This window comes from Anabas testudineus, chromosome 16 (assembly GCF_900324465.2).
Source record: "Anabas testudineus chromosome 16, fAnaTes1.2, whole genome shotgun sequence".
In the NCBI taxonomy this organism is placed as follows: Eukaryota; Metazoa; Chordata; class Actinopteri; order Anabantiformes; family Anabantidae; genus Anabas; species Anabas testudineus.
In genome coordinates this window covers 23546959-23681136 of record NC_046625.1, presented here as the reverse complement: position 1 = coordinate 23681136, position 134178 = coordinate 23546959, and the positions used below count along the sequence as shown (strand labels likewise).

General features: G+C 39.4%; 4 protein-coding genes across 13 annotated transcripts; 2 read left to right on the top strand and 2 right to left on the bottom strand.

Moving 5' to 3' along the window:
• Positions 1–18187: 18187 nt before the first annotated feature.
• On the bottom strand, positions 18188–29754 carry pomgnt2 (protein O-linked mannose N-acetylglucosaminyltransferase 2 (beta 1,4-)). Of its 2 annotated transcripts, XM_026373328.1 has the most exons (3): positions 29457–29754; positions 24872–25008; positions 18188–21452 (listed from the first exon to the last, which is right to left on the bottom strand). In XM_026373328.1, the coding sequence occupies exon 3, from the start codon at positions 21372–21374 to the stop codon at positions 19566–19568; it is 1809 nt and encodes a 602-aa protein (XP_026229113.1). In that variant the 5' UTR covers positions 21375–21452; positions 24872–25008; positions 29457–29754; the 3' UTR covers positions 18188–19565. The 2 variants fall into 2 exon arrangements, with proteins under 2 accessions (XP_026229113.1, XP_026229112.1); XM_026373327.1 differs by lacking the exon at positions 24872–25008.
• Positions 29755–34190: 4436 nt separating this feature from the next.
• On the top strand, positions 34191–73721 carry snrka (SNF related kinase a). Of its 3 annotated transcripts, none has more exons than XM_026371801.1 (8): positions 34191–34299; positions 35231–35944; positions 53489–53630; positions 61197–61409; positions 64870–65004; positions 69627–69828; positions 69985–70094; positions 70572–73721. In XM_026371801.1, exons 2-8 carry the CDS (start codon positions 35356–35358, stop codon positions 71722–71724), a joined length of 2544 nt encoding a protein of 847 aa, XP_026227586.1. In that variant the 5' UTR covers positions 34191–34299; positions 35231–35355; the 3' UTR covers positions 71725–73721. The 3 variants fall into 3 exon arrangements, with proteins under 3 accessions (XP_026227586.1, XP_026227584.1, XP_026227585.1); XM_026371799.1 differs by having other exon boundaries at positions 34191–34425; XM_026371800.1 differs by having other exon boundaries at positions 34191–34444.
• A 385-nt stretch (positions 73722–74106) lies between these two features.
• Positions 74107–100061, bottom strand: ano10a (anoctamin 10a). Of its 7 annotated transcripts, none has more exons than XM_026371807.1 (16): positions 99976–100036; positions 98337–98403; positions 96712–96867; positions 96435–96632; positions 95001–95135; positions 93204–93323; positions 92808–92992; positions 92268–92652; positions 91324–91379; positions 91131–91205; positions 90743–90931; positions 90431–90622; positions 89890–90018; positions 80575–80691; positions 78933–78949; positions 74107–75866 (listed from the first exon to the last, which is right to left on the bottom strand). In XM_026371807.1, exons 3-16 carry the CDS (start codon positions 96845–96847, stop codon positions 75797–75799), a joined length of 2004 nt encoding a protein of 667 aa, XP_026227592.1. In that variant the 5' UTR covers positions 96848–96867; positions 98337–98403; positions 99976–100036; the 3' UTR covers positions 74107–75796. The 7 variants fall into 7 exon arrangements, with proteins under 7 accessions (XP_026227592.1, XP_026227588.1, XP_026227589.1 ...); XM_026371803.1 differs by having other exon boundaries at positions 96712–98210; positions 99976–99994; XM_026371804.1 differs by lacking the exon at positions 98337–98403 and having other exon boundaries at positions 96712–96902; positions 99976–100061.
• Positions 100062–100223: 162 nt separating this feature from the next.
• On the top strand, positions 100224–108321 carry LOC113169983 (abhydrolase domain containing 5, lysophosphatidic acid acyltransferase). The gene is made up of 8 exons (XM_026371810.1): positions 100224–100289; positions 100718–100798; positions 101633–101718; positions 101854–102229; positions 105128–105282; positions 105591–105702; positions 105837–106020; positions 107563–108321. The coding sequence occupies exons 1-8, from the start codon at positions 100258–100260 to the stop codon at positions 107650–107652; spliced, it is 1116 nt and encodes a 371-aa protein (XP_026227595.1). The 5' UTR covers positions 100224–100257; the 3' UTR covers positions 107653–108321.
• The last annotated feature ends 25857 nt before the right edge of the window (positions 108322–134178 follow it).

The window sequence follows — 134178 nt, the reverse complement described above, 5'->3', positions numbered from 1 at the left end:
ACATCACCCCAAACGTTTTCTCAGAGAACGGAAATCTGAAATAAATTAACTTTAGAAGAGAGATCAGTCTATTTTGTGTTGGAATGATTCACAGAGAGCTGGAAGCAGATGAAGTGATTGATTTGTTCTGTTTTTATGAGATAAGAATTCAGCTTTTACTTGATAAAAAATCAAAGTCAGTAGATTGCTTCTACACCCAATTCTTTATATTATAAAGAAACTATATATATTATATATATAATATTGCACACTACACAGCAGTGTCCAGAAGTAAAACATTAAAGACGAAAGAGGACATTAGGAAGGCAGCAGAGTGACACATTCCTAAAACTATGTTACAAAACATTCTTCTGGATGATAGCACTCGAAGCTGTTTTATGCCCTGCCAGCTCTGAATTAAAATTCCTGTCATATTGGTGCTTCGTGGATTCGTGACATTTATGACACCTCTTTCATCACTGAATAAATGGCTGCAATGAGAAATGGTTCAAATGTGTGATCTTCTTTTTATCCCTACTTCATCTCTCTTAAATTCAGTGTTTTGCCTTCTTCCTCCCTTGCTTTTTTTTTTTTATTCCTTCAACCACAAAATTGTGCTTGCCTCCACTGTGTTAAATCTCTCCTCTTCTGTTTTTACCACATTTTCAATGAAGCTCATTAAGTTCCATTTGGATGGATGTTAACATGCTTGATGCATTTGTACATGGGTGTGCAAATATACAAGGGATGATCTTTGGAAAGAAGAAGCATAAATTAACAGCATATGCAGATGACTTGATTTTTTTTATTTAACTAGTAACCAGATTCTGATTTGTTTCTTGATAAAGTGGCAATAAACTAAATTGGTTTTCTACCTAGCCTGTTGCTTTAAAGGAACAAGGCCATTGTCCTGAGTGGTATGACTAATGAAAATAACATGAAATTACCCTGGCTTGTGTGGTTTGGTCTCACAGTCCTGCCTATTGTTGCCTCAAGAGCTGCCAACTAGGCTGGCACAGCTGATGCTGCTCACTCTTGTGTCTTTAGCCTGGCAGCCTGGCAGCCCGTCCGCCGCTGACTTCACAGTTTCCTTTAAGCTACTAAACACTAACACTGCCAAAGCAGGATGTTATTGATGCAAGTTTCATTTCAGTAAAGTACTGTATTCAGCATTATATACTCATATTTGTTCGCAGGATATATTCATCCTGATAGGATTTAGCAGATTTTACATTTAGAACTGTGATCCTATTTGAAGAAGTGACATCTTGAAGTGTTGTAACGTGTGGTATCTACTGTGTTTACTAAAGTCTTTAAAATCATTTTGTGTGTGTGCCAAATTTACAATAATAGAAATCTATCTAATCGGATTTAGTTGTCAAGACATCTGATTTGTGAGCTGTAAAAATCAAGGTTACAAGCTCTACATAAAAAGACGCAAGGATTCACAGTTTGGAGACCAGTACGTTTTTTTATTCAAGGTCTGTTCCACTCACTGTTTTAACCACACCCTTGATCTTATTCTGACATACGGTGTGGAAGTTGATCAGTTAATAGTTTTTCCCCAAAACCCTCTTTTATCTGACCATTTCTTAATAATGTTTTAATTTACACTACCAATCTTACTTAAACCTACAGATAAGATTCTCTACAGTAGATGTTTATGTGAAAATGCTGTTGACAAATTTAAGGAACTGATTCCATCTTTTATTTTAGAGCCATGTACCAACACAGAGGAAGGCAGTTATTTCAATGTTACTCCAGCACAAGTGGACTATCTTGTTAATAGTACTGGTGTTTCACTTGGAACAATACTTAATACTGTTGCTCCTCTGAAAAAGAAACTAGTGAGTCAGAGGAAGTTAACTCCATGGTACAATTCACAAATCCGTAGCTTAAAGCAGAAATCACGTAAGCTGGAAAGGAGGTGGCGCTCCACCAATTTAGATGAATATTGCCTAGCCTGGAAAGATAATAATATATAAAAAAGCCCTCCGTAAAGCTAGAACCTCATATTACTCCTCATTAATAGAGGCAAATAATAACAACCCCAGATTTCTTTTCAGCACTGTAGCCAGGCTGACAAAGAGTCATAGCTCTGTTGAGCCTAGTATTCCCTCAACTCTCAGCAGCAATGATTTTATGAATTTTTTTACAAATAAAATCACAACTATTAGAGAAGAAATTGATCAGATCCTCCCTGTATACAGCATGGACTGTACAACAACTCTAGATTCATCTGCAAGACCATGCTCGTACGTAGACTGCTTCCTCCCTGTAGATCATTCTGAATTAATTTCAGTAATTAATTCCTCTAAACCATCAACATGTCTCTTAGACCCCATCCCAACTAGACTCCTCAAGGATGTCTTACCTTTGATCAGCACGTCCATATTACAAATAGGCTACGTACCACAGGCTTTTAAGGTTGCTGTAGTCAAGCCCCTGCTCAAAAAACCTACTCTGGACTCAGGGGTCTTAGCGAATTATAGACCAATATCCAATCTGCCCTTTATCTCTAAAATCCTTGAAAAGATAGTTTCTTGTACGACCACCTGTGCAGTAATAACTTGTATGAAGATTTCCAGTCGGGATTTAGAGTACATCATAGTACAGAAACAGCACTGGTAAAGGTCACTAATGATCTTCTATTAGCATCAGACAATGGTCTACTCTCTATACTCATCTTGTTAGATCTTAGTGCTGCATTCGACACTATAGATCACAACATTTTATTACACAGACTGGAACATGTCATTGGGATCAAAGGAACAGCAGTACAGTAGTTTAAATCGTATCTATCAGAGAGATTTCAGTTTGTACATGTTAATGATGAGTCTTCCATGCACAGCAAAGTCAGCTATGGAGTTCCACAGGGATCTGTGCTTGGACCGATTCTTTTCACTTTATATATGTCCCCTTTAGGCAATATTATTAGGAAACACTCTATACATTTCCATTGTTATGCAGATGATACCCAGCTATACTTATCTATGAAACCAGGAGAAACTAATCAATTAGTCAAACTTCAGGAATGCTTAAAAGACATAAAGACATGGATGTCCTCCAATTTCCTTCTCCTAAATCCAGACAAGACAGAGGTTATACTGTTTGGGCCTAAAAATCTCAGAGACACTATGTCTAAATACGTTCTCACCATTGATGACTTAGTATTGGCCTCAAGTAATACTGTAAGAAATCTCGGAGTTATCTTTGATCAGGATATCTCCTTCACTTCATACATCAAAGGAATCTCTAGAACTGCCTTTTTTCACCTGAGAAACATTGTTAAAATTAGGAGCATCCTGTCCCAAAGTGAAGCTGAAAAACTAGTCCATGCATTTGTTACTTCCAGACTGGACTATTGTAATTCATTATTAATAGTTTGTCCCAATAACTCATATAAAAGCCTCCAGTTAATCCAAAATGCTGCAGCCAGAGTTCTGACTGGAATTAGCAAGAGAGATCATATTTCTCCTACGTTAGCTTCTCTCCATTGGCTCCCTGTAAAATCCAGAATTGAATTTAAAAATTCTTCTCCTCACTTATAAATCCCTTAATAATCAGGCTCCATCTTATCTTAAAGACCTCTTGGTTCCATATCTCCCAAGCAGAACTCTACGTTCTCAGGCTGCATGTTTACTTGTGGTTCCTAGAGTTTCCAAATGTAGAATGGGAGGCAGAGTCTTTAGCTACCAAGCCCCTCTGCTGTGGAACCAGCTCCCAGTTCAGGTTCGGGAGGCAGACACCCTCTCCACATTTAAGACTAGACTTAAAACTTTCCTTTTTTATAAAGCTTATAGTTAGAGATGGATCAGGTGACTCTGAACCATCTCTTAGTTATGCTGATGCATATGCAAATGCCACCATTGCACATCATTAACTTTATTAATGATGTGTCTTCTCTCTCCTGTAGTTGCGTTTCCTCCTCTCTGTCTCCCTCTCTCTGTACTTTTCTGCAGGTATCCTCGGCCTGGAGCTGTACATCTCCAGAATCCAGTTCACCTGCCCAATGTTCTTGCTGCTTGTTGTTGTCTTTATTGCCTGCTGTTCTTTTCTCTCTTCTCTTTTCACTCACCTCAACCGGTCAAGGCAGATGGCCGCCCGCTATGAGCCTGGTTCTGCTGGAGGTTTGTTCCTCTAAAGGGAGTTTTTCCTCTCCACTGTTGCCTAAAGCTAAAGCTCAAATGGGATTGTTGGGTTTTCTCTATAATTTTTTGTATAAATATTTTCTGTAAGGTCTTAAACCTTACACTGTAAAGTGCCTTGAGATAACTTCTGTTATAAATTGGCGCTATACAAATAAAACTGAATTGAATTGGATTTAAATATAAATCTGACATAAAGTCACAGATTTAGAACAATAACAGCACAATTTAGACAAGTCATGAAGCTCCCCTTAATGTAACCTTAATGTAATACCTTACTGTAAATGGACCATTATTTAATTCAACTAATGCTACACAGGATGTTAGGCGCTAAGGGGAAAATGCTGATTTCTTAGATTTTCAAATATAGTACACACACACACACACACACACAGGCAGGTCTGTGTAGTCTCACTAAGGGGCATCCAGCCAGGTATTTAATTGGATAAATTTAACCAGCCTGACCTGCTGGTGATTAGAGTAATGTCTGCAATCACGTTAATGGCAATATGTGCAATTGCAGGTAAAATATTTTATTTTGTCTCAGTGTTGGAATAATTGACCAACTACTGTTATCCCTGCTTCTAGCATGGGTAACAAATGGGCTTAAATGAAATGTGAACACATGCAATTTCAAATAGGTTAAAGATATTTTGCTAACCGGTATAACCTTTGTTGTAGTAGCACACTCAGGAGTATAGAGACCCATAGAGAATGTGCACGTCTTTACTATTACATTAAGGCAAAATACCACAGAGGCACCCTTCTTCTCAATTACATTTATTTTTCAGTCTAACAGATGGTTTAATTATTGAAAAATAACAGGCAATAACATAGCTTCCCAGTGCTGTAATTACTAGTATGATTTCTCACCTTTTTATTTCCTTATAATGGTCTACAGACAAAACTGCTGTATTAACTGCAAATTCAAGATATAAAACTAAGCCAGGCTGTATTCTATAGCTGCAGTAAAATATTCAGGTCATACTCATCTACAGGTGCTTTAAATAAGGTGAAATATTTATAGCAGGCAGACCTAAATTCTATGTTTATTTTAATATTGATACTTAGACCTCTAACAGTCCGATTATTTTTCCGCACCCATTAGTAATGGAAGTCATATTTCAATTTAAGGCTCTCACTCTTGTTGTATCATGATTTCATTCCCATTATTCTTAATTGTTTGACTCTGCCTCTTGAAATCTATCTACCTCAAGAAAAACATAAGCATCCTCTCTAGGGAAACCTTGTGCTACACCCCCTCCTTCTGATAGAAAGGCATGGGGGTGTCAGTGTGTGTGTTTGAGAGAGAGAGTGATGTGGTAATGGTAACCCACCCTAATAACTTATTTAAGCTTGTGTCTCTGTCCTGGCTCTCCTCAAAGGGTAAAATCTAGAGATGGTTGAAGATATTTCTAAATTGATGTATGAAAAAAAAAAAGCTGAGCAAAGGAACAGTGTTGACTAAATGGTGTTGGGAAAACCATAAGAATGCAAAAGGCAAAGAGGGAAAAACAGATAAGATAAAAAATAATCAAAATTAAGACAACTCATTTCACAGAATAAAATAAAAAGGAAAAAATCAAATGTGGACTGTTAAATATCAGATCTCTCTGGTCTAAATCCTTGTTAGTGAATAATTTGATAAGTTACCATCAAATAGACTTATTCTGTCTTACTGAAACCTGGCTGCAGCAGGATGAACATGATTACTCTAGATAAAGTCATTTGTGTTATTGGGTGACTTTAATATTCTCGTAGATGTAGATGATAACTGTCTCAATACTGCATTTAAATCATTGCTAGACAAAATAAACCCACTCATAGTTTTAATCACACTCTTGGTCTTGTTTTGACATATGGTGTTGAAATTGATCATTTCATCTTTTTGAATGTTATTTTAATAACATTTGAATTTACTATTCTGAACCTAATTTATCCTAAGAAAAAATTTCACTGCAGTAGATTTGATCTGAAAACACTGTAGACAAATAAAAAAAACAAACAAATTCCATCTTATAATTCAGAGTCATGTACCAACAGAGAGGAGGGCAGTCATCCTAACTTTACTCCAGTACAAGTTGATTATCTTGTTGATAATACTCAATACTATTGCTCCCTTGAAAAAGAAGGTAGTGAATCAGATGTCTATTACGTTAGTGAATCCATGGTACAATTCATAAATCTGTAGCTTAAAGCAGACATCCCATAAGCTGGAAAGGTGGCGTTCCACTAATTTAACTTGCCTAGCCTGGATAAAAGCCCTCCGTAGAGAGTCATACCTCTGTTGAGCTCTTAACTCTCATCAGCAATGACTTCACTTTACTAATAAAATCAGAACTATTAGAGAAAAAAATGCTCTAGATTAATTTGAAAGACTTCACTTGTACTTAGACTGCTTCTATCCTGTAGATCATGCTGAGTTAATTTCAATGATTGTTTCATCTAAACTATCAAAATGTATTCTAGACCTCATCCTGTCTAGACTGTTCAAAGATGTTTTACCTTTGATCAGCATGTCTATATTAGACCAGATCAATCTATCTTTATTATCAGGCTATGTACCACAGGCTTTTAAGGTTGCTGTAGTCAAACCTCTACTCAAAAAGCCTACTCTGGACTGGGTTTTGGCCAATTATAGACCAATATCCAATCTGCAGCTAGATAATGTAGTGGTAAGCCTTGTCTTGCCTTGTGACCCCCAGTAGGGGGCTCAGATTACTCATATCCGTATCTTAGTTATGCTGCTATAGATTAGTGTGCTGGGAGACCTCTGTTGACTCTTTTCCTCTCCTCTTCTCTCCTCTGTCCATTCAAATGCCACAATTGCATGTCATTAAATTTGTGTCCTCTCTTTACCATAGTTGTGTTTCCTTCTCTCTGTCTTCCTCTCTCTGTACTTTTCTGCAGGTATCCTCAGCTTCGGAGCAGGTACTGTTCCTAAAGGGAGTTTTCCCTCTCCAGTGTTGTCTAATGCTTGCTCAAATGGAAGTTGACTTTTCTATATAATTCTGTTAACAGTTATCTTGTGTAAAGTCTTAAACCTTACACTGTAAAGTGTATTGAGATTACGTTTGTTATGATTTGATACTGTATAAATAAAACAGAATTAAATTGAATTGAAAATAGATGTGGAGCAGCTCAGCCATCCACGCCCATAGAGAGAAAGGTGATTCTGTAGAAATTGTCTCATTGAACAAACATATCCTCTATTGTGTGCTTGCTGTAACAGTGACGTGCAGTGTATCACCATAATATCTCACTCAAACACAAATGCTGCAAGTAGTAATGAGCAAGGTGTTGCGCTGTAGAATAAGTGTAAAAAAATGCTAATGGACCAAGGTTGAAATTACTAAAACAGCACAATGAGTCAATCAGAATCTAACTTAAAACTGTTGTCCTGACTCCTCTCACGAGATAGCAGCTTCTCTGGTGTGGAACATTGCTCGGGATGCCACAGCATCCTACTCAGCCTTCACTGACATGTTGAAGTCTTATCTCAAAGTAGAGGCACCTCGTGTGTTTAATTACAAATTATCCATCAATCCATCCATCCATTTTCCACCGCTTATCCGGGGCCGGATCGCGGGGGGAGCAGCTTAAGCAGAGATGCCCAGACTTCCCTCACCCTAGACACCTCCTCCAGTTCTTCCGGGGGAACACCGAGGTGCTCCCAAGCCAGCCGAAAGACATAGTCTCTCCAACGTGTCCTGGGTCTTCCCCGGGGCCTCCTCCAGGTGGGACAGGACCGGAAAACATCCCCTACGAGGCGTCCCGGGGGCATCCGAAACAGATGCCCAAGCCACCTCAACTGGCCCCTCTCGATGCAGAGGAGCAGCGGCTCTACTCCGAGCTCCTCCCGGGTGACTGAGCTCCTCACCCTATCTCTAAGGGTGCGCCCAGCCACTCTGCGGAGGGAACAAGTCTGACTTACTGCCGGCAATGCGAACCAAGCTCCTACCCCAGTCATACAAGGACCGAACGGCCCTTAACAAAGGGCCCGAAGTACCTCGCACAGGATGCCACGAGGGACACGGTCAAACGCCTTCTCCAAGTCCACAAAACACATCTAGACTGGATGGGCGAACTCCCACGAACCCTCGAGCACCCTGGCAAAAGTATGGAGCTGGTCCAGTGATCCACGGCCAGGACGAAAACCGCATTGTTCCTCCTGGATCCGAGGTTCGACTAGCGGCCTAATTCTCTTCTCCAGCACTCTGGCATATACTTTCCCAGGGAGGCTGAGGAGTGTGATCCACCTATAGTTGGAACACACCCTCCGGTCCCCCTTTTTAAAAAGAGGAACCACCACCCCGGTCTGCCAGTCCAGAGGTACTGTCCCTGATCTCCACGCGATGCTGCAAAGGCGTGTCAACCAAGACAGCCCTACAACATCCAGAGACTTATGTTAAAAGTACTTGTTTTAATAATAAAAGAGGTTACGGGTGGAGCAGAAATATGTTATAGAAGTCGTTAATAGCAGCAATAACATTAACAGTAGTAGTAGTAGTTGTCTGCTGGGGCAGTAACATGAAGGTGACAGACTGGCTCCGTTCTGGGGGTGGACCTGGACCCTCTACATGTTGTAGCTGAGAGGAGGATGCTGTCCAAACTCCTGTCAATCCTGGACAATCCCTCCCACTCACTACACAGTGTGTTGGCTGGACAGAGGAGCACGTTCAGCCAAAGACACCAAGTGCTCCACAGAGCGCCACAGAAGGCCCTTTCTACCTGTGGCCATCAATCTTTACACTTCCTCCCTCCTCTGTAAGGGGAGGGGGGACTGACATCTCTTGTCATTCCACCCTGCATTATAATTATAGACATACTGTATTTTCATCCATCTCACATTTTCTGTGTTTGTGTTAGTGTGGATCTTTCCTGATTGTGGTTCCCTTTGTTTCTGTCTGAGTTGAGAGCAACTGTTACAAGGCGAAATGATTTCCCTCTGGGATTAATAAAGTTTTTTGAATATTGAATTGAGTAGTACCTATTGCCCTAATTGTTACCCTGTATACTGAATAGCAGCAGTTCCCCTTTTATGTAGTAAATAATGAGCTGCTGCACTGCACTGTTGTTTCTTTGTGTTATGTTGTGTACCAGTGTAGCTGTTCTTCTAGCACCCCAAAATCAGATCACTCTCACATATACACCACAAACTATAATTATATCTCTGTGGACGAGTGGTGGGGCTACTAATGAAAGTCTCCACGTTTAATGCTAATAAAGTAAAACTACATCATGCCGCCATTGGCCCGGACAGACACTAACATGAATTTCACACATTCCCTGCCCTGCGCAATCCCCCAAAGTCACTTTAACTTTTTAACACAGATCAAAGAGGAGCACAGAAAAAATACAGAGAGATACACCAGAAAGCTTTAGTTACAGCTCAAAGCACCGATGTGTGTGTGTGTGTGTGTGAGAGATGTGTTAGAGCGAGGGAGAGATAAAGAGAGTGATGAGAGAATAGATGGAGAGAGTCAATGAGGCACAACCCCGACTTCAAACACATACAGATTAACCTGAAACCCTTCCTCACAGCGGCACATTGTTTCTGTGAGAAGCCAGGAGGCCATTAGTGAGTCCAAGCTCTCATCTGGAGGATCCTGACTGGCAGCGGAGGGGTACAGCACCATTGACTGAATACAAACCTAGTGTAGAGGTTTGATGATGATGATCCACCTGACATTCAAAGGCAAAATAGAGAAGCTAGAGTATCAGAATGTCATCAAGAAGTAAATACGAGGAAGAGCTGCAATAATAGTAATAAATAAAAATGTATTAAAAATGAACTTGTGAAAATCAGACATTGCTTTTGAGTTGTGGTTCAATAAAACAAACCAGTGAAACTGGCCTGGACAAAAATTATGGCAGCCTTAACTTAATATTTCGTTGCACAACTTTTTGAGGCAATCACTGCAAGCAAGCGATTTCTGTAACTCTCAATGAGACTTCTGCACCTGTCAACAGGTATTTTGGTCCGTTCCTTGCAAGTAAACTGCTCCAGCTCAGGTTTGAAGGATGCCTTCTCCAGACTGCATGTTTTAGCTCTTTCCACAGATGTTCAGTGTGATTTAGATTGTGGTTTGTCAATATACATTGTCTATTTTAATTTTTTTTTAACAATTTGCTTTAATCAGTGGAGTCCTCCTCTGTCGTCTTCTATTAAGTCCACTTTGGCTCAAACAGTGACTGATGGTGTGATCTGACTCTGATGTACCGTGACCTTGGATTTTACCTCTGACCTCTATGGAAGTTATTCTGGGTTCTTTAGTTACCATTTGTATTTTCTGTCTGTTCAGTTTTCCTGGGAGGTTGGCTACAGTCCCATGAACCTTAAACTTCTGAATAATGTGCACTGCATCCACAGGAACATCAAGCTGCTTGGAGATGGTCTTACAGCCTTTACATTTAACATGTTTGTCTAATATCCTCAGACAACTCGCTCTTTAGCTTTCTGTGGTCCATGTTCAGTGTGATACACACCATGACGGTCTTGGCCTCGGCGGACAACGGAAGCTGTTTCTCGACTCAACGCTCGATAGTCCAGGAATGGAACTAGTCTGCCTGCAATAACTAACTGGACTCCACATTAACTTAAAGACATTAACTGTTATACTGGACTGTCTGCTGCTTACACAGCATGTAATCACCCATATGAGGATGGGTTCCCTGTTGAGTCTGGTTCCTCTCAAGGTTTCTTCCTGTTGCTTTCTCAGGAGTTTTTTTCTTGCAGTTATAAGTGCAGTTATCCCACTGCACTTATTTTGCACTTAAATTCATACACCTACACTGTTCATGTACTGTTCTTTGGTTGTGTAAAGCTGCTTTGTGAAAATGTCAATTGTAAAAAGCACTCTACAAATAAAATTGAATTGAATTGAATTGAATGATACCAAACAGCACAGTGACCACTCATCCTTTAAATAGTCAGACTGACTGATTACAAGTGTGAAGAAACCTGTGAAGCTAATTACAGGACACACGTTAGTTTAACATGTCCCTGTGGTCAAATTATTTTCCATCTTTTCTAGGGGTACCATCATTTTTGTCCAGGCCAGTTTCATTAGTTAGTTTTTCAAAATAACTTCTGTTAAACTACAACTAAAAAGCTGTCATGAGTTATTTCCATGACTACTAATTAGTAGTCAGTTTAAGTTATTTCAGTGACCTTTAAGGGTTTTTCTTTCTTTAATAGAAGGGTACCAACAGTTTTGTCCATGTCTGTAATATTGTGCCAGTCTAGTCTCTAAGCCATCTTTGAAGAAGGTAGACCATCAGAAATGCTCCTGAGAGATTCAGTGTTCTCTCTGCTAAAGTGGTAACACCTCTGAAACAGTGCTGAGAAGCAGTATCTGTCTGTACTACAAGAACAAAGATGTCCCATTTGTCGGCTGCAGTTGAATGTCAGAAGAATACTTGAAATTTACTTTGAAATTGCTGACTGTGGGAAAAAAAAAACATTGTTTTACAGTATGTGTACCACAGTACTTGATGGTGGTGCCATGTTTGCAATGTTTCTGGAAGTTGGCAAAAGGCTCTTGTTTTAGATTTTATTAAAACACAATCGGAAGATGAACAACATATCATGAAAATAATAACTGTCTCCAAAGGCAATCCAAACATTTTATTGCAATTTTTTTGACAGGCTCTCTCCTAAGTTGAAAAACATGGTTGTTTTGATATTAATTACATCCAACCCCATATGCAGTATATCTGTGAAGCGAGGCTAAATAATAGAAACACTTCTGTGTCGAAAGCATTACAGTTCAGAACACCGTTACTACAGGCAGTGTGTTGGTCAGTCAAGGTAAAGATCCAAATAGACATGACAAATACAACCACTTATTACTTTTACTACCTAGTTATCTACAGCTGGGTACAACTTTTGTTGAGCTGAGACATCTGTAGATGCTAGACTGACTGGAACATAGCTGTGTATGTACAACGTTTGCTTCCCATTTAATGTGTATGCATCATTATAGTGTAAAACATGTTCACATTGTGGGTTGTAATAAACACTGATGCTGAGGACTTATTTCAAACTTAGAGTTTTATTCTATTCTATTCTAAACAATGTTCTCTCTGTTTGTTTAATTTTTTACTCCACCTGTATACACCTACAGGAACCCTACAGGGTCAGTGTAATGACACCCTTGAAATCAAGTCATGCTCCAAAAGTGCTACAGGAAGTGATTTAGTTTTGAGCTACAAGCTTAATTATCCACAAATAGAAAAAGACCTGAAGATTTTTTTTTTGCCATTTTAAATATAAATCAATAAATGCGTCTGCCAAAGGACTAAATGTAAATATAAAATAATTCAGCAGATGTGTCTGAGAAGAGAAGCCTGTATAGAGGACTCATTGTACAGAGATTTAATCAGTGAAAACTATAAAGGATATTTGGAGCAACAGCTAGAGCAACAACTTCATCTTCCTTTATCTAAATGTGTGTTTGTGAATTATGGAGAATGTTATGCACTCATTTGACAGATTAAAATATGATCTACAGTCGCCTCTAAAAGCACTGGAACAGCAAAGTGAATCCATCTGTTTTTGCTGTTCACTTCAGTGTACAGACACTTGAGACAAAAAAAGGTTTGGAACAATCCCACAGTGCCAAGAGCCTCGGGCCCTTACTCCAAGCAGGAAATATGACCCCCAAGCCTTGAAACCAGTTAGGTTAGCATGCAGACAAGGTCAATAAAACATCAAGAGGTGGTGTTGGTGATCATCTCTAGACATCTGCACAAACCAGTCCCACCAGCTGTGAACATAGTCCTGTTCTTTTGAATTTTGATTTGTGTTGTTTGTGTATTTCTGAACAGGTTTGAAGCTCCTTCTTGCTCTGATCTAATCATTTACTCATCACAATTTGGCTTAGATCCTTCCACTGCCCATTTTTCCTGCTTTCAACACAAACTTCAAGAATCAATCTGCATGTTTACTCAAGTAACCAGGGTAAAATCAGTTTTTTTGAGACAGAAAATTCTCTCATGTAAATGGGAAACTTGGTTTCTGTAATCAAGGTAGTGCATTAGAGAAACCTTGTTTCCCCAGGTAGATTTTCCCCAGAGAACTCTGTTCACAGAGTGTAACCTGGTTTCTTATCGGCTTTTTACAAGAGAGCATGTGCAGGTCAAAGGCTACATTCACTTTCCGCCCTGCTACTGTTAGCTGAGAAGCGTGACTGGATGAAAAGAGAGCTCATTAGGCAGAGCGATGCTGTCTCATTTAAAACTAAATAAAAAGTCAGGAAGTGGTCTGTCTGTCTGTCTGTATACAGCTAGGATCTGTGAACCATGCTTCCAAAATCAGGCCTAGGTAAGAGAGATGAGTGAGTAGACACAGTCTGTGTGATGAACAATGATGTATTCTTTTTCTTCTCAGCTCATCTATCTTGCCTGCTTTCCCAAAGGAAACAGACGTCAGGGTCAGGGTGCTATTCTTAACATCCTGATCAGATGCAAATCCATCCCCTCCACCCAAGGGGATGTGCCTGCAAACAAATATGTCAAATATGCCCAAAGTCTTCCTCCCTAACTAAGGCCCTGGAGCAGAAAAAAGGCTTCCCTGTGCTTCCAGACCACAGCGGTTAGTTCCATGGAGCAGAAATGATTAACACATACAAATTTAATGCCTAAATCTATAAGGCCCATATTTCTTGAGGTTAATTAGTTCTAGCTAATATCTACTGTACTATTTCCTGCAGAGATTGACAGTTAACCGTCTTTGTCTGGGTTTTTTTGTTCAAAACTCAAAGAAGAAAGTGATCATGCAGTTCACTGTCAGTTCACTGGCAGTTCACTGAAATACTGCATCGATGAAGCCAATGAGTAGAAGAGGACAGAGCAAGGGCGGTTCTAGGATATCATCCTTAGGGGGGTTGAGCCCCTACTGTATAACATCACCACTGATGTTAATCTCCATTAGCGTGTTAATGGGGAATTCTATTATGTATTAGCATTGAGCTAATAGATTAGTTTTTAACACATCATGACACATTCCAATTGTCATTTGACTAGAAAAGGAAACATGTCATACTGCTGTAGATATTTAAATGTGCTGTCAATTTTTATATGGCTGATTTATATATGTTTTCTTTTGTTTCATTTTTATTTAAAATATAATAATTTATACTTTCAATTAATTTTGATAGGTTGATAGTTTTTAATTTTAGGGGGGCTGAAATGACAGACAGGGCCCCCCAAAAAGGGACTAGAACTGCCCCTGGGACCAAGTACAAAATACCTGGTGAAAAGGTCTTGCAGACAGAAGATAACACATCCAACTTAAACACCTGGTGTAGCAGTTCAGACGCTAAAGTTTCAGTTTGTGTTACTGTATACTGTGCTATGATAAAACACTGATGGAAAGAGGAGGGAAATTCTTTTAATTATTAATTTTGTTTACTGTAGTTTTTTTTATTGCATTCACCATGTGCATTTGTGACCATTTAATATCCCTCAGTCACACACACAGTCCATTACATAACAACACAACAACAGTCCACCCCTCATTGCTGCTGTAAGCTTTCTCCTCTCCCACCCCAGGGAAGGCCACTGTCACTTAGCTCTGTGCTGCCCATCTGCACCTGTCAAGCAGCATTTTGTCTCTGTGGTTAAGCTGGCAGAAAATAGCCCTGGGACCAGAGTGCACCATGGGAACCAAAGAGCAGACACGGACTGAGCCTTTGTAAGCATTTGTAAGCAATGTTTTTTTTTTTTTTCTTTACAAACATTTGTTGTCTGTCTGTATGTCTGTAAGTTATTCCTGAGCCCTTTCTGTGATTTCCATTACAGAATCACATGTGTTTCTTAAAGCAGTGCCTCCGGAGGACCACAGCCATTCAGCATTGGTTTTTGGTGAAGGGAGACACAGATCTATCATCACTTAAGTAATTAGGTCAGGGAGGCACAGTTATCCCACTGCACTTATTTTGCACTTAAAATAAAGAGGTTTCATCTGAATAAATTGTTGCATTTCTTTTTCAATTTGTATTTGTTGTAGTAATGTTTGTTATCACAATTCTAACCAATTCTCCAAGTGAGTTGGACTGTAGAGCGGTGTTGGTCCTGGAAAGCACTTGTAATCAGCTCTCACTGCTTACTACGTCTGCCAAATGCATGCTGGGAGAGGCTCCAGCCCTTTGCGATCCTGTGCAAAATTAAGTGGTGAAGCAAAATTAATTATTGAGTGATACTAAATGATGATGGTAATTAAAACTGTTTTATTCACTCTGTAATAGACTGTTACTCCTTTGGACTCTTCTCAAAAATCAGCTCTGACATGAAACTGTTTCTTGGGATAAAAATGGCCAATTAATTTGATTCACTCCCAACATGACAGATGGAAGCAGCTATTCCATCTCATTCAGAGTGAGGACCTGGACTATAGCTAAGTCTCAATCCAGGTAGCTGTATGCAAGACAAAAAAGATTCCTCTCCAACAGGAGCCAAATAACCATTAATCTATAGGTCAGAATTAAGGTGTTATGGTGGTGCAGGGAATTATTAGTAATTTCCCTCATTTACAAAAAGCTTGATTTCAGATGGTAAATTCATAAGCAATCCTAAAAAAACAACAACAAAAACAAAAAACCATGAACTAAAGGACACTAACATATGCTGAATGTTACATTCAACTCAAAAACGCTGAGATTCAAGGATGTCAAATACACATAATTCCTAAAAATGCTTTAAAATCGTATAATTTGATGAGTTTTACTTCATTTTTTAAAACTTTCATTTAATTTTTACCATAATCAACACTTGCTTAAAGTTTCCCTAAGCTGCCCAACTATTTCAATGTGTAGAACTTCATTCACACTTCATACAAATCCTATTCTAAGCTTCATTAGACTGTGTGGCAAAGATGATACAATATAGAATCAAGACTAGATAAACCTGCTGAGAGAGCCCAGAACCCCCTTCCTCCCAGTTTATAGTTTTTACATAAAGCAGTACCACCTGGATCACTGATTTGTTTTGTGCTTATTTGATACAATTTATACATTTTGTAACATACAGTAGTATAAGGCCCTATACTTTAATAAGGCCTGATCAGATTTAAAAAAAAAGTCTCAATCATTGGCTGACAGCCATGATGGGTCTGGAGGATGCAGGCCTCTGGTGCTTCATAATATATTTGGAAGGTGCAACTGTCCATCAATTCAGCACTGTTGTAAAAGTAACTATCCAACATAAACTACCACTTTATACAGCAATTGGGAAGCTGGGGTCAAGAAGGTAGGCTGAGTTTGAACATTAAATGTAAACCTTAGACTAACATTAAAGTTTCTATATTATGACCATTTAGGGGCTTACAAACGGGTCACAATGTCAGGCTGACAGTGCTGTGTGGCAGAGTGGCAGAGTGGGTTTCTGGTTCCCTGAGACTTGACAATACATCATTTTGAGTGCAAACTTTGAGTGAAAACTTTTTGCATAATATGGGCACTTTAAGTAAACTTTTTCTAATCATTAAACCACTATATTTATCCACAAGTATCCGCATCCGTCACTTTTTTTTTTTTTAACATTTTACTACATTGCATGTTTATTTTAAATGGAAGAAAATCTACACACAATAGCCCATAATAAAATTTTTTTCATATGTTGCATTTATTATAATTTAAAAACTGAAATCATTCTATTTACCAAAGCATTTAGACACTTTGCTGTGCGTCATGTTTGCAGTAAACAGTAATGCAGCAAAGTAGTCCAAGTGTGTTAATACACTTTTGGAATGTGCACAATACACACAAACTAAGTAACCAGAAAAGTGTGGTGGTCAGGGAGGTGACAAAGAATCTAGTGGCATCTCTAGGAGAGCTTCAGGAGGTATCTGCTGCACTTCACCAAGCAGATCTTTATGGCACTGCTCATCACCTGCTCATACCATTCTCACAATGAAGCATGGTGGTGTCAGCATGATGCTATGGCAGTGCATCTCAGCAGTAGGCACAGGGAGACTGGTCAGAAAATTAAGGAAGGCTGAACGCAGTCAAACATAGAGAAGTCTTTGAAGAAAAACTGCTCCATTCTGCATTGGGGCCCAGGCCTCAACCCAATAATGGTCTGTAGATCAATTCATTTAAGTACAGGATATTACTCAACTGACTGACTGGCGTGTTTTTAGGGAAAGTTTCCTTGAATGGCCTATCCCCAACCCAGACTTAAACCTCATAAAACATCTGTGGAGAGACCTGAAGATCACAGTTCACAGACACTTCTCATGCAGTTTGATGGAGCTTGTGATTATCTGTCAGAAAGAATGACAACCACAATGCAGTTGGTACTGCAGAGCAGTTGTCTACGAGCCCCGGGTATGGTGGTTCAATTCCCGATTCCTGGCCACACGTCCCTGGACATGACACTCAACCTTAAACTTTTAGTGCCTAAAATGCAGCTGTCTGTCCACAAGATTTTCCCCCAAGGGGATTAAGAAAGAATTATTATTTTCATTATAAGCTAAAGCAGCCTGTAGAGACTAGAGTCACTAGTGACTGCAAAATTAAGAAAAGAAAAAATATATGAATGTCTTTTTAAATGTTTTATTTTATAATAAATTGAGAAAAAAAGTAGCTTATGCCTTCACTTTGTATTTATAGATTACTGCATGTAGACTGATGACTGATTTTTCTATTAACAAATGTACTATATTTACCATACAGAATAGAGAATAAAACAGAGAACAGTTTAATTCTTTTTCTTACAGTTTCTCTTTTTTCCAGTGCATACATAAAAAAACTTAGGCTTCTTTATAAAATCACATCTAATGAAATCAACCAATTTGCTAATGCAGAAAACAGAGACTTGTACACTCTCACTTCACTCAGTGCATACAGTATGATATCTCCACTGGCGCACCCTGATATCTAACCAACCATGCAAACACGTGACTATTTAAACCATCAGAACCATCCTGCACAAAAAACAATGGTTAAAAACTATCTTAAATGTACACTGACAAACAGAAGTTCATCTGAGAGCTTCAGGCAAACAAGAGTACTGAAAAGGAGTTTGTAATGTTTAGAGGACTGGTCATAGTTAAATGTCCAATAAAAATGACGCCATTATAACAATGGCATAGAATTTTGGTGGTGGCAGTGTATTGTTAACTTGTGCCATTCCATAAACCATCTCATGCTACATTTCTACTACAACATATTAACACCTTCAATTCATGAGTCTAAAGGGAAATAGAATCTATCTGTAAAAAAGTCACATCATTTACAAATGACTACTAAACAACTTCAACAGCCAGCTTTGTTGTTTCAGTCTGGATTCAACAGCAGACCTGTTCTTATAGCAGGAAAATGTTTGCGGAAAACAAACAGTTTTACTAACTACAGGTTTATCCAAGATAATACCATCCAAATGACCAGTAGCATACTGCTGTTCACATGAAGGAGAGGTTTATAACCTGGCTTAATAAATTCTCCATTGGGCTATTATCAGTCTTACACTTGTAATAAGAGGGAAAAAAAATGTTCACGCTATTTATACAGTGAGAACATATATGAGAACAAATGAGAAGTGTGTGTTACACCATTAAATAGTCCTATTAAGTGGCTGGATAGTGTAATGGAGGAACCAGGGTTCTAATCCTGGCTACCTCTAGTACTAGTACTAGTGCATAAGGCAGCAAGACCTCCTTACATTTACTTGCCCTGTACCTTTTAAGTTGCTTTGGATAAAAGCATCTGCCAAATGACTAAATATAAATGTAAGTATTCTAAAATTACACAATTCATTAGCTTTCATAAAAACTCTTGCTTGACATTTGAAACACTTCACAGTTTGGTTGTTTTAGTTGTTTTTTCAAGCTGTAGAGTTCTTTACAACAATCAAAAGTATAACAGATCCAGAAGATGAAGTGGATGTAATAAATAATAAATGATAATTGTTAATGAAAATAATGTGGTGAAAGCTGCAAATAATGGTCTATGTAATAAAACAATTAATAGGCAATCCACACATGTATCACATAGAGCAGACACTAGACACTTCAAAAAAACATTTTAAAAATCTTGCTATTTTAAAATCTCTCTTGCTCTCTAAAGAAACGCTACATCGCATACTATAAAAAGTAAAGACCCAGTGTTTTGACTAATGCTAAAAAACATTTATTATTTTGCACATAAATAAATCTACTTATTTGTCAGTGGAGACACTTTCTGTCCTTCCTAGGCACAGGAAATAAGCTTCAAGTTAAATTTGTTAACTCTGGCTCCCGCCATTGAGTCCAGATCCTGTGGTCTTTTGTAGTCCATTCAGTTGTCACTGCTTTAAAGAGTTCAATATCCTGCTTGTAGAAACAAACTGATGACATTTTCCATCATTTAATGGTCAAACTGTAATCAAAGTGTTCGGAAACAAGTTCAGCTTTTATTTGAAACTGCACAGCAACAAACTGGCACGATGTTTGTACTAGGTCCTACACATGAGAACATCTGCAAATGGACCAAGGAGGTTCTTATTGAAGATACACCTGACCCACACCAGGTAGGTGGTGAAGGGCTTAATGTTCTCTGAAAAAGTGTAGTTCTGTTGAGGAAGGATATAAGGCATGTAGGTATTCTCTCCTTGTTCCTGGATCCACACCTCGTACTTTACCTCTCTTACCTTTAGGTATTTCAGATTCCAGGGGATCTGCCAGGACACTGTGAGTTTAGCCTCATTAGTGGTTTGTACCGAGGTCTGGCATTGGGGTTCTCTGACGCGGCCTGGGTGGACTGTGGTAGGCAGCTTGGCCTTCTTCAAGCTGGGCTTAGTCTTCATGCCCTCTTTCAGAACTTCCAAAAAGGAAGGGATGTCGACCAGTGTGTCCTGGTAGATCCGGAAGAGCCACTCTGGGTTTCGGCAGCACAGGTGCCTGGGGACATCTTTACTAGCCAGTATTCGCTGTTGTTCCTCTTTCTCCAAGTGAGCAATGCCTCCTTGCTCCCACGGTCTGTCTGGGTGAGTGATGGTGTTCTCCTCCTTAGTATTCCTCCAGGAGATATAATGAAGGTCCATGCCTGGAAGGGAGGTGAGGGTTTTATATGGGGTGTACTGCTCTGGGTTCACAGCAAACGGGAACAGCTCCACCACAACTGCTCCTCTTGGAAGGAACAGCGAGGTGATGAGCTGAGCTCCATGCATGCTAACTACCATAGAAGCACCACTGATGACCTGGACAATACTGGGGAAAGACTGTTCCTCCAGGGATACTGTGACCACTCTCATCTGGAATTCCTGTGCCAACGCCATGATAAGCTCAGCTTCATTTAAAATCAGCCTTGTTGTTGAACGACTGAAAACAACAATGTATTCATCTTTTTTGTCTCTCTGCTTCTCATCTACAACACTCCCTCCGTCCCTCTCAGCCTCCTCTACTCTGGTGATATTCATTTTCTCCATCAGAGCCCTGGCAAACTGCCTGATCTCATTTCCTGAGACCAAAATGTTGGCTTTAGGTCCCTGCGGCTGGACAAACCCATACTGGTACCAGGTAGTCATTTTAGACAAGCCAACATAAGATTTGGTGAAACACATCAGCTTGCCAAAGTTTCTAAGCTGTTCTTTCAGTAGAGGCTGTTTGGTGCTAAGAAGGCGATAAAGGTCAAAGTGCGGGCCTTCACCCCATCCCTCCATAAACACCAGTCGAGCTTCATCATCCAAGTCTGTATACTGTTTCATGGTATAGAAAGCTGGGAGTAGGTCATCATGGAATACATGCATTAGGTTATCTGGATTAAACCGATTCAGGATCAGTGTCACATCTGGTACAAACACAGGCTTGGGCATGAACTTTAAAGCTGCAGCCGGGAGCTCTAAAAAGTTGAAGTACTGGGTGTTGTGATCCTCTACTGAAGACAAGTCCAGCAGGGCAGGTTGGAAGCGCCTAGACCCCAGATTAGGCAGCATAACAGAGGAATTGGAGTGGAAGAATACAAACTCCTCTGCCTCTGAGCAGTAGCAGAGGTAGTCGAAGCGACAGATGCGGTCTGTGTGCATCTTGCCCGTGCAGACCATGCGAGTGCCATGGTCCTGAAGAGCTTGCAGGGCAACATGGTAGTCAATGCGGGCCTGCGAGATCTCTTGGGACTGCCGTGTCATATGTAGTTCTTCTTCCAGAAGAGCAGCGTGCTCACTGAGTTTGGAATACTTCCAAAGTAGAGCTGCAACCACAGACACCAGCAGCCCATTAAGGAGTGCACCCACACTCATCCTGCAGCCTGCCACTGAAGCCCGCATCACTGCTGCTGCTGGGGACCCACCTCCCGACTCCACTTGGCCTCTGAACTCATAGGGAGGCGAGAAAATATTTGACACCTAAAAATGACAGAAAGAAGTGGATAAAAGAGAGTGGAGCAGGGGATGAGGAGAAAGCAAAGAAGGAAAAAGAAGAAAGGACATAATTTAAAGATAGATAAGCTAACCAGACCAAGAACAGACCAAAAAACAAAAAAAAAAAACTTACTATAAATAACTACCTGAATACCAATGCATTAGACCCAAAGGAGCACTGATATAATTATTAAATCAATAGACCAATAGTATAATGCTACAGTGCTCTTTATGTAAGCGATACAATCCAGTGATTCATCAGAGCAGGTTTCAGCTCTCACCTTTGGGAATAGCACTCGTTTACCTTGGCAAACAAATGAAACATTTTGCTAATCGTACATCTACTGTCACCCTCTCTGGATCCGTTAAGACAAATTACACAGTGAGGAGGCACAGAGAAAAGAACAGGTATATGGCTCTCAAGTCAACTCATCTACATACCGAGAGAACAAGTGAGTCATTGACACACTCTAAATCAAACCAAAAGCTAATGACCAGCAGCTGCACAAAGACACAATCTGACTAGCACGCAAAAAAACTAGGAATTAAGTCTAAGGGCTAGTTTAACCAAAGTATGGCAAAGCTAATTTGCCATTTTAGTCCTCCGTCTTACAAATGTGTTCCCACATCAACATGCACATTCACACAGCTGGCAAGAGGGATGATCTCAAGTCAGTAATTTACAGTGACATCCAGTGTCACAAGAAAGAGAAATTTCTGCAACTCGCTGGGTCAGGCTCTTAAATTCAGTTGACAACAGGCCATGTTTGCAAATTTCTCACAATCTGTCTTTTCTTGGAAAACATTGTGGAGAAAACACAGATGGGAAGAACAAAATGAATATTGGCTAAATTTAGGTGCTCCAGTTTCATTGTTCTGGCATTGTGAGTGCTGTCTCACTGTCACACTGACACTACCTTCAGAGCCATTGTTAATTAACTTACACTAAGTGTAAGTAGGTGTAATACATGTTAATTTTAAATTGTTCTCTGCATTGTAAATCACTTTCATTAATTTACATGATTTTGCACACATTTGCATATAATATATATATATACATACATATATTTAGATACATAAATATTCCTATTAATTGTTGATGTATCACATCAACCCTTAATCGTGTCCTAGTGTACACTGCATAACTGAATGAATGATGGGAACCTACTATCTAACTGTATTGGTACAAGTAAAACAAAACTGTACAGGTCTTTGTGCACAGACTTTTCCCAGAAACCACATCAATCTTGAGCTTTGTTTAGTGTTTTTGGTTCACATTGGATGGGCAGTGATCAGCATAAAATCACTTTCTCTCTTGTGTTCCAACTATTTTTTCACACAATGCATGTTTCACCTGCTCTTTACAAAAACAGCATACATTCCCCATTGTAGCTTGCAACCAAGGAGAGACGCCACTCAACACAACACCCGGCTTTGGCCTGCTGATGTAGGATACAATGTCAGAATATACCTTTTATGTTTTTCAATATCTAATGTGAGGTCCTTAAATGGCTTTTTGGGGGAGGCAATTCCTTAACTTATAAAAAGCAACTTGGCAACAGTTTGCCTAAAAATTTTGTTTTCTCACAGTTGTCAATCAAAAGCATGACAGCTCACATGGCTTTTTAGTTTAATTTTTCTTTTAAGCTTCAGGCTGAACTGTAGGCATTATTGACTCAGTGACTGGAGCCAAAAGTCCATAGTTTCTTACACAGCCATTACTGAGGAAGCTGCCACGGGTCAGGTAGGACAGGTAATAAGGTTTTATTGGTGTTGTTTGAGAAAGTATGTGTTTTTGGATAATCAATAAGATCAAGAGGAGAGGGAATCTAAATAGATGGCAGTAGGAAAAAACACATCATTCATTCAAACAAATGCCCTAAACTCAACTAATATGAATGCCCTCTGCAATTTACCCGTGCTAAGATATCAAAAGCATCAAAATGTCAAAGCCACAACACGCATAAAATGCACTGAACTGCATCGTAGCATGTAACCTGGACTGTAGCCTGGATGCTGTAAGATGCTTTCTAGTTGCAGTCATGTTATTTTGAATACACAGGTTAAAGTTGGGCTCAGACTCAAGCCTGAAACATGAGAGCACTTCCCTTAATCTAATTTCTGTGTGTGTGTGTGTGTGTGTGTGTCTTCGGAGTTCACCAACAGTGTGAAAATGGGAGCCAAGACACCAACCAAAAATAAAAATGTTCAAATAAAGTAAAGGTTACTACAGTTCCAAATATAATCTGAAATGGTTTCCTACAGTGCATCCAGAAAGTATTCACAGCGCTTAACTGAAACAAAGATTGAACTCTTTGGCCTTAATGCCAAGCGTCGTGTCGGGATGATCCAGGCACCGCTCGGCACCTGGCCAATACCATCCCTACAGTGAAGCATGGTGGTGGCAGGATCATACCATGAGGAAGTTTTTCAGCGGCAGGAACTAGGAAACTAGTCAGGAAAAGATAAATGCAGAAATTTAAAAAGACATCCTTTAGAAAAATCTGTTCTAGTGCACTCTGGATCTCAGACTGGGGCGACGGTTCATCTTTTATCAAAATGACACTAAGCACACAGCCAAGTTAACAAAAGAGTGGCTACAGAGCTACATTGAGTGGCTCAGTCAGAGCCCACTCTTTAACCCGACTGATCATCTTTGAAGATATCTAGAAATGGTTGGACCCTCCCCATCCAAGAAGAATGGGAGAAACTGCCCAATAATATTATGTGCCAAGCTTTAATCCACTTTAGAATAGGGCTCTAAAATAACAAAGTGTGGAAAAAGTTAAGTGCTGTGAAACTTTCTGGATGCACTGCATTTCTTAGTGTGGACCTGATTAAGTAACACTCTAATTCTATGTCCAGATCTCTCATTTTATTGCATTCTCCAACACACAGTCCTACTGACCTCGTGTGGGAAATGTAATAACTTTAAAGTTCCCATATTATGCAAAATATATAAGTATGCTGTTGTGCGCTTCCACCCCAAAGAGGGAGGAAGTTCCAACTTCAAAAACGATTTTGGAGAGGCTCTGTTTGAGTATTTTAGACACACAGCTGATGAACCGATCCTCACTAGTGCTGGTTAGTGCTGGTTAGTGCTGGTTAGTGCTGGTTAGCGCTGCAATGCTAAACAAATTAGTCACAAGAAGCAGATGGACCTGCACTCGCTATCCTCCTCTCTGCTCTCACATAATACATCATCCACATGACTTGGCTTATAATGTCAAGTTTTGCTTTGTTTTGCATATCTCACATTTGTTCATGTAAAGATCCTAGAAAAACATTCTCTCATTCTCAAACATTCTCTCTTTGCTATATTACTTCCTTTGTTCCTTCTCATTTTAAAATCAGCTGAGAGAGTCCTAAAAACACAGATCACCTTTTTTTCTTCCTCCCTTTACCTGCTTTTCTCTTCCTTTGGCTACTTGATTGCTGATCTCTGCTGGCTGTTATGATGTGTCCTTATTTGTTGTCATCTTTTCTCCTGGACCAAATGTGCCCTGTCAGGTTGGATCAAGCTGCTTGGAGCATTATGTGGCTGTACAAAGATACATCTAACACATTTGGACGGTCACACACATACACACACATTGTTCAGTTACATAATACCCAGCAATGCCATCCAGTCTAGTTGTGAAAAGCAAACTGGCTGCTTCATAATGAGTGTCACAAAATGCCCCTGGTCTCTGTTAGACACATGACATGTCTGACGACTTGCCTTTACCAAACAGAGACTGATTACTCTCCTAACTGATAGCCTGATACAGCAAATGGTATAATAATGAGCACTCTACTTTCCCAAGAGACACAAGAGAAACTGACGTGTGGCTGATGTGGACAACCTGCGAATGTGTGTGTGTGGAAGGGAAAGACAAAGAGGAATGAAGTTAGAAGGACAACCTCTGAAAACATTGCAGCACAGAACTTCACACTAACCCAGAACAAAAGATGCTATTCAAGAATGGAATATAAATAGAGTATGTAGTCTCAATGTATGGTTAAATGTCCAAGCTTTATAGAATCTAAAATCATCTAGTATGGAAACTATGTAAGGGTAACCAGAGAAAATCAGGACTTTTTTTCTGCCCTGATATTTATTAATAGTCTATTAATAAATATCTTTAAAGTGTGATATGTGCCCAAATTTGTCAGTGCATATGGGCCCATGTCCACATGAACAGATGACAGAATGTACTTCAAATGGGCTTATAATTTAACTGATATGAAATTAAAAATTGGTAGTAATAGGTCTGAGCGATATGGAAAACATTTCTTTCAATGTGATTTTTTTTTCATATAAGTCAATGTCTATATATCTATATATCTATCTGTCTATCTATATTATAAGTTAAATCCCCCAATAGGTAGAGCAGTTGTCTGCCAATCATAGGATTGGTGATTCGATTCCCAGCTGCTATGTCACATGCCAAAGTGTCCTTGGGCAAGATACTGAACCCCAAGTTGCCCCCGGTGAGTCAGATCAGCTGCATAGCCGCTCTGTCATCAGTGTGTGTGTGTGTGTGTGTGTGTGAATGGGTAAATGAGATGCAGTGTAAAGCACTTTGAGTACCAGTTAGGTAGAAAAGCGCTATATAAGTGCAGATCATTTACCATTTCTGACCGTTCTCAATGGTTGATACAATGGTATTGTATATGTTCTAGCAATAAATTAGGCTATTACATATGTGATATTACTATGTATCTTCGAATTTTTGGTGGAAGACATGATGCTAAAAAGTGGACAATGTCGTTGTACTAATATGTTGTTGTACTAATATCACACCGGCTGTTTAGAGGAACCGCCAGCACTTGCTTTGGTCTGTAAACTCTTGCAGTGTTCATGCTCTAAAGGGCGATACTGCTTCAGATAGTAAAAAGATTAATGGTAATACCTGTCTTTTTAGAAACATGACTTTGACACAGTGTCAAAGTCATGTTTCTAAAAAGGCATGTGATGAGAAGTGGCATCACATGCCACTTCTCAACTGTGCCATTTTATTTAAAAAGATTGAACCCCCCCCAAAATATAAACATGGAATTTCATTGAAACACACATAGGTTTGACCAAAGTGAACTGTAAAGCCTAACACACCCAGGAATCAGTGTGGTTTGAGGAGGTTAAAATGGATAAACTAAATATCACAGAAGATCTATTAGCACTCTCGTGAGTGTATTTGAATTTAGCCAGTTTCTCATTAAGCCACCAGCAACTGTGCTCTTGTCCTTGAGAGGGCAAATAAAATATTAAGTCAGTTAGAAACCTGAATCATGACACAGTAGCTACTTTAAACAAGACTTTAATTCAAAGCTACATCAGTCCTAACAGTTTTGTGATAATCAGAGAATTCAGCTGATTTAGGACTCTGAACCTAAACTAGAGAGATTAGATTAGATTAGATTAGAGAGATTAATGTTAAGCATCATCCTGCCTCATGCAGAAGATGGACAAGCTTCATCTGCATTGTTCTTAAAGCCAAGGTGACCAAATGTACTGTGCATTAGCTGAGCCCTCTAATAAGTTCATATATATCATTAGTTTTTGCCATCGGTTAGTTATCCCTGACAAAAACTAACTTCAACAAGCAACAAAAATAACTGCTTTCAAAATGTTCTTTTCGCATTAATACTTTCATAATTTAAACATAACTGCTTTATGCTGCAAATGTACAATCAAGATTTGTGCACAGTAGCTTCCCTAAACTTTGCAATGAGAACCATCCAGGAGCCATGCACTTTTACTTCTGTGATGAGATCACTATGCCAAAAATCCTTGCCTGCATTTATCAGACACACATAACTGAAGACCCATCAGCTCGGCGAGCCTTTTGAGCTAGGATCACCTAAATATTATTTTTGTGCCATATAGAATATTTATATGTTTATGCAGTAATGTTAATGCAATGTGAGGTTGTGCCACTTCAGAAAGCCATGCAAGTGAATTCTACTAAGCAATTACAGGAGGTGGAAGTACATGAATATAAAGTTATTTTGAAAAAGAGTAAGCAAGCATATTTTGTACATGAAAATGCAAGACCCAACACTGCCTCGGGTCTTTTAGACAGTGAGAGATGGTGGGGGGTGAACTCACCTCTGAATATTCCTCAAAGTTGCTTACAAAAGGATCAGCACAGAACCTCGACAGAGCTGATACATAATAAAGTAACAGGTAGTATATGAACAACTTCTGCCCAAAAACTTTTACACAACTTTCAGCAAGAGAACAAAAAGGTTAAGTAAAGTCGCATCGAGCCACTATAATGAAGTGGAAAAACACTGTTAGCTTGTACAGAAGATGTGTTGGCTGCAGCTGTCAGTCAGTGTTGGAAACAGAAACTGACACAGTACAGTTAGAGGATCTGCCAGCATTTTTCAGTCTTCTGTATGGAAACATTACAGATTTTGTTTCCTTTGACTAATGGGCAAAGAAGTGGCGGATAAATGTCACTGTGTGCAGGTACACTATGCAACATGTGTGGTTTGTGCTGGCAGTAGGACTTATATTGGCAGTAAGACTAATATGATGAATCATTTAAGAAGACGTGGCATAAGAATGTCTATCGACAGCACAAACAGGAAGGAGTGAGGCAGAAAACAACTACTCCTTCTCCCTGCAGAATTTTTAACAGTATCTCCATGCAGATTTAGACAAGGCTAAACCCATTACTAAAGCATTTGGGGTGTTTATAGTGAAAGATATGCATCCCTATGGTGGATGTCATCTGGGATGCAGTATTTCAGCACACTATCATCTTCATGATTTCATGATGATATGCAGTGCCCTTTTTATGCCAGATGTGGGTTCTTTACAAATAGTTCAATCTTAGTTTTGTTTTGTCAGTCCACAAAACATTTTGCCAATACTGCTGTGGCGTGTTAATGTGCTCTTTTGCAAACTTCAGGCGTGCAGCAAAGTTCTTTTTAGTAAGCAGCAGCATCTTCTGTGGTGTCCTGCAATAGACACCCAGCTAGTTCAATTTCACCAACTGTAGACCTAATGAACACAGATGTTAGCCAGTTCCAATGATGCCTTCAGATCTTTGGCTGTCTCTCTGGGTTATTTCTTTACCTCATTGATGAATGTTTGTTGTGCTCTCATTTTGACTGGCCGTTCATTTCTTGGTAGTAGCCAAAGTGTCTCCATTTGTAGCTTGTTTGCCTAAATGTAGACTGGTGAATTTCTATAGTCTTTGACATCACTTTGTAACCCTTTCCAGTTTTATGTAAATTAGATAGATTTTTGATCGTAGATCCTCTGAAAGCTTCTTTTGGCGAGGTATGGCTCACATGAGTATCTTCTTCTTGTGGAAGCAAACTCAAAATGTTTGAATGCTTTTTAGCACTATGAGATTTTTGTGGTTGTTCTCAATAAAGACATAAAAGATCAGAATCACATTAAATTTGTTTATACTCTGGACTTAGATCAAGATCAGTTGATATTGTATGAGAAATTAATCCAGAAAACCATGAAATTCCAAAAGGTTCACGTACTTATTCTTGGCAATGTATGCATCTTCAAGGTGTCCAGCTGACAACTTACACAACAAAGCATACGTGCATGCTTCCCAGAGCACGTCAGCAAGTGGTTTGCACATGTAGCATATTGTGAAGTGCTTTAGACATCACTCACTGGAGGTCCACTTTCACTGACATCATCTAACACCTATATGCAAAACACATCGCAATATCTAAGCTACAGTTTTAATTGCTCGAAATGCGTGGAAATACATTTAATGATATTCCAGCAGGAGGACAATATTAGCATAACCTAAACACTCAATGATACCTACATATATTTGATATTTCTTTTCCGAGCCTAAATCAAATATACCTTGAGCCAGATACGAGCTGAATGCTCCTTTCTAACCGCTGGACACGCTGAGAAGGCAAAGTGCAGAGACACGACAACCTCTAGAATTTCATCAGACCACAACAATGTTGTGTGTCAAAGAAACAAATACGAAAGATCATCTGTACAATAATTCTTACCGTGGGTCTGAAAATGTTGCTTTTTGTCTTTGCGGACAGTTGAGAGGTTAGCTCAGTGAGGCAGCATCAGCATCAGTACGTTACGGAGACGAATCCGAACAGACGCACAGGACATGAGGTGGAAGAGAAAACCAAGAATACCGGCGGACACGGGGACTATCGGTAAAAACACCGGCGTGTTCAGTCATTAGGGTCCCCAAATCACAGCCGGGGTTCTCTGTTGTTGTTTACAAGCTAGCCTAGCTGTCAGGGAGACAGAGAGAGAGCAGCTGTCTAGATGTCGACTCCACTCTGCTGTATCCTGTCTCCACCTACCGCCGGGGGAAATCTCGCACTCAGATCTCGCGATGACGCCCTCATTTACTTTCAACTGTATAAAATGTAAGCACAAAGCAGAGCAGGCACAAAAACAGGTACACAGCCCACACAAAGATCAAAATGTATTTGCCTACTGAAATAATAAAAACAAACTAAAAAAAGTTTTAACAACTTTTTCCACAGATTAGCTATTCATGTTGTCATAGTAACCAAATGTTAAGGGATGTTAGAGGGACTGAACAAATAGGAATACAAATCAGATCAAAATGTGATTATTACATTACACTGAAAGAACAAATGAAAACTGTGTAGACGTTGACGAGTTATCTACATCCACATATAGAGATTTTCTGTAAAAGTTGCTATTCACAACTAAAAGAGATGGTGCACCTGGGAGTGACTCTTAATAAGGTGAATTAATTCTGAAGGAATTGCTTTAATTGTATTGTATTCTTTAAAGGGAATTATAATTTGTCACACTGTGTGCATTGCTGAAAAAATAAGATATTTTTGCTCACACAAATGGCATAATAATTATATTTATTTTGTTTATTTGCTTTCATGATAACTGTTTGCTGATTTTGCTGCGACACGAGTTATTTCTTAGTAACTTTATGATGCTATAATACAACACATGCTTTTTTAAAAATGTTTCTTATTTTATGCATAAGCTATTTTTGGACCTTTTCTTCTTATTTCACTTTGAGACATTGAGTTTTAAAACTGAAAAAGAACAACAATAATAACAACAAATGAAGCAAAAGGTCACATATTTAACAAATTTACATAGTGTTTAGCATAGTGTCTATCTAGTGTAAAGTGATATGAATTGCTTGTTCTGGCTTATGTCATAGCTATTCATACTGTAGCTTATACTGCAAGTATAAACTATTATCACAAGGTATTATTTGCGGGTTGAATAATAACATAAGTTCCCAAGTAGCTGTGGTTGTTTATCCTATTTTAATTAAAAGAACATTAACAGCTGTTAACTGTTACCCTTATGCCTATGCTTATTGCATCTTGGTCTAATAATCTGACAGGTATAGAAAAACTATTCAGATTGTGTAAATTCAGTGCCACAATATAAAACTCCTCTATTGCAAATTCAGTAAATTGTTCACTTATTAACAGCAGCATGTACTTAAAATATCAATGTAGGTTACACAATAGCAGTTTTACAACAACTAATTAATGTATAACGTTACAACAGTGTTATTATGGATTAGAATATTATTATGAGCCTGCTCAGTATTGCAGGTATTTTAACACAACTTATATTTGTAGACAAGGCTACAGTATGTAAGCCTTGGGCAGAGCAGGGCACTTGTAAATTAATCATGGATCTTTAAAATCTGCAATACACAATGAAATCCACTACATCAAGTGTCATTTTTTATACAAAAGCATTAATGTGGTGACTGCAGTATAGCATGCTACACTGTTAGAAGATACTGACAGTGTGACTGTGACACCAACACCACTAGGACACTGAAACTGAAATTCAGCCATCAATTATTTCATTTCTACAAGTCCTCTGTGGAAAACAATTTCCCATGTGAAAATCTCTCCAAAAATGCAGGAAAAAGAGTCACAGATGAGGTAGATAAGGTGTACATGAGCTTCACTCAGACAGAAGACTGTTTGATCTAAAGTAAATATTCATGGTGCAATGGAATAGTCATGATCTAGCATATAGTATGATGGAGGTTCATAATGGTGGCTTTAATACATTTCTGGGACACTCCTGAAGTTATATTTTATTCTAAAATTCTAAGTAGGCCATTTGGATAATGTGTCAAACTAGATTTTTTCCATTACACAAAGTCTTGTGAATCTCCTGAGAAGCAAGTCCTATTCTGAGGCCAAGTCAAATACAAAGCAACACTCCCATCTTTAGTTTGGAAAAAGAAAGGCAAGCAACACTGTCACTGTTGTTTTTGTTACTGCTGGGACTATGACATATATATATATATATATATATATATATATATATGAGTTTAACTTTCAATATGCTTTATAATAAAGGGTATCAAATTGAACTTTGGATTTTAAGTGCCCATTGTCACATTTTATTCCAGTTTGCAGAACTCTGTCAGAGTACTGACAGAGTACAGCATTCTTCCAAAAGATTGACATCAAAACTCCCTCATTTAGAGTTTTGATATCAGTGGTAAAAAACACAATTTGTCACTCTAGAACAACCTGACAGGTGTCAGTGTTAACAATATCATCAGTGTCATTCACTTCACCTGTCATTGTACTTTAAATATTTAGGTCAAGACCATAAAGAGTTCTAGAAAGAGAAAACCCATTGGGGGTGATGGAAATTGGAGAAAGAACAGAAAAGCAAACAGAAAGGAATATGATCAGGAAGACCGACCAACTATTAGTCAGTGGAAGCTAGTAATTTGTGGATTGTCTTTCAGGACAAAAGTGAACACCTTCTATTTCAGGATAGAAAGCTGTCATTCTGTTGTAGCTTTAGGTCTTGTCCAGCAAAAATAGACTCAACAACTGGCACTGTATCAACCTAAATTACTGGAGTGAGCCCTTCTTTAGCACAACTTTCCTATACATTTTCTTCCAGTCACTTTTGCTTTTCTCATCATAGCCAGCTTGCTAGCCTCTTGCCACACCCTTTTCTCATTGAAATGTCCCCTCGGGTCTTTGAGTTCCCCCTGGGTTTTCGGGGACAGTGTGAACTAGGTTTGCTTCTTTGGGACAAAATCAGAATCAGAATCGATGCAGTATGTGATAAAGGTGATCACAAGTGGGTGATGCACCCACCCACTCATCAATATAATGGATGATTATTGAAGCTCCTGGCTGCCACCTTATTACTCCTGAGGACATTTTTTCCAAAATTCACTCAACACCTTCTTTGCACCATCTAGAACTAAGTTCACCTGTTCCTACTCAGAACACAGAGCATGCACTGCTTAATATATTACATCTAAGGGAAGCAAGTATGTCTGTAATGTGTCTTTGTATTCAGGTTTTATTCTTTATAATATTTTAACAGGGAAAGCACAGATGGAGCTAATAGCATTGATTATGGTTGCTTTACAATTACATGTGCAAGTTGGTGAATGCTGATATTGACACTGGCTGCAGGTACTGTATGGTCAATGGGCCACGTAAATGGAGCATAATTAATGTTACTAATGAATTATTTACCTATCCTTCATTTCATAGTTAACTTTTTACAAAGTGCAGTGAATCCAAAACCTAAATCAAATCAACATTTAATATGACAACTCTTTTCAGATGAGGGCTCAGTAGGGGCTCGAGGCTGCTTTGCAGGTGGCCTTTTTCTTCTTGTTGCACAGTACTGATGTGAATGTGAGCATTCTTTCAAACTCTATTAAATATGGATGCTATTTTGAAATAACTGGTTAAAAATAAAACCATGTCAGCCCTGATGTTAAAACAAAAGCATGAAATTGATTAATAAGTGAAAAAACATAACTGTCACTTGAATAAATCTGGTAACATATCAGGGAAAATATCCAAATTGGGTTTGGGTTAATGTAACTTGGATGTTGGTGCAGGGCGAGTCCCTTTGTGGTGATAAACCTAATGTTCATCTTTATTACTACACAAACTCACTGTGTAGAAAAACGATACATTAATGTTTACAAGCACAAACCATATTTTATATTGTTCAAGCAACATACTCAAATAAAAGCCAAAAACAAATGGACTGTATGTCACTAGATGTCACTAGATTTATTGGGAATGCCACTCAGGGAAACACTGCATCCTTCACAAACACAAAAGAATTGAAGTGTTGTAGTTTAGAAGGTACATTTGGTATTGATCACGTTTTGTCATATGTTGACTTATTTGTATGAAATAACAACTATGGGGCTAAACATTACAAATCCTGGTCTTGGCATACGTTGTGTTGTTATAACTCATGGTTTCATTAGACCCAAACTTATTATCATTATGGGACATTTGTTCAGTCAGTGTGCTATCTGTGATCGTGGAAGTTGTTCAGCACCTTTCTACATCAAAAGACTCGGTTTGACGTCAGAGCCGAATGCGGCTGGTGATGCTCGTATGCTGCCTTCAAGTGATTCTCGTAAGTACACTACTCTGCGCTCCTCAGTCAGTACATTTGGAACATTAAAACTGTCTCTACATTTTAGCCCTTTTTGGTGGACCAATAACAACAATTAGCAAAATAAATGGTTGGTGTGTGTTTGGATCTGGATAAATTGACCAGTACAGTATATGATAGATATAAAGGGGGTGTTATGGCGTTGCATGTTATGATTTCACGCATATCTGTTGAATGTGAGGAAACAAATTTTCGAACACGTAGAAAGGATACAATGTGAGGGCAATGGAAATGTCGACACTTTTTTAGTTCCTGAATGTAACACAGCCCCACCGCCTTGGCTGGGAGGTTACAACGATTCCAACGAGGGCTGCCGTTACCAACGATGCTATGCCTCGTTTTACGAATAAGCTCCGGGCATAGGCACCTTTGGAGTGCCGCCGTCACCTCGCAGAGGTTGTACCATCCTGGTCTTCTTTGATAACTTGCTCTAAGCTGCGGTAGACAATATCCGTGGGGACCCAGGGTATCCGGTGAAGACCGGGCTCGGGGCTGTATGTTTACTGAAGAGAGGCTGGGGAGGTGAGCTGTGCGAGCCGTAGTAAGTTTAGCTTGCTACATGCTACATGCTAACTACGGCTAGCTGTGTCACATTTAAAAGAGCACCTGCGTACCTGTATGGCTAAAACCGTATGGCTGTTACATGGCTGAAATGTGTTGTGTAGAAGTAATTGTCAGGTGTATTTGTGAAATACCAGGCAACCTTGTAACATTAATGAAAAAAGCAGTTAACGTCAGTCAGCATGAAAGCTAACATTGATCAATCAATGAACAACGAGCTAGCTCCTGGAAACGTTAGGCTAACGTTGGTTGTTTGTATTACTATTGGGCCCGTTATTCATCTTCTGAACCAAAGTTAGCCCGTGGTAGCAGGACAGTTGAGTATAGATAGACTCATGAGTATGTATACATCACATCTGCCTTCAAGTGATTCTCGTAAGTTTTACTTGGTGTATTGCAAAAGCGCATCAGGATACATTGGCCAACGTTAGTGCAGTAGCTGTTCTGTCAAAACAAGCACAACGCCTTGAAATGTAGTTAGGGATGGAATAAGGACGCTTAGTTACGTATCATCTCTAGAAATTCTTTGCATTTTATGCCTAATGGAAACGGTTTCATTTTTAAAAAATATATTCTGCGCAGAGGTATGTTGTGAGAGAGGAAGTGGGCAGGTCAATTTGTATTGTCAGACAGGTTTAACAATGATGTGAAAATGGAAACAGTTTTAGTTTTTATTTAGACTCATTGTTTTTTTTAGTCAATTTAATGGTTTACTTCGCCCATATGTTACTGCAACTACTAATTGAGCATGTCTTATGTCATTTAGGAAGCAGGAGTCATGGGTTTCTACTTCAGCCTTCAATGAACTGAACTAAGCTGGACCCACACCACTCCACCAACAAGCCCCTGCCTACAGCGGGGGCTCCCTTCTCCCCATCGCCTTCTCCAGCTATGGCGGGCTTCAAACGGGGCTATGATGGCAAGATTGCTGGCTTGTATGACTTGGACAAGACGTTGGGTCGTGGGCACTTTGCTGTGGTGAAGCTTGCACGCCATGTCTTCACTGGAGAGAAAGTGGCGGTGAAGGTGATCGACAAGACTAAGCTGGACAATGTGGCCACAGGCCACCTTTTTCAGGAAGTTCGCTGCATGAAGCTGGTCCAGCATCCCAACATTGTGCGCCTGTATGAGGTGATAGACACTCAAACCAAACTCTACCTAATCTTGGAGCTAGGTGATGGAGGGGATATGTTTGACTACATAATGAAACATGAGGAGGGTCTGAATGAAGAGCTGGCTAAGAAATATTTTGCTCAGATCGTCCATGCTATCTCCTACTGCCATCGGCTGCATGTGGTGCACAGGGACCTCAAGCCAGAGAATGTGGTATTCTTTGAGAAACAAGGACTGGTCAAGCTCACAGACTTTGGATTCAGTAACAAGTTTCAGCCAGGAAAAAAACTGACAACCAGTTGTGGATCACTGGCATACTCTGCACCAGAAATACTGTTGGGTGATGAATATGATGCTCCAGCTGTAGGTATGCAAAACATGAAGGCTGATGAATGTTGTTAAATTAATGCAACGAGTCACACTTTGATTCAGATACTCGCTAAAATTAGCAGATTTGAGACGCGATATGAGTACATTCTTTGATTCAGCATATTTATAAAACTATATTGCTTTCCCTTCGTCATAGTAATATGGTATGGTCCATTGACTGTTTGAGTTGGAAGGACCAGGCATGCTGCCTGCTAGGTCAACGCGTTTGGTCACTGAGTCAACTCAGTGTTTGGTCCCCTTAATAACTCCTTCAAATTCCAGACAAGTCTGTCTCTGTGCTTTTGACATCAAACCACACAGTATATTTTTTTCACAGTCATGTTAAAACCCAGCTTAGAACAGTGGTGTAATGCGGCTAGTGATGCGGCTAGCACCCGTTTCACACAATTTTTCACACCTTGCTATAACACCCTGGCTTTTGATTTGCATCCAGAGACTGCAAACATGTTCACCATGGTCAGTTTTGGGGTTAGGAAGTTTCTGTCTAGAACAGTCATGAGTGTCATGAGTCAAGGCTTGTGCAACAATGATTATTAAGTTGAACTTGTTTCAAATGCCAAACTGTGTTTCCTAGCAGTATGCTTTTAACAGTACTTAAACTGATCATTTTGCAGGCTGCCATAGGATACAAGGTCAGCTCTACTTGCACTGATGTGTGTGGGTGTCCCGTTACACTAAATTAACTAGCACATCTATTTTATTTGAGGACTGACAGAGCTCAGACAGACATTTTGTGTGTCCTTCCATGACTGATATATCTTTCACATCGGGTGGTTTCGATGGGCGGTAAAAACATGGGACTAGGTCCAGCTTTGGAACTGGATAACGAGATGTGCCCAGTTAAGCTTGTTTTTCTGTTAATGTGGTTGTTCATGTGGTGCTAATCCTGGAGGAGTCTGAAATTGGTCTCATGATTGTTTATGTGTGTAGAGGATGTATTCAGAGGCAGTCAACTAGGTATTATTAGCCTTTCTGTCACTGTTCTAAAAAACTTGAGAGGTGTGGCAGAGGCAATGAGGAAATTGTGGTTATTGTCTCATTGAACTTTACACACGAACACACACTAATCTTTGATATGAAGGAAGGAACTAGTGTAGCGTATTGCTCTATAGTAAGCCCTATGCTTTGTGTATGCCCTTTTGATGCTAGCTGAAATATGTCTGTAGCACCGAGCATTTAGAACTAGTACCAAAGTACCAACAGGTATTATGATGTGGTTATGAATATTCTTTACTTTCTAATTTTGTTATTTACTTTACAATTTTTTGTTCCAACAGTTACTGATTTAAATCATATTCATTTTATTATTATTTTGTAGAAAATATGTTTTTAGTATATCTCTCAAATTTGGACACTGAAACATAATGTTTCAGTTTTCTGGCCATAGTTAGTGGTGGAGCCTTGAAGTGTATTATATTAAAAGTTTTTTTTAGTGTTTTGATGCCTTCATTCATTTTAAATAGGGTAACCAAACATGGTGAATGCTGTGGATTAGCTTACTGTTCAGTGATCCATTAACAATGTTAAAATGACCAATGATATTAACGGCAAGGGTATTACACTACTCTATGCTGAGCAGAGGTGTTTAGTGGCCCTAACAGTCAGTGCCTTCTGCCAGGTGGCTACTGTATATGATGTACTTACAGGCACTGGTCATAATTGTACAGGTATAACTTCTGGCTATATATACCTCCACAACTCTCTGCAGCTGTTGAAAGCACTATCTGTGTTTTTATTGGTGCCTCCTCTGTAACCATGTTGCAGTGTAGAAAAGTTACAGATGAAATCTATTTCATTTTCTATTATATTCTGCCCAGAGGTTTGTTGTGAGAGTTACAAAGTTCCTGGTGACTGAACATCTTTTGTGTAACTGACAGTGAGCAATCGCCTGTGAAAAAAGTATGTCAGTCAAATAGTTTGGCCAGTCTGAGTACTGCCCCCTGTGTTGTTGTGTTTATTTGTGTGTATTTACATGCTGGCCCCTAGTCTCAGAAAGATCAATCTGGCTTTCATCAGTGCACAAAATGTTATGCCATTTCTCTTTAGGCAAGACATTGTGATGTTTGACAAATAGCTGCCTCTTCAGCACATTGTCTTTTTCTTTAACAATAAGAATTTGTGGTGGGCTTCTTGTTGATAGCTTGACATAGTCATCTTCTAATTGCTACAGTACTCACAGATAACATTTCTCTCTGGAGTTGATCATTGGCTCAGTCTTTGCCATTTTGGCTATTCATTGCTCCATTCAATTGGTGGTTTTCGGTTTTCTTCCACATCTTTATGTCGTTGCCATTTAAAAGCATTATTTTAACTAAGTGGTCTATCATTTATACTTATTTATATGTTTCCATATGTTTTTTTCTATTACTTTACTGCATCTACTAGTAAATTATTTTCCTTATAGAAATATAATTTCTACCAAAACCAGTGATGTTGGACTGTTATTTGAAACGTGATAAAGTATGTGTGTAGTTTATTTTTTGGGCTATATATTACAAACATCCAGGCTTCAGTTACTTTATGACCACAACAGATACAGTGAAATCAAAAGAGCTGGAGCATTAGAGCTGGATTATAAAACTGCACTTCCAGTTAAGTCAGATAATTCCTTTTAAATTATCCTGTATCAATCCCAAGGTCAAACTTGAATTTGTAAGGTGTGAACATCTCATATAAATAATTAATGGCATCCAAATATGAGCTTGTGAAAGTCCTGTGATAGTTTGTGTGATCACTGCTTATTGGACTTTGTGACTGACACAAGTCATCACTGCTACACTATTGCGTTTTTCCAGCTGCCAAATATCCTCACTTTATTTCTGGCAGTATGGCATTAATGCCTTGGGTGGGAGCACATTTCTGAGTTCTAACATTAACACTGCAAAATCTAATCTATACCATTTCATTCAACTTCTGTTTGTCTGCAGTTTTTTAAAGAAACTCTTAAACCTCTTAAAAGTCTTTCTCCCTACTCTTAACAGTTTTTATGCTAAGAATTCTCTGATGAAGCTTTGTGAATATGCCTCTTGAACTGTAATTTCTGGGAAATAAAGGTTCCAGTAAAATATGCACTTCTGATGGAAGAGCATATTTTACTGTAGTTGGAAACAGTATAGGAAGGGTTGAGATATAATTGACAAATAGATCATGATCATCTATGGAGTATCCTTGACAAACACATCTTGTGTTTACATTTCTTCATAATACATATGTCATACCCCTTTTCTACCAACACAGTTCCAAAGCTGATTCGGATCAATTGCCTACTTTTAAAGCACCTTTTTGTGTTTTGACAGCTAAAGAACTATCTCAGGAAATGTATTTCAGAGTGGAACAAATCCTTGGCTAGTGTAGAATGTAGAACAACTGTAGTTTATGCTAATGGTGTTCAGTGATTCACAGATAAATGACCTCACTAATTAAAATCCACACTGCTATTATTTTTAACATGTCCCTTTCAAATAATGATTCTCTTACACAGAATCAGCAGCTTGCAAGTCATGACTGTTGGGTATGTTGGTTTTCTTTGGGCTATTAATTATTATTCTTTCTTGTAATTTATTACACATACAGTATTTATTATTTACATTCTTTATTTAATATCTTAGGCAGGTGGGTACCGCCATAGAAATGTGAAGTCAGCATTACAGACATCCAGGCCTTAGGTCTCTTTATGACCACAGTAGATGCAGATCAAAAGTGCTGGAGCATTAGGGCTGGATTATGAAAATGCACTTCCAATTAACTTAAATATGTGCATATAATTTGATTTGATAATGATCCAATATCAATCCTTAAACCCCAAGGCCAATGTTGAAATTGTGCCTTAAAGATGTTTGACTGTACTACTAATTTTAACACAGAGTTGTTACCTGTTGTAAGTTGTTGACTTTGGGATTTATGGTGTGTGAAATGTCTGTCCCTGTCAGATAGGTAATGTAGCACCGTAAGTGAAGATGAATTTGTGAGCAGCAGACTGTTTGGTTTCTGTCTTTGCTCAGCGCACATTTGTCATGAATTTTGGGTATACGTGGTAAACGAGGTTAGCAGCGTTTCAGTCTGTAGTGTGGGCGTGCAGCATAATTTGCAAAGTACAGTTTCATAATCTGTGTGCAACTTTTTTTCCTGGGCTACTTCTGTCTGAACATGGCTATCATTTAGGGTTAAGCTCTTTGTATGTCTTGGATGGTTGAAGTCATTTTTCTGTTTAGATTTACGCTGTTCTGTTTCATGTTCACTCTCCGCCATGTTTGTTTGCGTTTATGCAAATGTCCCGCTTCCATCTGTGGTTTGTGACACAGTCATATAAAAAAATATAGCATTATATGAAACAACTGAAATGTTCCTGTTATACATTTACAGTTAGGTCAATAAATATATGGGATGATGCTTTTTGGCATTTGCCCTCTGTACACCACCATATTGACTTTAAACACTCATGATGTGAGTGAGGTCAAAACTGTCAGCTTAAATCAAGGTGTCTGACAGAAGTTACATTAAACAAGTCCATGCTTGTTTTGGGGTTTTCTGACTTTAGTACGGTCTTTACGGAAAGAAAAGCATGCTCTATTGGGTTGTGATTTGGTGACTAGCCAGTTAAGAATATCCCATTTCTTTTATCCTATCAGTTTTGCAGCATTTACCTGAATCTGCGACCTTAGAGACCTAACTCTTACACTTCAGAATTCATCCTGATACTTTTTAAAGTATCTGGATGAATCTGTCTTAATTCCACTTTGTATTGTGGATTTAACTGTAATGCAACACTGATTTATTAAATTCATCCATCCATTGTTTTATCCATGACAGTGCTAACCACTGCACTACTGTGTCACCGGAGTGACTGGCATCTTACGAATAAAAACTAGAATCTTTACACTGCACACATAACAGTTAACACTGACCGACTCAGACTACAACAGACCGTACCAACTAGGTCTGACCCACCATAACAAGCAAATCACATAATTGATATTTTTTATATTATTATGTGCGTGTACACTTTTACAGGTGTCAAAGGCACTACTATGTTGCATAAGTATGTATCTGACATTGACTGACTGGTGGTTTATATGAATAGTGTGTGGGCAGACAGCCTGACATAAGGCAGCTGGATGGAATAACAGGGCATTTAGTTTGTTGAATGTGGCCCTGTAACAGCTACAGTTATCATTAGGACATGGATTCTAATAAAATCCTTATGCTGATTTCCAGTTAGTTAGAGATACATTGGTAAATTCTTAACACAAGATTCCTAATGGAATAATAACATTTAATAAACCCTGCCAGTTGTTATGTTTGTACAGATTGTTGGACATTGCTGTTCAGATCCATCCATCCATCCATCCATCCATCCATCCATCTTCTTCCTCTTATCCTGCTCCGGGTGGCAGAGGCAGCAGTCTAAGAAGAGATGCAAAGACTTCCCTCTCTCTAGACACCTCCTCCAGCTCTTCCGGAGGAATACTGGGGCATTCCCAGTTTGTGTCTCTCCTAGTTTAGAGACATGGTTCCTCCACGTGTTGTGGGTCTTCCCTGGTGCTTCCTCCCGGTGGGACATGTCTGGAGGTGTCTAACAGGCATCTGAAACAGATGCCCGAGCGACCTAAGCTTGCTCTTCTCGATGTGGAGGAGCAACAGCTCTACTCCGAGCTCCTCCCGGGTGACCAAGCTCCTCACCATATGTCTAAGGGTGGTCACAGCTTTTAGCCGCTTGTATGGGACCTGTCCTTTTGGTCATGACCCAGAGCTCATGACTATAGGTGGGAGTAGGAATGTAAATTGACCCGTAAATCGAGGGCTTTGCCTTTTGGCTCCTTCTTTACCATAGCAGACCTGTGCATTGACCGCACTGATGCTGCCAATGCACCGATCTGTCTGCTAATCTCATGCTCCATTCTTCCATCAAACATGCAAACAAGATGCTTTTTCACAAGTGAGATACTTGTGCTCAAACTCCTCCTCTTAAGGCAGGATCTCTCCTCCAGCCTGGAGAGGACAAGTCACCTTTTCCCAATTGAGAACCATGGCATCAGACTTGGAGGTGCTAATGCTCATCACAGCCGCTTCACACTCGGCTGCAAAACACCTCAGTACTCCCTGTACGTCTTTGCATGATAAAGCCAACAGGAAAACATCATCTGCAGTAAGCAGGGATGAAATCCTGTTCTACTGATTAGTTATTCATTATTTTTGACCTTCACAAAACAAATCTGCAGTTGAGTTGAGTAATAGCTGTACAAAATACCTTGCATGCCAAACAGTTTTAGAAGTTAAGTATTTAGGAAATTTAGAGTCTGTTGCTAAGTGGTTTGTGTTACTAGTTAACACTTCTTTTAAATAAACTTCCTAAATGCTTTAAAAAAATAAATAAAATCATGCTTGTTGTGCTGTTTGACCATGCTGTCTGACATTATGATTCACCAGACTGTTACTTTTGCTGTGGTTAAAATGTAACTGCATCTGCATTGATCATCCAGTATGTAAAAATCAAGAACACATCTAGAGCTATCATTGAATAGGTTGTCCATGTCTAGGTGCCTTAGAAGGTTTGAGCCTGTATAGCCTGTTAAACTGTCAAGGAAAATACTGTATCTATGTGTATCCTACTTAAACTGTGTGAGGTGACACTCATGAGAAGACACCTTGTAGTGAAACTGAATCTTGAGGAAGAGAGATGGGTGCAGAAGAAGTGTTGTGACTAAGAGTGTGAATGTCGGAACACACAAATCAAGTTCTATTTTCAATAACACCACTGTTGCTAATGATCGGAGTAGGAGGTGAAGCAGATCCGGCATGAAATTCCCAAAAGGAGCATAGTGCATATGTGAATTGCTGCTTGTCTTTAGATACTATATAAGCAAACAGGCAAAGCCGAAGTGTTGGGTCTCCATCAGAACATTACCTAGTATTTACACAGCCCTGTGCTGAGTACTACTTGCTTTTATGTTTTTATTTGCATGTTTTTCTTATTGTATAAAAAATGCTAGGGGTAGAACGACTCTGAAACACAAATGTTTACTGTCTTGTGTCACATTTTTAGCAGACAGAACTGCAACAACCCCCTTGCCAAATCCTCTGCGACCCCTGTGGCAAATATCCCTCTTGCAGTGGAGTCTGCCACATATTGATAGTGGCTCCCTGACGCCTGCAAATTCAGCGTATCCCAGAAAAATATTTATTTTCTTAAGAGTACCAGTCACTTGCCTTTGTACACTAGCTTTATGCTAAGAAAGCAACATTGTGTCCGTACAGGAATGTCATGAGAAATGATACTTACAGTACCAAGTCAATGCCAAAATACTGAAAACATGACAGTACTTGTTTTCATTGGTGCAGCAGGCACTTTATAAATAAAGTTGTGTATAATTTGTGTTTGAGTCAGATCAGTTATGGACTACTAAAAGCCTCAGAGTCCCTGAACTTGTCACAGAGCTTTTACCATAAAGTTATCAGCATTAATGCTCAGGTGTGTGTGTGTGTGTGTGTGTGCTGTGTGCTCAACTTCCTCTATGGTTTTCTTTGAGCTGTGCCTGATAATTAAGATCAATCAGTTTTTGGACTCAATCTGAGAATTAACTCCATGTTTCCATTTCGACTTGGTCAACTCATTTGGGCCTGTCTTCTACTCTACTCCTCTGTCATCTTCTCCGTTCCCTTCAACTTCATGAATAACAGTCCCGGTGGGGATGCCAGCTGTCTAGTCTTCTCTTGATCTGTCACATCTGCTATTATTACACTGACTGCTGCTGAGTGAGACAGGCACTCTCTGGCTAACTTAACCTGATGTTCACAACCAAGGTAAAACAGCAAGCGTGGTGCCGCATGTGGCCAGCCAAACAGCAGATCTGTCAGCTGTGTCCCATTTGCTCTCAGTATCATTCTCCACAGCTAGCTGACATGAACATAATAACTTTTTTTTTTTTATCACAGCCACATTATGTTCTTTTTTTAATCACAGACTAATGGAAAGGAGTAAAACAAAGAAAAATATGTTGGCCTTACTTCTAACCAAAGCCAGAGCAGCTGGATTAAAATTCATCACAATAGGATTCCACTGTGGGGAAAGGGCAGCAAGCAGACAGGCAAACAGAGGTGATTAAGTGTAATTATACCTTTCCAGGATTCTTGACCAATCAGCTGTTTTGTGCAATGAGGCCCATCGATTAACATTTTGAAATATGAGTGTTGTATTTTTAAGTATAAAGCAAAAAAATTAAAAGTGGAATACAAGTAAATACATAAACCTTTTGCTAATTCTAATTCTACAATGCATTGCATTCTACTCTTACTTAATGTGAGAGAGAGAGAGATGATTAGCCACAAGCTTCTATGAGTTTCCTGCTCACTAAGTCATAGTCAAGTCCAAATAGCTAAAGGTGCTCAGAATCATAATAAGGGTCATGTGATATGATTTAAGATTGCACTATAGTACAGTTACAGTAAAACCTTTATTCATTCTAGTTTTTCTCTGTATGTCCAGCTCCTTCATTGTACTGTGGCTGTTGTCACTTAAAGATGCTTGGTGCTTTATCAGAGCAAAATGCTTGAAGAGTAGGAAAGGAAAAGGTGCCAAGAGACAAATCCCACAGTCGCTAATTAAAGCATCATGGTGCTGCTGTACAGAGAGGAGGAGGAGACGATGCTCAGGGGTTCACAGATGATTGTGTGTATTGGAGGATGAGGAACACAACAAGTGGAACATGCTGGGCTCTAATACCCAGATATACAAATTTAGGAAAAACATGGGGGGGGGGTGGATGAAGAGGAAGATGGAGGAAAGACAGGCTGGGTTTCTTTTTCACCTCAATATAAAGAATTTGGTGCAGCAGGTGTTTTTGTTTTTTCATCACTTGGTAACATATCACTTATATTGTAATATGTTTGAATGTTTACATTTATAATATAAATAGAATTGTAGCTATACATGCCTGTCTTGATTCAATGAGCCATAAAGACGGTCTGTGGACAGATTTGCCAGACGGCCTGACAGAGGCACGTGTATTTCTCCAATTTGAAATAGGGGGTAGGGGTTACTATAGTAATGGATGATGTGAATGTGAGTGAGCCAGGTGTGAGGTAATTCTCCTGTGGTCACTGGAGGTTGCTGCCATTATGCCCCACATCTTCCTGTCACTGGCTTTAGTTACATTTGGGCACGTATATCGGAAACAGACTAGAGACAATGTTTAACACACCCAGTGAGCACAACATAAGATGTAAATGTCACCTCAGATATAACTGTAATGCTAACCCTTGAGGATATATACTAGTGAGAGAACATTCATATTTTTGTGTGAATGTGTGAGTGTGAAGGTGTGAATTCGCCGCAGGTCACTTCTGGGTCGAGCTCTTTGACCTGTTTAATGGAATCGGTGTAATTTCCTTCCACAGTGGCAGCTGGTCCCAGGAGGGCCTGGGGTTGTTTATAGTTACATAACCCACTTTTTCACAGTGAAACATTTCTAAGACCAGATCAAAAGTACTGGTGGTTTATGGAAAAATGTAGCAGGAGCACAACATGTTCATTTCCTATGGTAACAAAAAGCTCAAAGAGGAAGAGTAGGATAATGTTCCCAAATCCAGGCCTGCAAAGCTTGTGGAAACTACAGTTTTGAAGAACCAGTGCTACAGAGTTTATAAGACCTGAGAATCGGGCAGTGGTTCACCTTCCAGTATTACAATGTTCTAAAGCAGCAACTTCAGGACAAATCTCTGACTGTCTTTGAGTGGGCAAGTCAAAACCCAGACTTAAGCACAGAGAACAACTTTTTAGCCTTAATCTTATTTTCATATATGAGAGTGGATTGAATTTCTGTTCTCTGCTGTTTGTCCAACGAAACAGGCAAATTCAGTGTGTCAGCTTAAGCTCTGCTGGCATTTTACAATCCTGACAATAATCAAGAAAATCCAACACTAATCAGTAACAAGTCTTTATGTTGTTGTTCATCTTAAATACACTGTTAGTAGGTTAAGAATGAGAGGTCTCTTTGATATTCAGAGCAAAGGAAGAAGCTCCAGGCCCACATGCTAATAGAAGAAAACATGAAGCACACGATGCCTGCGGGAAAGAGCTGCACTTTATTCTGGGGCTCTGGCTCTCATCCATATTCCGCAACAGCAGCCAGCAGAACGGCCCTCTCCCTCCCGTCTCTTCACCTCGCTCACCCTCTCTCATCGCCTCAATCACTCACGCACACTAACACTACATGTACACTGCATGTACATAGATTTTCTACACACATTACATTTATCATCACACTTACTCCTCCACTGACCAGTGACATGCTGTTGTGGTGGCTGCTCATGTGCTTTTTAACATCTGTTACTACTTCTCTCACTGGCAGGACAAAGAGGTGTAATATGCCCCAGTGATACAATTAACATTTGAATTTGCGAATGAAAAAAGTCCCCCATCACTCTCTTCAAAAAGCTGTTACTGTTATTTTTGTCTGCGTGAATCCTTTTGAGCCTCAGTCAGGTTAGGGAAGTGTGTGCTTGTTAGTAGAGTGGAAGAGCTGTGGTGTGTCTTTCTGTCTATTTATTCCTTTCCTCTTGCATGTCTGCTGTTAGGCATGGTTGGTCCTAACCAGCATTCTTTCTGAGAGAGTGTCACTCACCTATTGTTTATCAGTGTCTGCAGCATTCTTTACATGTCACAAGGATTACTTGGTCTTTTCTGTCAGATGATATAGTGGTAGTATAGTAATGGGCTAACATCACAAGAAGCAGTAAAGCAGAAGTATCTGAGAGCTGTTAAATGAGATACACTGTGTTAGGTGGGAGTTCTGAACAGGATGTAAAGAATTACCATTGATTCATCCACACCTGCACTCTATAATATTAACATACGCTGCCCGCACATTTTTAAGCTGCTGTCATAGTTTGACAGTCGCCAGCATTTTTTAAGTAGTAAGTGGGTGTGTGTGCAGGTTACAGCACATTGACATATACTCGCAGCCTATTGTCTATGCAGGTAAACGTCTGACAAAAATTATGTCATCGACTTATAGCTTGAAATCTAGACATGGTTGCAATAATTTCTGCTGACCTTGGTATTGCCCATTGAATTTATTTGTTTACATATGAATGAATGTTCACCACCATTTTTCCTGTCACGTTACTGCGTCTTCCCATCTAATCTCTGTGTCGTATGTGTAAACATGCCAAGATGCCCACAACAGGAGAGCCAATGTTTGCAACGTGTGCTCACAAAGCTCTCTCACCTTGAGAGAACGGTTGCCCTGGTCAAGAAGAATGGAGAAGACACTGGCTCTCAGTACATCTGATTTTACATGTAGGGTACCCAACAGGCTAATACAGGTTTCTGTCATTTTGCAGTAGATGTAAAATGCAACTGTTTGAATGACACAGCATCTGTACAGCAGCACCATGATGCTTTTTTTTACTTTACTGATGCTCTACACTGCTGTTTGCATTTTCAGCAGCATAAGATTCTGTGTTCTTTTTACCTGCATTTTGTTCCATTAACATTATGAGTTAAAAAAAAAAACTTTAATAATAAATATTACTGCTATACAGACACAGATGCATTAAATAATTAAGGTCAGTGACAGATAGACCAGTGGTCCAACAGTGCATTCTTTTGCAGCCTGTCTGTTTTATTATTGATTTAGAATAATACAGCTTCATGTTTTCTCGCTGACTTTGTTACTTCTTTACTTTATAACACCAATGTTAGTTTTCATTTTACATGACAATTTTGGTCACCTGCCTTCCCATTAACGTGACTGCATTCAGTTCAGACTTGTCAAGTGTTGAAAATTGCACATAAAAGTTACCAAGTCCGGCTTAGTAAGTGTAACTTTTATCAAAACCGTAATCACGGTGTTTATGGAGCTGCAGCAGGTCTGTATGTGACAGAGAGATCTTGAGCAGATCTTCAGCTTTCACTCAAAGTGCTCTTAACACTCTGCATGACTTGACCATGTGTTATTTAGCCAGTCTTTAGTTTTTGCACTGTCCCCAGTTGTGCCTAGTTTGTGATATATGCGTTAAACAAAGTAAAGGTAATGTGTTGTAAACAACATGTCAGTACCACACTAGTAAGTTAAAAATACCAAGCTTAAATAGTTGTTTATTAAATATTTGTAATGACCCAGATGTTACTGTGCAGTTAGAAAGGTTTGAATGTCACTTCTGTTGCACCATTTAAATGAAAACTAAAATGCTTTTGCAACAACTTTAAGTGGTTAATAACTGGAGCAGTAATTTTTCAACTCTGGATTCCAATGAAGAGTGATATTAGCACAATGCTCCAAGGTGCAATACAAGCCACAGGTTGTTCTATCTGGTCTGCCCTTGCATATTTGATGGCATAACCTTCCTCAATGGAAGTGGTAGATCAGGAACCAACCTCTTAGTCACACTACCCTGTGGAATGGTTTTCTGAGTGCAATGCCAGAACATCCACTGATTCACATCTTTCAATGAAATGAATGAAGATGTCTTGTGTTTCTATTGTCTTGTACAAACACTGGCGAAAATATTCTTTTTACACTGGTGCCCACACACACTACATGTAAAGTTGTAAAGTGCAAGGCAACTTGTATTTGTTTCTCTACTCTTAACAGTGATCTCTCAGCAGGAGTATACCTATTCCTGTTAAGTTGTTTTTAAAAACTACATTTTAGTGGTTGATCACATTTATATTCAGAATCAGGTTGGAGCCCCGTAAATGCCCAGAGGTGGGAAATATAAAACAATATTTAGCTGCCTAGTAACAGCATTTAACATGTCAGGAGATCTTCTCATCAGACAATTTTCTTTATTAAACAGGTTCCTTAAGGAAATGTTAAAACAGGGAGTTTTAATGTCGGTGAAGGGCAGTTTATTTCTCAACGTATCAACCTTGAAATGCTACTTTTGATTCCTGGTGCTTCAGGCCAGCCAGGCCTGCACACTGTGAAGGCATTTGGTCATGCTAAAAGCCCCAAAAATCTGGGGTATAGCACTGCCTGAAAGACCCACAAGATCGACTTGTTGCCACATTGCTAGCTGTAGTTTTATGCTGGCAGAATTATACGTGTTGTGGACATGTCACACTGTAGCTTGTTAAACTTAAATTGAAAAAAGTAGCTGTTATGGAGATTTGTTTTCCTATTGGTTATAATCTATATCAGTTTCATTGTAGCTTTTGAAGCTTTTCGGAAATCAGTCAGCAGTAGAAACACTGAATATTTTCATCTACACTGGTGTGAAAACCTTTTGATGTTTAATGGTGGATTAAAAAGGTTTGTATTGGTGCTGATTCCTGTGCGGTGAGTTGTTTGTTTTTGTTCTTATTCTTCCCAACACAATACTCTACATGAGATTGTGCAGCTTATTTTTCCAGGCTTAGAAACCCATGGTGCTGAATCTCTTCTTCAGGAAAAGTTAACAGCCTATTTAGCATAGATAGTATCATAGCTGTTGTGTTTCCCATCATGCTCTTTTTCACAGCTATGAAATTTGCATTCTTGCAGGTGTACTGTATAACACTGGTATTTTTTAAAGTGATAACGGTAATCATTGTATTCTTGATTTTATAAAGATACATAATGCTATGTCAGCCATCTCATAATGCACTACTATAAGATTTGGGGATTGTTTGACTGCCCCTTCTCTACCAAGTTAGTTTCACTGCTGGTTTGGAGCGAATGCCTAATTTCGAACAAGTACAATGTGTTTCAACAGCCAAAGAACCAGCTTTTGGCCAGGACAACTGGATCTAGAGAAGCACCAACTGTTTGCTGGCCCAGAACCAAAACATTTATGTCAGGGGCTGGAGGCTGGATTATCATTAATTACAAACCAACTAAAATGTTGCTGTAAAGATAAAATCAGTGTATCAGTTATTAGATTTGTTTCACTGTGAGTTGTCTAGCAAAGGCTAACATTAAACATTCAGTGTTAACAAAAATTTCTCACAAAACTTGTGATATACTGTAGTTAGTGGATGTAAACGCTGAAAAGGGGAAAGAGTGGACATCTATATTACCCACATTACTTTATCTCGGACAGTTTGATTGGCGACACGTGCATGTTATGGTAGTAGAGAAATAGCCTGCAGGCTTCCTGTTTCTTACTTAGTACTAGTAGTCTTCAATTCCAAACAATGTTCACTCGTATGCATCATCTGAGGATTTCAGGTATCACAGAGCTCTCCCTGGAGGTACTGTAGGCCTTTATTACTTTTTTCCCCACATATATTTATATACTACTCCCCAACATGTGGGGTGTTCCCCTTCAAAATCTGCATGGTGGAGGATATTCAAATCACCACACAACTAGTCTGATAAAGGGTGTACAACAAGCAGGGTAGAGAAGGAGCCCACATTTAAAACTGATCAACAGTTCATAACAGTCCTTTCAGAGCTCCAAGTCCATGATTTATGAGATTACAAGTGAAGTTCTTAGTGTGAGAACAGAAGTGGAGCCTGATCCTGTGTTTCACACTGAACTAACACTTCTCTACATTGATGTCTGTCAATATTATAGCAGGAGAGGAGTCATCATTACAGGCTAGAGGAGAACTGGGTTATTCAGAATGGAACAGATGTGGTGATGTCGATGACCATTATCTTCTCGAAATATTTTGTAACTGTTCTGTCACAGTTTCACTAAAAGCTATTACATAATTGTGGGCCACATCACCACATTTTTGCAGGTGCTCTGCAAATGGGCAGTGAGTCTACTCATGGATTTTACATGCTAGACAAAACCATCAACTGTTATCCCTGTAACACCTCATTTGTTAAGCTTTAGCAGTGGCTCAGTGTTGTTAATGCCTTTCACTTTTGCCTACTGTCAAAACAAATGCCATCTGAAAGTCAGATAGAAAACAGGACTTATCCTCTGCACAGCCTTTGTTTTGCTGGTGGTGACTCTGCTTTCGTAAGACAGGCTGTAACAGTGAACCACATTCTGCTTCAGATGTTTCTGGATGCGTGTAGTGTTCGGTTTTTATACTGTCTTGTGAGATTACTACCACTGAGTGAACATGACTAAATGGAATTGGTATAAAATGTGCCTCAGGGACACTCCTCTCCTGTACAGAGACTATGACCTTGGTGGCTGTAACAGACAGGAGAGAGCCACTCAGACCTGGAGCACAGCCAATGATGGTTCCATAGAGCAGCAGCAGTGTGGTTGGATATGCTGGTGGAGCACAGGTGTGCCCTGAAATTCAATTTCATGGAGGGTATTAAAATCCAAACCAAAATTATTACATTAACTTGAGTCAGCTGAGTGTTTCTCTTAAATAAGTGCTTGTAAAAGTACTGTGAGCTCATGCCAGCTTACTTTGTCCTATTCCAGTATAATCACAGTCCAGTCACAAAGTCCTGCAATGCTCATACTAACCTAGCAACGCTGTGTCCAAAGACAGATGGTCCAATTAAGAATGTATTGCTATTAAGAGATTGTGAAATCAAGGCTGAGCCTAGAAAGAAAACCATCTCAATCACGTGTCTCTACATAAGTATCAAGGGCTTCTGAGCATTTAAGTTGAATTAAGAAGTCATTTGACCGGAGTTAAGTTTAATTTTTCAAGAGCCCCTGTGGAGTTTTTATTGTATTTTTTTTTTTTTTGGTCCTCCATTCTGAGTGAGTTGGCTCTGCTTCTGTGTTGTACAGGAGACTAAGGATGTTATTAAAAAATGTTGTACCTGATTAGCTAAGTAAGCACATGAATTTTTGCCTTTTTTTTAAGTGATAAGTAACGCAAGCACTGTTTTATTATCTCTTCTGTACATGACACTACACACCCCCTCTAATCCATTCCTAAGGCACCTTGTGTTGGTTAACTAAAGGGGCTACTTTACAGAGGAGTCTGTCTGAAACTGCATTGTACTGTAAGTTGTGACATAAATGTGTTTACTGTGCAACCGTTATGCTTGGGGCAGTTTCTCAACCTCCTATTGCTTGTTCTGCTACCATTGTTGTTCTGCAAGTGCTGATGTACACATCTACATAATCAGACATCTACATAATTTCCCTGACGTTAATAGCTCAGATTTAATTTTGCATGATGATGTTGTTCAGTAAAACACTCAAGAAACACCCTTCTTTTTGGACAGCTAGTGTGCCTGTGAAGATACAACTGTCAGAGCATGAGTAGCTAAAATATGACGGGAGAAAGGAGATAGGGACATTTTCCTCCATCCTTGCTGTTTACCACAAGTACCTCCCACTTCCCATAAATGTTTCCTTGTTTGCATCCCATGAAATATTTTCCATCACAGTAAGACAGAAGGAAGACATTAAAGGAAAGAGGATCATGTATCATCTGAAGTAATGTCAATTAGTGAAGACGGCTGCACAGCTGGCTCTGCTGTCAGTGAGCTTTAACGTGAGCCCTTGAGTTTGTGTTTAATTGGATCAAATAATCTGTGTCCAAAGAATTTAATTCTACAGTTACTAATACAGTATTTAATAATATTACAGCCATATTACAATATTAAATGTAGGGCTAGGGTATACTACATATATGTGTATATATATAGCGTTATTATTCTGAAAATGTTCAAAAAGTAGTTACACATTCATATGTGGTGGTTATTTTTTTATTATGAATTATATTTGTTTATTTATACATTAATATTGTCTCTCATACTCACATGAAGTATTTAAAAACTAGGTGTTACACACCTTTCAGGCAACAAGAGTGCAGATCACACATAGCATGACATGTGTATCAAGTGGAAATCAATCTTACTAACTTTGTGTGACAACTGTGTTGATATTTCAAGTGGATCTTTACAGTCAAAAAATAGAACAAATAGCATATAACTATGTTGTACTGAGAGTTGCTGATACAGAGACAAAAGTATTTAAATAAATAACGCAAAGCAAACATTAACACAAGGCTCTAAAAGTTGTGCAACTTCCTTAACCAAACTGCATCTGCAGTGAGTCTCTCCAAAGTCCTCAGGCAGCAGGAATCACACAACAAGCTAACAGGTTAACAAGCATTGAGTCTACAGTTAAGTGTTGATGGAGTAGGAGTCCATGCGAGTCCTTACTGACATATTTAGTGCAGTCTGCCACGGCTCAGCACTTAGTTAAGTAAGGAAGAAGAGTCTGTGCGTCTGGGAAACTATTGCTAACTTTAGTTGATGTTGGACTGTATTTTATCCTTCAGCAGGAGAGTTCTTCACAACGTGGTAATTGACCACACTCTAAATGATAATTAAAATGTGAAACGGTAATTCTAACCACCTGGAGGTTTTACCATGGTTTACCATGAGAGCAGTAGCCTTTTCATCTCTAGTCACGCTGACCTTTGGCCACCAAAATCGAATCATTTTACCTTTGAGTTCAAGTAGACGTTAGGGCCGCTAATTCCCTCAAGGCGTTTTGATAGAAAACCCTAAAACATAAAAACTAAGGAATTCATTTAAAAAAAGCTTGTTACAGCCCACATCACAACTGATGTTGGGGCTGTCTCTGTGAACGTTTTGTAATAAAAATTGAAAAACCATCTGATTATGTTTCCTGTCTTTGTCTCCCTCTTCCTTAGATATCTGGAGTCTCGGTGTGATCCTGTTCATGCTGGTATGTGGCCAGCCCCCCTTCCAGGAAGCTAACGATAGTGAGACCCTTACCATGATCATGGACTGTAAATATACTGTACCAACACACGTCTCCAGTGTCTGCAAAGAGTAAGTGGTGCATTCACAGTATTTACACACTGAGTTGTTCTTTCTTTGATTTGATTATGAAATAATTAATTAGATGGCGGTACAAGAAGATATAGACAACATCTTTTGTCATTTTTGACAGTGTTGGCTGTCAGGACTGTACTCCCTCTTAATTGAACCATACTTGGTACTATCTCCCCATTTTTTACATGTGTTTTAGTCAATGTGCTGTATATACTGCATGGTTTGGGAAGAAGCCAGTCCCATTACACCCATGTGATTTTAACCTTTTTTTCCCTGTGTGTTTAAACACAATTAGTCAAAAGTTATTTCAGTGTAGTACCCTGAGCACAAATGACTCACAGCTTATTATTGTCATAAGAAATAATAACTACAATTTATCACAGAATACCTGTATATGCATCATATACTCATAGACCCCAAAATGACAAAAAACTGCCAGGGATGTTGTTTGATACAAGGCCTGTGCAATTATACTGTATATAACAGGTATTTAGCACTTCTGACATCAGTCACCTTCTCTCAATTATTATTTAACCACATTAATTATATAAAGCGCACAAAATAACACAAAATGAATAACTTACAGCACAGTCAGTCAAAATACAGTGTGGACATTCATATTTGAAAATATCATGGCAAATCATTGTGTCTTTCAAACAGTAATCAGTAGTCACAATAAATATGGTGTGACAAATGCCCCATAAGGAAACACATCCACCCAATATTAATAACTGTTGCAAAACAACTTCTCTTTGTAGTTTTGGATTACAGTGATCTGCAGTAGCCACAGTGATTTATTCCAGACCCTGCAGACCAATTTGCTCCGGTAGCTGGCAGAGACTAAAACCCTTCAAGCAGTTTGAGCAGCCCAGCTGCACAGCATTACAGTCCAACTGCACAAAAAAGTTCCACACTCAAGATGAGATAAGCAAACAGCTAGGCTAATAAATTAGCAGTTGTATAATTAACCATGTGTGAGTAGATCACACTCTTAATTAGTACTGTCTTTTGTACTAATTCTCTCAAGTACACTGGATGGGGATGGAGGGTATACAGACGGATAGTTACTTAAACAACTGTGGCCATGACTAAGAATAAGAAAAATAAATCTTTGACTTAGTTTGTTGTTGAGGATGTTTTACTCAGGTTAATTGGACCAACAGACCTCTTCATATCCAGTGTTGTCTACACAGAAAGCAGACAATGTCCTTGTTTGCTGAATATTTCTTTGTGTATAAAAAAGCATTTAATTTGTGGTTTTAACACTCAGGGAACACTTGATTGTTACAGTCAATCACATACTGCAGTTTGAAGTTGATCCAGTTGAAGGCCAGTAGTTTTTTTTCCACTGAACATCACAGTATTTTTAGACACAGGAAATAAAAGCTTATCTTCTCTGAGTCGAAGGAGAGATGTGTATAGATTTTAGAAGTGCTAAGCTGGAACAGCTGCGAGCAGTCTGATGGGCTTTCACTTCCGAACAGAAGAGCTATGTGTTGCAGACTTCTGCTGGTACTTCCAGCCTAGAAAAAAATCTTCCCAACGTATCAAAAAATGTCTTCAGGACACAAGTGACCACATTTTCAACCAATGGTCAGGAAACAGGATCACTGGTCGTTCGGTTAATGAACTGGTCACTGGAAACCTGCTCATAGCATGACAACCCATTGTAAATTCAGCCCAATTCTGAAATAAGCCATGCACATATCCATGATACATGAACAAATCTGTTTCTCTCTGGCCTAATATGGCCAGTTTTTTAATTGTCCACCAATTGGCCATCACTACTCTGTCCACAGTTCTCATGAAGTTTACAGTCCTGTTGTGGACAGCTTTGTTTGTCACAAGCTCAGCACAGTATTTCATTTTCATGTTTATTGTGTTTCCCTTGCTCTCTCTCTATTCCCTGTTGAATCACAAAAATGCCTCTACATGCTTCAGATAATTAATTATTCACTAGCTTGCTTAGGCAACCCTCTGTTTCATTTTGTCACCTTTTCTGAGAATTAAACTCAAAACAATATGTTGCTTTACAACATCACTAAGGATGTTGTTTGATGGCATTTTATTAAATCAGAATCCCATGTTTAATCATACAGGAAAAAATTATACCGTGAAGCTTGAAATTGAATCAGTTGGTCACTTTAATTATGATTTCTTTAGGGGAGGTTGTAGTATTTTAACCATAGGTTTTACTGCAGCTGCAGAAGCTGTGAAAGCCAAAGCGAAAAAACAACACACTGGAAATAAGCATTCTGCTTCTGTCATTCAATGGATATCAGCTCAATAAATCGTCTATGTTTTGCTTCCAAAATGCTTTTAATGCACTCATTAAGCTTGGAACAGTAAAGCCAATCTGCAATGTCAGCTTTATGCATTTCTATACATCATCAATGTGTTTTATGTTTGTTTCTTTAGTGGATGCGAACAAAAAGGCCAAACACTGAGTGTAAAGTTAAGGACAGCTTAAATAAAGAATTTGTGGCCATTGAGTTTAATGAATCTCCTTTCTTTCTCACAGCATGACATACAGATAGTAATCATTATGGGCTGTGTTTTGGAGACGGTCACAGCCGAACAGAACACTATGATCCTCATTTCCCGTCATTTTTGTATACACACACACACACACACACACACACACACACACACACACACACACACACACACACACACACACACACACACACACACACACACACACACACATTTAAATTCACTGATTTTCATTGTTTGAGTCAAGTACTGCAAGTATCACAATATTTTTTTCTCTTTTCCTGCTCACACCACCTCTAGATTTCGGGTTGGTAGCATCTCTCGCACACCTTTTAAGAATTGATGGAGTAGTTACTATACACTATAGAGTAACTTTAGTGATATTCATCAAAAGCAGACAACCTTTATATGGCTCACCTTTTATACAGAAAGAGAAGGATAGTGTGTCTAACCAACACCACACCACAGAATCAAATGATTGATAGCAGATGAGGCTGGGTGAGCACATGATCTGTAATTATTATTAAGAAATTTGGGACTAACTCGACTGTGAGGACATTCTGCCCACTCAATGTTGATGATTTTATTGTCATTTCTAATTTCTAAATGAAATGACGATGAAATGATTTCTAAAGCTGCACAGTGTTGCACAGTTCAACTGTAAAGGTCTGCTGCTTGTTAGATGTGTTGTGTAGTCGTATGTGCAGACACATTCTTCAGGTGTTCCCCTGCTCAGGTTTTGTCTGTCATGCAATTTTGAAAGGGAAAAATCTTGTATGGAGACATCAGGGCCTGTTGTTTTCTTTGAACGCCTACATGCTGGCAGTGCCACAGTATAGGTCTGTCCTGTTTCCCAGCATTAGTGTGTTGATTAGTTTGTTCTGGCTTCTTTGCACTGACTTCTTTCTGTTTGTACAGCACTTTGCTAGGAACTGTTGTGGGTGTGTTTTGCACTTTACAAGGGTGTTAATTACTTATGTGTCGCTGCAGCCAGTTCTTCCTTATGAGTCCATATGAACTGCACTTAGATAATGAGACATCAGTCTGCAGTCTGAGGAGAAAATCTTTTGTCAATATATGCTTACAGTCCAGTAAGTTGCAGAGGTGCACCTAATTCTCTGCACATTGCTAAGAGGTCATATGAGGTGATGATATACACTCCCTTCCAAAAGTATTTTTGGAAAAGTGAGGCCGTTTTTTTTTATTTTGCTGTGATAAATATGAGACAAACGATCAGCAATTCAGCTTTTATTTCCATGTGTTTACATCTGGATCTTATACATTAAAAGATGGCCCCTTTTGTTTGAACCCACCCATTTTTCATGTAGTAGTATTAGAAAATGTCACTGACAGGTGTGTTTTGTTGCCCAGTTGTATCCTAGTACATTGATTATTCAAACAGTTAATAGCACTGAATGTCTACACTCAGTTTAAGATTTGGTTTTGCGTGTTCAGATTGCATTTATAGTTAAAAGATTGTGACAAACTACAGACCTTTCTCTTGCCAGAAGCCTGGTAACTGGAGTTGGGTCGTCAGTGAGATTCAGCTCACTTGGTCTGGCTGCAGTATGAAACTGGTGTCAGTCAAGTCTTCATCATGCAGCAAGTTAATGACCCAAAACACACTGCTAAAACAATAACAAAGTTCATCAAGAGCAAAAAGTTTTACACTGACCAAGTCAGCTTCCAGACTTAAACCCTATGGAGAATGCATTTCACCTGCTAAAGAAGAGACTGAAGGGAGTAACCACCCAAAACAAACAACAACTCAAGAGGCTGCAGTGAAAGGCTGGAAAAACGTCACAAAAGAAGAATGCGAAAATGTTGGTGATGCCTGTGGGTCACTGGCCTGCTGCAAACAAAGTATTTGCAACTAAATATTAAGTCTATTTCACTTTATTCACTCTAATTCACTTCATTCTATCTCTATTTGTTCCTGTACTTTTGCTCACATGAAAAATTGGTGACTTCAATCAAAAGGTGTATTACTTCTAAATTGTTTATTGGATCCAGATCGTCTCATATAATAATTTTTTGATGTCAAATCCAAATGTTTTCAGTCTAAAGTAGAAATAGAGGAACTGGCCTCATTTTTCCAATACTTGGAAAAGTGGAGTGGAGGGAGGTTGCAGAGTACAGTCAGAGAAAGCTATCCCCCTGAACAATATCATGTCCCAAGTGTGCCGGGCATTGATATAAAAAATTTAGTTGCAGAAATGTTCAGGAATAAACAATATTCTGTATATTATTATGCTTTTTATATTATTATGAATTTATGATAGTCCAGAGGAGTGGGCGGGCTGCTGAGGGGTTGTTGGGTTTTCTAAATAAGTCTGTATACACTTACAATTTGTAAGGTCTTACACCTTACACTGTCAAGTGCTTTAAGATGACTTCTGTTGTGATTTGGAGCTATACAAATAAAACAGAATTTAATTGAACTGCTGGCTTTAATTTTTCTAACAGTGACAGGAAAATCTGAAGGCTGTTTGTTCTTTTAAGGGGACGGGTCCTGTAGCTCTGGTAGCTATATTGTACTTAATTAAAGGTTTATAATTTATTTAGGTGCTCCATTGATACTGAAACTGTGGAAAAAGGTGTCTGATCCACATGAAAACATGAGCTAAACAATATGTTTTTGACATGCCCAGTGCCAAAGTCATCATGCAGTCAGGGACCAGTGTCACTGTACAACACAGACATTTTTTTTAACACAATAGTTGTCCAACTAATTTATTATTATGATGTGAAACGGCAGTGACTTATACACACACACAGCTCTCCTTCAGAAACAACAAGTCATACATTCCGGTACATATTTCAACTAGCACTGCTTCCACTAATTTTCACTTTATAATGTATAGTTATAAAATGTGTGTTGAATGTAATTTGTTTTTCCACCATCCAACTCAGCAGTGCTGTGTTATCAGTTTGCTGCCAGTGTGCAGTCAGGTCTTTCCTGCTGCCTCAGTCTCTTCTCCACTGCTCCTACTGATAGTGATGCTGCTGGCTGTTGGTCCTCGCAGAGCCTGTCTAGCTCGGACTAATCCCAGTGCAACAGTCAGCAGAGCACCACTCTGTCCAGCCTGTCGGTCTGTAGCCTCCACCCTATTGTCTGCTCACAGGAGAATTGGAAAAAATGAATTCAGTGGAGCTAAAATTAGGTGATGGTCTCACAGTTTTTTCTACTTTAGTCTTTGTGTGTCTGAATGTGTGTGTGTGTGTGTGTGTGTGTGTGTGTGTGTGTGTGTGTGTGTGTGTGTGTGTGTGTGTGTGTGTGTGTCTGTGTGTGTGTGTGTGTGTGTGTGCCTGTGAAAATATGTTGTAATAAGCCATATGTCAGTAAATATTCTTATTAAGCTGTGTTTGTTTTATAACCATTGTAACTCAAACCATAATGTTCCAATTCAGCCTACAGTATTTTGTATTAGTGCTGTTGAACTAAACTAGCACCTACTCAAGCCAGATAATTCATCTAGAAAATAGTTTTTTGATATTCTGCCTTTACAGTATTTTAGTTTTTCTTTTCTCGTCTGTGATGGACATCCTTCAATTTGTGCCTCATCTTTGTACCTCAAGTTTCTGACGAGTATAACTTACTCCTGCATTCAGGATTACTTGCGTTAATTCTGGTTTTCTCACAAGATTCACTATCCCACCTAGTCCTTTTGAACTGGAATCTCAGGTTTCAACAGTGTTATTTGTGTGGAATTTGTGTTGCCAGGTGACCAGCAGTTGCACATCTTCAGGTCTGTCAGAGCACTTTGTCTTGCAGTCTCTCACTGTACATATTACACCTTCAGCAAATATTTGAAATGTTATCTATGCCACAAAATGAAAGCTTTGTTAATGTTAAGCTCATGTTTTTCTCTTTTTTTCTGTTATATTGTTATTGTCATATTTATTCACCAGCAGAACCAGTGAATGTACAAAACAGCTAACTAGTATTTTTTAAAGCCACAGTTGTTACATTTTATAACTTTATCTACGGCTAAAAATACATTACAAAAAATACCTTTTAGAAGTTAAATATCTTTTTCCTGTCAGTATTAGGATAATCACTTTCAATTTATTCCATAAAGCATAAGCTAGATTCCCTATATTTATACTATTTTATGTCTTAGAAGCTATGGGAAATGTGTATTGTGCTACAATGACTAAAAAGGTGCCAGATATCCAATGATGACGGTTCTGAATAAACTTGAATATAACATTTATGCAATGTGTGTGGAGACCCACACAAGACCCAACTTAATAATAAATAATACTATATTTATTTATAAACAACGTGCTTCACATAAGAAACAAGCAAATGGTTCTTTTTGTAAAAACGTATAGCATACATACATGATGCCAGAAAACATGAGAGTACAGCTCTGTTATCTAATGTGGCTTTAATAATACATGATGAGCATTTTCACTCTTCAGCAATAGACGTTGAGCGTGAACTCGTTCCTGCTTCTTTTTAGCGGCTATAATATTGTTATTAAATTGAATTTAATCTTTAATCACAAGTTATTAAATGTATTGTCTTTATCTAAGAGACCACAAATTTGTTTCTTCAATAAAATACAACAACAAATAAAACAGCATCTTATCTGACAATTTTGCTAAACTTAGTAAACATTTATTTAGTGAATTTATTTTTTACAGTCAGTGCTCCTATCTCAGTGTTATAGTAAGATGTCAATAGGAAGATATAAACAAACATGCATATTAAAGTAACCCTAAAAGCACCGGTATAAAATCAGATTCCACCACTGAAACAAACCGAAGGAACAATTCAGCTCTTGGAGGGTGAGAGTGATGTAACAGTCTTCAATAGTATGATGACCATCAATTGTTTTGACAACTTAGCCATTTACCTCAGGATAAGGAACAAAAATGGAGATCTTGTAGCACTTGAGACCACAACTAAATGTCAGGTGGAGGCCGCATTTATCTGTCAGATGTTTATAAGTCTCACATCTGCTAATGATTTTAGATTATTTCTGTAATTTTAAATCTCAGATGAAGTGAAAGAATGTGCTTTTTCTCCTTTCCCCTCTCTTCCGCTGATCGCTACAGTCTGATAGACCGTATGCTTCAGAGGGACCCAAAGCGGCGAGCCTCCTTGGAGGAAATTGAGAGCCATGCCTGGCTGCAGGGGGTCGACCCATCTCCAGCCACCAAATACAACACTCCCCTGGTCTCCCACAAGAACCTGTCAGAGGAGGAACACAACAGCATTATCCAGCGCATGGTGCTAGGAGACATTGCTGACCGAGAGGCTATAATTGAGTAAGTTGCTATGTTTTCCACCTGATATATCACCGGTATAAACTGCAAACAGTATACTGTTCTACTTTCATATTCCCTAAAATGTTTTGACAGAACAGCAGCTTTTTTCCTTGGTGATTCAAAGCAGGTCCTACCTTCACCAAAATGCACAAACTACATCTAATGCTTATCCCAAAAGATGTATCTTTTAGAAAAGTGAAAACCAGCAGAGCAGACCTACACCTCTATGACCATTGTTTGTCTTGCTTGACAACAGTACATACCGTGTGTTAGCACCAACTCACGAAAGACCTGTTTCTCCGTCATGCAAATTTGATCCATGTCCATAGATGTAAGCTGCAATCTTCCATCTTCATGATTCTTTGTTTCATGGTGAGCCGCAGGCAAAGGTCTATTGCCTTGTCCAAGTGAAGTTTGTTTAAGCACTTAGATCTGCTTCTGTAGCTGTAATCCGGTATGCAGTTGTTCAAACCGGTTATTTTTTTTTTAGTCTGTGGGGACACACTGGAAAATGAGAATTTAAATAGTTGATTTGCTTCACCTATTCCTACCAGTACCCTGATCTTTATCATATTCACTTTGTGTGTTGTAGAAGAATGCAAAGCATGGTCCAAATGACAAAACTTTGTGCACACATTTCTATCATCACACCATAGGTGACCTCACATCTCACAGCCCTATGTGTTGTATCTAAAAGAGCCAGCATCTAGTGACTCATAACATATCTAGGTTGCTAACACAAAGCAGCCCTCTGTTCAGAATGAAACAAGCAACATGGTTTAATAAAAGGGGCTCTGTCTGGTGTGTTTTGATGGTGCTACCAGATGTCTTACTATAAGTAATCGATTCAGTTTAAAAGACAAAACTCTGACAGTGGGCTATTGAGCATGATTTTACTTTCTTTAACTTTGATTTATGTTGTTTTATATTTTGCCTAAAGGTATTTAGTAGAAAGTGTGAGATCTTTTATTGTGACATTTTCATTAGTAAAATGGATACCTTTTTTACCTACTGGAAATGATGTATTAGGAAATTATGGGCTTCTGCTGTCCTTCGTATTTATTCAAACACCTGCACTGTCATTGGTAACCAACACAAAGACATGCATGTGATAAAAAGAAAAAAGAAAGGAAATTGAATGTGTGAGCATGAGATTTCCTCCCAATTCAGCTGTGTGTTTACCCACACACATTAATCAGTGCTTGAATGCAGTACCATGCACTTACACTGATAGCATTGACACTGTTCCATTTTAGTGCCCCATAAAACATTAGCTAATCTGTTTGTCTGACTTCAGTGTACTCATAAGTGAGGAGCCGTGTAACACAGAACAACACTAACACATCACTTAAAGCATGCTGACAGAGGTTCATCTTGCAGCTGTACGTGACATGCTGTGAAAGAGCAATGCATGGAAGAACATTTAAAGAGAGAACAGCTTTTGATTTCAGAGCACTGATATCGGCTTCGCACTTGTTCTTGTCAGCCTCGTTTCACAGTTCACCTGTCTTCCTCAAGAGAGCTACCTGTAGTGTGGTACAGAGACACAGATGCACACATACACACAGCAAACACTTGGAGTGTTGGTATTCTCCATTTGCACCTCTGCTCGTCTTTCCTCTGCTTTCAGAGCTACACTACAAATGAAGCCTCATATCACTGTGTACATACTAAGAGGGAGTGTGTATGTGTGTGCCTGTACACTGACAGGTGAGCATGTGTGTGCACAACATGCATAGATGCTGCAGTCCAGTGTGTAAAACCCTGTAGGTAAACAGCAGAGCATTGTTGTCTTTGATGGGTGTGTAGTGTCAGAATTTGTGTGACAATGTGTTACTACAGCTCTCCTACTACATTTGTGTTGCTCTCCTGTCTCATGCAGTAGCTCCTTCTTAAGATGAAGTGTCACACAGCAGAAACCTTGTCTAGCTATCACACACTGTGGTACAGAACAAAGGGCTGCAGTGTGGGAGCTTTTCATTCACTACAGTGGTAGAGAAGGAGCTTTGATTGTGTTTCATACTTCATACTGAATACACAATGCCCCTGCTCAGCCAATTAGCTGTGCAGCCATATATTTGAATGAATCAGTACCACGTGCGTTAACAGGCATTTTCTGTATGAAGATACAGTTTAACTCTGAAGTTCTAACCTTGTTATATTCTAATCACAGTTTAGAAATCTAAGCACTGTTACTGAACAACTATTACTAATGAATGTTTTACTGGCCAACAAAAAGTCAGTTCAATGACTTATCAATATACAACATATTGCAACGCCTCTAAATAGACATGCACTTCTAAACCTAATGCTCTGGATTATTTACTTAACATGATGAAAATCACCTGAGGCGCCTGGGGCAAAAACTACTGACGATGCCTCCACACACAAACACATACATTGAAGCTCTAAGCCATAGTACAAACACACATATCCTGTGTGTACAGCTGTTGGCTGCTATGCTAAGGATTTGATTAGTTTCATTCAAATGCATAGCTTAAGCTCTAATTCTTCTGGCTGCACAAGAGTCTGGAAAAAGGTGACTTTGTTTAGACTTCAGTTGTTACCTCTGGGTCACAGAGGTTCCCAGGTTCATAATGATATGTTATTTTCTATTTGCTTATAATACTTAAAAATACATAATCAAGTATTTTATTCATGTTACATACTTTGGTGATCTGTTTAGGTTAAATCATTACGTCTTACACATAAAATCAGTTTGATAACCTGTCAGTGCTGCGATTGATCTTCTGAGGCTGGTCTTATTATTTATATTATTTAGCTGTTGTTGTGCGACTGGGACAAAAGCACAAAATAACTATCACCAATGACCAGTGCCCTCTCCCTATATTTTCAATCTTCTCATCTCATGCTAGAGTTGTGCCGATTAATTTATCAGTAACAAATGTGATTGAGAAAGAATGAAACCAGCCCCAGCAACTGTTTGTACTGCTTCAATGCACTGACAATGCCATTGTTTATTTGGTGATTAGATTTTGTGGCAATAATCTGTATCTGCAAAGTAAAGCTGTCGGATAAAAGTGCCACACTCGCCACTGAATTGTGATCATAAAATGCAAATACTCAAGTAAAGCATTTTAGTACTCGCAGTACTAAATGTACACAGTTACTTTCCAGCACTGCTCGTCTTGAGCGTCTTTTCTTTGGTGGAAACACAGCTTCTGCATATTTGTTGTGGACCACTTCAGGCCCGCATCCAGATTGGATGAATTTTTGGGAAAACAGAAATGCTCTATAATTTTACTATCTTTTGGGTGGTCTCAAACATGGGCATCCATCACATATATGTTAATGTCATCTCTGTCATCTGTTAATTCCTTTCTGTTACAGTATGTTTTCTATACAATATGCTTTTCAATTTTTAATGATAATGACATATATTATTAATCCCCTTGGGGAAATTGTTGTGCATGTTCCTAATTTGACTGTGTTGTTTCAGAGCCCTGGAGACCAACAAGTACAACCACATCACAGCCACATACTACCTACTAGCAGAAAGAATCCTGAGGGAGAAGCAAGAGAAGGAAGTCCAGACCCGTTCATCCAGCCCCAGTAACATAAAGGCACAGTTCAGGTAAAGAAGAATGTATCCTGGCAAAAACACACTCGATGTAGCACGCGTGAAAACATTACTATTATAGCTTATATTTGTAGTAAAAGAGTGATCCTTTTTTTCCCAGTAAGAAATATCACTGCTCATCATGATAATGGCGATTTGAGTCAAGCTATGAGCTGAGAAGAGGGTAATTGACCTAACTCGCTCCACTGCCTCAAACTGCAGCCTCTTATTAGACTCTCTGGCTTAGATCTCTAAAGGTTTCATTTCCATTTCTGGGTTCAGTAAGCATTCACATGCTAAGCTCAGGGGAGACAAAACAGAGGAACTATTTCTAACTATTAAAAGCATTGTTTTAATTTATCTTAGCTCTATTGTATTATTCTATCTGACTGTTTTACATTCGTTCTATTCCCCTGGAGAGGTAAGTGAGGAACACCTGGCTCCAGTCATAACAATACTGAACAACAAAGAAAATTGATGCTAGTTTATTCCTTTACCTGTCAGTGTATTTCCTTGTTACCTCCATGCCAAAATTGTTCCTCTTAAAAGGCAGAAGATAGCTGGATAGTGTACAGATAGTACAGAGAAGAAGAACAAATAAGGAAGAAAGGAGAGAGGAGGGTTCAGCAAAAGGACACTGGCACAACTCCCTCCACATTCCTCCCCTAGCTCTAAAGAGGCATAGCAAGCATCCAGGATCTGAGAAATCCTGATTTATGCACATAAACCCTGTGTGTTATGCACTTACTTGTAGAAACCAATAAAGCATAGGAGAAACCAGACAACCACTTTACAAACTGACAACACAACACAGGAGGACTCAGCTCCTCAGGACTCAGCAGTCTGTGCATCCGAAAGTCAAGGTTCAGTCTGAAGACAGTAGTGTACACATTGTGGACAGTAAGGACCAGTGATTTGAATGAGGAGTAAAGGAGATTATCTACATCAAACTGAGACAAGCCTCTGTCATCAGAGCAGGTGGACTATGACACCACTAATCAGATATTTATAATGCCATTATTTCATTGCTCCTAAGGTGGTTTCATGTTTTGTGCACACTTTGACACAAATACATGCCATCTGGAACAAGAATCCAAGTAAAGTAGGTGTACTATTTGCAATTTCTCGATTTTCTGAAATGTGATCTTCACCACAGTCACACATATAAACAAACACCATACTTCTCAGCTGATAAAAAGGTCCTCATGTGTCATGTCTTAATTGAATCCCCTGTTAAACATATAGAGTGATGTCATGTGAGTGCACACAGAGGCAGGGAAAAGTCAGTGTGTGAGTGTTTTAATAATTGGTTGAACGTTTGGCAGCAACAACTCAAACAAGTTCTTCCTGTAGATGTGAATTAGACCTGTGAAATGTCCAGGAGGAAGTTTGGACCATTCAGAAAACACTGTAGTCATAGAATGGGTTACTTACTTACTATTATTGCCACTATAGATACCTGCCACTGCTTTAGAATCAGTTTTATTAACAAGTATACAAAGAAATGATTAAGAAATGATTAACTCTAATAACTCAACTATAATTCAAGATTCAAGATTCAAAAAAATATTATATAATAATATTCATTCAAATTGTTCTTTCAAAGCCTCATTTAATTCATATATTTAGAAAGAGAAAAAAGCGAGAGTCTGAAACCACAGAAAGTGTTCAGTCTTTGATAACAACAAGCTGATAGAAATGAAAACTCTGCACTGTGTTTATTGTACAAACGAACCAGACTAACAGTACCACAATAGCATAACCTCAAAGTCTTTCTGCTGAAAGTATTCCCAACAGAAAAACACATAAATGTTAGCACGTAAACTCATTACTAGTTGGCTTTGTAAATAGAATAAAGACAGCACTGACAGCAAGAAAACACATGCATGACATATTTAAAATAATAATAATAATTTTAATTAATGGAATAATTAAGTGATAACAACAACTGAACAATCGATAGAACACTAGCTAAACTTAAAATAGAAGTAACTATTTACACTGATGGTTGATGGCGACAAGAATTTAGAATGAAACATGTACAGTCAATCAATATAAATACAATCACAACATGTGACTGATCCTGTTTTAAGTTGTTCAGATTCTGTTTTGTTTGTGAGACTGCCGCAGACTCTTAGCAGTGATGTGTATCATATCAGATGACTCGTTAGATTTTCCACTGCTGGCTACACGTAGCAGCAGTGGCCTGTACAAACAACGTGACAAAGTCTATAGGCCTGTGTGTTGAGTACCTGCATCAGTTATCACCACCTTATTGATTTGTTATCATGCTGCTATCAAGGTGTCCTCTGTGCTCTCTGTGTGTGGTGGGTGTCAGACATGTAGCAGAACTACATTAAATAATGTAACTTGAATTGACCTCATGAATGAGACCTCTGATAGTTGACTCAGATTGACCCACATACTAGTGTGTGTTTTCCACTGCCTGCTATACTTCACATGCGCACACACACACCCTCAACTTAGTTGTGTTAATGTTGTCTCTGCACAGCAGCTTAGTGGTTGCTGTTATCGACAGACAAGAGCCTTTGAAAAACAGCATTTTGAGTTGCTCTGTATCAAAGATTAAAATAAATCCTGATGGGAAGTGTGAGGCATGAACTGACGAGTCAGATGATTGCTGGAATTCATCCAATTCAGCTAAAATCTTTTTATTTTTTGTGGAATGAGTCTTAGATCTGCCTGTGTCTGTGTACGAGATGTGCTCAGGTCAGTGACTGTGTGTTGCCGTGTGTGTTGAGCTAACAGCAAAGCCACTCTTGGGATTCATTGCTAAGCGTGATGTCAGGGGAATGCTCAATCTTGCCGTGTGTTTCACCCCTTTCCTGTCAACACAAACCTTCCAGGACACACTTCACCAAACTGCAGAGCTGTTTGCTGTCAATGATGGATTCAGCTCCTAGATTCTAATTGTCTCTGCAGAAGCTTTGTCAAGTCTTAGAAATGAACTCATGATGTCATCAGGGTTATCACAGAGATGTGGGGATTTGAAGAAGAGGACTCCTAAAGTTGGTTTTAGTGTTGCATTGTGGGAAATGAACTTGGTCACGTGACTCTGGGGGCTTCACCTTTTTGTTCACAAAATCACAGGTTTTTAGTCAATGTAACACCTGTTCTCTGTCTCACAAAGACATCATTATACTGTAAATGAATAAACAGTCACAGTATGTAACATGGTGGAATAATGAGTGAATATGTTTGTGTTGTTCAGAGGAAACTGAACAGAAAGACTCTCTAACACTAGTATAATGATATTCACCTTTACAGCGGCTGATGTGTGTCTGACTAATCTGCTTCAGAAACTCGTTGCTGTGTTCTCTCAGGTCTGGCTCAACTGTTTTTAATTGGTACCTTTTTCACTGATATTGAACAGAGGAGCTGTGGTTCAGTCAATAGTGGGGACAGCATTTGTGCAGCAGCTCTAATACACCAGGAAAAACACTGAATAAAACAAAAGTGAGGACGTAAATGACCTGTACTCAGAATCATGTGTTAGGTTGATGCAGTGACGGCATGGTTTTGCGGGGGAGGTTGTTGAATACATTATATTTGTTTAACCTGGCAGTATAACATTCATTCATACAGTCCAGAAAGAATTCTCTTTAACTTTTTCCACATTTTGTTATGTTATAGCCTTATTCCAAAATTGATTAAATAGTTTTCCTCAGAATTTTACAAACAATTCTACATAATGACAACATGAAATAAGTTTGTTTGAAATCTTTGCAAATTTATTTAAAAATAAAAAAACTAAATAAGTCACATTTACATAAGTATTCAGTTTTATTTTGGTAAAGCACCTTTAGAACCAATTACAGCCTCAAGTCTTGATTATGATGTTACAAACTTGGCATATCTATTTTTGGGCAGTTTCCACCATTAATCTTCGCAGTGCCTCTAAAGCTCCATCAGGTTGGATGGGGAGCATTGGTGCACAGCCATGCTAAGATCTCTCTAAGACCTTCTTTCTCAATCGCAGTTTGGCCAGGCGGCCTGCTCTAGGATGAGTCCTGGTGATTCCAAGCTTCTTCCGTTTACAGATGATGGAGGCCACTGTGCTCATTGGGACCTTCAGTATGACAGAATTGTGTTCTTTATCCTTCCCCACATCTGTGCCTCAATACAATCCTGTCTCGTAGGTATACAGAGCTGTGCTCTGACATGCACTGTTAACTGTGGGACCTTATAAAGACAAGGTGGAGCTCAGTTTAGAGTGTCATGGCACAGGCTGTATTTTTGTAGATGTGTTTTTTTCCATTTTCTATTTTTTATAATTTTGCAAAGTTGTCAAACCCTTTTCACGTTGTCATTATGAGGTATGGTTTGTAGAAATCTGAGAAGAATAAAGAATTGGATCTATTTTGTTATAAGACATAACAAAATGTGGACAAACTGTCCATACTGTCTGAATGCACTGTAAATCAGTGGAATAACCAAAACAAGTTTTTAATCCCCCCGCCCTCCATTTGTCTTTACCATGTGTGATATGGAACTTTGAGAGAAGGTCTTCACTAATCATACTAATCATACTACAATTATATGTTGAGTTTAAAGCATACAAAGGGTTCATAAGGATCAAAAATGAAACTCAACTTGTTTCTTATCTGTCTTTTCAGGCAGTCCTGGCCCACCAGAGTGACAGACATGCACCAGGACATAGAGGACAGCTTGGCAGCATCTTCTATCTCCCACACTGGAGGCCCCCAGTCTCCAGCTCGCAGCACCGAGAGCCTGCTTAATGGACACCGCTCCAAAGGTGTGATGGAGCTGGGCAGACGAGAAGAGACGGTGACGGACTCTCCAGGACCACCAGCGCAGGTACAGATGTCTTTTAGCAGTCCCCTGAAGGAATGTCAGGAATTTGAAATCACACTGTGTTTTCAAGGACGCCTACGTGACTGAAACTGTGCTCACTGTTCATGTAACACCCTGCTTTATTATATTTGTTTGTTCTTTTTTAAAATCTCATTCCAGGAAGCCGGTGCTGCTTCCTCAGGCCCTGCTTCTGGCTCTGGTCCTGGGACCAACAGGACATCTGTTCCCTCCACTTCAGCAGCAGCCAAGCAGAGAACCTGCCTGTTCAGGTCTGATCAAGTTGGAGAATTTTATAAGAATCTTTATTTTTGCTGTTATCTTTTGTCACTAATGATTGTTTGGTATATTGATTATTGATTGATATGTCAATCATATAAATAATGAACTGTGTAGTTCAACTGGTCGAGGCAGATGGCCGCCCACCATGAGCCTAGTTCTGCTGGAGGTTTCTTCCTCTAAAGGGAGTTTTTCCTCTCCACTGTCGCCTAGTGCTTACTCAAGTGGGGTTGTTGGGTTTTCTATATCATTCTGTATAAAGTTATATTTTGTAAGGTCTTAAACATTAGATGGTAAAGTGCCTTGAGATGACATCTGTTGTGATTTGGTGCTATACAAATAAAATAGTAACATAAAAAGTAACAGAAAATCTTACATAAGCTGAATATGACTTTTGGAACAATCAAATTCACACTCTCTGTGAAGATCCTGTCCTGCTGCAATAAAACAAAGTAATGTCTCTCTCTCAGGGTGGAGGAGGATGAGGAAGAGGAGGAAGAGCAGGACCCGTCTCCCCTTCCCACCCAGGTGATTCTGCGCCGTAAGCCCCCCTCCATCACCAATCGCCTCACCTCCAGGAAGAGTGCCCCTGTGCTCAACCAAATCTTTGAGGAGGAGGGGGAGTCTGACGATGACTTTGACATGGACGAGGGTCTGCCACCCAAACTCAGCCGTCTCAAGATGAACATGGCTGGGAACGCCTCCAACCTAAGCGCCGGCTCCAACTCATCCCCAGGATCCACGCAGAAGCGCTACCACCGACGCAAGAGCCAGGGGAGGGGATCATCGTGTTCCAGCTCGGAGACGAGTGATGACGACTCGGAGAGCCACCGGAGACGCCTGGACAAAGACTCAGGCTTCACCTACTGGAACAGAAGGGACAGCAGCGAGGGGCCGCCTGGCAGCTCGGGAGGGAACGGGGGCGGCAGCAGCTCAGGCCAGGGGAAGCCTCCTGGAGAGGGAGGAGGCACCTCGGGTGCAGACCGGGAGAGTCCTCCTGGGGGAAGTGGGAATGAAAATGGAGGGGGCGGTGGTGATGGGAGGAGTGGGGGAGGAGGGGGTAATAGAGGACAAGACAGCCCCTCCAGTTGTTGTAACAACAGTAGCACTATGAACCCCTCACTCAGCTCTCAGTCCCGCTCGTCCCGCACCGTGAGCCGCAGCACTGAGCTGGTAGAGAGTCTGAAGCTCATGAGTCTGTGCCTCAGTTCTCAGCTGCAGCACCACCGCACAGGGCGGGGGGCGCGAGGGGGAGGGGCAGGAGGCGGGGGCAAGTTCATCATTGACCCCCGCAGCCTCTCAGGAGGAAGAGTGAAAATCCAGGAAAAATCCACCTGGAGGATGTGCATTGGCTCCACAAGGAGCCTGGACACCATCACCCTCCCCACCACCGCTCTGCCTCACACCCACCACCACCGCAAAACGGCGCTGCACGACCCCCCCATCCTGCATGCAGCGCCAGGCGACAGGAACCCACGTGGCAACCTGAGCGCTTTCAAAAACGGTGTGCTTCAACTACCTCTGTGTGAGAAGACCATCTCTGTCAACATCCAACGGGGAGCAGGCTCCAAGGACGGCCTGCTGTGTACCTCAGCTCCAGCCAGCTGCTGCCAGGTCATCTAAAGACCCCCTCCACACACACACACACACACACACACACACAACTCAAACCTTCTCCACCGTTTGTCATCCCTCCTCCTCCACATCATGAAGCACTTTCCTCACTGGGTTTACTTCTCCTGTGGTCCGCTAACTGCTCGTCTGTCTGAGGTGCACGCTTGTAACATTTCTCAGAGTAGTTTCAGTTTTTCATTTGATTCTTTTTGTATCTTCACCTGCTCTTCACATTAGCGAAACTAACTTTTACCCATTGTAAAATGCTAAGGGTTTGGTTTGATGGTAGCTACATTAAGGATGGGTAGTTCACCACTTTCCCCCATACGACAAGTGTTAGAGCCACTGAGAGGGGGGGGGGAAATCCACCACCAATCAAAATAGTTTAAGGATTATGTTGAAATCTTCATATAATCAGAAGAATTTTGCAGACTTTTCTTATTCTCATGACTTTTTTAATGACATTCTGACTTTATTCTTGAAATAATAATGATGTTTTTATAGAACCACAACTTTCTTGTAATATTTTCTCTTAAAATCTACAAATGATTTCTAATCTCGATGACGTTTCTCTTTCTCACCACGGTGTTGAGTCTTTTTCCCTCCAACTTTTGATCTTGATACTCAGTTGTACCACACAGCACTGTCACAGCTCACCAACACTCCTTCTTTCATCTCTGACCTGTGGTTTCTCTGAGATCACAGCTCTATCTGTGAACACTTATGTTGACGAACGGGAGAGGAAAGGTTCAGTGACCTCGGACTCCAGTCTCCATATTGCACTCAGACAATCTATTCTGTTGTTGTTTTTAATCATTTTTACTTGGATAAATTCAGCTCCATCACATTATTTGCAACAAATTGTTTGTCACAACCCTTTAAATTTGTGTCTCTTTGTGGAGACGGGTTAAATTGGAAAGGTGATTCTATTGATACTGTAGCAAATAGCTCATCACAACAGGTTTGGAAATGTTACTGCTGATCATATATTTAAATATGAGGTATTATTTTTTTATTCACAACATTGTTTTGCTGTAGTTTCAGATAGAACTCTGTGGAAACACACTCACACTACTAGTATCCAAGCAGTTTGCTCTAATTGGACTTCTGCTCCGCACCTGCAGTCACACGTCTCCGAGAGCTTACTGTACCTGTGGGTGTAGCGTGTGTATGTATATACGAGTATGTTGAAGAGTAAAGTTTATTTTTAAAACTTGTACATTTTTTTGAGTGACCTGCTGTTTTAAAATGTAGACGAAGGCCTGTATGGGGGCTCGCTGGTTAGAACTAGTGTGTGTGTGTGTGTGCGTGTTTGCACCAGGTGAATCAGTGTGAGCTCACAGGAGGCGGCCAGACACGAACAAATGAAGAGAAGACGGGGAGATGAGGAAACTAGTTAAAGGGCATTGGCAATAAGCTAAATTGTGTGTTGCAGCTATCTGTATAGAAACATTTGTCATTAGTTTCATTTTTTTAAATTCCAAACGTGTGGAGCCTTACGACATCCACAGAAAAAGGAAAGCTACGTTCAGTTTTATTTTTTCTCTCTTTGGTTCCTGTTTCTTGAAAACCAAATGTACATAGAGGTGTAAATATGGTGCTCTTTCTCTTTATCTAGAACTGCAAAGTGAACCTTTTGGTGCATAGCTGTACAGTAATCTAGCCTTATGATAATTAGTAATACTGTATTGGTGTCTCAGCTAAGAATAACAATGACACAATTCTATTCATACTGTCAGGTCTCTTTGACTGTTGTCTTACTCAGCTGTATCCAGGTGAATGATGTGCATGTGTTTCAATGTTTGACATTCAGTGACACTGAGAATAGAGAGAATCTGCAGATTCCAGAAATATTACTGGACCAAAAACAGCAGAAGAAAAAGAAAAAAAGATGCATTGAAAACTGACAGGAATATTCAGTGTATTATTCTGTAGTTGCTACCCGTTGTCAGACGTTACATGTAGCCATGGTAATATCCAAAAATAAAATGTGGAATACTGTTTTATACATGTGGTCTCCTGGGTCTTTATTGGTAGACGTGGTTTGAACTGTGCGAGGATAATGATAACTTGAATAATTCTGCATGACTGAAGTGACTGTTGGCCGTGTTAACAGTGTCTCTTCGGGAATGGCACTATCTCAGTCTATCACATCAGATCCGCCTGAAACCTCGACAATGTGCTCAGCAGGGTGACTGACCGGGTGAATCTATGGTCACTTCAACTTTGGTTCATGTCTAGTTCACTTTTAAATACCTGCAAAACTGACATTCCCGTCAGCTTCAGCTGTGCTAGTGGGTAAATGAAATGAGACATATTGCCACCATATTAATATGGAATTATGAACTTGAAATTGAAGTTTACAAACTGACACTATTTACACACACAGCAGGCACAGCAACATTTGCATTTATTCAGATTGGTGTTTACGTCCACCTGATTAAGATACAGTCAGCCATGTGGGTCAGAGACTGGAGGCAGTAATGCAGGTCGCTGAAGGTGGTGAAAAGCAGTCGGTGATTAACATGCTACGCGACACCGAGGAGGGTTGCTCTGTAAGACTGGCATAGCCTCACCACTCAAGTAACCCAGAAGCTTCCAGAACATATGCGCCTCAGTTTTTTTTGAGAGTTGATCTCTCTATGGAAACAGTGGTTGGACGCAGGCTTTGAGCTGTAAGAGCCTGACAAGAGTACGAATGTACAGAAGGTGCACATTCCCCACAAGATGGCTGTGTTTGCAGCATATAAAAACTGAATCAGATAGGTGTTGCAGGTCAAGGCACCAAGGGTGATACAAGGATGCATGGCTTCCAACGTCAAGTCATATTTGTTGGAAGTAAGCTGATATTATTACCAGCTGTTACTAGTTATAATGCTCGTGTCATGTTGCATGCTAAGATAAGAAAGCCCAATAAAATAATTGTGATTGTATATGGAAGCAAGGAAAGGCCAGAACCCTAACACTATCTAACACTTAATGACTTTAAATAAATAAATAAAATGTTTTATTTTGAAGGTCATCTATGCAAATTTGTGTGGTTTGAATTCCCAGAGGGCTAAGTCTTGTTAAGTCTAGTCACAGGTCCAGATCATTTAGAACATTTTCAAGTAGCAATCCATCTTGAATCAGACTTAGTTTTAGATGAACCTACTGAACTGAGTAAGTGCAGACAGTTGTGAAAGTAAACTAATGAACTGTTATAAGGTATTTTAATACAAAACACTGAGTATTTGATTTATGGCCTTTCATTGCTTCTATACATGCAGCTTTAATAGTGTGAGACAGTCAGCATCAGTTTGTCTATAATCATTTAAAGCAGCAGGTTATTATTGGTGTACACAGTAAGTGGTGTACACAGTAAGTGTACTTACAGTAAGTGTACTTACTGTGTACACATCTCCATCCTGGATTCATGATAACACTTTACAATTGCCACAATCCCAAAGCACAGTACTGAAGGAGCTCAGTGGAAGAAGAACAGAACGTACAGAACGTACAGAACAAGACAATGACTTGTATGGAAAGTCGATATTTGCTACAGTATATGATGTCATCATCCAGCATTCCTCTGTTGCTCTCTGGCTGTTACCAATTTAATCCCATTAATCCCATGTGTATAAAAACCCCGTTACAGTACATCTCATTTGCAGATCAGCATAATACATCTGGTACACAGTGCTGCTTCTCAAACAGTCATCTGTTCTTCAGCTCCTGAAATAATAAAACACTGTTTGATGCTGTGAACATGTTACAGATAGATAGCACACGTGCATAAAGATCGGCCACACTAACTCCCTATATATATATATGCATCAACTGGCCACTTCATCGGGCACACCTGTACAGTCAAAACAATGAGAAAGGTGATGTATCATAAAGACCACGGGGGGTCCTACTGGAGTGTATTATATGACATGGGTCTGACGTTATGGCTACCCAGAGCAGAGCTGCTGCTTTGGATTGTTTCAAACTGTACAGGCGGACCTGAAAAGCTGGCCAGTGCATGTGTGTCAGCTCCGAAGTGTAAACAGCAGTGTGATGGATGTTTAGGATGTGTAAAGCAGCACGTGGAGGTCCGTCAGTATTTGTAGGCCCTCCTCTCCTCCTCACTGGACGTTCTTACTGAACTCCGAGGCTTCAAGCATTTTCTGAAACATAGACGACAAACAGCAGCACAACAGACATTAATTTAACTAGAGAAGAAGAAATGTACAGCTGGTGTATATATATGAAACCCACTAGGTGATCAGCTCTACTGAGAGGACTGTTAAACTTCATTACAGTTGGAGTTAAAATTTTGCATTGACCATCTTATGTATCATTAAAGGGAGACTTTACATATTTTTAACTTTCTTTCGCTTTTCCTGTATTAAAATATCTAATATAATAATATCAGATGCTGTGTCAGCTGGAAGCAGAGAGAACAACCATTTGAATACATCATTGATGGTGCTAACCAGCACTAGTCAAGGTCTCAAATACTCACTGCCCTGATAAACCGGCTGCACAGGACCACACAGTATGTCCAATGCCAGTATTTGGAAAATCCCCATCTCTACTCAGGAGCCAGGATTTCAACTTTCAGCACAGTTATTTAATCTCTGATGATATGTAATCATTTTATTATTTAGAATAACTAGAGCTCTTTATCATAACCAAACAATAAAGTTCTCCTTTAATCGATGATGTGAGGACGAGAACGATGCAGCAATGGTTGTGATGATCACTTCAAGGGCAGCAGATATTGTCACCATCTATGCTGGCCAGAGATAGACTATAAGCAAAAACCTGATCCTGGTACACAGAGCCGATATATTCAGAGGGTTCCAGACACTAGACATGTCTGCTGGGATCTGTCCACAAGTGGGACATGAGTGGAATCAGCAGGTCTATGTGCAAAGGTAAAGATAAACAGTACATGTCCTGTAAAGGCATTTCTGTTCAGTTGGCCTTCATGTTCTTGAGTTGTAATATATAGACAATGAATTAACAGGACGTCTACAGATGAGTTAGAATAGAACTTTTCTTGACATATATATTTATATATAATATATAATATATATATATATGACATAATAGTTTCCCCAGCCCCTCGCCCTAACCTGCCTAACCCATAAACACAGAGATTAAAATGAATTTAATTCTCTAATGCTAAATGAAATGCACATAAAGATGTATACATATGCTTATACACAATGTTTGACTCTCAGAGTGCTAATTGAATTCTCTGAGGTGTGGAGGCTGATCACTGTGATCACTGTATTATACTCTATTACACACACTACAAGCAAACAAAGTGATTTTCTCTGTCAGGCCTGTGTGTGTGTGTGTGTGTTTAATTTTGTTTTCTATTTATCTGATTATTAATTAATGGACTAATTACGTCAACTTTACATCTGTCTTCACTAATACTGCACCAGTGCTACTTTTAACAGCCCAATAAAAGTGACTTCACTCACTTTTCAGTCTACATAATTACACACAGTCCCACTCTTTGCTTTTTTAATAGGTTTTATCCATTTATGCCTCGGTTTGTAGAACTCTTAAGGAATCTGGTGCCAAAGCTGCATCAGGTTTTCTGTGAAGTTTAGGTCATGAGAAAGAAGCAAGTCAAGTGTTCCGTTGGATCCAAATAAAGCTGACCTCTGATGGTCAAATCATTACCTTCAGATCAGCATTTCACAATCCAAAGACACCTGTCTGAGGATGTCCTTCAGCTTTCACAGCATCTGACCAGACCCATCACTATCATAGAGAGGCTGTAGAGGTGCCTGGGACTACTGAAATCAGTTGCAGCATCGCTCCATCAGTCCTGCTATGTTTATAATGAATGTCTTTACTGGCTGTTGAAATGTTGAGGTGCTGCCACATCATATGTTGGTTTATGGGATGACATCAAATGGAAAGTTCTCAAAGCTCTGGAGTTTCTTTCTATCTAATGAAGTCAGGGTGGAGGTATGACGGGATCTTATGTTGAGCCTGCTCTGTAAAACCTGATCTGCTCACATGGCATTGCAGAGGAAGGTGACTTGTATATGAACAGTCAAGAAACTGATCTGATCAAGTTTCTCCTGTGGGACTGTGTTCCACTCAACACTGTTCCTTGTATATACTCAACTGTCTGTGTGTACATGTTTAAAGACTGCATTATTAATATGTTAATATATATTATTTTCAACAATGCCTCCAATGAAAAGACAAAATAACTCCAAATTACATCTCTGTCTCCCTTTACGTACTATGTATGCAGTTACTGCCTTTATCAACCTGTCCAGTGTTTTGTCTGTTGCTTCTTGTTGCTTTTCTTTTTTCAGTCCTCTTTCTACTCACTTCAACCGGTCTAGGCAGATGCCCACCCGCCTGGTTTCTCTGGAGGTTTCTTTTGCCATAAGGAGTTTATTTATCTCTTTATTGTCACCTACTGCTGCTCAGGGAGAATTGTTGGGTTTTCTGTAAGTAATTCTTTGAGGTCTTAAACCTTTACAATTGAATTGAAATGTTTTGCCAGTTCTGTCACATGACATTTGGATATAGTGGCAGACTAAACTCTGGTTCAGTTGCTCACTGAAGTGGATTCAAGACTGGAAGAGAAAATGATAAATGAGACAACATCCCTTAAAGTTCAAGCTAGCATCGTTTCATGGAGACGTCAATACATCTTGAGTGGCTCATTAAAACTATACAGCTTCACTTCAGACTTTGATTAAGATGTAGAGCCTAAAACCAAACTACATTTGACACTGATAGAAATGAAGGCTCTGTGAGCAGTTTCACTACTTCTAGTCTGATGATGTTTTAAATCTCTTACAGACAGTATGCACTTATGTAAAATATACAATGGCATGTGCGCACTAACACTTCTAAATTAGTATGAACAGAACAACAGGAAACAAAAGGTGGAACAGAAACATGACATTTTAACATTATGAGCTCTGTCTAATCCTGAGTAAGTCCCACAGCAAAGTGTTGAAGTTAATGAAGGTATTACATAATTGCTCTAAATAACAAATATACTACTTTCTCACATTGCTTATCATGGTTAAGCCTAAAAACCTCATGCAATCATCACTGAACTTTCAAACAGCAGTCTGTTGAATCACAAATTCACAACATGTCCTGTTAGAACATTAGATCATGAGTGTAAATTACTCAACAAGTGATACTGCCCCACTTTGAAACCAGACTGATTCAAACTTACACACAGAGCTACTCACCCTCCGAGGAGCTGCCTCTGCAGAGCCAAGACACCACAAAGCAACACCGGTCAAACCATAACTAGCATGTAAAATCTACCAATATCTGGCAAATAGTAAAAACTTTATTTCACTTTCATTATATGCAAGTTGGTTCCATCCTTCAAAAACATGCATCCTACAAGCTGAATGACCTTCAGTGAGTTAGGTGTCAGACAACTCATTATGTAAGGCAGCAGTGAAATGACAGCAAGTCCGACAGAAACAACATGAGAGAAACGTTGAAAAGAAGCACTCAGGGCTGTCAACCAACATCAAACAAATGGCTGCGGTGCCAAGCAAGCTAATGCTTTACTGTGGAGCCATATCTATACTATTAACACAGAGCGTGCAGTTTGTCTTTGGCAGAGTGGTCTAGGACAGGCATTAAGAGCCTGTAAAACTAAATGGGAAGCTATGGACCACATGTTTTAGTGGACATATGCATGAGAACGCTTTCATTTGGGGAGGTAGGTAGTTTAGCTGGAGATTTATTACAGGCCACAAAAAAACTGAATGTGTGTGTCTCTCCTAATGTATGTCACCATCACACAGTGAATATGCATATGATGATAACATGTCAAATCTAACTACAGTGTGAGGTCTTAGGCGGAGATGTACTCTGAGGATAATATTTTTCACCAAACCCCTCTGCATTTCCAGCTGATTTAACTGCTTGATTAAGAGAGGGTGTGGGTTAAGTTGATGCATGCCTTACATTCCTGTGAGTATAGTTATTAGGTAGCATTTAAGCTGCAGGAAAAATGGCTACAAAAAGAGACCATTGGACACATTTCTTTAAGAAAGATGTGACACTATAGAAGCCAAAATGTTAAGAAGTCATCATCATAAAATCTATTTGTCAGTGAGTTTATGCAGGGTTGAAAAACACTGAATGGGCACTTGTTAATGAGGAAAAAGAGAATAATTATGTTAATGCTATTTTGATTTTTGATTTGTTCAAATGTTTTTTTCATCTGTTTGCCTGATAATCATGCACAGTATCTTTTTAACACTAAACATACAAAATGCTCCTGTGTAATAATAATAATAATAATGCACATACAGTCTAATCTTTACAGAATGTATGTAATGAATTACAATCTGACTATGTAAGTCACACTAGGCGACCTTTGATAATATGCTTACTAGTAAATTTGTTAATTTTAAAACAACACAGACACATGTTCTTTTTAAATAACTTTTGAACACAGACATGCTACAGACAGACACACTGTTTAAAGACTTTGAACTTAAGAAAATGAAGAAAACTCAAAGCAACAATGACTCTTTGGGTTAAAATATGTAATACAGAGCACACTAACCTAATCAAAATAGTATGTCTGTTAAGTGGAGCATCTTCTAAAGACAAGTGAACTAGATGCACTTTCCCAGGCCCAGTATGTTACTTTCATGTAATATCATTGCATTTGATTTACAGACACTTAATGTTTTTGTTTGTTTTGAAAATTACAGTTTCTCAAATGTAATTTCTGTAATGTAAGTGTGACAGGCACTTAAAGCAACAATAGCTTTCTTTTCCTTACAGGACTAACATATGAACATGTAAAGAATATGTAAATCAAAGTCAAAGGCCAGCTAATGCTTTTCAGTACTGTTTTACCTTTTTCTTCAGGGCCTCCAGTGATTCAAACTCCAGGCGAGCCAGTTTGATCTGGATGTGTTTTGGAACATCTGGGATGACGAAGGTCAGGATGAACTTAAAGGCCAGCAGTACATGCTGAAATCAAAGAATGACAGTTACATGACAGGGATTCAAATACTTTAGAGTCTTTTGTTCTTAAGTGGCATGCTTTGGTTAGGTTAGGTTATGGGATGTTGGTTTCATGAGAGATGGCAGGATAGGAGGAGACAGGAGGACTTAGTGGAATGTCAGGATGAGACAGACAGCCTTTGCACAAATGTCCTTGAAGCTGAATGACGACAAGAAACACAGCATTTTAGCCACAGCCGGGGCTGGCTTTGTGCTATAACACAGTGCCGTGAATGAAGCATAAGGTTAAAATCATTTGTAATGTTCAACAGGCATTCAGTGTAGCCTGATAGCCTGTTTATGCCCAGGAGATGCTCTTACTCGAAACTACAACCATCTTCACTTTGTTTGTTTGAGATGCTTTTTTCTTCCGTCTGGTCTTTAACAAGTACTTTTAAAGGAACTTTTTACCATACTGTCCCAGACTTCGACAGCTGTTGATTGAAATTGTTTTGTGTCTTACACTTTGCACCCAATATCTATTTGCACATATTTATTCACAGATAAAACAAAAACAAAATAACTCCCAAAATGTCAGAGCCCTAGTTATCAGAGACAGCTGACCTTCACACCACTACCGCATATCGCCAAGGTACTCTAAGCATGTTTCCATAAAGGTGACACTTACTCACATGTATGCTGAGGATGCACAACTTCCAAGTGGCTACTATAAACATACTGTATGTGCCAGTCCATTTAAAGAACTGCCAACTGCCAACACCTCCTTTGATTCAGCAACTCTTTTGCTCATCACTGTAATGGGCTCATGCTACAGTACTGTGCTACAGTGCATGCTGTAGATACTACAGGTCATACTGTAGAGCAAATAGTATCAAAGTGAGAGAAGACTGCTCCACAGAAATGGGTTTTACTTGGTAATCAGGTAATTTGGGCAAGATGCACGAACATGTTTCTACTGGTGATATGCCAAATATAAATTGTTGTGACCAAAGCCAACCGTTTAGTGATCTTTCACATGAATTCTTCTTGTGTACAGCAAATGTGGTGCCTCAATGTGTTTGCAACTGCAAAACGAATTGAATCCTGGTATGAATCTTTGTTCTCTGCTATTGTGGCTTATGCTGAAGCTTTTTTAGGTACATTTTTGGCTTAAGGAAGCACAGACTAAGATGTTTTCCCATTGCAGACAGCACAGCAGCTCCACTAATTCCTGCAGAATGAGCTAAGAAATCCCTGATCTTAGTGACTTGTCATATTGATTGAATGTGAACAATAAACACTCCAGCTCTTAGTTTATTGCTAATGCAATTCAAGGCTAATTTATATTTGTGAGTATTTAGCAGCATAAGGACAAAGGTCCCCTATTATGCAAAATCAATTTTTGGGGTATTTCCATACGTTTACATGACTCTATGGTGCATGTAGACACACACCGAGTATGTTAAAAGTGCACATTCTCCTTTTTCCACTATTTGCTGTTTAAGTCCAATCCTCTCCCAGAACGGTCCGTTCAGAATCCTTCACCTTTATGACTTCAAGAAGAATTCACGTTACACAGGCTCGGTCCACTCATTGCCCGACACAAACCCTGCCCAAAATTGGATTTCCGCCATTGCGCTCACTCCCTGTGATAGCTTTAACATGGCAGGGGGGACCTGTGGTTTACCTTTATTGTAAATGGACTGGTGCTAGAAAAACTGCTGAAGGTTTTGTATGTCTGTGGATACCACTTGACCTCTGACTGCTTTAAGAATGAAGGTTTGCATCACAGCTAAGGTTTAAGAACAGATCAATTCTGACAGTGATCCACTCGCTGCTCCTCCAACAGTAAATACATTTTTCATATATTGTAATAACTGTAGTGAATAACAGATAATAACATAACAGATGCTGAGTCCTGAGTCCAGGGTTTAAATTGATGTGAAAGTGAGCCCCTCATACTAAATATTATCTTAGCAATTTTGGCAATGAGAATGTACATCTTAAAATCAGTTGGTATCCTAGCTCGAAGAATATAATCTTGAGACATGACTGGAGGTCTTTAAGAGCAAGCAGCTACAAGACTGACACAAATTATGAGCGCCACAGTGCCACGCTATATCCACTGCTCAGCATTCAGTGCTTAATGCTGTTACCATGGCACCCGTTCACTGGAAAAATTAGCATTTCCAACAATGCCACTGATGAGGAACTCCTAATTCTGTTATTTCATGTGTGCAGTGACATGAACAGAATACAGTTTATCATTTTAATTCACAAGTTAAGCTGTGAAATTAGGGTCAGGTTTAGGGTAACATGGTACTATTGTCTTCACTTTTAAACTTAAAAGCGACTTATTACATGTAGTTCAGACCTAATATTTGAATACTTAATAACCACTTGATAATTTGTCAGGTTTTGTCACTGAGTAGCACCTTACATATTGCACACTATGGTCTGACCCACTATACGTTTAAACCACAGCTAAGCACAGCTTTATTCTCAGCACCAGATTATGATTATAAAAACAATGAGCACCCTTATCTCAGGTAACCAAAGAAATGCTATTCAGTAACATGTCATTCACATGAAAGTGCACGATTTCTCAACAAACTAATACATGTATAGTGGGGAAATCTAGGTAAGGCTATTACATTAACTTCTGCTCATTAAAAGCACGAACCTACACAAACAGTAAAATGCAAGATTATTGTGGTATGTTAGTCTCAGTGTTTCCTGTGATTAGCACTACATTTATTCAAGCTTAGGTAATATGTATAGTAAGTATTGTTTCTGCTGTTCGTATCATTATGTGCACCAAAGTGTAAAGGCTGCTCTATAAGATCACTTCCAAATAGTTTGATGTCCCCATAACTACAGTTACAAATCTTAATAAGAAGTGTGTGGGACTGCAGCTAACCCTCCTGGAAATGGCTGTAAGAGGAAAGTTGACCCTAGATTGAACAAAAGTCCAGTGTGAATGGTAGACAAAGAGCCAAGGACACCTCCAAAGAGATACAAGCCTCAAGTTCAAGTACAAGTCCGTGTCTCATCAATCAGCGAGTTGTTTTTTGAGTGACAGTTGGATCTATGAACTCTCTTACTTTAATAAAATAAAACAAAACCAGAAATACAACTCACATTTTGCTCCATGTCTCCTTACAGTACAAAAAGGTAGCTGTTTGGTTAAATTGTCATCTATGTGTCAGCTGTTGGACGTCTTTACATACAGGTCTATATATACTCTGCCTGTGGTACACTTCTACTTTAATCCTGCTCTAATCATGGGTTATGTGTGCAGATACAGTTCAGGGTCCTGTTCTGTTGTCTCGGCTACACTGAAATGAGTAGATTATAGCAGACAGACTGGTGAATCTGAAAGAAAGTCTGTGTCTGATTCTGTAGCAGGTTGCCCAGTTGCCTGGTTACTGCTCAGTGATGTGTGTAAGCCCTATATAGGAATTACACAGGTAATTACTGTATACCCCCCCCCCCCCTCCAAAAATCATAACCAAGATAAGAAGGGTTGAGAGATTGGGTTTTAACCCTTCGTTAAATTCAAAGAATCTTCTTTCTGTCTTTGAAGTATGAACATTAAACAAGAGAGATAATGACTGACCTAACAAGAGAGATTTGATACCATCTGAAGCACGGCACTGCTGGGGTCAAGATCAGCAGTTCTGTTCCCACTGGAAGTAGGCGCACTTAAAAATCCATGCACTCACAGGCCTGTTAACATTAAAGTTCTTTTGCAATGACAATATATGGAATGCTATGTCAACAAGCACTGTCAGTGGGTATTTGTGAGCAGCTCCCCTTTGTATCCTTGACATTATTCAAACTGGATCTCGTTATTCTTGTTGTCCCATCTATTTAATAGGCTGCTTGCTCTGTTCTAGGAAATGTGCTGGTTGGTAACAGGAACGTGCTTAGACATACAATCAGCTAGTGACTCAGGTTTCTCATACACACACACACGTTCTGCTTTTCTCTCCCTCTCTTGGTCTTCTTCTCTATCTCTAGCTCCTTAGACCTATCAGTTTCCCCTCAACACTTTCCTCCCTGATTGTCTCTCCACCTCCTCTCTTCCTGTCTGTTTCCACCTTCATATTATTTGCAGACTTGTTTTCACTCTATCTCCAGTTGCAGGTAAGCTTTCTATTTAAAGCTTTCATCAGTGAAGCTCTAACTGATCAAGGGAGTCATCACATGGAGGACGCCATGGCAAAATGGATAGCCGACACACCACCATATGGTAGAGTATAAATGCCTAACACACACTGTGTGTATTGTCTGTGTTCACTAGAGCAGCACCTCGCCTCCTCTCCTTATACAGGTGAGGCCACACAGTACAAGTCAAACAGAGAATGCCACCCTGGGTGAGCATGACTATAAAAAGTCATGCTCACTTGTGTTCAACCCAGTAGACAGTTTGCAGGTGGCGGGGATAAATGAGATGTGGCATGCTCCCTTTTTGCACTAGAGTGTGTAAGTTTCCTACCATATCCATGGCTGAATTTTTAATCAACAGAATTAAAACCCGCACTAGTAGCTCCTTCTGTAATGTTGGTCTGCACACTAAACCCAAACAAAGACAATGTAAAAGTGACAGACAGTAAAATCAATGTATATAATAATAATAATAATAATAATAATAATAATAATAATATTGGACAGCTGTGTGGAGGTGATAATGGAGCCATGCATTGTACACCACCTTCTAGCTCTGACATTTTTAATGTAAACAGCTAAGTAAAAATTTGCATTTCCATTTAGAAAAACTATACACACATTTGACTTCTGAAGTGATGCAACAGCACATCTTGAGATACAGTATATTTCTGAGAGCCCATAAACTAGCCCTAAATCTGATATCAACAGGCCTGTTATTAACTTCCTCTTCCTGTGCAGTTATATGATAATTGATTTTGAAGTTTTGAGGAACTGAAAGTAATATGGAAGTTAAAGCAATAACACTAATGGTGATTTGAAGTGGCATATGTAGGGTAAGGTGTTACAGTTTTGGTGAGCAACTGCCTGGCTCCAAAAAGGGCCATTGCCTCGATCCTGCGAGTTTACTATTGCCTAGTTGGGACCAAGTTGCATGGAAAACTGGCATGCATGGTGCTGTAATTGATTCTGCACATGCCTGGCTCATTTCAAAAGACCAAAATATATATACGTGTAATTATGTAATGTATTGTTCAGATAAGAATAAGAGTGCATTTATTTTTTTCTAATACTTGGAACAGATGCATCTCCCATCTCCCATAATGTCATGAGGGTTACATCTGTGGTTTGAACTAAAATGTCTCAAAAACTGCTGGATGGATTATCTTGAAATTTTGCTAGCCTGCTAGCATTAGCATTTAGTTTAATACATCAGAATGCACAATGAGTCCAGCCTGGCATTATATATCCATAAACCACTAGAATAAACTTAAAACAAAAAACAGTCCCCATGGGTCTTTGGGTCTTTGGGTCAGTGCAGTCAACAGAGCTGTTGACTGCACTGACTGTCTGTCATCATAACTGTGGTTCTAACAGTGGAGCCTGGTGACGTTCCTTTATAAGATCACTACAGAATATGTAGCAAAATGATGGAGGGGTCTGTTCACCAGTGGTGGTGTGCTTTACACCACTGCATCCATCGCTTTGCATTGCACCTGGTGATGTATGGCTTGGATGCAGCTGCTCGGTCATGGAAACCCATTCTATGATGGTCTCTGCGCGCTGTTCTTGAGCCAATCTTCAGGCCACATGAAGTCTGGAGGTGTGTAGTGATTGACTCTGCAGAAAGTTGGCGACCTCTTCGCACTATGTGCCTCAGCACATAGTCTGAGTTGCTGTCGTTCCCAAATGCTTCCATGTTCTTATAATACAGCTGACAGTTGACTGTGGAATATTTAGGAGCGAGGATATTTCACGATTGGATTAGTTGCACAGGTGGCATCTAATTATAGTTCCACGCTGGAATTCACTAAACTCCTGAGAGCGACCCATTCTTTCACAAATGCTTGTAAAAAACGTCTGCATGCCTAGGTGCTTCATTTAATAAATCTGTGGCCATGAAAGTGATTGGAACACCTGATTACGATTATTTGGATGGGTGAGCGAATACTTTTGGCAATATAAAATCAAATAAAATACAAACAAAATAAATTCAATTAGTCAAACTTCAAGCATGCTTTAAAGACATAAAGGTCTGGATGTCCTATTTTTTACTCCTCAATTCAGACAAGACAGAGGTTATTTTGTTTGTCCTCAGAGACATGATGACTAATTATTTGGTTACCCTAGATGACATAGCATTGGCCTCTAGTACGTAATACTGTAGGGAATCTTAGAGTTATCTTTTACCAGGATATCTCTCTGAAATCTCTAGAACTGCCTTTTTCCACCTGAGGAATATTGGTAAAATTAGGAGCATCCTGTCCCAAAGCAATGCTGAAAAACTAGTCCATGTATTAGTTACTTCCAGACTGGACTATTGTAATTCATTAATAGGATGTCACAATGACTCCTTAAAAAGCCTCCAGTTAATCCAAATTGCTGCAGCCAGAGTTCTGATTGGAATTAGCAAGAGAGATCCTATTTCTCCTACGTTTAGTTAGTTTCTCACCATTGGCTCCATATAAAATCCAGAATGAAATTTAAAATGCTTCATCTCACATATAAAGCACTTAATAATCAAGCTCCATCATAGTTTAAAGACCTCATAGTTCCCCAGCAGAAAACTTCGCTCTCAATGTGCAGGTCTACTTGTTGGTATTTAGAGTTTCCAAATGTAGAATGGGAGGCAGAGCCTTAAGCTATCAATTCAATTCAATTCAATTCAATTCAATTCAATTCAATTCAATTCAATTCAATTCAATTTGTATAGCGCCAAAACATCAGAAGTTATCTCAAGGCACTTTACAGTGTAAGGTTTAGGACCTTACAGAGTATAATTGTATTAAAAAAATTATATAGAAAACCCAACAATCCCATTTGAGCAAGCATTAGGCACAGCGTAGAGGAAAAACTCCCTTTAGAGGAAGAAAACCTCCAGCAGAACCAGGCTCATAGTGGGCGGCCATCTGCCTCGACCCGTTGGGGTACAGTAAGTGGAAAGAGGAGAGAGAAAACAACAGCAGGCAACAAAAACAACAACAAGCAGCAGGAACATTGGGCAGGTCAACTGGATTCTGGAGATATAAAGCTCCAGGCCGAGGATACCTGCAGAAAAGTACAGAGAAAGCTTCTCTCCTGTGAAGCTCCCAGTTTAGGTTTGGGAGGCATACACCCTCTTTACATTTAAGACTAGGCTTAAAACCAGGAGCTTAGTGATGGCTCAAGTGACTCTGGAACAGATAGTTATGCTGCTATAGCTTAGTCTGCTGGGGGAGCTCTCTTAATATGCCCTTTCTTTGTCCTGCATGACATGCAAATGCCACCATTCAAGGTCTTACACTGTAAAGTGCCTTGAGATGATTTCTGTAGTGTAGTAGATTTGGCGCTATATAATTAAAATTGAATTGAATTTTACCTGCAATTTATTGACAAAATCAGGAGCATCCTGTCTCAAAGTGAAGCTGAAAACTAATCCATGTCTTTGCTGCTTCTAGACTGCACAACTGTAACTCCCTAGTAATAACTCTTTCCATATCTCCTTCATTAGTTTCTCTACAACAGCGCAACATAAAATCTGGAATTTTTAAAATCCTTTTCTTTACATACAGAGCATTTAATGATCAAGCACCATCATACCATAAATAACTCAAAGCACCACATTATCCAAGTGGAACACTTTGTGCGGGTCTACTTGTGGTTCCTAGAGTTTTCAAATTTAGAATGAGAGGCAAATACAGAAGCGATCAATATGACCCAGTTTCTTCCTCAGGATCAGCATAGACCCACTGTACTGTAAGGTACAGAATACTTTATAGTGTTTACAGTCTGACACAATAACATGTCTCCAGAAAGCCCTCCACCCTATTTTCATCAGCCTTGTTTTCGTATGTCTCTGTGCTGTTATTTGTGCTTATTCTCTGAAGGCATAAGGTGTATGTGAGTATCTGACTTCTCCTGTTTTAGAGAAAAGGGGTTCATACAAACATCAATACAGTAAAATCTAGGCTGGGAATTACTGGATTTACAAACACACACAAAAGCCTCAAACCATAATAAGTTGGCAGAAATACAGACTGTGCCAAAAGCATCAATGCAAATACAGAATGTCACAAAATCTTGATCTCTTTCTCCATTTACTCTGTTCCTCTCTATTACTCACTGATTTATGTGGCTCTAAGTTGGACTCTGGCTCCATCTAGTGAGCAAAGCTCTTCAACAGTCCCTCAATCGCGTGCTTAAAGATGTACAAAGATACAGAGCATGCTGTATTTTCCATGTTTCCAAAAAAGATCCTTCATATTTATACTACCAGTGAAAAGTTTGGAAACACACAGAATGACAATATACTTCCAGCAGATTTTATAATGTAATATGTATCAGAAATACAGTCTTGATATAGTTAATACTTTAAATGACTATTGTAGCTGCGGTAGCTGTTTTCTAAGGGAATATTTACATGAACATACAGAGGCCCATCATCAGCAAACTTCCAATAGCACAGTGTGTTAGTTTTATTGATTTAAAAGGAGAACTGATCATTAGAGAACCCTTTTGCAGTGATGGTAACATAGCTGAAGACATACAAAATATAGTAATTGCTATGTGTGTCCAAAACTTTGACTGATGTAGTGTATAACTATGAAGTTTAGCCAAATCATAGGTAGTGGGAGAAGTGTTGATGCAGAGCAGTTGTGTGAAGAATATCCTGGCAGGAACTGGACACGCTGCCTTTGACTGAGGCCAATCTTTTTGTGCACTGGGCTGTTATGCTATCATCCTATTGTAGGTTCTAACTAAAAAGAACCTAAAATTAAATATTTGATGTATTGTAGTTGATTAGTCAGTCAGATCAAACAAGCTCCTGTAACAATCCTTTAGACTGGGTCTGTACATTTTGGTGTACATTTTGGTGGACTTTGGTGCTTTTGCTCTGCTGAGAGACTGAACAAGGCTTGTTTTGTAATAAGTCCCACAAAATAAATAGGAGAACTCCAAGTCACTGGAAAATAGAGCACAGATGTGCGACCACAGCGACTTACTGGTCGATCTAGACGAAATACTGTATGCATTCATGTGCAAGAGCCTTTGGTTTTGCATGTGTAAATAAATTACCTCTACAGCCACTGTCCACAGTATGAGCTGTGTCTCAGAGTCGAGGAAATAAGTCTTGACTTGTGGAGACATGCCAATCAGTGCACAGTTGGTCACAACAGCTATCACGCTCATGGTCTCAAAGGCAAGCTGGACACAGGAAAAGAGAGACAGCAACAGTTGATGATCTGTTTCCCAAAATGGAATATATTTTTGCTGGCTGGGCACAGTGTAGAGTTAGTGATACCTTGTTCTTAATCAACAGCATGGGTCAGATTAGACATGTTAAAAATAGGACTAACTGTTAAAAATATTTTCTCCCTGGAAAGGTCTAATATTCTCATGAATGATGTGCTTGGAAAACATTTCAGGCGGAAGTGAGCAGTGATGACTAAAGAGGGTACTGGTCATTAATATTCTATGCTTTGATCTGAGATAAAATTATTTTTAAAAATGAAGAATTTGAGTTTAAGGTTTTCTGTTAACTTAAAAATAACAGGAACTGTCTACTTTGTGTGACAAAGATGTTCACACACAGGGTGGCCGCCTTTGTACAACTCACCTGCCAGACTCCGATGTCTGCTGCTGGGTCAGAGAAGGGCCGTTTGAACACGTGGCACATTTTGAAGGCATCAGAGTACACCTCAGTAATGTTATTCAACACCACCAGGACAGCGGCCAGAGGGTAGACGCATGAGAACAGACTGACGTAACCAAAAAGCAGAAAGAGCTCCAGGTAGTCATCAAAGGTACCCTGAAAGATGGAGAGAAGACCAGACAGACATATAGATCCACACACATAAATGAGAGCCCTGGTACTATTTATTCATTAATTAATACAATTAAAATGAGTGAAAAGATCTCCCGCACTTACCAAATATGTGCTCATATGAGCTTCGAGGCGAACCTGCTCGGTCAAAGGTAGCTCCTTGCCTTCCAGAGTTCTTATCTTCCGGACCTTGTGAATCATCTTCTTGTTGCGTCTCCTCTGTAGCCAGTACGGTAGGAAGGCTTCCATGAACTGATTCAAGATCTGACTGGTGATCAAGAGTGTGGCCAGACTCTGAACAGACAGGAACAACAAGAGACAGAAGATAAGAGAAACCAGGTGGATAGAAGGGACACCAGGGTGGAATAGATTGTAAGAGGCTGTGGGAAAAGTGGATGAAGGAAGAAGCAAAGAATACAGTAGTAAAGGAAAATGAAAACAAAAGAGAAGAGATATGTAAGAATAAGGCAGGATAGAGGATGGCTAGGCTTACCTGTCTGAGCAGCACCATGTCCTGCATGACAAAGGCAATGTAGAACAGCGAGGCAAAACAGTTGAAGAAGTTGAACTAAAAAGATAAGAGTTATTAATTATTTAATTGGGGTTTTGGCAGAGGCAGTGGCTCTCTGATCACTGGAACATCAAACTTGAAATATTGTGGACACTAACAAGTCATTTATACTCACTACTAATACTTTGAGGACGAGGTGATTCTGATATGAAGACTCAAGCCTGTGATTTTCTAAACACACAAAGGGGAAATGGGTGAAGCATGTGAATAATACAAGTGAACTGGAGAGATCTGCAGTCAGAATGCAGCGTACACAATAGTTGATGTCTTATTGAGTTATTTTATAAGAACTGACAAAACACCAGAAGCCTTACAGTCTACAGCCCCTCTGTCGAGTAAATCAATATGTAAAAATAGTTGGAGTGCTAAATCAGTACTGTATCAAACGGGGCCAAACTGCAACTGTACATCTTATTCTGCACTGATTTTAGTGTGATTTTGTGTGATTTGTGAATGGTTAATTGAGATGGACCTTTTAAAACACATTCAAGTAGGAAAGTGCAATATAATTTAATACCATTTAAGGTTAACTGTTTAGTCTATTAAATATCAGAAAATAGTAAAACCTACAGGATAATGAGTCGCAACATCAGGAGGTGCAAATATATAACAGTTAAAGGCTGTGATCTAGTTAAATAAATATGTACACGTATTCTGTGTGCAGTTTAGCATTATCTACACCTCTAATAAAAAGTTGTCCAGTCAGTGTCTGTTTAGGCAGTGGAACATGTAAATGTGCACATGACGTGTGTAGGGTTATCAATATAATTAACATTTTTCTTTCTTCAAAAAAAGTGACAATGTTGAGGTGAGTCGCTAACATTGGTCCATCAATCCGGAAGTCGAGCAATGACTACTGGACTTATCTCGGGTTAGGTCGAAATGTTATTTATCCAAGTAGGATAGAAGAAGCTACTTGGGTGAGTAGCATCTAGAAGCTGGTTGGGTATGGCTAACTACAGAGACAGATATTTTTGTTTGATGAATGACTTCATTGATTAAGTTGTGTTGTGTGTTGTGCACAGTTTTTCCAAACAAAGAACAGACTTTAGAACTCACCCCACTCTGTAAGGAACTCAGCAGCATATCTGTAGATGAGGTTCATAATCTCTATGACCACAGCATAGATAATACTGGGGATGAACAACAGTATTCCAGTCCAGAATGTGGGCTCTTCATCATGGACTGACAGTGCCCATCCCTCCATCAGAAAGTAGATCATCATGACACAGAAGGACAGGTAGAGGCAGAGCAGGACGAAGGGCAGGGATACAAGGTAGACACGCAGCTGCCTCTTAGTGTTGGGGTAGAGAGGCTCCTCCCGGCCCGTCACAGGGTTGAACCCGAGGACACCATGGAAACCAGGCCGAGGTTCTTCAAAAGCCTTTTTCCTACTCAGTGTGCCCCAGCGGTAGGCTAGTGAGGCACTGAAGCGCTTCCATAACTAGTGGAGGAAAGGTTCAGCCAATCAGTTAGCTTTCATTAGATACTGATACTGGCTTCATCATTACTTTAGTGGCTTCTTAGAAATTGTTTAAAAGTTTAATTTATTATTCGTGTAAATAAAGTTCATAAATAAGCAAAAACTACTCTCCGCACCTCCAATATAACAGTACACCAGACCAAGTTAAACACAGCATAGATCACATATCTGTCATAGTCGTCCAAGTCAAACAGATAGTAAGGCACACCAATGAGGGCCAAAGGCACGAGGGCAAAGGTAAAGTACTCCAGGAAGCCAAAGTAGAGGGCCTGGCCCTCCCCATAGTAATGTTTGATGTCATCTGTGAACAGAGAATGAAGAAGAAATTTGTGTGTAGGAGCTCAAATATGGAGAGCATCTCACTCAAAACATGACAAAGAGAAAAATGACTTAAAACTGAAGAGAAATAAAAATAGTAACCATGACAGTTGTGATAGAAATCTTTGCTACATTCCCTTTGTTCAAATAAAAGAACTTCACAGTGAGAGATAATTGGTACTTCTTCAACTCACCAAGAGGCTGAAGGGATAGCTTCACCTTTTTGTACCAGGAAAATGACAGTCTCTTTAGTGCCTCTTTTTCATGGAGAGGAAACATTTGAATCAGGATGCCTTTGGACTGCAGCCTGCGAACTGTAACGTAAAGAAAACAACATTTCAGCAATTTAACTTTTTATCTAATGACTTCAAGTGCATCCTTGACAGTTATATGCGAAGGTTTGAGCATCATTTGCCAAATAACATATTGGTGATTCTTTTTAAGTTGAATTAAAAAGTATTTCATAATATAAGATGGCTTCTAGAGCAAGATAAAGATCCTATCTATACCTTGAAATTTTAGGACGGTATTATTTGCTCACAGTTGTACCTATTTAGAAAATGTTTCAGTGAGCAACATGAAGCCAGCCACGCTGTAATAATATGTACCTCACTTTTGTTTGTCTAAACTCACTTTCCCAACTAAATAAACATGCAGCTTAATTTTCTAAAATCAAGGTCAGGCAAACAAAAGCCGGCCCATTGTACACAATCTACTGTCTATAGCAATAACTCCAATTGTTGAATACAGAGTGACTAAACACAAGCACATGAAAGCTCTATCATTTCATCTGCCATTTCTTGAGTGCATCAATTGTCAAAAATGATTACATTCTGCATTAACACAATTTGTCAAACACAGCTGCTGAATAGCGTCACCCTATCTCCCCTGCAAGTTCATTGCTTCCTTATCTCGTTTTGGAAATATTTCACAGCATTTGCATATTTATTGTTTCTATACTGCAGCCGCAGATAGGAGAGAGAGGGATGTACAGAGGTAGAGGTGGAGGAGATTCTACTATTATGCTGGGAGAAATATGTTAATATGTTAAATTCCATATTACCCCTGTAATGTATGGGAAAAGAAACTTATATATGTTAGATATATGTTAAATATGTTAGAGAAATAGGCAAAAACCATGATAATGATGATTTTACTTCACCTAAGCATAATTCTGAACAATAATGTGTAGTACCCTCAATAATGCTCAGTCATGTATCACACCCCTCTTCCTTATAATCAAAACAGCACCTGGTTACAGTGCACATTTTCAGGGTATTTTTATACATGTTGGTTTAACCTTGTAGAAATGACACCAGTGTTTACACTGATGGGACATGGCGCACTCACTTTTAGTACATTGTTGCATATCCTTTGCAATACAGGCTTGATAGGCTTCATCAGAGAAGATACCCAGCAACTGGAGATGAACTGGTCTATAAATCACACATTAAGTGGAAATTCATGAAAATGATATGGAACAGCATCCCAAACATATAGCGGCTGTAAAAACAATTAACCCCTGCAGTATATGCCATATTCCTTCCATTTTGTAATTATGGATATATCTGTACTCTATGGGATATTCAGTGTCTTGTGAGTTTTCTTGTATCCACCCCCTGACTTGTTCCTTTCAATAAGCTTTTCAGAACCTTTCGCAGCTCGTGTATTTTGTCGTCATGGTGGAGTTTTTCTCAAGGATTCTGATTCACCAGTGTCTGTGTCTTCAGATACTGGTGTTTTTTTTACTATATTATTATATTTATAATATAACTGTCATCTCCAATTAACTAATTGTGTGACTTCTTGTGAACATTTACATTAGCAAGAAAATAGGTTTTCTGATCCTCACCAAACTTTCTTTTCATTAAAAATGTTAAATTGTGTAATACTGAGATAAATAACAGCTTATAGAGCAAATTAAGCAACTGATCACAGTTAGGCCTAGCTGAATTTCAAACTGGCAGTGTGAGAGGTGGGAAGATACTCACCGATGGATTTCCCAGGATAGAGCTTTGTCTGGGTATATCCTGGTACATGAGTTTCATCTTTGGCTCTTAATGTATCCAACTCATGTTTAATGATGTACTGACACTCAGCCATGCTGAGGAAACTGTCTCCATCTCCTGTACACACAAAGCACATCAGAGACACAGCACACTCAGTCAGTGTAAGGGTGAAACAGGTTAAACAGCAATACAGTGGCAGCACAGAGGTCAGTAACAAGACTGTGTTAAACTGTGACCAGTAGTTCAGTCAACAACAGTTTGCTCAGAACCACACATCATTTTCATCCACCTCTTTTGGTTTTGGAGCTCTGTGTGATTATTAGAAATCAGCTACACATGATAGTGGATACAACGTGGTAATGATCTGAATAAGCACTATCAAACAGTAGTGACTGTTACCTTTACAATCATTAATGAGTAATATGCCAGTTCTTTTTTTAATTACAAAACAGCCTTCATGCAGGCTCCTTCCTAGACTCTTACAGGTGAGTCAAAAACATTCCAGTTTCCCCCTTAAACAAATATAATTTTAGCCCATTTCTCTCAATTGCTTCTCCACAAATACAAAATAAACAAAACTAGAATTACCACATTGAAGTTCTATGCCTCCACTAACCAGTGGTGCTGTGGTTTTCACGTGTCTGTCCAGGCTCATATAAAATTAATAATTGATACATTATTAATCCACCATGGTGAAAACTACCAAAATATCATTAATTCACCACAAAGTCCAAGAGAACAGTTGTGGCAAGTTTAAAGAAATTTCCTCAGCACATTACATATGTTGAGGTTACAGTTTGCAAGGACTGGATAAAGGCGATGTCACTACAACCTTAACCTTTACCTTTGGCTACCAAAAACTAATAACTTCATCACTGGTTCCAATTGGCAAGTTGCACCAAATTTGAAGAAATTCCTTTAAAGCTTTCTTGACATTCAGTAGTGTGTCCCCAATAATGGGCCGCAAGACCTGGTTGAAGTCTGGTGAAGTCAGTGTGTGCTTGACCTTGACCAAAATCTTGACAGTTGTGCCAAATTTGAAGGAATTTACTCCAACCATTCCCTAGACATTGCATTCATCAGAATTGAGGGCTGTAAGGGTGGATGGACAGACAATTAAAAAACAAACTGCCTTTAGCTCTGCTAATCGCCGGTGTGGAGGAATAATAACTATCAACAAATGTTGATATAAAAATCGTTTTATCATCTTTTCATTATTTGTAGCATATCAGGACATTGTTTTTGACTCTGTCAACCAGTTGAGTCCGTGAAGTTTGGAGAAATACCTGCAAGGTTTGGGTGAGTGTTGTTAGAGCAACTCAGTCAATAATGGTCAACATGTACTGCTTTACAGGGTATCTAGAGACTTAGCACTGTGGCCCACAGTGCTGGGACACGTTTTCTCTTTGGTTTTACCTTTGAATTCTTTGAAGTTGAGTTTATTGGCACAGGTGAAGGCCCTCATGGATCCGTCACTGAACTCCTTGAAGAGGCCCAAATCCTCAGCACCAGAGAGCAGCCTCTGCCAGGAGGCCCCCACCAGGAAGATGTTGGGGTTATATTTTTCTTGGGTACTGACTCCAGGGCCCAGCTGTTCCACAAGCAGTTCAGCACCTGAGAAATGGAGAAATGATTGAATGTAATGGCAAACAGCACTAGTACATTTTAGCACAGAAAGGGTGAAGCACCATACCTCCATTCTGTTGTTGGTCTTTTATCCTGCCCATTAGCCATGCAATTGTTTCCTCCTTAGCGTCTGAGGCCAGCTCCAACACCACCAAAGGAGTGAAACTGGGCCCACTGTTATCTACTGATGACCCCTGCAGCATCTTCCTCTATCTCCGGGCACCTGCACCATAAATGGAAGAAATGACCACCAGACTCCTCAGAGAGAAAGGGACGAGAAGAAAAAATGGAAATGGAAATGGAAATGAGAAGAAAACAAACCAAATCTAATCAAATCTTTTTTTTTTTTTAAATGTGCTCAGTGAATTTGAGGACAGCAACATGTTTCAAAAAGTTGAGCCAGAGGCAACTAAAGACTGTAAAAGTTACATAATGCTAAAATATCAGGTGGTTTAACATCTCTCGACAAGGTGGTTCATTGGCAACAGGTCAGTATTATGATTGGATGTAAAAACAGTATCCCAGAGAGGGATAAGTGTTTCAGGAGGTTCACCACTCTGTGAAAGATAGACTAGGCAAATAGTTATAGATAGATAGAGAGGCTAATCACAGTTTATTGATGTTTAAGTGATTAGCAGATTTTACGTTAATAAGTAAAATAAGTAGTATTGGGAAGATATATCTACAGTGTGTACATGTTGACATAATTACAGTATTTCAATAAACTAATTGATTTCTTTCTTCTCATTCATACAGAATAATGTCTGTGTGTTGGAACAACATATACTGCCTTCAGGACATCTTTCTCAGGGAATACAAAACCAAAACTAAACCACTCCAACTGCATGTAGTAACATGAGTCTGGGTATTAAAATGATCCATCTGCAGTCCAGACCAGTCACCCACTGAGTAAACCTGAAGGAGATCCTGAAATTAAGCAAGAACAGAAAAAAATGTCTCCTCAGTTTCTAAACTCTTACACAGTGTTGTTAAAAGAAGAGGTGATGCAACACCGTGGTAAACATGACCCATGAAATGTGTTGCTGACATCAAATTCAAAATGAGCAAATATTTGTCAAAAAGCAGTCAAATCTCTCCGTTTCAACATTTGCTATGTATTTGTACTGTTTACAGTACAATACAGATAGTAGCTTGAAATGATCTGTAAATAATTACATTCTGTTCTTGTTTACAATTGAGCCACAGGAGGTAGATGAAATCATTGATATGATGATATGTGTGTTTAATCACTGTACAATGATTATCTAATAATTTAGTACTACTATGATATGAATAATGAATGATTAGTGATAAAATGATAAGGTCCTGAAACTGTGTGTCAGGACCTGGCAAAGCTATTGTTTCAAACTATGCCAACAGTGTAAACTTTAAGGGAATGTCACTGACAGAGAAGGTGTGTCACAAAGTGCTCCACCCAAGTTTATTCAGTGAACTCCCAGGAACAAAGCGATCTTAACCATGCTGAAGTGACTTCTTGCAGAACCAGCAACTGTAAACCGGGTGATTTGGAGAGCAGATGGCAGATGAGTGGACTGACACAGACAGCTGACACACACAGTAAACACACAGAGAGGGAGGGTCGTCGCCATTAGTAGGGAGCGAGTCCCGAGAGGCGCAGAGCAAATCCAACAAACCCTGAGCTGACCGTGGACACTCGCATGTACTACTCACCCGGATTTGTGCCTGTGTAGGAAAATGGCTGTGTTCCAGCCTCGGGGCGGGATTGGACCACGCTGATCTGTCAACAATCACAGTGGAGCATAAACCACGTGTGTGTATCACTGCTGCACTCGTGGACTCCAGTAATGTTCTACGTCACGGAGCAGCACAGAAAGCTTCATTCGTCATAGGCATAAAAGGCGTGAAACGAAATGGCGAAAAAAATACTGTTTCTTTGGACAAGAAACATTTCTTGCTGAACAAGTGTTGTGTCCTCAGCGAATTCCATTTCAAACCGCCCAGTAGATTTTCATATTATTTGTGTACAGGTTTAAAACGGAGGTGAGGTGAACAAAAAGAAGCCGCTAAATAAACATCCAAATATCAATAAGGTCAGTTATGAAAATCAGATCATGAGGAGTTGGTGCCAGACATTCAATGACAGTGAAATATCATCTGCAGAATAACAGTATGGTTACTGGCATCTTCTAAGACCCGTTATCCAGCTGTGGCCACCTGAATCACTCCTGGTAGATCCTGCTATAAATCAAATGCAACACTAACATGAACTGCATCCCATGACCAACTGAATTATTAATATTAGTTTACGGTGCAGTACACCTACGTTCTCTCCAACCATGCTCCACTCACACGTATTTATTTTGCCTCTTACTTAGGACTGTCTAGTTTTGTCCAGACTGCTTGACGCATTGCCCACTCTCATGTTAGTTTTATCCGTTTGACCTTTGTCCCGATCTTCTCTCTGCACACATTCTGACTTGTTGAGAAAGTCACAGGTATAACTCATAAGCTTAATAAGAGCTGTACTGATTCACAAACTGAATAGTTTACATTATTCTTCACCATCATTTGTTCTACCTCTGATTATTCTGCCTGCTGGATTACTGTCATTACTGGAACACATACTGGGAAAAGAGACATTTTTGACTATATCACTTTTTATTCTTACGTGCTTTTCCTGTTATGATAAGTCCAAATGTGTGGCAAAAAAAACCTATTCACCTGCAAACTGTGACCTACCTGTGTCTTTATGTTTTAATATTGTGAAACCCACCTTTCCACTGCTTTAAACAAAAAGACATTAACCAGTTTCAGTGGTGAAGAAGGAAAGTCAAAATCAAGCCTGATATAGATTACAAAACCAATCAATGTAAGGAGGTTTAGGGAGCTTTCTGGTCAAAAACTTCAAATTTGCTCCACTGTTATGAGCTATTAACTTTACTGTGACAGACACATCAATACATCAATAATTACAATTCATTAATATGCATGGATGTAAAATGAACTACTCTGCAAAGAGTACCTTTACATTTGGACTTGAAGTATAGTTTGAGCCACTATCTTTGTAATTTGAATAATTTTGAATGCAGTACCTCAACAGATGATTTCTATTTAAATGCACTGAGTTCGTCTTCCACTGATGACGTTGATAGACACACAAGCTACAATAAAGGGAACCAAACACTTAAGGAGTGTTGCTACCATTTTTTGATTCGTAGCATGACTCAATGCAAAACTACGGTTTTATACAAAGGCATTGTGTTTTTTAAGGTGAGTTAAAAGCTTTCAGCGCCAACAACATAACACTGTGTGTGTTTAGTAAACTACTTGATGACATTAAGTTACTTACCTCGCTGTCTCCTCTGCTGACCACCAATGTTTAGATATTTGACAGAAAAGCTACTTCCGGAGTGCCTCACTCTCTCTGACGTTCGGTGCGCTTGCTTTGCATTGCTTCGAGACCGGAGGCGAGCGGTGACATAAGCTTCCTGGAGGAAGGTGCCCGGGCGGTGCAGCAGTTAACGGCGCCGTTCCGTGACAGCAAATCAAACGTCTTCCTTGATATTTACTATCTACGTCAGAGCGTCTCAGGTCATGTGACCTCCTAGAGGCGAAGGGGAGTTGTTGCAGTATGGCCGAGCAAGTGGAGGCAGCGAGCACTGGGTGAGCAGCAGCAGTTCCTTTATCTCACCTCACTGCTTTGTTTGAGGAAGGATTGTGACACACACAAGTACAGGCGAAAAGTCCTTTATGTATATGTATTACAACGACTCTGTGTAATTCTGTGTAAACTAACTCGGGAACATACCGGTGTGTAAAGTTGAACAGGTTGACAAGAGTCAGATAACGTTATTAATCTGAAGTTCAGGTAAACACACAAACATGACATGACACTGAAGGAGAAACATAATGTCACGAGTCACATCTGCCAGATGTTGGTTTAGAAGAGATGACATAATCTGATCATGCAAATGTTAAATGTGGGTTTTGAAGTAGTCCGCTATATGTTCTCGTACGATTCATGCTGTTTGCAGTAGCCAGTCATTCAGTGTCAGTGCCCTCATACAGCTTGTGTTTCATTTTGTTTTCAGCCTTGTTCAGAGAGTCGTGTCTGTTGTTGGAGCTCACAGTCTGGTCAGCAGTGTGTGGGGCTACGTGGACAGGACAATCAGGTGAGTCTGATTTCTGATCATCTTACACACTGGAGCACACTGATCGTACTTCTGCTTTAGCCTCTTACCTCACAATGAGAAGGTGAAATGCAACATTACAGTTACAGCCTGTAGGTTTTACATGTAGTTACAGCGTCTGAATGTAAAAACTGTCATGAGCAAACTAGAAGTCTAAACATACAAATTTAGGACGAATCATCAACCAACAATATATTTGGAATGGGCAAATCATGTCACAGCTAATAGAAAGAAAAAAGCTGTAACTGCTGATCCTGATGCTGATGGTGGAGCTGACGTGATGCTGAGGATGATGTAGACTAGAGTATGTGAGTGGAAGTAGGAATTTCAACGTAAAGACTGAAAGGTTAGGAAGTATACAAGGATCATGCTTGGCCTGAATAGGGAGCAGCGTGTGGGTAAACAGATTGGGCAAGATTTCATGTGGGGTGCATGTGTGCTGATTCTTCATTTGTTTCGAGCAGTCAGTGAAAAATAGGTTAAAAGTCAATGTTTCTTCAAGACACTTCATGACACAGTTTAAACCATACAAAATAACAAAGAAGATCGATTTCATCATCAGTGATTTAATTAACTACACTGCGTCAACAGAGCCTGTTTATAAAATTAAGGAAGTACCCTCTGCAGCACTGAGCAGCTGATGTAGAGGTCACAATAAATGCTGCTTTCAGTCCTGACGCTGTCATGTGCTGCTTTCAACTGGTACTCTACAGTAGCTATGTTTGTCTCTGAATCGCACGCTCCATGAGGTCACCATGTCCTTTCTGTAGTTCGTAAGGGTGATAAAGCTGCTCATTGAGTCTTTTGCATGTGTAGGTGGTGCTGGATCCCCAGCTGGCTGCCATCATGGTGTCCCACTTCTCAGAGCCAGCTACAGAGTGCAGAGGACAAGATGTTGAGATGTAAGCTATTTACTGTCTGTCTCACATCTGAGTCTTGTCATGTGCAAGCTTTCCTAAAAAACCTGTCTAGACCAACAAACCAATTCAGTTTTTCTTTATCAGCTTTATTCCTCTGTTCCCCTCTTCCCTCCACAGATGTAGACAACGCTTTCTCCAAACAGCACGTCCCCATTTCCAATGGCAACCTGCTGTGGACCCTAACTTTTAGCAGTGATTGTGTAAAAAACAAAACGCCTATGGTTCTCCTCCATGGGTTTGGAAGTGGCGTGGCCATTTGGGCTCAGAACCTGGATGCCCTGTCTCAGCATCGACCCGTCTTTGCTCTGGACCTACTGGGCTTCGGTCAGAGCAGCAGACCTATGTTCTCTTCAGACGCCCATGAGGCAGAGGACCAATTTGTGGAGTCTGTAGAGCAATGGAGGGCTCAAGTGGGTTTGGAGTCCATGATACTGCTGGGACACAACCTGGGAGGATACCTGGCTGTATCATACTCCATTAAATATCCAGGCAGGTGGGTGCAGGTTATGGGATTTTTTTTTATCTTACTATAGGTTGTGTTGTTTTTAAATGTAAAAACAACATATTTATTTATTTATTATTAATCACAGCTTTTTGCCATTAGATGATTTTGGAAACAGTACATACATGTATATAACAGTGGACTACATATTAATCAAAGTATAGGACTTTAATCCTTTAGGTAATTTCTGACATGTTAATATAAAGCCAACCCTCACAGCAGCTCAATACCAAAAGAGGTATTTTCAAACGTTAACAATTATAATTTCAGCAAGAAATATTAAATAAATAATAGACGTAAAAGTATCAGATGTTAACCAATATAATAGAGATAATGAAGTAGCCATAGTTTTCCAATTAGTCCATGAGAACATCAAACTACAGCAAGTCAGTATGATCAACATTTCATGTCAAATTCATTATTAAAAGTCTTTAATAAGAAGCTTTTTAGAGGTTATAGCTTTTAAGCAAGATGATAGATTTATAGATTAATATCTAAGTAACACAATGATCAAATTACCAGCCCTTTTCAGAGGGGGAACCTCTAGAATGCCTGTATAAGAGATGGAATGTGTCTGTTCAAAAACAACGGGAAGCTGCCTCTTTACATGTTGCTGGTGTTTTGAGGCGGAGTGTGGGTTGTGTTCATGTGCTCCATTCTGAAATGGGTGGAGCATTTTCATTCATGTAGACACAAGAACTAGGAGCCCAGTTGTTACATGCAATGATATAGTACAGTAATAGACCTGTTAAGTATTAGCACAGCCTTGAGATATGAGCTGTAATTACATACAGATAATTTCTTACTACATCCCCCATAAAAGCAGAGGTGGTAGAAGTAGTACAACTAATTGACAGTAAAAACACCACTACAAGTAGAAGTACTGTTTCAAATTCTTTACTCAAGCTAGAGCACAAAGTAGATGCTTTAAAATATACGTAGATTACTATTGTGCAAGTACTCAACTAGAGAAACAAATGATTTTAAACAATATTGTGCAATTTCTAGTAATTAATTAAAAAGTAAGTTAAAAGTTTGTAACAGATTGTTAATCAATTAATAAAACATAATAATTGTTGTTAGTTGATCAGAAGTTTTATTTGCAAAGTGATATATTAAGTACTGTAAACTAACCTGTAAAAGTTTTTTTATAGTTTGGTTATTAGACATTGTTCACATACAGTATATAAGTAGTATGCCACAGTTCAGAATGCAGAGAAATCAAAGCAAACGTTGTCAATTATACAGTCAGTAATCTGATTTGTTGAGCTTTGATTGAGCTTGATTCCATGAATCTGCTCTTTAGAACATAACGTTTATAATAAAACATCTCTCAGTATAAAACTGTCTGTTAAACTATCACAGACTTGTGTGCTGAAACATACAGTATACTGTAACATCATCATCATTTTAACATTATAGGCATCATACAACTGTGCAGACTGTAAGACTCTAATGTACAGTACACTTCTTGATTATTTCTATTATTGGGTTTAGAAATGCTAATCGGTTGTCAATGCATTACTGCTTCATGTGTAGCAATTGTCCAGGTTTGCAGACCTGTTATGTTATGTTATATATGTAATCTGTTAAAGAGTGTACAAGCAACTAAGTGGACCTGGAATGAAGACCTAAGTTGTATAAACAAGATTTATGCTTTAACCATTAGTGTTGGTAGGGGGAGAGAAGAAACGATACTGCCCAAGAGAAGAAAATTGACTGTGTTGAGAAGTGTTGTGAATAATGATTGTACTTTTTTTGTGTTAACCTGACTGTAGCGAAACATGCCAGCATTTGCACAGGCCGCAGCAGTAGCAGTGTGCCTGCAGGTGCTGGCAGCATGTGATAACACTAGTGTCCTTCAAGCATCTCTCCTCCCAACAGCCTCTATCTCTCCTGAATCATCTCCTAAGCTCAGAGCTTCCAACAGGCTGTCCCCAAGGGACGTCTGATAAAATGTCCTCAATACTTTATCACCCTGCTTCATCAGTAAAGCTAAAATATTCCCTCTTCCTGTCCTTATATTGTTATCTCAGTGTTCCAAATGGCCTCTAAGTTATTATACAAGATGCTTTTGATAAGGGACTAATGCTCTTTTTTTAAACGGTTTCTTGCTCATTCTATGGCCTAAAGGGAAACCTTAATGTCTTCTTACAGCAAGACATAATGTACTACATATTAATCTATTAAAAACTATGATTAATAAGATGTAATGTTGGACATTATATAAATATGTTGCATAACTTATATGGGAGAAGTTCTGTCCAAGTCTTCTGTGACCCAGACTCTCAGAACAGCAGTGCCAAAGGTTTATTGAGCAAGGCTCTCCCTTCTAACCTAATCAGAAAATGTCATTGATTTCTGCTTGGTTTGTTTTTTTGTTGTAATTTCATAGTGACCAATATCTGAATGGCCGTGCAGAACATGGAGTGTAAAGAGGGGAGCAGAGCTGTGTCCGAGCACAGAGTGGCATTGATTGTGAGTCATGCTAGTACTAGGTTAGTTTGCACATTGTGCAAAACCCAACTTATTTTCATAGCTTTGGCTGTTCATATTGGTTATAATACCAATAAGTAAGCAAGTAAGTAGTAGTAATGGATGAGCTCTTCTACAGCAAAGTCAAATAGGGAAAGAAATGTAATGAAATAAAAAAGAAAACACACCAAGCTGCTCCCAGTTGGTCAGGCACCTTGCATGGCATTGTGTGTGTGTGTGTGTAAATGGGAAAGTGGAAGCAACATTGTAAAGTGCAGACTATATACGTGCAGACTAAGTACCATTTACTATTTCTCTCAATCATATCAAGCCACATTTGTGGGTCTGTTGAATCACTAATCACTACACAGATAAAATAAGTACAATGTGTTGTTTTTTGTCTCTGGTCTACAGAGTAAGACACATAGTCCTGGTGGAACCCTGGGGTTTTCCAACTCGCCCTGACACAGTAGAGGCTGATCGTCCCATCCCAGTGTGGATCAAAGCCCTCGGGGCCATGTTCAGTCCTTTTAATCCCCTGGCTGGTCTGCGACTGGTTGGACCACTGGGTAAGACTGGGACAGTTGGTAAAAGCTTGTCATAACACCTAGTGCTGACAGTAAAGACGTGAACCTGTGTTTATCAGTTAATTCAGATAAAACCCTGATGATGTGATGAGCACATTGTAAATTAATTCATGTGTAGCTAATTTCCAATGTTTTGGTCTTTGAAGAGAAATAGCGTCAGACCCCTGTTCCTTTGTGCCCTCTAAACCTCCTCATTTTTCAGAATCATGTAACATAAAATGAAGAGGACTCGCCTCTGAACGACTACAAGCTTGGTTTTGACACTTCATCGTCTCCTCTGACCCCTGCAGGTCCCACTCTGGTCCAGACTCTGAGACCTGACTTCAAGAAGAAGTTCTCCTCTATGTTCAGTGACAACACTGTGTCAGACTACATCTACCACCTGAATGTGCAAACTCCCAGGTGTGCCTCTGTTTCCTTACCAAGCCTCATTATGCAGTAGCTTCTCATGTTTAATTTATTCATCATCTTTGTTCACGAACCAGTAGTCCATCTTGTCATTTTGTTGTGTTACTTGTTGCTCTGTTTCACCACAGCGGAGAAACAGCTTTTAAAAACATGACAGCCAATGGCTGGGCTAAAAGACCAATGCTGCAGAGGATGGACCAGCTGCAGCCTGAGATTCCCCTCACCATCATCTATGGTTCCCGCTCCAGCATAGACAGCAACTCAGGCATCACCATCAAAGAGATGAGACCCCACTCTCATGTGGAGATCATAGTAAGTTCAAGGTGTTCTGGATGAGAGAGAAGGAAGTGAATTCATTATTCTTTGTACTTTTATTATAATTGAAGAGTTTTCACCCATGTTTCTCCAGTATCTCATCAAGTAACCACCTTTCTATTACCTGTAAAGAACAGCATGCAACAAAAAACTAAAACAACAAGCAGCAAAAATTCTGGGGTAGGTTGGTAGAGTCAGTAACTGCACACTTGACTCAGCTGGGACTTGGAGAGGAAAAGCGCTCAGTGTATCAAAGGAGGTCCCCCAGCAGACTAATCTATAGCAGCATAACTAAGAGATGGTTCAAAGTCATGTTAGCCAGCTCTAACTATAATCTTTATCAAAAGGGAAAGTTTGAAGTCTAGTCTTAAATGTGGAGAGGGTGTCTGCCTCCCAAACCTGAACAGGGAGCTACTTTCAGAGGAGACCACAAGTAAACCTGCAGCCTGAGAACGGAGAGTTCTGCTGGGAAAATATCGAACTCTGAGTTCTTTAAGATAAGATGGAGCTTGAATATTAAGTGCTTTATATGTGAGAAGAAACATTTTAAATTTCATTCTGGATTTTACAGGGAGCCAATGGAGAGAAGCTAACATAGTGAGAAGGATTTTAAATTAAGTTATTGGAATATCCTATTAAAAGTAAATGAAAATAGTCCAATCTTGATATAACAAATGCATGGACTGGTTTTTAGCATCACTTTGAGAAAGGATTCTTCTCATTTTAAATATGTGGTTAGATAGCTGTTGAGGTGGTGAAGCCTAAACACAAAATATAAAATAAAATAAAAAAGACATTGGTGGAAAGGAGAAGTAATTTTTCTTTTGGCAGTTTCCTGTTTCATGAATTATGATCTGATCATCACCAAAGTCACAAATATCAACAAACACAATATTTCTAGGCTAATAAAACAAAAGCAATCATGATCTTTATGTTTTTAGTAATCATACACATACATACTGAGTGATGACTTTGGACCAGTCTTTCTCACTGGACTGCTTCAGCTTAGACAAATTCTCAGAAAGTCTAGCGTGAAGGACTCTTGAGATCAGATAATGGCTTTTCTATTGGATTGAGGTCTGGGTTCTCTCTGAAGACATTCTGTTCTTTGATGTTCAGAGTCATTGTCTTGAAAGATAGAGGAGATTTGGTAGGTGCAGCATGGTTGGCCATCAAGCCCTCCAGTGGAGAAACAATCAGAGTTTGATTCCCCCTGTTAAGACACCTTGACAGTTTACCCAGGTAGCTCTGACCTGAGCTGAGAGCTATACCAGAAATGTTTGCCCAGTGTTTCACAGAGTCAAATGCGCAACATGGAAATATTCTGCCAGTGAATGGTGAACACAATGTTGTGTTACGCATTATTTTGAAGCTATAGAAGTTATGTATTTATTTGTGATTTGTTTTTTTATTGTTTGAATTTTCTTCTTTTTGTTGATGACAACATACTGTCTATGTATAAACGTCTCTTTTTAATGGTTTATCTTTGTATATTCCTACTCCTGTATTTAATTATTCGCTTCTCGATCCTTCCTTCAGATGATCCGAGGTGCCGGACACTATGTCTATGCAGACCAGCCAGAGGACTTCAACAGCCAAGTTTTGCAGGTGTGTGATAAAGTGGACTGAAGCAGCGTGGCTACTGAACTGTGGAGGAAAAAGCCAAAAACAGCCATCACTTTAGCAGCCAGTGTGGAACCACAGGATCCCACTTTGTCACAGCTGGAATAAGGAGCCTTTGCACATCTTCTAAAAAGGAGCAGTGATCCGAGTTTGACTCATGAAATGAAGTGCTGTTCATGTTCTTTACGTCTATTGACCACTGATTCAGTCACATTCTTACAAACATGGTCAATACTGGCTTTTTAAGATGACTTCACCAGTCTAGTTCATTATTTGATGCTCTTTAACAGCATTGCCACATTGATAAAATTATGTATCATGTTTTTTGTTGTCTCAGCTCAGTTACAGTATCATGTATTGGGTATTTCCTGTACTGTTCTCAACCTGTGGTTTGGGTTTTTATATATAATGGTCAGGAAGTATCATCTCAGTATACTGTGTATTGTATATACCACTGCATCAGCACCAGGAACCAGCTGTAAATGAATCGGGCAACTGTGCACACAGGGTTTGTGTTTTCCTGCAGCCTGCTTAGCTTGTTGAGCTCGTGTAACAGTGGCAGAACAGAACATTGATTTTCTGGTGGTGATCCATGCAGTGTAATTCTAAGAAAAGCAACAAACATTTGTTTATTTATGTACAGTCATATTCATAAATATATACTTTATACAGTGACACATTTGAATTGTGGATCAGAATCACTGTCATTCATTCGGACATGAACAATTAGCGGCTCAGCTGGTCCTTGGCCATCTGTGTGTGTTTTTTTTTTTTTTTTCTTATTAGAAAAGACATAAAAGGTTGACAGTTGAGTTCAAGTTTGGTATTTGTATTTACATGCAGTCTGCTTTTAACTGTCTTCTATTGGTTACATTCTTAAAAACTGCAAATGGGCTACAACATCAGAAGGACAGGACCAGGGAAAACAACTGTGGTGGATGGCAAAATAAAAACTTGCAGCAGGTTGGACACACTTGACCAGCAGCTGGTCAAATCAAAAACACCCTCCATGAGGTAAAGCATATTTCTTCCACGAGGTCAAAACCGTTGGTAAGCCTAAAAAATAATATGGTAAGATTAGAGTTTGCCGAAAACAAGTAACAATACCTGTACAGTTCTTAAACAACATGCTATGGACACATGAGACCAAGGTCATTTTGTACCAGGATGATGGAGAGAAGAGTAGGAGCTGCTTATGATATGAAGGTTACTCCCTCACATGTGAAGCATGGTGGAGGTAGTGTTATGATGTGGTTATGTACAGTATTCATTACTAAGGAACCACTTTCCTTGTCTTTGCTGATGATGTGATTGCTGACAAAGGTAGCAGAGTGAATTCTGAATTGTGGGGCTTTATATCATCTGTTCAGATTTAACAAAATGCTTGAATAGCCACAGCAGAGCAGAGTGATGACTTAAAGTACACAGTAGAAACAACAGCTTTTCACTTGCTAAAGTCAAAATGCAACAAAGCCCAGCAGCAAACACAGATCACTGCAGTACAAGTCTGACAGAGCATCACAAGGGAAGAAACCACTCATCTGGAAATGTCTTTGGGTTCTAGACCATAATCAGAACTTAACACAGATTGTAACCAATAACCTTTAAACATTATTAAAACTGACTATTTGATTGTGCATTCTTTTTCTTCTTTTCCTTTCAGCTGTTTCCTTTCAGGGGTCACCACAGCCAATCATCTGCCTCTATTTAACCCTATAATGTGCATCTTCTTCTCTCACACCAACTAACCTTATGTCCTCTTTCACTACATTCATAAATCTCCTCTTTGGGCTTCCTCTAGTCCTCTTGCCTGGCAGATGCAACCTCAATATCTGTTTACCAATATGTTCACAATCTCTCCTCTGAACATGTCTAAACTACCTCAATCTCACCTCTCTGACTTTATGTCCATTATATATGTCATGTCCTTCTGATGTACTCATGCCTGATCCTGTCCATCCTCATCAGTCCCAAAAACACAGCATCTTAAGCACTGCTACCTCTAGTTCTGCCTCCTGTCTTTTGTTTAGTGCTGCTGTCTCTAGGCCATACAGCATCAGCGATCTCACTACCATCTTGAACACCTTTCCTTTTATTCTTACTGATACTCTTTTATCACACTTTTCTCCACCCGTTCCATCCTCACCTCCACCTCTCTAGATTTTCCACCACCAGCTGCCTGCTCTTACCACAAATCACAATGTCATCTGCAACAATCATAGTCCATGGAGATTCCTGCCTAACCTTATCTGTCATTCGTCCATCACCAGAGCAAACAAGAGGGGGCCTCAGAGCTGACCCTTGATCCAGACCCACTTCCACTCATCTGTCTCACCTACAGCACACACACTGTCTTACAGCTCTCATGCACGTCCCACACTACTCTAGTATACATTTCTGCCACCACAGGTGGTTATGTCAGTGTGGGAGGTGGGGGAGCGGTGGCAGCCAATTCTATTGGCTGATGGCTTTGTGGGCGGGTCTACCTGGACGGAAGCTTCTCTCTGAGGACCCACACGACCTGTTTAACAATAGAAAATAACATGGAGACTATGGAAGAAGACTAATACAATAATAAAGCCTAATAATGGTGAGTGATCAGTTTGGATGATACAAAACAGATGTTTCCTAGTAGCTGTGCTGCTAAACTAGCTAATGCTTTTAATATGTGTAAATCGTAGTAATAGCTGAATGTTAACATGGGACCAGATGAGAACAATGCCTGTAAACCTAAATTAATAAAGGTGCTTTTTTGACTCCATTATAACATCCATAAGAAACATCCGTTCTTTTATCGTAAACTAAACACTTACCAGTAAACCAGTCTTCTTCCATAGTGTCCATGTTATTTCCTATCGTCACACAGGTCTTATGGGTCGTCAGAGAGAAGCTTCCATCCAGGCAGACCCCCCCCAACCCAAAGTCATCAGCCGATAGAACCACGCCCACACTGCCATAACCATCTCTCTGGTAAACTGTCCGTCCAGCACAGAAAAAAGCTGAGTGTAAAAAAACTTCGATCAACGATCAAATTGAGAAGCAAAAGGACGCAAACACTTTTTAGCACAGTGTTAAGTTAAACGTATACACAACTCTATATTCTGTGCTCGTGAGTGTCACATTTGAGCTCTCTAGTTTGCAACATGTTAAAACCTGCAGTGTTATTTTTTCACCATGTGTTTTTGCGCGCTCTAGTTTTGGCATTGATCTAACACCATACAACTCCCTTTTGCCTATCTCTGTAGTTCTCTATCAGCATCCTCAGAGGAAATAACACATCTGTTGTACTCTTTCTAGGCATGAAACCATATTGGAGCTCACAAATGCTCACCTCTGCCCTTAGGCTAGCTTCCACTAATCTTTCCCATTACACCACTGTATGGCTCATCATCTGTATTCTTCTGTAGTTGTCACAGCTCTGCACAGCTCCTTTGTGCTTAAAAATTGGCACCAGTACACTTCTCCTTCATTCCTCGGGCATCCTTTCACTCTCCAAACAGAACTACTGCCACCTCTCCTAAACACTTCCCTACCTCCACAGGTATGTCATCAAGACCAACTGCTTTTCCATCCTTCATCCTCTTCATCTTCAATGCCTTCCTCACTTCACTCTTCCTCATCTTTGCTACTTCCTGCTTCACAACAGTCACCTCTTCCACTCTTCTTTCTCATTTCTTTTCCTCATTAATCAGCTCTTCAAAGTACTCTTACGCTTACTGTCTAACTTAGCGTACAATTCCTCATAAGTACTTTGTTTGACCGTATCCACCTCTACCTTCACCTTACTCTGCATCTCCTTGTACTCCTGTCTACTCTCTTCAGTCCTCTCAGTGTCCCATTTCTTCTTAGCCAACCTCTTTATCTGTATACACAGCTGGACTCCACCTGGATTTCACCACCAAGTGGTTGTCCCCTTTCTGCTGATGAAACAGTAGTAGTACCACGTAATCATCTAACTCACTCCAGAATTTATCCTTTTCTTCTAAATCACATCCTACCTGTGGGGCATAACTAACAACACTGAACATCATAACTTCAATTTGCACCTCCAGAACATTCCTGACAAACTCCTCTTTCAAAATAACTTTAAATAACTCAATTTATCTGTGAACAACTTGAACCCTGATCCTAAGCTTCTAGCCTTGCTACCTTTCCATCTGGTCTTCTGGACACATTGTATGTTCACCTTCCAACCAACTCTCTAGCCTTCTCTGTCATATAGTAGTCCCAGCATTCAAAGTCTGTGAGTCCTAGACTCTTGCCCTTTCTCTTCTCTCTCTGCCTACAATCACACCTTCCTCCTCTCCTTCTTCGACCAACAGTAGCCAAGTTTCTACCAGCACCCAGTAGGTCGACAGCATCAGTGGCAGTCATTGTTGACCTGGGCCACAACCGGTATGAAAGCTGTGCTGATGATTTGCATGTTTGGTTTGGCAAATGTTTTAGGTCAGATGCCCTTCATGACACAACCCCCTGCATTTACCCGGACTGGGGACTGGCACAAGATGACACTGGATTGTTCCCCCTTGGGGTTGTGTATGTTTGTCTTTATTACTTTTGAAACATGCTAAATAAGACTTGTTTAATTTCCAAGCCTTTCTGTAAGTGTACAGAGCCAAAACGATGCCAGATCACTTAAGATTCCATTTTTTTCCTTTATCTATTGTAGGTTAAGGTCTACAGAATATATTCATTGTCACTGATTTAGATGTCAGCATCAGGGTTTATAATACTTACAGAACTACTTGGTCACCACCTGGTACATAGCTGGAATTACTTGTCAAGCACGTAAAATTTAAGTCACACACATTTTTGCTTCTTTGTTTATTGCACCATTAAAAATGTTATGCAAATGTTGTGAACAACATGGTTACTCTACCCACTCCAAATCAATTATTGTAGATAACATACAGAACATTATTGAAATGTTTATTGACATGTTGAATCTGCAGATACAGTGCCTATAACAAAGTATTCACCCCCTTGGATGTTTAATCCTTATTAAAATGGGTCTTTTTGGCCATCAGACAGGATGCTATGTGTGGCGCACACCAAACACTGCACCTCATGTAAAACTCGGTGGTGGCAGCATCATGCTGTGGGGATGCTTCTTGGCAGCTGTCCCTGGAAGGCTTGTTAAGGTAGAGGGTAAGATGAATGCGGCAAAATCTAGGACAATCCTGGATGACAATCTTATTTAGTCGGCAAGACAACTACAACTTGTGAGAAGTTTTGTTTTCCAGCAAGACAATGTTCTGAAGCCTACAGCGAAAGCTACACAGAAATGGTTTACAGACAACAAGGTGAATGTTCTGGCATGGCAGAGTCAAAGCCCAGACATCAATCCAACAGAGAATTTGTGGATGGACTTGAAAAGGGCTCTTCACACCTGATCCCCACGCAACCTGACAGAGCTTGACTAGATTTGCAAAGAAGAATGGTATAAAATTCCAGTGTCAAGATGTGCAGGCCATATTGAGACCTATCCGCACAGACTCCATGCTGTGATTGCAGCCAAAGGTGCATCCACTGAATATCAACCTGAAGGGGGTCAATATTAATGCAAACACTGAATTCACCTCACATATTTTTATTTAATTGACATTACTTTTTAGAACTTTGACATTAATGAGTTTTTTTGTGATGATTTATAATGTCAATAAAAGGATGAAACATCGATTGGGGTGAATACTTTTTATAGGCACTGTATACTGTGTGTTTGTGACACTCGGGGCAAGATCGAAACATTTTAACTTTAGTAAATAAAGTGATGAGTGTGATCCTCATGGGCTGTGTAAATTGTATTTCTCCCACAATTTCTCCCTCTTCAGACAGATCTACTTTTCTACCATATTTTAAATATAAACATCAGTCAAATGTTTTCTGTAATATAATCATAGTCTACTTGCTTTTCCATCTTCCGTCACACATGAATAATGCAGCTCTACTTTATTTGCATCATATGTTTAATCCGTGATGCAACCCTCCCCCTCTTTTGCTTATCATTTTGGAGCTGTCAGCCCTCTGACAGTAATAGAAATTATTCCTGCATGCCTGTATCGAACTGAGGCCCTGTACAGTTCCCACAATGGCCACTAGAAGGCACTCATATACAGATAAGGAGATGTGGACATCCACAGTCTGTGTCTTTGGCACTGATGTCTCTGCTCATTTCCATCTTTTCTATTTCCTTTTCACAACAAAGCACTGAAAACTAAAACCAACATGTGACATGTCATGTGTTTCCATGTTGGCGACTACCAAAGGTTGTGTGAGGACAGTTGGGACACCACTCTGACAGAGGGGATCGGGGGTGGTGGACTGATGATGCTCATGTTTTTTTTGCCCTCTGTTCTGGACTCATTAATATTAACAGATATTAATCACAAAAGACATTTTATCGGTTTTTATTCTCCCTGCCTTTTGTTCAATACAGAAGAAATATGCAGGCTCATGAAAGTATTTCCAAGTCACATGGAGCCAGTAGAGGCAGTTCTGTCCCACTCAGCTGTTTGCACAATGATTGAGGTGGATGTAATAAAGCTTCCTCTCAGTGGTATAGTATTAGTGATTAGTCTTGGAAACAGAAGGAATTTTAGTGATATCGTGAAGGAGCTTTATCAGAACTATGGATTTGTTTAGGAATATAACATCTCACATTTCCATCACACTGAGAATTCATTTGGAGGCTCAGTTGATATATGGAAATGTTTCCCCACACACCCACTGAGAATGTAATGCTCCTGTGTGGTTTATCAGTACCATTAGTTGGATATAAAGCAACTGACTTGGAGCACACCTCAGGGTACTAGCTGCAAGCCTACAGTAATGCCATCCTTCCTCTGACATGAATGCAACATGACAGGGTGGGGCCATCACACACCCGTGAGTCATTCCACTGACTGAGAAAATCTCACAGATGAATCACAGGAGTGATTACTGGAGCTAGGATTTCAAACACACAGCCCTACAGTCAAATCAGATGGAAGGATGGAAGGTAAATCATTGTCAGAAAATCAGGTTTAAATGCAGTCACTGATCTTCTGAGGTAATAAGGGAGCAGCTGTAGAGGCAAAGCATAGAACAAAGGTTTTAATATAGTAAACATAACAATACGACAATAAAAAAAAATACTCAGTGACATGTAGTCCTGTATCTGACTATTATAACTGATATATTAACACACATAAAGTTTTAATACAATGTTTTATTGTTTCAGGCATATATAGTTATATATCATGTTGCTGATCATTTGTTTTTAGGTCCATATCAAATCATAATTTACAAAGTATGTATGTAAATATATACATATATTTGGGAGGGCAGTGCAAAGTGGTGCACTTTCAGTGTTTAGCGGCTATCCATTCTGCTGCGTCATGTCTTAAAGCTTCTCCATCAAGCAGCTGCTGTAGCAGATCTGAGCCACTGCTGTGAGCCCTGAGTCTGCCCAGGTTAAGTGTGCCGCGACTTCAATGCATCTGTGCAGGTCCAATACTCTCAGGAGACGATGGAGCTGTTATGAAGATAATATGACCAGCTCCATCTTGTTCTTTCTCAGCTAGTAATGCACTGTGCAAAGCTCAGAATTTTCCAACACCAATTAACCTGCTTCAGGAAGTTTTTGTATTTTAGCAGACAGAAAATATAACTATTCTGACAGTGACTGTATACAGTGCCTATAAAAAGTATTCACCCCCTTGGATGTTTTATCTTTTTATTGACATTATAAATCAGTCATGGTCAATAAAAAGTGTCTCAAGTGATTGCAGTATAAAGACATGTGTCTGGAAGGTCCAGTCACTGGTTATTCAGTATTCCTGGCTACCATTACACCATGAAGACAAAAGAACACTCCCAGTACCCAGGTCAGTAGTGAGAGAGGCCACTAACACACCGATGACTACTCTGAGGGAGTTACAAGCTTCAGCAACTGAGATAGGAGAGACTGTACATACAACAAATGTTGTTCCTTCAGACATTTAGTATGTAACAGTCTGTCACTGAAGGAGCTGCTCAGAGATGACACAGCATCATATGGGGGGGTGGGAGTTGTTCTCCAGCACGGATGATAGTTTGGCTACCATCCTCCTTTGTCCCACCTCGAGCTGGCCTTCTGTGATCAGGCTGACAATGGCAGAGTTATCAGAGAACTTTCAGTTTGAAAGGTAGTCCAATACACAGATAGAGTGATGTTGGTCCACCCCCATGCATACTAACTTATCCCTCAGGAGTGCAGGTTGGATGGTGTTTAAAGAACTGTAAAAAAAGACATGACTCTCACAATGCTCCCAGCCTTATCCAGGTGTGAAAGAGCTCTATTAAGGAGGAAGATGACAGCATCTTTAACTCCAATGCCTGGCTGGTAGCCAAACTGGAACGGGTCCATTGACTCTCTCACCAGAGGACGGAGATAGGTGAGCACTAGCTTCTCCATTGTCTTCATCAGATGTGAGGTCAGCGCCAGTCTGTAGTCCTTGAAGTCATTTGGGCTAGATGTCTTTGGTACTGGTACCAAGCAGGATGTCTTCCAAAGCTGTGGCAGAGGCCTTGGAAGGCTTGTTAAGGTAGAGGGTAAGATGAATGTGGCAAAATCTAGGACAATCCTGGAGGACAATGTTATTCAGTCAGCAAGACAACTACGCCTTGGGAGAAGATTTGTTTTCCAGCAAGACAATGACCTGAAGCATACAGCGAAAGCTACACAGAAATGGTTTATAGACAACAAGGTGAATGTTCTGGAGTGGCCAAGTCAAAGCCCAGACCTAAATTCAATAGAGAATTTGTGGATGGACTTGAAAAGGGCTGTTCACACCAGATCCCCACGCAGCCAGACAGAGCTTGAGCAGATTTGCAAAGAAGAATGGCAAAAAATTCCAGTGTCCACATGTGCAAGCCTAATTGAGAACACCTTTTATTTTTTTTATTTAATTGACTGATGCCACTGGTGTTTTTGATAGAAACAGGTGAAAATGTTTTAATGGTAGATTTCTTTACTAGTAAGAGTTGGTATTGACACATAAAATGACACATAAAATGTGTCATCAGAATAGATCTCATACTTGAATAAAATTACTTCAATAAGATGTCACACACTATTTATGTACTACATGTCTGTTTACACAAATTATATTTATCTATGTACTGACTGAGTGGGTGACAAATGTTTCCCCCTTTAACAAATCAGCTCATTCATTTATATATAGTATAGAAAATACAAGCATCATAATATATTTACATCTAGGCCTACATACATGATGGTGCACATCGACATGTGACATAGGGGACCCAGGAGTTGAACCCCTGACACTGCGGTTCATGGACAACTGCTCTACCAACTGAGTTGCCGATTAACAAATACTTTTTTAAAACATTTCGATCTATTGAAGATTGATTTGTGTTGAGTACAGCAAAGGTGTTTGATTGGATTTTTGAGTATTTAAATATTTTGGAGATGACAAAACATACTTGTCTGGAACAATGACTGGGACAGTGATTGTGTCCAGTGCTCATATGAGTGAGCACAGGAGAAGGAGGAGCAGAGGCAGAGGGAAATGGAAGAAGAGATGCAGAAGGAAGACCTTTACTCTTGAGCACAGACCAGGCCAGACCAGGCTCGTCTTGTCTGGGTTGCTAGGAAACCGGCAAGGCGCCTGATCTAATTTATTAAATTCAGCCTCTCGCCTCCTCTATATCTCTCTTTTTCTCTTCCTATGTCTGTCTCGCTCACTCACTTTTGGCCTCCATACTGTTTTCCCTATCTGTTGTTATCTTTCCCACCCTCTAAGGCGCTTATCTCCCTCCCTTCCTCTCCTCTCCTCACTCATTCTCTGTTCCCCGTCACTCTATCAGGCGCTCCCCAGCTGTCAGTGTGTATGTATGGCTATATCTTCCTCTCTCTCTCTCTCTCTCTTCTCCATCCTCCTTCCATCTCAGACCTCAGACAGTGTATCCTCTCAGGCTGTGTGGCACTGCCACCCCCATATCTTTCACACCGAGCTGTGAGGACCGCCCTCAGACAGACAGGCCAGACCTTCTGGGACTTACCAAGAGCACAAAACATAGAAATAAATACTCACATAAACACACACACACACACACACACACACACACACACACACACACAAACACACACACACACACACACACACAAACTACATTACCATTTAGACTCTGACTTCATCTTGCTTTGCTCTAGAGTCTCGTTTCATAATGTTGATGCATCAGCCTTTCACTACAAACCACTTTGCTCTGCTGATTTCCTGAATTATTCAACATCGCCATCGCTATTTTTAACATGATCAATGATCATTCGCATTCTAGATAATCAATAAAGTAGGGGGAATGCAGTTGAGTTGTTGTCAGGGAATAAACTTCCATTTTCCTTCCAGATGGAAACATGTTGAGTATACAGTGCATTCAGAAAGTACCCCCCGTTCGCAATTTAAAGTTATTTAAATTCTTTTTTCATTAACCTACATTCTGTACCACATACTGACAAAGTGAAAACAAATGTTCTGAATGTTTGAAAATGTAAGAAAAAGAAAAAGCTGAAATATCACATGTAGTATGTAAGTAGTCAGACCACTTACTTTGTACGTTCATCCAACCTGACTGACCTTGAGCAGATTTGCTCAAGTTCAGTCAGGTTGGATGGGGACTGTCCGTGGTCAGCCATTTTCAGGTTTCTCCAGAGATTTTCAAGGGTTCAGGGCTTTAAGTCTAGGACATTCACAGAGTTTCTCTTAAAGCCCTCCTGTGTTGTCTCGGCTCTGTGCTTAGGATCGTTGTCATGTTGGAAGGTGAAACTTCGGCCCAGTCTGAGGCCATGAACACTATTGAACAGGCTTTTTATTCAATATATCGCTGTGATTTGCTCCATTCAGCTTTCCCTTGACCCTAAACAGTGTCCCAGTCCCTGCTGCTGAAAAACACCCCACAGCCTGATGCTAAGAAAAAACAGCTCATGGAAGATTCCTGGTTGTGCCAAACGTCTTCTATTTGAGAATTATGGAGGCCACTGTGCTCTTGGGAACCTTTGGTGCCGAAGAAGTTTCTACACGCAGATCATTTGACCTTGTGATTTTTGGTTTATGCCACAGTATGCATTGTCACCTATGAGGCCTTTCTACACACGTAGATAGTGTGAGTCAGCAACTATCAAGATAAACTTCAAATATGGTTGTAAAGGGTCAGATTAATTATGCCAGTCTGGAAGTCGAGTCCTTCTTGTCAGTTTGAAGGTTTAAAGTTCACTAGCCATAATTCAACGGCCATCGGAGAATATTTCAGTTTTTCTTCTTTAATACATTTCTAGAATCTTTTATTTTCACTTTTTTATTACGGGCTACCGATTTTAGATTAATTTGCAAAAAAGAAATGGAACAATTGTAGTATCGGGCTGCCACATAATAAAAAATCTAAGATGCTTTTATAAAATCATTTCCTTTCCATCAATACTTTGTTCACCTTTGTCAATGCATCATCACTATCAACATAACCATGAGATGCTGAGATGAATGTGGTATTATTATTCTGGTATTATTTTGTGTTGTAACACAGTCTTTTAGTGTGAAATCAGTGTTCACCTGAGAGCCTGTAGCTCCCCTCTCTTTGTTGGCCAGGCTGCTGCTAATTGGAATTTTCAGAATAAAATCATAAATTATCAATGACATACTAATGAGCTTGACCAGCACTTGTTAATTTACCTTTAAATACCATGTTTCCATGACCAATATATTTCTGCTCTTGATACACCATGATTTAAATACAATATCAACTGATGTTAGTTTCCAGTGAAGATGCTTGAATATTGCCTTAACAAGGAGAGGATGGCTGTACAGTTGCAAAGAAACATAATGCCTCCAGCTGTGCCTGTCATCTTTTTACATATTTTTGTAGCTGTTTTTGTTTTTATATAAAAAATAAAAGTTTTTGTGTTTTGGAGAATTCATTCATAACTAGACTAAGTTTACAAATAAGTATTACTACTCTTTTGTTTTCCTAATTTGATTGTGTTTTGTTTATTTGCATGTGTTTGTTAAGTTGCAGCGCGTCATGCTCTCGGGGTCACCTGGATACAGTGGCTCAGAGAGGCCTTCCTCGCTCTACTTCCTCACCTGGCTTGCTGGCTTACACATTATTATTGATATCCACAGTCATAAAATGGAAAAAAAAGTTCAAGGCGACACTGATGTCAGCCACAGTCACCCTTTGTGCTCTGATGCCAGGAAAGAAGACAGTTGCCCCCTGGGAAATGTGGTTCTTCTCATCATCAATAGCATGGTCGATTGTGACCTCAGCAGAATGAGATCAGTGGCACCGGCATATGCCTGAAAGCCTCAGTCATCATTTTGTCAGACCCAGTGACACAGCAAGCTGGAAGGTAGCACATTACACAGCCACAGATGAGATGTGAAGCCTCAAAGTTCAACGTGAATTTTCAGCTGTTCCTTCACCCATTTTATGCCAACCAGCTTGGGTCTCCATGAATCATCCCCCCCCCCCCCCCAGGCCCTCCTGTTTATATGTCAGAGGGGAATGTAAAAGAGGACTAATACCTACCCACTGTTGTAATGTCCCTGGGGAACAGAATGCTTGAACCAAATTTGAATAAGCTGTAGTAGCTTGTGTAGGTGTGCCCCCATCTGTGTGTGTATATTTGCTTATGCTTATACTTATGCTTGCGTGTACATATTTGTGATTGGAGATCTGAAAGTCATAAAGTGGGAATTTGCAATAGTGGAGGTGGAACCATCATTATGATGTTTGCAGATCACAGAGACTGTACTCTAATTTATGGGTCTCCTGTTCTTTTTCCAGACTCTTTGACCTCTCAGAACTTGGGCCATCCTTGTGTTGTCTTGCACATCTGCATTAAAACAGGCGGAGCTTGCTCACAATAGAAATTGTAATTTTTAACTGTGTTGATTCAACGAAGGAAGAAACTCACATAAGTCTTTTCTGCTGCTGTATTCGAACTCAGATGGCATGGGCTTTTTTAGCATTTGTTCCTCTGTTTGAGCTCAAAATGACAGATGAGCAATAATCTATGCTTTTGATTGACAGTGTGCTTACTGCCACAGAAACAAGAAGGACCTGCTGCTGTCTGCAGACCCATTATAAATTGCATTTATAAAGCATAGGAAGAAGTCCATATTGTGTTAACATATACTGTACATGTCATTTTTTAGCCACACTAGAAAAATAACTTTAATAACAGTAATGTTAATGCACTTTTTGACAACTGTCAATTAAGCTTGCAATTAAATGTTGTAGAGACATTTATGGAGGATTTATTTAACATTGCAATGCTCCAATTTATCATCTACAGCTTTAAACTAATGTCCAGTAAACCAATATCTGTCTCAGCTAGATGTTTAGTGCAAACCAGTGTTGGGTAAGTGAATTACTTATCATCTAGTTATATTGCTTTTATTACATACACAATGCTGTCAGACGGGTCTACAACAGTTACTAGATTAGCTGCTAGAATAGCTTCAATGACTGGATACTGCTGTCCAGAAGTCCTGACAGCAGCTGTGATGTTCACTCCCTTTTCACTGCTGAACAGATTGAGCTATGTGATGCCTCAATGTCAACATACTTATATTAACATACCCACTAAGTATGCACATCATTTAATTAAATCGATTATGGATTAGCTTAAAGTCCCATTTCAGCTCATTTGGTAGCGGATATTCTCTTCCCCTCAAGTCTACCTGCATCTCACCCTACATTTGGGTCACAGTGCAAACATTCAAAATACACTGCATAGCATTATTAGCAACTAACCTTTGCAACTATTTGTAACTGTAACTTTGTAACAGTCATTTTTACAATTCCAACTCGACTCAACAGTCAAACTCCTGAAGTTGGAGGTAGCATAACCATTATTGTCCTCCTCCAAGATGGTGATGAATCTGCATATCGACTGGAAATTGAAAGGATGGCAATCTGCTGCGGTAAAGACAACCTGGAGCTAAACATGGTCCATGTTCCTGAGCTGAGGAGAAGAGAGTGAATTTCTAGAGCTTCCCTTTCAACAAATTCCATCCTCACTATATTCACCAGTCTTGTATCAGTTGTGGAAACCTTCATATTCTTGTGGTCCAACATTTCCCAAAGCTTAAGTTAGGTACACGTCAGCTCCTGTGGGAGTTGAGAAAGTTTAATCTAGAAGAGGAGCTGTTAATGATGCAGTTTTGCTCTGCTGTCATTGGGTTAGGCTGTACAGTCTGATTTGGAGCCGACATCAAACAGGAAAAATCAGTTTCATTTTGAACAAATCGTCATTGTAATATTTTTCTAGTAGTTCAATTAAATTAATTTGTGTTTTCTCTGCACTACTCCTTAACAGTTTCTTATCCTGTTTGTTTTTCCTCATTTCCTTCAAAACAGAATCTTTGTCCTTTCAAAATCTCTTAATGGTTCGTTTGTTTGGTGGAGCAGAACAAAACCTAGTTTGTCTCATTGTAATTCCTCGCCAACAACAATACTGCTGAGTTCACAGAGAACTGCCAAACAGATTAATTCATTAGTTCACTGGCCACACACACACAGACACACACAAACACAAACCCATCTCTTGTCTTAAGCTTTGACTTTGTGGCATGCTACATTCAGTTCTAGGCATTTAAATTCAACTCCAGGAGTTTCTCGTCTCATCTCTGCATCAACCTGCAGAGGGAAACAGCAGGACGGCTGGTGAGCTGCACTGTCACTTTGTATCAGGTTTCATCCATTTCATGCAGATAGGCTTACATTCTGTTTATGGTGTGCGCTGTTAGTGAGTATTGCTTCTCATAGTGTAGTGCCATCTCAAGTGTATGCAACAATTATCAATAACTTTGCAATAAACTGCAACCTGTTGCATCTTGTTCAATAATTTGCTCCCACAAATACACCTCTGTTGTATCAGACTGTATACATTATATACTGTACGCTATTTTTATATTTTTATTGGATTAAGGTTTTGTTGATTCATTTTAATCAGTCATTTTGACCTTTTAGTGTGAATTGTATTATATTTTAATATAAACATCTAAAGATCATTAGAACCACAACCAATTATTAAATAGAAAAAACTTCTTCACAGGTCCAGAGCTACAGAATGTAAATTTTTAAAAAGAATGTCAAGAAAAAAATTTCCAAAATGTAACTTATATTGGGACAATGATCAGGGATCAGTAAAAAGTTTACAACAGAGACTGTAGAAAATTCAGATGTCAGAACACTGCAGTTAAAATGATGTCTGCTCTCTAAGCCCTAAAAAAAGCACCAACTATATCTCTCAGAGTAATTCCTGTGCTGGCGGTGAGATGGCTGTTGATGATGTACTCCTGCCAACATGACTGACAAAGCCTGATCACTCTCTAAAGAGCCCAAAGGAAACCACCTTATTGGATTCCCCCACCTGTAGCACAAAGGTGCAGTTGTACCAACCCATAAATGACAGTTTAACTTCAGGCAGCTGCTTTACACAATGTGTGGTCACACATCATCTGTTGAATGTAAATAAAGATAGCAAATGGAAGTAAGAATTACTCTGAATTTTGTTTCTGGAAATGGTTAAAAATAGCTGCATTTTGGTAGAAACATATCTTTTTCAATTCAATTCAATTATATTTGTATAGCACCAAATCACAACAGAAGTCATCTCAATGCACTTGATGGTGTAAGGTTTAAGACCTTACACAGTATAACTGTAAACAGAATTATACGGAAAACCCAACAATCCCATTGGAGCAAGCACTAGGCAATAGTGGAGAGGAAAAACTCTCTTTAGATCACGAAACCTCCAGCAGAACCAGGCTCATGGTGGGTGGCCATCTGCCTCAAATGGTTAGGGTGAGTGGAAAGAGGAGAGAGAAAAACAACAACATCAAGCAGCAAAAACATTGGGCAGGTCATTGGGCTGCTGATAGCAGCATTTAGTTCAAAGAACCACCTTAAAAAGTTCACCTCCACAGAGCAGCTAACAGCCAAGATTAGCTCACTATTCAAGACTAGATTTTTATATTCACAATATATTCTATGAATCAGAGAAATAAGACACATGTGGACTTGGATGTTATCTTCTGTACCAAGGTAATCCATTACTTGTAGCAACTGCTAACAGTAAATTGTAAATACTTTCACTGGTGTTTGACATAAACTATTTTGACTTTAACTGTTTTCCTACAAAAGAAAAAAACTTAAAAATATATATATATAATTATTGGTCTGGATGCAAAAGCCTCTAATATTCTCACAGCCTGGACATAAGCTGTTTGTTTAGTGTGTTCTTAATTTGGACTATACAGTATACCTCTTTGGAAAGCTCAGAACCTCAAGAATCTAAGAGTGTAAACCATTTTAGACATCGATATCACTTGAAAATCTATATAAATAGTATAATCCTAATGTCCTGTTGAACAAAATGCAACCCTTAAACAAAGTCCACAAAGTCAAACTCTTATGTGTGTGCTCCCTACACACTAAAACCACAAGAGGATGAACTATTGTTTTAGAAAACTGTAGGTCATGCACTATTATCACCCAATCAATAAATCAATCAGTCACTTGGCAAAAAAAATAGTGATCAATTATACCCATAAGAACGCAGACCCATATCTACCTAAAGGAGAATCATGTGGGGCGTGAAACAAACCAAATGGACCAATGTGGGACACATTTCTTAAAATGTTGGTGACACCTGTGTCACTGTGGGTTAACTATTTTTAAACCCTTATAAAAGTCATCACACCACCTCATAGTTTCTTTTTTCAGCTTTTTGTTGCATGTTGTAGTGACTGGTTACACCACAGTCTGTGTGTACAATGCAATGTTATTATCCACTACAGATTAAATTTGTTGTTGACTACACATTTGCAGGATACAATATCAAGCTAGCAGTGACAAATAAAACAACATACAAGTATTTCAACATAGACTTATACTACCATTTCAGACCACCATAGTGCAGGAGTAATACAAATAACTGATACTGTAGATAGCTGTCTATCAGTTGTTGTTGAGCTACAGGTCTCCACATAAAGCAGCTGAAAATTCTCAGTCATCTCAGGCAACTGGACCTCCTTCTTGATATATCAAAATGTTTCAAGTCAAGTCAACTTTATTTATAAAGCACTTTTAAAACAGCAGACTGACCAAAGTGCTTAACAATTTAAAATAAAATAAAATAAAATAAAATAAAATAAAAGACTTAAAAACAAATAAAATGAAAAAAAATTAAAATGAACTCTAAGATGGACAGGCAGCCAGTGCAGCGATGCTAAAACCAGGGTAATGTGCTCTCTCTTCTCAGCAAGCATGCAGTAGCATTTTGTACCAGCTGAAGACGGGACATGGATGATTGAGATACACCAAAATACAAAGAATTACAGTAATCCAGCCTAGTCGTAACAAAGTCATGGATCACTGTCTCAAAGTGCTTTTTTTGACAAAAATGGTTTAATTGTCTCAAGTGAAAGAAGCTGGATTTTACCACTGCACTAACCTGCCTATCCAAACTAAAACCACTGTCCACCTTAACACCCAGATTTGTGACGGTAGGTTTAAAAAATTGTTGTCAAGTGTCTACAAGAGAGGACCCACTGTTGGCGCTCGGACCAAAGACAATGACCTTTGTCTTTTTCTCATTAAAATGGAGGAAATTTAGAGCCATCCAGACTCCTACTTCATCCAAACATTTCATCAATGAGTCCATGGCAAAGCTAAAGGAACAATAATGCTTTCTTTATGCTAAGAATGGAGCCAAGGGGAAGCAAATATAGGGGAAAAAGCAGAGGCCCCAAAATTGAGCCCTGTGGGACCCCACACTGGAAAGGAGCAGAAGAGGACTGGACATGTTCAATTTGTACACTATTTATCAAAGTAGCTTCTTCAGTCTGAGGATAGTTGGTTAGAGGCCACAAATGTATCCTTCATGTAGGTTCTGATTCTCACCTACTCTGAACATGAATGGAAAGGTGGGAATAGATTTATCGCCACATGAAATTAACTATAATGCAGCATTTTGCATGACTGAAAGAGTCAGGCGATGTTGCAGTTTCTTCTTGAATATGTACCATATTTGTTGTCTCAACAGAACAAGACATTTGCTGTATTGCTCTAAGAGAATGAAACCAAAAACTTGATTTCACGTAGTTGAAAAATGTTTTGTTGAAATTAGGATATCTAATGATGAGACTAAATATACCACCACACAACAGCGACTAAAAATGTAAGATACATTCTCAAATGTGGTGTTTGGATGGATTTTTTCTTTACCTCCAATGTAGATATGAGTGCAGCTGTAGTTTAGTCTTATGCAGTCTTTTGCAGATTATCCTGAGACTATGCTGGGTGGAATTTAACCACTTGAAAAGATGTACAGAGGCCTACAAAAATATGAACACAAACAGCCAAGACAACATGTATTTTTAACATTGTCCAAGGGTCTCTATCACGCTCTCTTTTTCTCTCTTAGCTGCTCTTACCACCCCCACCCATCCACATCCATTCTCTCTTCTCTGAGTGGCGCTGTATATTAGCACCAGTGGAAAAATACTGTTTGCTGCCCAGCGGATGATGTTTGTGCCTCCAACCCCACAGGACCGCTGGTCTTATTGTACAAGCTCACACACACACACACACACACACACACACACACACACACACACACACACACACACACAGGTACCTACTGATTCTGCTCATGGCAGGCCTCAGCTTCTGTGACATGGCACAGGGAATATGAAAGCAGAGAAAAGAGAGAGATGAATAGGAGAATAGGAAGGCTGTTGGAAACAACACCAGAAGTGGTGAGATTGAATAGAAAGCATGGGGATGGTGGCTGAGGAAAACAGATGGAGGGAAATCTAAGGAGATAGAACCCTGAAAAGGGGGGTGTAAAAGACAGAGAGGGGGAAAGTGAAATCTTGCATGCCAAAATCAATGTGAAGCTGGCTGTGTCGGGTTTTCTGTATGTAAAGAGAAAACAGAAATACGCCTATAAATACCCTGTGACAACGATTGACACCAGGGGAGCGGCAAACAAATGGGTGGGGGGGGGGATGGGGCATCTGTAATACTTGATGATGATAGTATTGTATAGTTGAGGACACACTAGCATCAACCAGGCGATGCAGCTTTCTCTGACACCTATAGCGACACACCCATGTGACGCAGGTTTCCATGGTGATACCTTAGCGATAAAGATGACGGTACACACCTTTCTACAAAATGTCTGTAAGTGTGTCAATCTGAAGCTGCTCAGGGAAGGTGCTTAAAGAGCCCCTGAACCCCCTATGGGGTTGCCATAGAATTCAGGGGACTTTAAGCCGCAAGCAAGGATGTTGGCTAGTGACAGCCAGGAAGACGGGGTGTGGCAACATAAAAGGAAAGGACGACAAGGAGAAATTAAGACATCAGAAAGGTTAGAAGCATTTTTTTTTCTTATTCTCTACAAATAAAGGTGTTTCTGCATACATCAAACAGGACATAGTGGTTATGCCCAGGTGTGTTTTCAGGTATGCCTGAATGCAAGAGATCCCATTTTAGTTCCCATTTCATGTCATTAAAACGTTGCTGTTGAAGCTCATCTTGTGAAGTCTGTCAGAGTATTCCAACACAGAATACCAAAAGCAACTGCTCTAACATTGTATTTAAGTCATATCAATATTTGTTTTAAACCAGCGCAACGACAACTTAACTCAATCAGTCACCACATCAGTTTGATTCCCAGAAGACACTCAGAATGCTTCAGCAGATGCATCTTCATAGCAGATACGACTGCTTCACAAAAATCTAGTCTGTAAAATCTTCCTGCTTACTACATTCTCAATAAAGGACCCTGTCCAGCCTTCCCTCATTAGCCGCTCCTCAAGATCAAAATCAATCTAACATGACTGGCTGACCAGCCCTGTGGGAGGTTCTGCCAACTCCAATTTCCTTGCTTAAATACAGTGTGTTTTATTTAAGTAACTTCGGAGTTGCCTAAAAGTTTGGAGATCCCTGCTGTACTAGTAAACAGCTCCAAGATTCACATTTCTGACTTAGCATGAGATTTATGCATATTTCTAGAGCTGCATTACTAAATGTATAAATTAAGTAAAATGTATTTTGTTCATAAAGTACACATATGCAGCACAGTACACAATAAATTGAAAATGTACAAAGTTTACTGTTGCCAGAGGTCACAGCGATCTTTGATGTCAGGATAAGACTCCATCCTGATTCTTCTGATAGAATCTGTGCTGATGACATCCACTGAAACTCCTGACTACAGAGCAGGCTGCCCAGTCCTCTCTGACACCCCATTGACTCCACAGCAGGTGAGCCGGTTGCTTCTGTAACTTTAAGTAGTTTCAGTACAGCCCTGTTTAAGTTTAGTAGGGAAGTAGTTTGGTTCTATATCAGAATATACTCACAAAATGACTTTAATAAACAATGTAGCAGGTTTAAAGTAAACTTTAGCCTTACAGGTGATGAAATAGTTCACATGCAATATTTTAGTTTTTTTGAGTTTATTTGTTTAGGTACTTTTTCATCTTTGTCAAATTAATACCATGTTGACAGGTACTTGTACCTGTAAAAAGAAATTGCCTCTGATGGAAATTGTTGAAATTGTTACTGCTTTTTGAAAAATATCTGTATTGCTGGTAATCAAGCAGTAGAATATATTAGCTAGCTTATATAAACTACTAACTCCTACACAAGAACAACTAAAAAGTGCAAACATTATATCTTGCAAAACAATTTAGTAATCTCTTTACATAAAAATGAATATGGTACTACTATGTGAAAAAATACCAGATGCCGATGACTCAGGTTAAGAGAAGTTGAATGACAAAGTCTGGAATATAATATACACTGCGTTGCCAAAAGTATTCACTTACCTGCTCTGACTCGCATATGAACTTAAGAGACATCCCATTCCTAATCCATAGTATTCAGTATGACGCCGTTTCATCCTTTGCAGCTATAACAGCTTCAACTCTTCTGGGAAGGCTGTCCACAAGGTTTAGGGGGTGTGTTTATGGGAATGTTTGACCATTCTTCCAGAAGCGCATTTGTGACACACTGATGTTGGACTAGTAGTAGTGCATTTTGGAATAGTCTAAAATGTCTTGGTATGCTGAAGCATTCAGTTCCTTTCAATGGGGCCAAGCCCAGCTCCTGAAAAACAACCCCACACCATAACGCCCCCTCCACCAAACTACACTTTGCACAATGCAGTCAGACAAGTACTGTTTACCTGGCAACCGCCAAACCCAGACTCGTCCAGATTGCCAGGTGGAGAAGCACGATTTGTCGCTCCAGAGAACGCTTCTCTACTGCTCTAGAGTCCAGTGGTGGTGTGCTTTACATCACTGCGGCCATGGAAACCCATTCCATGAAGCTCTCTGCGCACTGTTCTTGCAATGGAAGTGATTAAAACACCTTATTCCGATGATTTGGATGGGTGAGCAAATATTTTTGGCAATATATTGTATGTACAAAGATGGTGGAATTGTAGTAAGGCTGCGAACCTGCAGGGGTGCACTTGTTGAAAGTTAGCTGGTGAAGAGGGGCAGCAATGGTACTGAATCCTCTACTGAACTTGTTCTAGAAGTTGGCAAACCCTAGGAACTTCTGGACTTGTTTGTGGTTCTCTGAAGTACGCCATGAAGAAAACGCTTGAGCCTCAACAGGGTCCATCCTGATTTTGCCTGGAGACAAGAGAAAACCAAAGAAAGAGACAAATGTGGCATGAAATTCATGCTTCTCTTTCTTTACTAAACACAGCTTTGCAGTTTTTAGCCGCAAAGCTAAAACAGCTCAGAGTTGCTGAACATGGTTAGTCTCAGACTGGGAGAATATCAAGATACTGTAAAGGTAAACAAAGCATATGTCCTAACAAATTATTGACCAAGTTTTGGTAAGCTGGAACATTGGTCAGTCCAAAGGACATGACTAGACATTTGTAATGAACCTGCAGAAATCAGTATTTGTTGGAATAACCCTTATTTGCAATCACTGCTTTCACGCGTTTTGGCATGCTCTCTATCAGGTTTTCTCATTGCTGTATTTCACTCCTTCAGCTAAAAATCAAACAAGATTGAAATGATGGCCGCCCACTCTGGTTCTTGGGGAGGTTTCTTCCATTAAAGGCAGTTTTGCGTCTCCAATGTCACTGTCAAGTGGGATTGTTTTTTTTTTTTTTTATAGAATTCAATATACAGTCTATTTATAAATTTTGTTTTTTCTTAAACTTTGAGATTACTTTGTTGTAATATTAGACTGCCTGTTCAACCTCTTAAGGGTCCAGGTATTGCCTCATGACACCAGTAGTAACACTGACCCTAGCCAAATGCAAAACTAGTAAGAAACATTCATAAAAAGGGAAGAGGAAAAAATGTCAGTGGCCTCCACCTGTCAAACCTTTCGTGTTTTTGGGGTCATCTCATTGTTGCCCCTCTAGTGTATCAAAACAGCTGAAACTGATTAACAGCTATCTCTGCTACTTAACTGACCAGATCAATATCCCAGAAGTTTAACTGACTTTATACTATACTGACTAAAAAGTGTTGTTTTTCAAGCTGTGTACAACATGTAGATGGACTGTAACCTGTTATATAAATACATAAAGCTGAAAGCTGTGTAAAGTATCAACATATTGATAATGTAAGAACAAGCCTGCATGGATATTTTCCAACAACCTCATAACGGCTGCACAAAATTGAATCAAGGTCACCAGTGCATCTGGTGCATTTGACAAAATGCGTTACTCATTAGAGGCTGCAGATGAAACCCATACCTGCCTCAGATGGCTAACCAGGGAGTTAATCAGCTGAAGGGAAGGCCTCACTATGTGGATACAGCATGCCCAAAAGAACCAGACATTTGTCTTTACTCTCTCTTCCTGGCATGGCAGTTCAAGTCAGAGAAAACTGCCTGCTGGTTGACAAATGTGGACTGAAAGTGAAACTGACAAGCAAAACAAGATCTTTTCTTAAACTGTGCAATCCTGTTTAACACTGTTTAGTAAATATTGCTTTGTCATCACATCAGCTTTATTTAAATTGTCCAACATCATCTATATCTATATCTACAGTATATACTCTATATCTAAATGTTTCTATTTCCCCCCTGTGAGCAGTCTTTTTTCCATCAAGCTTGGATCTTTTAACAGAGGCCTGTGGGTTTGGGGGGTCCTGTGCAGTATCTTAGCTATTCCTAGTACTGCACACTTCTGAACAGAGATCTCAGATATCATTCCCGGAATCTTTCTGCCCATTCAGCTTCTCATGCTCCTTCTCCCCTATGTTGCTATCACTTGGGATTGCTACACTTAAAAATGAGTGCGAGGCCTGCTTCAACAATCAATTTACCTGCAAACCTCAGTCTTGTTTATTAAATTTATATTTAATTTAATGATTTTATTGATATTATGGGCAGTTTATAATTAGTCATCCAAAAAACGTCATCTTAATTAATTTAACGTATTGGAGTCACTTTGTACCAGACAAAAATAACACTTAATAGCAAAATATTAATACATTAATCTGCTCTCATTTAGTTTGTTGAATAAAGTGTAGGTCATAGTCATTCAGCATTATTTTCATCGTTCTGACACACAGCAAGTTTCCACAACATGTTTCCTTCAAACTACAAAACCTTAACCACAAAGTACATACAAAGTTTAGCAGTTCACCAAAGCTAAAAGACTTCATGTCAGAACAAGGCATGTTCTGAATACAGAAAACAGAAATTTAAACCAAGTTTAAATAATGTGGAAATGTTAATCTTAGATATTACAGAAAACAGAAATCATCTGTTTAATCCAAAAAATGTCTGTATGATGATATACAGTTAAAAATTCAATCGACAACATAACATGACCAGACAACTACAGTATTTGTATGGGCAGAATATCAATGTTGTTAACATAATTGTTTGGAAATTTCAACTTTATTATCCAGTTTCTCATTCCGCACGTCTTGTTTTCATCAAGTACACATTTAGGTACCAATACAATCCAGTGCACGTGTTTTATAGTTAGTTACTTAAATGAGCAGCTGAAAATATTCAAACATCAAGCAGCTAATAGGCAGATATTTGCTTTAGGAGTTGGTAGAGAGTCTGGTCAACGTAGTGGAAAACTGCAGTTTTTGAGTCCAAAATCCATAAAGCTAAGAAGAGAATCCAAGTTGACAGAAAGAGTATCAGGGTGCTTTCACACCTATAGGATTTAGTTCGATTAAATCGGACTCAAGTTTATTTTCCATCTTGGTGCAGTTCGTTTTGTCCGGTGTGAACACTTGGCAATCGCACTCAAGTGCGAACCAAAACAACTGCACCGAGACCACCAAAATAAGGTGGTCTTGATCTGAATCACTTTGTGAACTCTGGTGCAGTCCTCCTGGTGAGACAGCGAACCGAACAAAACAGGACCAAACACTATGAATCAAATAATTTGAGGGCTATGAGTAGTGTGTAGATTTCCATTTATTTCGTTTGTCCACCAAAAATATGCTGTCTGATTAATTGAGGACAAACGTGGAGTCATGAAGTGTCTCACAGACACCAGGTCTGATGACTCTGCAGGCGATGTAACGTAATAAACAATATTCAACAGGATGACCAATCTGTGTTAACATTCATAGTGAAATCATCTCCCTACTGTCACACAAACGTACACGTACGTTATCCACAACACTTCACCTTCTTCCTCTATTTACTTTTTCTTTACCCTTCTGTTCCTGTTTTTATGTACGCTTGAATTTTTTTGTGTGTGAAATGAAGGAGAAACGGCTACAAGTTTACAAACTTATCAACTGATTCGGACCAAAGCAACCTCAGAGAGGTGAGTACCAGGGTTAAGGCAGAGAATTGAAGCTCGGATGAGCAGGTTTGGTTGGTAGCAAGAAACAAATAAGCAACAAATTAGAGTTTGATGACTGCCCCTTAGTCCAGAATGAAATACTGTTGGCACTTTGTGTCATCTAGAAACATATATATAAATAAATTTAATCTACTACTTTAATCTTCCTGTAAAGTTATATTTTCATTGTGCATTGTGAGTATTTTGTCTAAAATTCCAGCGTTCTTCCTGTACTATAAACATGTGTGAATATATTTAACTATTCAAATGTGCAACAGGGCATCATTGGGAAAAGCTTGCATGCACAATTAAGCTTCTCGAAGAGACAAACATAATGACAGCAGACCTGTCAACATTTTCTTAAAAGCTTAAACACCTGGAAATACACCACTTGAAAGACATTTCACCCACTGACAGTGAAATAGCAGCTCCAGATATCAGTGTCTGAGTATCCTCAGTCCTGTGTGTGTGTGTGAGTTTGCTCCAGATTTTATTAATTTGTTGTGCCAGTGAGTCACTGTCCATATTTAATAGCTGTGTGGTTTCCTATGCCGCAACCCCTGACACTGAAAGTATTGAGTTATGATTCAGACAAGGGGTGACGATCCACTAAAAGAGGGAACGAGAAAAATAGACACCCACCTACTCACACCAACACACACAAGTTTAGACACTCAGGCACTGGCAAACACACACTTGCAGAGAAACAGATGATTCATTTCTCAAACTGCAGGCAGTATCCTGGTATCTAGAGGGACCCTTACTGGATAGTGAGAACATTTCCAGTCTAAACAATGAGATGGGATGATGCTGCTCAACAGCTGACCCCAGGATGTCAGCACATGAGACACAAGACACACACACACGCACACACACACACACACAGAAAAACTTCCTTTAAAAAAAACTCAGGATGGGGCGGCCATCTGCCTCAACCAGTTGGGTTGAATGTAATGATGGAAGAAATTAAAAGGAAATTCACAATATCATCAGACATAAAAGACAAAAGGTTTGATAACATTGATATTTGTATTTGATATTTGTCTGCACTGGATGTGCATTTATTTTAGGTAGTAACAACATATCATTGCTTTAGTTTGAAATACAAGATTATATTTAAGGAATAACACAGCATAAACTCTCATTCAAGTATTATTGAATTAAACTAACCTAAATATTCAAGTTTCATATTTTCATGCTAATTCAACCTAAAATGATTACATTTTGAGTTTTTATTGACAGAACGTATAAACATTAGTTGTTCTGTTTTAATGTCTTAACTCATAATTCAACTAAAAATTATGAGTTAAATGAATTAATTTCTTAAAGTTCAATTAAATGAATGAAATATCAAACAAATTAACATATTAGTAGACTTCTCAGCATGCATTTGTCAAGTTAATGCTCCTAAAATATTGTTCTTTTTAGTTCTTTAAAGGAAATAGTCATGATAGAAATGTGTGATGCGTCTTTAATACACACATACATTAGATCACAGTTGTTTATTTTCACACCAGTATAAACTGAACCATGATAGAGGTTGGTGTTGAATTCATACCCTACCCCAGTATAACTATAATTTTTATAACCTCTTACAGCTTAACATGATTAGATGCAGTACCATGTTTTTTTATTTTATTTTTTTTTTTATTTAGGGGTAACTAAAACTGGTGTATATTCTAAAT

Coding starts and splice junctions, on each gene's coding strand:
- pomgnt2 (XM_026373328.1), bottom strand. CDS start 21,374: ATGCGGGCTTCAGTGGCAGGCTGCAGGATGAGTGTGGGTGCACTCCTT.
- snrka (XM_026371801.1), top strand. CDS start 35,356: ATGGCGGGCTTCAAACGGGGCTATGATGGCAAGATTGCTGGCTTGTAT. Junction 65,005..69,626: donor AACATAAAGGCACAGTTCAG/GTAAAGAAGAAT, acceptor CTGTCTTTTCAG/GCAGTCCTGGCCCACCAGAG. Junction 69,829..69,984: donor CTCCAGGACCACCAGCGCAG/GTACAGATGTCT, acceptor ATCTCATTCCAG/GAAGCCGGTGCTGCTTCCTC.
- ano10a (XM_026371804.1), bottom strand. CDS start 96,847: ATGCTGCAGGGGTCATCAGTAGATAACAGTGGGCCCAGTTTCACTCCT. Junction 92,653..92,807: donor GGTGTACTGTTATATTGGAG/GTGCGGAGAGTA, acceptor TTCCTCCACTAG/TTATGGAAGCGCTTCAGTGC. Junction 80,692..89,889: donor TGTGGACAGTGGCTGTAGAG/GTAATTTATTTA, acceptor CTTTGATTTCAG/CATGTACTGCTGGCCTTTAA.
- LOC113169983 (XM_026371810.1), top strand. CDS start 100,258: ATGGCCGAGCAAGTGGAGGCAGCGAGCACTGG. Junction 100,290..100,717: donor GTGGAGGCAGCGAGCACTGG/GTGAGCAGCAGC, acceptor TTTTGTTTTCAG/CCTTGTTCAGAGAGTCGTGT. Junction 100,799..101,632: donor TACGTGGACAGGACAATCAG/GTGAGTCTGATT, acceptor TTGCATGTGTAG/GTGGTGCTGGATCCCCAGCT.